We start from the raw sequence: 144179 nt of genomic DNA on the forward strand, positions 1-144179 counted from the left end.
CTGGTCCCAGAGATGGGAAATGGCCATGTTTCTGTGGAGAAGCAGATTGATGTTGGTGGTGGCAGTGTGTGGGCAGGGCACCTGCTCTTGATTTATTATTTCTTTGTCTCCCAGAAAGCACTTGAGTGCCGGCTTCATTCCAATGAGGCTCATGAGCCTCTCTGGATTCCAATACTGGGAAGGGGGTTGCAGTTTACCCTGCCCTCGCCACCCCCTCCCTTGTGTGCTTCCTCAGGGGGGGCCTCAGGGCCTCAGCATCACTTAATTAATTTAGGTTTCCCCAGCCACATATTTTCAGATTCAAAGGAACAGAGCGGCCCTGTCAGCCTTTCCCGGAAGACTGTGAGTCTGGTGGCTGGAAGCCAGAAGGACTACGTGCCTGCCTGCCTGCCCTTGGCCAGCCTGTCCTTAGGGACCAGACTTGCCTTATGCACAGCATAGTTGGGCTCCAATGGGAAAAGAAGGGGACTGCAGCTTCTGCACTGTGTGTGGGACTTGTAGCTCCTCTGTATAGCTCCCAGAGGAGGGACTGCCTCTGCCCGCTTTCCTGTAAATCACTGAGTGGAAGCAGAGCCTCAAAATCCCCTTTGTCTCTGCTTCCTCCACTCACTTCCCACCCCAATCGAATGAGTTTCTCAGGTTCATCTCCCTCCTCCATCAAGACCACCCCTGCCCCTGGCACAGACTGCACATCTTCCTTTGCACTGGGGCAGTCAATTACCTTCCAACTTGTCCTTTGCCTCCTGACCTGGCCAACCCACTCCTGCACAGATGCCAAACTTCTTTTCTCTGTAAAGTTTCAGGCACGTTCTCAGGGACCAACATACCTTGCAGGGGCCCCTGATGCCTGGGACTAGGGTCCATCTTCTTCTCCCAGCCTCATGGCTTTCCACAACCTGCCCCCTACCTCCCATTCTCCCTGTCTTCCCTAATGGCCACAGGAGCTTCCACCTCTCCACTTTTTTAAAAATTTAATTTAATTTTTTTATACAGCAGGTTCTTATTAGTTATCTATTTTATACATATTAGTGTATATATGTCAATCCCAATCTCCCAATTCATCCCACCACCACCCCCAACCCCGCTGCCCCCCTTGGTGTCCATATGTTTGTTCTCTACATCTGTGTCTTTATTTCTGCCTTGCCAACTGGTTCATCTGTACCATTTTTCTAGATTCCACATATATGTGATAATATACAATATTTGATTTTCTCTTTCTGACTTACTGCACTCTGTATGACAGTCTCTAGGTCCATCCACGTCTCTACAAATGACCCAATTTCATTCCTTTTTAAGGCTAATATTCCACTGTATATATGTACCACATCTTCTTTATCCATGCATCTGTTGATGAGCATTTAGGTTGCTTCCATGACCTGGCTATTGTAAATAGTGCTGCAATGAACATTAGGGTGCATGTGTCTTTTTGAATTGTGGTTTTCTCTGGGTTTATGCCCAGTAGTGGGATTGCTGGGTCCCACTTTGAACAGGAAGTTCTCTTGGCCCATGCCCAGCTTTGCCTCTCCTTGGTTGCCATATCTTCCTGATTCCTGAAATAATGTGAATAACCTCCCTTTCCTCCCAGCATGAATCCCCTTGCATTATCTACTCCCTATCAGGAGTTAATCCCACGTGGTGGTGGACCTGTTCCCCCACACCAGCCTGAGAGCTCCTTGAAGGCAGGATCTGTGTCTGGGTGTCTAATAACAGGATTTTGCTTGTTATGCCTTCTGTAGAGCACTGGCCATAAAACTGAGGAGGAACTGATGTGTCAGTGGTTTTTAAATCCATCTCTACATTTATTAAAATGAAAATTAATCACATAAATAGTACATAAATAGAAATTGCTCACAGAGATTGCTCATAGAAATTAGGGCATTATACATGTTTCTTTCTGGCCCCCAACCCTGGTCCCTTCTGTTACCTCTCAGACTACCACTGTTACTGTTTTTAGCATGTATTTTCCAAGCCCTTTCTAAACCCTCTCCATACATATCTATGAACCCATATAAAATGTAACATAAGCAGCCTCTGTGTTTAAATAAGTATATTTTTACATAAATGTTGTTATATATGTATCATTCTGCAGTTCTCTCCTTTTCCACCCGACAATGTATCCACTTTAGTCTATACAGAAACAGCACGATTTTCTTAGCTATTGCACATTATTTTTTGTTATGAGCATACCCCAGTGTTTACAGCTATTTCCTTAGGTGGACATTTGGGTTATGTCTAATTTTTAGGTGTGACAATGTTGCAGTGAATCTCCTTGTGCTTGTATGGAGGTGCTTCCCCCAGAGATACACCAACAACTTGGTAGATCCTAGCAATCTGTGTGCTTTTTAAATTTGAAAAGAAATTTCTAAATTGCCCTCCAAAGTGGCTGCATAAGTGTATACCTTCACAAAGCAGAGGACACAGTCCTAAATACCCTTGCTAACACTTGCTCTTTTCTTTTTCCCTTTTGTCAATCTGATGGGAGAAAAATGGTATTCATTATTGTTTTAATTACATTATTGTTTTAATTGGCTGACTACCTTTTCATATGTGTATTAACCATTTGCATTTTCTTTTTTTGTAAATTGATGCTATTTTCTTTCCCCATTTTTCTATTAGATTCTTTGTCTTTTTTCTTCCTGAGTTGTAGTAATTCTCATTAAATACAATATCATCATTTAATAGAATAACATAATTAAACAAAATATCTTTGCCCTGGACATGTCCATTGTGGCTAAAACTGGTGTTCCTTCTTCACTACTAGAATTTATCAGTTATACTTATTGGGCAGGATAAATTAGAGTGGATGTGGTGAAGTGGCCACACCAATTAAAACCCTTCAGAGCCTCTTCATCATCAATGGGAAAGAGTCCAAATTCTTTAGCTTGACATGAAAGGTCCTCTATAATTCATCTACCTCTATGGTCTCAATATGATGCCTGGATTTGATTCCTATTCCATCACCTGTCTAACCTTAAGCAAATTTTCTTAAATTCTCTGGATCTAGTTTCCATCATTTAAAAAACTGTACAGAGTTGCCTCTCCTCTGCAAGTTTCTAACTCTCTGACCTTGTGAAAAATTACTTAACCTCTCCAAACCTTACTTACACATTTGTAAAATGGGTGCATTGACAATGCCTCACAGGGTTTGGTATTGTTGGAATGAGATTCCTTGTGAAGTAAGTTGATGCTGTTGTTAATTATACCTCTCCCTAGCCACCTAGGTGACTTCTACTCATCTTTTACGATAAAATCAAGCTTCTTTGTACCACCTTCCAAATAAAACTGATTTCTCCTTCCCTTGGATCAGTTCCATGTGTCTATCACTGTACTTGTCATACTGTATCATGAGGATGTGTTCATGTGTCTGTTTCCTCTACCAGGGTGTGTGTCCTTGCAGGAAGGGTCTGAGGTGGCTGGGTTGTGCTCAGCACCTGGTACACAACACACCCAATAGATGACTGTGCAATGGAAGAACAGAACTGTTTATCACTTTTGAAAAGGGTAGACTTTCTCATTGTGCCAAAATTCTGTTGAGCCTAGAATGGAGAGAGGAACACTTAGAGAAAAGCTTAAGTGTTCCTGAAAAATACCCCAGATATACCCTGGGGATAGCCAGGAAACATGTTTGCTTTAAGGCACATTGACAATGCAGCCTCGCTGAAAAGCTTCCCTGGTTGACCAGTTCAGTAGGCAAAAGATAGTTAAGGGAAACCCTGTATTTTACATTCGGAGTTGGTTCTGTTGGGAAAACCAAGAAGATCGATGAAGGCTGCCAGCCAGCTCTCCTGGTTTTGGAGGCTTGTCTTGATCCAAAAAGTGAGCACTGATCAGTCAGAGTCACTTCCATTGTCAGACCCGAAAAGTAGGTTTGAGGCAGGGAAATCTTGGGGGCCAGCAGGAGGGAGGGCAGAGGATTACCCCGGAAGGATGTTCCTTGCAGATGCGTGCTGCACAGGGCTGCATCCCCAGCACCCAGCACACTCTCTGCACACAGAAGGGCTCAGTGAAAAATCCAAGGGAGATGCTTGCTTTGGAGCGAATTGTTCTGAATGCGTATGTAGTGACCATCTTCACTGAGGACCAGGGAAACCCTCTGTGCTTGGGTAATGTCACACGTTCAAGATCATCTGTCTTGAAGCCTTTGAAAACTGATTCCCTCTCAGCGGGGCCCAGGTGTGGGTGATGAAGATGCAAGGAGGAGCCCTCATCGGGTGAGAGGGCCGGCCCTGCAGGGCCTGCATACTACGTACACCCCACCTCCGCCCCAGGCTCCAAGTCATTGGGGAGGGATGGGTCTGAGTTGTGAACATGGGTCTGGAGAGGGCAGCGGTGCTGCAAACTCAGCCCCGTTTCCCTGACTTGTGTGTAAGTGGCTGGAAGTTGGTCCTTTCTCAGGCTGCCTGCCAGCACCTTCTCTAGGCATGTCTGTGATGTAAGAGAGGTCAGCAAGGAGTCCTAGTGTGACCCCTGGCCCTGTGCCAGACACAGTGGAAGGCTTTTACCATTATTAGCTTTCAATATCATAACACCCCTGTGAACTAAGTGTTCTTCTGGGCTGGCCCCATTGTATAAATTGGCAATGCAGGGGCTTGAGTAATGTGCCATGGTCACAGGGCTGTCTGACTCATGCCCATGGGTTTATCCATTTGGCCATGTGACTTCTGTGCTTTGGGGGGCTGTGGAGTTCCTCTGTGACCTCCAGAGCCCTGCTCTTTCCCCCTGACCTGTGTGCAGGGTCATAATTACCATCCTCCCCTGGATGCTGGGGACCACACAGCCCCAGATACAGAGGCTGTACCTGACTCCTCCTTCTCCAGACATTCTGACCTCTGTCCTTATTATCTCATGCTAGGACTCTTGCAGTAGCCTCGTGGCAGATCCCCCGCCTTCAGTATTGCCACTAGCTCCTGACCCCCCAAACTGCTCTCACAGTCAACGTTTTACAACATAAATCTTCCCCATAGTAGGCACTCAATAGATATTTGTTAAATCGGTCATCCTGCTTTAAATTCCCATTGCCTGGGGTCAAATTCAAAAGGTAACCTTGGCTTTCAAGGCCCTCAGTGTGTGACTCCAGCCCCTCCCCATGCTGCTTCTCTTGGCACAGCTTACCACACATGCACAGCTGCCTGTCCAGGACACCAGGGTCCTGACATGCCGTGTTGCACTGGCATCCACGTTTTCTTTCCCAGCAGAATAAATAACTCACCACTGGGAGCATCCTGGCCCACGTGCACACACCTCAAACCTAGCGCTTGCAGGGCAGCTTCCAGGCTTGGATTGCATGTCTTCCCCCCACCTTGACCTGTATTTAATCCATCTAACATCTCCAAAGCCCACAATGATGCCTCACAGGCAGAAAAACATCTGGGGATGGTTTGTGCCATTTGCACATACAGATGTGTGTATCGATACCTCCGAAGTGAGACATGCTCTTGTTTCCACTATATTTATGTTGAATGCTGGTCATAACCCACTAACCTGGATTTATAACCAGAAAATGGTCGGTGACTTGCAGCTTGTAAAGCTTGGCGCTGGCTCACTTCTTCCTGACAACGGCTTTATCATGTTGATACTATGATTCTCTCCCATGTATATCTGATGACTCTGAGATACAGAGAGACGAAATAACTCACTCGCGGTCACACAGCCAGGGAGAAACAGAGCCAGGGTTTGAATCCAGGTAGGTGGCCCCAGAGCCCATGCTCCCAACGCCCACAAATATGGCTTTGATGATTGATCGGGGCTCGAGGTTCTGGTAGGACAAGAGGCCGCAGTGAGCCCTGCTGCAGAGGTGGCTCCCAGCTCCCTACACACCCTTTGGAAGTGGCCAGAAGGAAAAAGAGAGCTGGAGTGTCGCCTCCCCTCCGAGGTCGAGCTACAGCTGTACCTCCAGGGGTGAGGGGGCAGTTAGCTTGTGCTGAAGTGCGGGTATCGGGATCTGGGACCAGGGAGAGCAGGGTGTGAGGGAGGGCTGGTGGACATGTGAACAGGGCTGCGAAGCATACAGCCAACTGCAGGACGGCGATGCCCCCGGTCCTGCCTGTGATTGTGCACGGACAACAGCCAATGCTTCTCATGCACGAGCCGTGACCCTCTCAGATCTGTCACCACTGTGTCCCCAGCACCTGGCACCGTGGTTGTGGAGCAAACAAATAAAAAATGGCTTTTTTTTTGGAGGCATTTGCGGGGAGGAAAGTGGAGCTCTGACCCTTTCTTGTTGAGGCACAAAGATATTAAAGTACAACTGAAGAACTTTGGGGGCCTGTGCCGTGGACATGTGACAAGATGGGGCCCTGGGACGAAGAAACTCTAGGTTACTAAGCTGGGGATTCCAACCCCCAAACTTCTGGTGATGTAGTGGGAGGTTCTGGAGAAAAACCTTATATCTTGATGAAAAGAACTGGCCCCCTGGGGCACAGGAAGGTGGCCCAGAACACCTCTGACTGACACTAACTCTGGCCATCCCGACCACCTGAGTCAAGTTCCATAGTGAGTCCTGACTCAGAGTTGTCTGAGTGCGGGAGGGGAATCCCCTGCATATCCCTGGAGCTCCAGATGGTGACACGGACAGGGACACAGAGACTTCATAGCCAGAGATATGAATACAGGTGTGTGGAGACCTCTCCCCATGTGGCTGTGCAGACTGGGCCCCCGACTGTGGGGAAGATCATGTGACTCAGTTGAAAGCATGATCAGCTTTGTATCAAGAAACTAACCAGAGCACTGTTTTCCCAGGTAATTAAGATGCTATTAATTAAACTCCATTTAAAGCTAGTTTCAAAACGAATTCTTGATGACATGTGTGTGCACCCCTCATAAGGAATGTGCCTGTCTCCTCTGGGCTGTGAGGCCTCAGCTGGGGGCTGGACCATTGGCAGGTTCCATGACTGTCCAGGCTGGTACAAGATGGACTGTCCGTGGGTTTGTAAATGAATAAGTGACAGGTGGACTGGCACCATTTCTTCCCGTGAACTTCTCAGATGCCATCTGGTAGCAGACAGCATGATCTGGAACGTTTGTCTCGTCTGACCCCAGATATTGAGCAAATTCCAGCCTCCCTTGTGGAGTGTTTAGTCTGCACAGTTGATGGGCTCAGAAAGCCTGTGTCCTTCCTCTAGTGACGGGAAGGAGGGGGTGGGGTAGGCACACCCTGACCCATGCGGTGCAGGGGGAGGAGACCAATGTCACACTTTGAGGCAGGGGTTCCAGGTAGGAAGCCAGGTCAGGGGGCCGTGGGTAAGGGGTGGGGTGTGCTGGGGTGCAGAGCCCCGGGACTGGTGGGGGAAGTATGCGAGGGCCCCAGGGAGCCAACTGGCTTTTCATGAATAATTGAAGGGAGCAATATAAAGATCCCCATGTTTGGGATTTTTCTCAAGGATACAGTCCCAGATGTGGAATGACTTGTCCAAACGGTAGGACCATTTTTATGTCTCAACTCATACAGCCAAACGGCTTTCTAAAAGCATGATGTGGCCTCCATTCCCACTGTGAGGGTGCCTCTTTTCACCCTGACAACACCCAGGTTTATTACCTTAAAAAACTAACAAGCTAACCTGGGAACCATATATGTCATCTTGTTTAATTACTGTCCTTTGACGATTAGATGTCGGCCTCCTGCCCACCTGGCGGCCTCCAGGCACTCTGGTCTAGACCCCACCCTCGCCAAAGCTGGCAGGTCCTCTGTGTGCCTGCTCTACCCACCTCAGGTCCTTTGCACCTGCTCTCCCGTCTGCCTGGAAAGTAATCCATCTGCACGTCTCATTCCCTCATCTTTCTCCCATCCGCACTTATTAATGAAGCCTTCCCAGACCACCTTCCTTAAAATCGCACCCCAGTACTTCTTATCCCTCCCTAGCTGCTTTATTTTTTCCAGTGTACCTGTCCCCATGTGCACAGTTTATAGATTATGTTTACTGTCTGTCTCTCTTCCCTGGAATGGATGCCCCAGGAGGGCACACGGAAAGGGAAACAAGGCCAGGGTGCAGAGCTGAATGTTAGCTAGAAAGAGAGAAGCCAGCCACACTTTCCCCTACCAGCACCTAACTGCCACCCCTGCCCCTGCCTGGGGCCCAGCCCTGGCTGCTCAGCTGGAGTGGAGGAGGAGCTGAGGATGGGGAAGCATGGGGGTGCGTCCTGGTGTCTGACCCCTCTGCTGCTCTTTGGGGAGGGCTGGGAGTGGAGGGAGAATCTTTCCACTGCCCCCCAGCAGGGTGTCAAGGCATGGGAGACCTCCCGGCCATTCTCTGCCTCAGCCTCAGTTCGCGTGACGATGCACAGCCTGTAGCAAGGGCTGAGTGCATGGTCCCTCTGATAGGGAGCCCTGAAGTGTCCTGGGAGGTGAGGGTGAGGGCACTGGAGGTGGCAGGCACTGGCACTCCAAGGCCCTTGAGCAGCTGTTGAATTAATCCAGAGGGAGGGTGGGAAAGAGATGGTGTCCCTGGAGAAAAGCCAGGCTTCAGGGAAGCCCAGAGGTGGAGGGCGTGTTTGAGGAAAGTGTAACTTGGAGGAGTCGTCCATAGAGCCAGGTGGTGAAGGAAGGGCTACGGTGAGCTGATGACATGTGACTTTTTTTTTTTTAACATCTTTATTGGAGTATAATTGCTTTACAATGGTGTGTTAGTTTCTGCTGTATAACAAAGTGAATCAGTTATACATATACATGTATCTCCGTATCTCCTCCCTCTTGCGTCTCCCTCCCTCCCACCCTCCCTATCCCACTCCTCTAGGTGGTCTCAAAGCACAAAGCACCGAGCTGATCTCCCTGTGCTATTCGGCTGTTTCCCACTAGCTATCTATTTTACGTTTGGTAGTAAGGAAACCATAAACAAGACCAAAAGACAACCCTCAGAATGGGAGAAAATATTTGCAAATGAAGCAACTGACAAAGGATTAATCTCCAAAATTTACAAGCAGCTCATGCAGCTCAATAACAAAAAAAAAAACAACCCAATCCAAAAATGACGTGTGACTTTGAGAAGAGAAGCAGGAGGGGAGGGGGTTAGTGGCATCTACCCGCTGCTGGGACTCTTAATGTGCCAAGACACAGCCCAAGTGTCCTGAGCCGTGACCTTAGCCCAGGGAAACTGCCCTCTGTCCCCATAGTCACTGGTGGTCCAGACTTCCCTTCAGCTTATCCAGGGACAAGCCTTCACTGAGGTTGTCCCCAGGGCCTCTCGGCCTGGGAGATCTGTGTCCTTCTGTCTTAGAGCCTGCGGCTCTCACTCCTTGATTCCTGAGCTCCTCCTACCCTGCTCAAGACCACTGGGGCTGGAAGCCTGCATCAGCAGAGAGCTGGCCGCCGGCCCTTAGAAGGGAGCTGGTCAGGACCAGGCCCCAGCAGAACTGAAAGCTGCCAGGGTGAAGCCTGGGTGGGCTCTATCTTGGTGAAAATCAGAGATCGCACCTCATGAGTGGAGACTACCACCCACAGCAGCCAGCCCCAGATTAGAAGATGTGCATCCCAGCTTCACTCACTGGGCAAGGCTGCGTCCTCCAGCAGCCAGATCAGAGTGGAGGAGCCCAGCGGGTCTATGAATGGCTCATTCAGGAGGCCTGGAAATCCCAAGAGACACAGGAGCTGCTGAGAAGTCTCCATGCCTCCCAGGATTCTGAGTAACGCAGGCATCAGGTCCTGTGGAACTGGTCTGCCCTTGACTGATGGAGAAACGAATGACACGGTGAATCCTTTGGGAGGCCTTCCCCTTTATTTTTTGCGGTATGCGGGCCTCTCACTGTTGTGGCCTCTCCCATTGCAGAGCACAGGCTTAGGACACACAGTCTCAGCGGCCATGGCTCACGGGCCCAGCCGCTCCGCAGCATGTGGGATCTTCCCACACCAGGGCGCGAACCCGTGTCCCCTGCATCGGCAGGCAGACTCTCAACCACTGCGCCACCAGGGAAGCCCGGGAGGCCTTCCCTTTTAATCAGTTCTTCAGCAAGAGAAGTGGAGTGCGACAATCAGCTGGGAGGGGGGCGAGGGGAGAAAGCTGCCGAGCAGAGTTGGTTTGGCCTTGCTCTGAATTTGGAAGGCCTGGCTGAAGGCTTGAGGTGAAATGAAGGATGGGCTCTGGGGGCATCTTGGTGGATGGGAGGGCCATACCTCGTCTGTCCTGGGAAGGGGGACTCACCCCAGGAGGACAGCTTCAGAATTGGCAATGCTTAGAGGAGGTATCGAGGCTGGGGAGAGGGCAAAGTGCCCAGGGGCCCTGAGGAAGGAGGTGAGACCTGGGGAAGGGAAGTGGGGGGGCAGGGGAGGAGGGTGCCACCAGCATGCAGCCACAATCCTCATGGCTGCATCACCGAGTACTTGCCATGTGCTCTACACAGAGCAACTTTCCACGCAGCTCCACATTTAATCCCCCAGCTGCCCTGTGAGCTGGCTACCAAAGATCTGCAAATCCTTTTCTGAAACCCTGAGGCTTTACGGTTTTTGGAATTGAAAATCCTTCCTATTTTAGCAAAAGAAGATAATGCATATACCGTATCTTTTCTAACTTTCCAGCAGGGTCTGGGGGAGCACCCTATAATCCAATGTATCAGTATTTTCTGCAGAGACGTGTATGAATATTCACATGTTGCAGCATCAGTAGAGACCATAAGAAACAGAAGAAGGCTCATGTCAGTTCAGACAGGTTTTGCCACCCAAAGAGTTAGGTAAAGACAGATTTTGCAGCCACATGAGTTCCAAACCATCTTTTGGCATTTAGTGCTTTTTAGATTTTGAAATGGCAGGTTAGGGATTATGGGTCTGTATTTGTCCCCAAACTGAGGTTCTGATAAATGTAGTGGTGGCAGAACTAAGAAGTGGCAGAGCTGGAGCTCAAGGGCAGGCTCTCTGGTTCCAAGAACAGGCTCTGAACTTGCACAGCGCTGGAGGGGCACCTACTATTGTTATTACACCACGTCAGGGACATCGGGGATGTGGTGCTGAGAAACCAGCTCTCTAAAATTGCAGATGGCCACACACTTGGCTGTTTGGAATCTTGAGCAAGAATGGGACATCCTAGTCAGCACAGGAGGACCCAAGCCAGGGGGTTGCTGTGGCTCAGAGAACCAGTCAGCATCTCCAACCCAGGTGCAGAGCCCCAGGTGAGGGTTATCAGACACATCATCCCATATGATCTTACCTTCGTAGTTTCTAAGGAAACAGGACCCCAGGTCCACCTCTTGGAGAAGACCCCTTTACACACAGCCTTGCTCTGTCTTAGCTGTGTCAAACACTGCTTCATCTAGATGTGTTCCTATGCTCCGCCCTTCCCCCAAACTCTCCAGTAGCCCTGCCACTCCTCTGATTGGACACCCACAGTTCCCTACCCACGGCGGGCAGTCTCCCTATTTGCAGCAAGTTAACTAACAATTTTGTTGGGCTATGGTGGTGCATCCCTAGCAGTCTTTATCACATGGGCTGTTTTTGTTTTAAGATTTTTATGTGGACCATTTTTAAAGTCTTTATTGAATTTGTTACAATATTACTTCTGTTTTATGTTTTGGTTTTTTGGCCTGGAGGCATGTGGGGTCCTAGCTCCCCGACCAGGGATCAAACCTGCACACCCTGCATTGGAAGGCGAAGTCTTAACCACTGGACCTCCAGAGAAGTCCCCACATGGGCTTTGTTATCACTGATTAACAGTGAGGTCTCAAAGCCCTTTCCCACATGCAGTTTCACTCAACCCCCACTAAAGACTGGCAAGGTAGATGTTATTACCTGCCCCATTTAACAGATGGAGAAGAAGAGGCTTGTGTTGGTTACCGTAGGGTGCAAGATCTCATGGTGCCAAGATGCAAAGCCAGGTCTGCTGACTAGGGACCAGGCCTCCAAGGGTGATGGTTTCAGCTTGGCACAGCTGTGAGTGCCCCGGGGCATGAAGCCCCTCTGCTGTAGCCCTCAGGTGTGAAGGCCATAGCCTGGGCTTCATGTACACATCAGTATTTCCAATTTCTCTCAAAAAACTAGAAAGTCTGATGACTCAGGGCCCTCTTTCCCACCGGGCAGCAGCCCACTGAGCCAAGTAGCAGCGTTCCCGTACAGACAGGCCGTGCGGTCCCCAGCCTCTCACAGGCCCCATCTGGCTACTGTACAAACTTCTGTTAGTCTCCGGCATCCTGTAAGCATTTGAGCTTGTCGTCTTTGCTCCTAACAAATGTCTCTGACAAAATGGGCATCAATCTTTGTTACATACCTCCCGGCACAGGAAGCTCATTACTTCCTGTGGGAAAGGAAGACTATCTCCATGTGGAGAGAGCCTAGTAGGTATTACATACCATACTAGACACTGCTTGATAGTACAGTGAACCTGTGAGAAATGCAATTTTAGCTCCATTTCACAGATTAGAAATTGAGGCTCGGCAAGACTTGGTGATTTGTGCATACCCTGCAGAAAGCGGGGATGCCGAGCCTGGGATGGGTCTGTCTTCTTCCGGAGCCCCTGCTCTTTCAGCTGCTGCGCCCAGACCTTGTTCCAAGGCTCTGTGGGCAATATCATCTCCATCTCATCACCTCACTCCACTCACTGCTCGTGCGATACCCTCATGGGGTGTGACTGTGAGTGCTGCCCAGGCTTTCATAGGAGAAACCAGGGCTGACCTGGTGAAAGAAGAGGGCCAGGTCTGGGTGTTCCCTCTAGTTTACCAACCGGGAAACTATGGAAAGAGGGAGTTCCAGGTGGTACAACATCTGAACTCCAGGACCCGGGCCGGGGGTTGGGGGGAAGGTGGGACCCAGGAATGCAGATCCTGCTTCCTGGGGTTGATCACAGGGTTCTTTTCCAAGAGGAGAACCAAGACAAACGGGGAAGATGCTACCTGCAGGTAATCAGTGTGAGAAGCATTGAGGCAGGAGACGGAGGTTAAGCTGGGCAGCCGCAATACCCAGGCCAGGAGGACAATGGGATGAGAGTGGCCAGCCTGGGAGCTATTCCTGTAGACACAGGTCTGTGACCCACCCATCCCTGTGCCAGAGCTGGAGACAAGGTTTAAAGCGGCAGGCTTCCAAGTCTGACAGAGTCAGCCACATTTTATTTCTTTCAAAAATAAGCAGTTTATTGACTAGGCAGAAGCTGTTTGGTGAAATAAAGAAACATGTAATCAATTCCTACAGCAGTGCCTGCTAATTTCAGAGAAAACTGACCGGGGCTTGGCTGCAGGGTGTCCTGAGAAGGTACAAGAATCATCTGGAAGGCTTAGTAAAATGCAGAGTCCTGGACCCCATCACCAGCAATTTCTGATTCAGTGGGTTTGGGATTTGTATTTCTAACAAGATCTCAGCAGGGCTTTGCCATGGCCTGAAATTATCTTATATGTTTGCTAAACAGGTTGCTGGTCGAGAGTCTGCACTGGCCTGGATGATTCCATTAGTGGTCTTTGCTGCCACCGTCTGGTCACTCTTGAGAATGACATGTTCTCCCTCTGACGGCATCAACATTCAGTTTTGGGCAACAAAAGGTTTCAGTAGAAGATGGGAACGTTCTGACCTCTATCACCTTCTCTGGGGCAACATTGTGTGTCTACAGTGACAGCTATAAAGCATTTCCTTAGTCCTTTTTGGGGTATAAAGAGACAAATTTCCCCCCCCAATTTATTTATTAAGGCATATATCAAAAGATTAAGCAGGCAGGATTTTAAAAAATGACTTATGCGTATCTTTATTATATATAATTGACTCAAACTGGTCCATAAACAAAATAAGCAGGATTGTTTAAAGAAAGAGGCTTTCATTATATGTGGAATCTTTAAAAAATGATACAAATTAACTTATATACAAAACAGAAATAGACCCACAGACATAGAAAATGAACTTATGGTTACCAAAGGGGAAAGCGGGGGATAAATTAGGAGTTTTATATATATATGTGTGTGTGTGTGTGTACACACACACACACACACACACATATATAGATAGATAACCAACAAGGACATACTGTATAGCAGAGGGAACTATATTCAATATTTTGTAATAACCTATAAGGAAAAATAATATATATATTATATATATGTATGTATGTATAACTGAATCACTTTGCTGTACATCTGAAACTAACACAACATTGTACATCAACTATACTTCAATTAAGAAAAGAAAGAGGCTTTCAAACACCTGCTTGAGACAGAAGATAGATGTCCTCCTCTCTCAGAGCAGATTCCTAGACCACTTTTCTTTTGGAAGACACATAGAGGTCTTGGTGTGCTTGCTGAGGGACAAGAGACAGTTCATCTGTCCCCAGGAGAGGGAGAATAACCTACCACCTATGTTCAGCAGTACTGGCCACATCCAAGGCATTTCCCCGGGATCTCTCGTAGCAAGAAGCATCGTTATTTCATTCGGGCTTGGGGAAATGCTGACATCCAATACCAAACTATTTAGTGATTGAAATTTGCCCTTGGTTTGCCTAACTTCTAATTCCCCCAAACTCTTTGATTTCTGGCAGTGTACACATCATTTTCTGCAGGTATTTCAGATTGAGGATAAAGGGCAGTGTCCTGGGCTACATTAAACAAAGTAAAACAGGTTTGGGTTTGGAGGGTTTTGTTATTATTACTGTGCTGTATTTTACTGCAGAACTTCTTGGAAATTTTCATGAGCTTATCCAGTGTCTTCCAAACTTTTACCACTCAGCCTTTTTACTCCTCCTGAGGATGATTTTAAGGGATTAAAGTTGAAGAAGTGCTGGTGTGTTTAAAAAATGGCTTGGGATCAAAGCAGCCAGCAAGCCAATCATCTCAGTGAGGATTTGCTCTGGGACACTTCTGTGCTCCGAGGTTTCTGGAAGGCGACCTGATCTTTTCCTCTTTGACCCATGACCATGCATAGATCATTCCCTGCCCAGACTTCAGGTCCCTGGGAAAAGTGTGACCCTGTGGGAGGTCAGAGGTTGGGCCTCAATGGACAAATCACTTGATGGATGTATTAGTCAGGGTTCTTCAGAAAGATAGAACCAGTAGGATGTGTGTATATACAGAGAGGGAAAGAGAGATTAATTTTAAGAAATTGGCTCATGTGATTGTGATGGTGTGGCTTAGTCTCCTGCCCCTGCATTCTGCCTTGAGAAGGCCAACTGGCAGGTCCAAAATCTACAGGGCAGGCTGGCAGGCTGGAGACCAAAGGGAGAGTTGATGTTGCAGCTTGAGTTCAAAGACTGGAGGCAGAATTCCTTCTTCCCTGGCGGACCTTGATCTTTTTCTCTGAAGACCTTCAATACGCTGATGAGACCTACCCACGGAATGGAGGGTAATCCCCTTTACTCAAAAGTCTACTGATCTGGATGCTAAGCTCATCTGAAAAATACCTTCAAAGCAACATCTAGACAGTGGTTTGAACACACATCTGGGCACCATAGCGTAGCCAAGTTGACACATAAAATTAACCATCACAAGGGGCCGTGGGGAAGTGAGTCTCCCAAATGTGGCGGTCAGATTGGGGCAAGGAAACAGGGCTTTTTTGTCTTTGCCTGAAAGTATCTTTTACCTTCACTAACACACTGTGAGCCAGGCACTGAGCCACGTGCTTGTATCAACACAAGTGTGATACACTGTCTCGTCACACAGTCCAGCCATTTAGTGGGATCGACAAGATGGATAGTACTGTTCATGCACCACCTTCCCTCCGTCCGTTCTTGCCATGGTTCGCCATGGGCAGAGTGAACCTCTTTGCCCCCCTGGAGTGGGGTTTGGCCGTGTGACTTGCTTTGGCTGGTGGAACTGTGATCCGATGCTTTGGTGTACTTGTGTGATGCGATTTGGAATCTTGTGCTTCTGCCCTATGCCTCAAGAAAGTCGTGCCCCAGTCGTGCTGGTCCCAGCCTGGAGCCACCCTCCGCCAATCCCAGCTGAGTTGTTCACCGTGTAGAGAGAGAAATAAATGCTTTATGCTGTAAGCTACTGAGCTGGGGTTGTTTGTATGCAGAAGGGCTGTGATGGGAGGTGATAGTGCAAACCCTACTCTCCACTGGTCCTTGGAGATATGACAGGAAGCCCTGTCATTACTGACCGAGAGCCTGTCCCTCTAGGACTACCCCTGCTGCTTCTCCCAGGTCTCAGCCAGGAGGCAGGCATAGCTTGCTTCTTCTCATAGATCCCACAGACTCATCTGGATTCTTATGCGTACTTCAGGATCAGCCTGGGGACAACCTGCATGACCAGTCTCTTTGAGACCCCCCCAAATTTACACTCTCATTGTCCCTCCAACCCCCCACCCCCAAATCCCCTCTCCTGATAGCCTAGGGAACGGTTTTCCAATTGGTGGGAGACAGGTGGCAGAGCGAGGTGGGTGGCAGCCCTGTTCTCATTCATCAGGGTTTTCTCCCAAATCCATGGTCTATGCCACCGAAGGGCCTTCTTAGCTTTGAAATTCAAAGCCAGGAGAGGGTCCCTTTTTATAATCTGCTTGTGGCCATCCCTCCTTCTGTGAGGCTACGGCACACAGTGAGAAAGTGCTAGGCAAGGGGAGGCAGGAATAGTCAGGGAAGAATGTAATCCTCCTTACGGCCTCACAACACCTGACTTCCTAGGCCCCAGGGGCTCCCACCTACACCACCTGGTGGTGCTCAAACTCATGGCTGTTGCCATGAGCTCCCTTGAACTGGTGCTATCCCACTATAAGCCCCGCTCCCACTCTCTGACGGAGAACTCCAATTACTTGGGCTCACCTTTTCCCTTCTTGTTTCATCTGCTTTTCATTCACTTAGATCAGTACCTCTCCCTTTTCTTCCAGTTGCTCCCTTAGTTGGAAGCCCTTCCCATGGTGGCTGAGGTGCGTCAGATAGGCTGAACTGCAAGGGTGCTGGAAAGTGTGAGGGCGCACACAGATAATCTGTGAACATTCAGTATTTATGCTATTAGGATAAATGGTAGGGGCTGAGTGAGAGTGTAGGCTGGGATTTTAATTAGGAGGCTACTGCAGAAGTCCAGACAAGATATGGCGACTTGTACCAGGGTAGTAGTGGGGGAGATAGAGAGGAGATTAGATTCAATATATGTTTTGAAAGTAGAGAGTACTTGTTGTTGGATTGGAATTAAAGATGATTCCTTGGGTTTTAGCCCAAGATATTGGAAGAAGTGTTGTTGCATTTACTGAGATGGGGAAGCCTGAGAGAGGGACTAGTTGTGCATGTGAGTAGGAGGAAATCAAGATATTTGTTTTGAACTTTTAAATTTGAAATGCAGATAGGATATTATCGTGGTGCTGTTGAGTAGAAAGTGAATATACGTGTTTGGGGCTCAGGGGACAGGTCAGCCTGGAGGAAAAAATCAGGGAGTCATCAGCATTTAGATGGTGTTTAAAGAGACAGGATTAGATGAGATCATATTGAAAATGAAAGTAGACTGAAAAGGGAAGATTGCCAAGATGGGACTCTTGTGCGCTCCAACATTTAGAAGTCAAAAGAGGATAGGAGACAGCAAAAATGCAACCAAAATTTGTCTAGAATTTGTCAATTTCACCTAAGTTGTGAATTTATTGGCATAAAGTTGTTCATAATATTCTCTATTGTCCTTTTAATATGTGTAGAATTTTTAGTGGTATCATCTCTCTCATTTCTGACATTGGCAATTTGTGTCTTTATTTTTTTTCTGATCAGTTTGGCTAGAAGATTACCGAGTTCGTTGGTCTTCTCAGGGAACCAGATTTTGATTTCATTGATTTTCTATCTTTTTTTTTCAGTCATATTGATTTCTTCATTGATCTTATTTCCTTTTTTTTGCTTTGGCTTTAATATGATCTTCTTTTTCTAGTTTCTTAAGGTGGAAACTGAGGTCATTGATTTGAGAACTTTCTTCTTTTCTAAGGTTTAGTGCTACAATGTTCCCCCCTCAGTACTGCTTTAGTGTTATCCCACAAATTTGGAGATATATATGTATATCTATATATATCTATATATATATTTAAATAATGATACCTTCATTTTTATTTTATTATTTTATTTTTAAAATTTAATTAATTAATTTATTTATTTTTGGCTGTGTTGGGTCTTCATTGTTGCACGTGGGCTTTCTCTAGCTGCGCCAAGCGGGGGCTACTCTTGGTTGCAGTGCACGGGCTTCTCATTGTGGTGGCTTCTCTTGTTGCAGAACGCAGGCTCTAGGCACGTGGGCTTCAGTAGTTGTGGTGTGTGGGGCCAGTAGTTGTGACTCTCGGGCTTGGCAGTTGTGGCTCACGGGCTCTAGAGTGCATGCTCAGTAGTTGTGGTGCACAGGTTTAGTTGCTCCGCAGCATGTGGGATCTTCCCGGACCAGGGCTCGAACCCATGTCCCCTGCATTGGCAGGCAGATTCTTAACCACTGTGCCACCAGGGAAGCCCTATATTGTGTTTTAATTTTCATTCAAGTCAAGATAATTTCTGACTTCTTTTTGGATTTGTTCGTTGACCCATGGATCATTTAGAAGTATATTATTTAATTTCAAAATATTTGGGTATTTTCCAGATATCTTTCTGTTATTGACTCCTAATTTAATTCCATTGTGTCACAGAACATACTTTGTATGACTGGAATATTTTTTAATTTATTGAGACATTTTATAGCCTGGAGTATCTTGGTAAATGTTCTATGTGCACTTGGGAAGAATGAGTACTTTTTCTGTGGAGCATTCTACAGATGTCAAACAGGTCAAGTCGGTTGAGAATGTTCATATCTGCTATATCTTTGCTGATTTTCTGCGCTCTTGTTTTATCAATTATCGAGAGAGGAGTATTGAAATTTCTGAGTATTGTGTGGATTTGTCTATTTTTCATTACAGTTATATCAGTTTTACTTCATATATTATTAAGTTCTCTTATTGAGGGTCACAGATGTTTATGACTGTTATGTCCTCTTGATGGATTGACCCCTTTATCTTTATGAAATGACCTTTTTCATTCCTGATATTATTTTTTGCTCTGAAATCTTCTTTGTCTGATGTTGATATAGCCACTGCAGCTTTCTTTTGATTAGTGTTAGCATGGTATATATTTTTTTCCACCCTGATGTTTAATCTATTTCTGTCTTTATATGTAAAGTGGATTTCTTTTAGGCAGCATGTAGTTTTGGTATTGCTTTTTAAATCCAGTCTGACAATCCCTGCCTTTAATTGGATGTTTAAATTATGTACATTTAATATGATTTTTTGATATGGTTAAGTTCAAGTCTATCATCCTATTTGTTTTCTATGTATCCCTTCTGTTCTTTGTTCCCTTTTAACTCTTTTCATACCTTCTTTGAATTGAATGTTTTCTGAGATTCAATTTTATCCCCTCTGTTGTCCTATTAGCTCTTTGTTTTGTTATTTTAGTAGTTGCTCTAGGGTTTATGGTATATATGTTTAACTTATCACAGTCTACCTTCAAGTGATATTAAACCTTTTCACATACAGAAGTGGTTTTCAACTGGGGGAAATTTTGTCCTTCAGAAGACAGTTGGCATTATCTAGAGACTAGGGGCCTCTAATCGATAAAGGACAGGGATGCTGCTAAAACTCCTACAATGCACAGAATAGTCCCTCACAATGAAAAATTATCCAGTCCAAAATGTTAATCGTGGTTGAGAAACACTGACATATGGTATAAGAACCTTATAATAGTATACTTTCTCTCCTAGCCTTTATGCTATTGTTGCCAAACATTTTATCTTTACATATGTTATAAATATTATAACATTATCATCATTTTTGTTTAAACTGTTATCTTTTAAATTAACTTAAATAATAAAAAATCTTATACACTTATCCATAGAGTTACCATTTCTGGTATTCTTTGTTTCTTTGTACAGATCCAGATTTCTATATGGTATTATTTTACTTTTGTATGAAGGATTTCCTTTAACATTTCTTGTATTGCTGGTCTGCTCATGATAAATTGTTTCAGCTTTCATATGTCAGAATAAGTATTTATTTCACCTTTGTTTTTGAAAGATGTTTTTGTTGGGTATAGAAATCTAGACAGATTTTTTTTCTATCTGTACTTTAAAGATATGGCTCCACTGTGTTCCTTGTTGCACTGTTTCCAAAGAGAAATCTACAGTCATCCTTATCTTTGTTTCTCTGTATATAACATGCTCTTTTCCTCTGGCTGCTTTTTAGATCTTCTTTATCACTGGTTTTGATCAATTTGATTATGATATGCTTTGGTGTACTTTTCTTCATGTTTCTTGTGCTTTGGGTTTACTAAGTTTCATAGATCTGTGGGTTCATAGCTTTCATCAAGTTTGGAAAAATTTTAGCCATTATTTCTCAAATATTCTCTCCTGCTCCTTCAGCGACTCCAATCACACATATATTAGGCTGCTTAAAATTGCTCTGCACCTCACTGATGCTCTTTTCTTTTTCAAATTTATTTTTCTCTGTGTTTCATTTTGTGTAATTTTTATTACAATGTTTACAAATTCATTAATCTTTTACACAATGTCTATTCCTCCATTAATCCCATCCAGGGTAGATTTCATTTCATACGTGGTAGTTTTCACCTCAGGAATTTAACTTGGGTCTTTTTAAAAATAACTGTCTTATCCTCATTGTGGATCATGTTTTCCTGCCTCTTTGAATGCCTGATAAACGTTGATTGGATGTCAGACATTGTGAGTTTACCTTGTTAGATGCTGAATATTTTTTATCATTATAAATCTTCTTGAGTTTTGTTCTGGGATGAAGTTAATTTACTACGAGACAGTTTGATCCTTTAAGTTTTGATTTATGATTTGCTTGGTGAGTTTGGAGCAGTGCCCAGTCTCGGGTTAATTATTTTGCATTATTGAGGCAAGATTTTCCTGAGTATTTCTATTGTTAATTATGAGGTATTCCAGTCTGCCTGGTAGGAGCAGGCACTATTCCAATCACTGTGTGAGCGCTGGGCATTGTTCCCCCTAATAGTCTTGGATGGCTCCTTTCCCAGACCTGGGTACTCCTTACACAAACATGCTGGTCAGTACTCTGCTAAATACTCAAGAGGGACTCATAAGTCTCTGTGGTTCTCTCTCCTCTCTGGTACTCTGTCCTTAGAACTCTAGCTGTCTGGTTGCCCCAGACTCTCAGCTCCATGTTCTCAAATCAGAGAGTCTTCTGGTTCTGTTTGGGTTCTCTGTGTACTGAGCAATTGTAGGGCTCATCCCATTTTTTTTTTTTCTATTTCTCAGGAATCCCTGTATTTCCTTGCCTGGTATCCAATGTATTGAAATTCATTATTTCATATATTTTGACTGCATTTTTTATTGTTCCATGTGGGAGGGTATTTATGGTCCTTATTATTCCCTCTCAAAATCTGGTTTTGTTTTATTCTGAATTTCTCATTATTTCTGACTTCTTAGCATCAAGCGCAGAACCTGGAATAGAGCAAGTGATCAATGTATGCTTACTGGATGGGCAGGTGGGTGGAAGAATGGCGTATTGTATATAGGCTTGTGAATAATTGGATGACTAAAGGCAGAACATGGTCCAACTGAGCTGCCAGGATCAGCTATCATCAAAAAAAACCCATAAATAACAAATGTTGGTAAGGATGGGAGAAAATGGAACCCTTGTACATGGTTGGTGCAGCCACTGTGGAAAACAGACAACATGGAGGTTTCTCAAAAAACTAAAAATAGAATTACTGTATAACCCAGCAATTCCACCCCTGGGTGTACATAAAAAAAACCAAAATCACTAATTTGAAAGGACACATGCACCCGCAATGTTCAAAGCAGCATTATTTACAATTGCCAAGATATGGAAGCAACTTAAGTGTCTATCAACAGGTAAAGAAGCTGTTGTATATATATACAGTGGAATACTGCTCAGCCATTAAAAAAATTGAAATTTTGTCATTTGCAGCAACATGGATGGACTTGGAGGGCATTATGCTAAATGAAATAAGTCAGACAGAGAAAGACAAATACTGTATGATATCACTTATATGTAGAATCTAAAACATAGAACAAACTAGTAATATAAAAAAAAGAAGCAGACTCACAGATATAGAGAACAAACTAGTGGTTACAAGTGGGGAGAGGGAAGAGGGGAGGGGCAAGATAGGGGTAAGGGGTAAGGGATTAAGGAGTACAAATTATTAGGTAGAAAATAAGCTACAAGGATATATTGTACAACACGGGGATTATAGCCAATATTTTATAATAACTATAAATGATGTATATAACCTTTAAAAATTGTGAATCACTATGTCATACACCTGTAATATATAATATTTTACATCAACTATACTTCAATAAAATTGGAAAAAAACCACAGCAGACTACTCCCTGCTTCTTGAAGTAGTCTCCTCTCTTGGCTTTCATGATGTTCTCTCTTTCCCAATTTTGCTCCCACCTCATTTTCTCAGTCTCCTTCACGGATTTCTCACGCTTGACTTCTAAAGGTTGGGGTCTCCAGAGCTTGGTCCATCTTTCCCACTTACACATTGCCTTGAGGTGCTCTCATCTGATCTCACGACTTCACATTCCATCCAGGTACTACTCCGGACCTCTCTCTTCAACTCTAGGCTCATATAACCAACTGCATCATTGGAATTTCCACTCGCATGTCCAAGAGGTCTCTCAAACGTACCCCAGCACAAACATTCCTCCTGCTTCCTCCCCACCTGCATATACTGTATCTGCTTCTCTCCCAGATGTCCTCATCTCAGCAAGTGGCACCACCAGCCAACTAGCGGCTCCAGCAAAACTTCTTAGACTCATCCTGAATTTCCTCAACCCTCCTATCAAATCCATTGGCAAGACCTATCGGGTTTTTTCCAAGGCATATTCCAAATCTGTCCCAGCTGTACTCCACTATTTCCATCCTCATCTTTCTTGGACAGTAATAGTCACCCGCTTCTATTCCACCCACCCCCACCCCACTAGCACCCTCTACTCATCACATGCAGGCAGACAGTAAAGTTCTGAAAACTAAAATTTTGTATCCTTCTCTTGTGGAAAATCATCCAGTGGTTTTCTGTTACAATTAGAATAAAAATCAAACAGAGAGGACCCTGTAGCTCCCAAGACCCTACATGATCCAGCCACGTCTTGGACTCACGTCACCCCTGCTCCCCTTCACTCCCTCCATTCACTGCCCTTCTGCTCCTTGAATATGTGGAATTCACTCTGACCTCAGCCACCTTTCGTCTCTCCTTTCACCTTGCTCTAGATCTTCCCACAGCTGGCTTCCACTGGGTCATAAGGCCTCATCTCAAAGATCATCTCCTCAGAGTGGCCCTCCCTGACCGCACTATCCAAGTCCCTTCCCATCTGTCCAGCCACAATGCCTCTGTCATACGGATTTCCTGCATGGCATTTACCACTGGCTGATGTTACTGCATTTATTTATTTGGTTACTCATTGATTGTTTGTCTTTCTTTTTCCACTAAAGCGTCAGCTCCAGGACAGCAGAGATTATACCTTTGCTATTTGCTGCTGTATACTCAGTGCCTAGAACAGTGCAGGCACATAGCAGGCACAGTAAATAATCATTGAGTGAGTGATAGATGAGGAAACCGAGGCTCCAAGATATTAACTCACTTGCCAGGATGCACATCAGTGACTGAGCCAGGACACCAGGCCAGGCAGGTTGCCACATTGCTCCAAAGCTTGTGCCCTCTTGTGCACTCAATGGCTATCATGAGCAAGAGTCCCAGAAACCTTTCCTCTAGTTGCATGCATAGACAGGGAGCGTGCCCATGGCTCAAGAAAGAGGGCCAGGTCTGATGCCCTTGCTGAGGACTTCTGGGATCAGCTGCTCAGGGGAGGAGGGGGGTTGTGTGCCCAGGATGTCAGATGCTGCAGCTGAGGCTTGTGGAATAAGCCAGGTAGCAGGGCTGGTGGTGCATGCAATGGGCTAGGGTGGGTCGGGTGCCAGCACCAGTGTGCCGTGCTGCTGTCTCTGCAAGGAGGATGCTGCTCCCAGAGAACCTGGCTGTGGGCATGTGGAGGGGCCTGGCTATTCGTTCAGGAGGCTCTAAGCACACAGGAACTCTCTAGGGCCCTTTGGGGCATGCTGTCCACCATCTAAATGGAATCAGTCAACAGAAGGAAGGTGGGGTTCAACTTTTGGGGTGTTTAAAGAAATCTCTCAAAGCTGGGGCATATCTGGGGAGTGGCAGGGTCTGGCTTGCCAGGTCACCATGATTCCCTGAGGAAGAGGTTTGGCACTTTGACAGCTAAGGGTAACAAGGGTGGGGACATCTGAGACACTGATGTCCCCACTTTCTAAAAGGGACTGTGACTTATGAGGACAGCAGGTCCTCAGCCTGTCCTTGACTGAGTCTGAGGATAATCAGGGCTGCGAAGAGAGGGACGTGAAGAGGTTTTCAGGCGCAAAGAAAGTAAAGGCTGTGTGTGAGCAGGTGTTGATGCATAGCAGAGAGAGGGGCTAATTCTAGGTGAGGGCTGGCCTGCAGGAGCTGCTGACAAATGGGGGCAGAGAATTGGCAGCATGGGTGGACACAAGACCACTCCAAACTCTCTTCACCAGGCATGGAAACTTCTGGAGGTTCTGCCCCATGGACGTCCTGATCTGGCCATTCTCTGTGCCCCCCATTTCCCAATCTCTCAGAAGCTTTTGCTGCACCTCAGGAAATCCTGGTGGATTGTTTGGATGGAAACACAGCCTCCCTGGGAGCTTCATTTGACAAGAAGGATGGGGGTTCCTGAGGGAAGAAGGTGCATGAGCCCCCAGACCTTCATTTTTCTCCATCCCAGCATCCCACCCCAAGTCTCTACAGAACCAGTCCCATGGTAGGTCAATAAACCCCACTGCAGCCATTTTTCTATCACTTTCTCTCTGCTAGGCCTAATGTGCTGAAGAGCTGCTCACACTACGCACTTGGGCAGCCCCGTTTCACTTCTTGTGAGAATGCACAGATCTGACAGGACACAGCCTTGTAGTTTTCAAGTTTTATGCTGTCAAAGATGACTCATTAGGTCGACGCTAGCTTTACTGATTAATCTTACTTCTGCACATGTCTTATTTCTCCCTGAAGGCTTGCTAGGAGAATTTATTTCTGCTACACTAGGAACAAAATCGCAGGCAGGTCTCTGGAGCATTGCATAATGCAGACTCCATCTCTTTGGCCCTCCACATTAATTTCCTTCAAATGACACCAGGGGGCCAATATGTTGCACACACACACACTTGCTTTGATGAAATTTTTCTTTCATTTCTAATCATTTGTGTAAAAAGCTCTGATTTGGGTTTGTTTAGACCTTTCGGGCAGGGAATTGATCTCCTCCAAACCTTTTTCAAGTTGCTTCCACTCTGGAATCTTGCTGAGCCTGACATTTTCTCTCCTGGACCAAAGGCCTCAACTGTTATCAGTCAGAAAACAACACACACCTCACTGGCTACGATTCCCAACCCTCATCCCCAATATGTATTTTAAAAATTTTAAATTAAAGCTGTGATCCCAAGTCATTAATTGTTTGAGAGGGTTTTGCATACTTTTCTTGAATATTGTTTTGTTAAATTAGGATTTTTCCTGGGACCTTTGCTGATTTTTGTACATTTGTTCCTCAGTCCCTACCTGTATCACTTCTGTATTGACTCAGGCTAGAACAGCCAACTACAAATAAAGTACCACATTTCTTTTTAAAAAAAATTTATTTTATTGAAGTATAATTGATTTACAGTGTTATGTTAATTTCTGCTGTACAGCAAAGTGATTCAGTTATACATATATATACATTCTTTTTCATATTCTTTTCCATTACGGTTTATCACAGGATATTGAATATATTTCCCTGTGCTATACAGTAGGACCTTGTTGTTTATCCATTCTATATATAATAGTTTGCATCTGCTAGCCCCAAACTCTCAATCCATCCCTTCCCCACCGCCCCTTCCCCTTGGCAACCGCAAGTCTGTTCTCTATGTCTGTGAGTTTGTTTCTGTTTTGTAGATAAGCTCATTTGTGTCGTATTTTAGATTCCACATATAAGTGATATCATATGATATCTGTCATTCTCTTTCTGACTTACTTTGCTTAGGTGATAATCTCTAGGTCCATCCATGTTGCTGCAAAGGTCATGATTTCATTCTTTTTTATGGCTGAGTAGCATTCCATTGTATAGATGTACATCTTCTTTACCCATGCATTTGTCAATGGACATTTAGGTTGTTTCCATGTATTGGCTACTGTGCATACGCTGCTATAAACATAGGGGTGCCTGAGATACATTTTTTGAGTGGGAAATATGAAAGTGTAACTTTATGGAAAATATTCCCACTGGACTCCACAATAGTTACTCTGGTGTGCAAAATAGGCCAAGCTGACAGAGGGAGATAACAGGAGGTGGAGGTAAATGTAAGGAAAGGAAATGTTGGCTAAATCTGGGGGTGGGGTGGGTGCATGTGGATGAGGACGGAGGAGGAGAGGAGGTCCCCTGAGGGGGAGGAGTCAGAAGTGCCTCCCCTGGTCCGGAAGTCCTGGAGGCCTCTTCTCACCACGTGTCAGGTCCCACGTTGCTGGGGAGACAGTCCTGTTCCCAGCCTACTCCTGAGGATTCCAATTCTGTGGTCTGAAGGGGGCCTGGGAATCTCTTGTTTAATAAGCACCTGAAGCTGATGTAGGTGTGCCTCGGACCACACTTGGAGAAGCACTGTTTCAAGCTAAGAAGAGGGTGCTAGACCCAGGAAGGAAGAAGGAAACTCCCCAGCAGACCATTCCAGGACCTCACAAGCCAGCCTCCCACCCATTTCATAAACACAAACAGAATCACGTCTGAGGCACCCATTTCTGTAATAAATATTTCTTAACACTCCCTGCACACTTGCGCACAGTTTTTTGAAATCAGTATAATGCCCTAGCTGACTAAACTAACAGGGAAGCAATTCATAATAAAGTAATATTCATTTCAACATGTAAATGCTTGGGCAGGCCTCCACTCAGGGACAAAATGAATCATAAGATGCCTGTATCTGTGTGTAGAATCACCTTGAAAGTGACAAGCTACAGTGCAGGCTGATGCAGGTCTTATACCAGAGAGGTGGACACTGGGAGGAGGGTTGCATTGGGGATGTGACTTTTAAAATGCTTCTCTCACTTGCATGGTCATTGCATATCTGGAAAATGCCTTACTAAAACTGTGCACAAAGGATTTTATGATTAAATGGCGTTCAGACCTAAGCCCAAACAGTCATGGACAGGTTTTTACCTACGTGAACTTCTGCAAAAGCATTTGAAAGGCGAGTGGGATATAGAACAATTCTCCCTTTTGTATCCTCCACATTGAGAAAGTCAGAATTCCAGACTCCTGCCCACTAACTGCCTACAGTATGGCCCTATCACTGTGTCCACTGCTCCCTTCCATGGGGACCAGGACATTAAAGTACGCCAACGCTACACAGAGAATGGACTTCCTGTGTGCTACTCTTTTTTTCTTTTTGGAAGGGCCAGAAAACTGGAACAGTTCCTGTGGAATTAGTTAATAAGATACACCAAAATGGGGATTCCACCTACTTCCAAATTGCACCCCGGTCGAGGAGCTCTCTGTGGCCTTGTTTCGGCTGGCCCTTCACTTCTGCTAAAACACATCACTTGCTGTGTGACATTTTCATTATTTACTGCTCTGAGGCTCAGAGAGCAAAGCGGCCAGGCTGGTCTCCACTCACTCGTTCATTAGTTTTAATTAAACCCTCTAATTTTATTTATGCTGCCACAAACTGATTAACAATTTGCCAGCAAAGAGCGGGAAGCCTTAAAAAGCATCTTGAGGAATCTGTGAGTCTCTAAGCACAGCCCTAGCAGAAATGAGGTGGGTTGTGGGTAGATGCTCATGCCAGGCTGGAGGAGGTAAGTTTTTAAAGCTTCACCACTTGGTACAACCTTGGAACTGCTGATGGCTCTGAGATCTGCGGTCCCCAAGGGGCTGATACTTTGAGAGGCAGCGGCTGGGCCTCTTTATCTTAAGTGCTTGACAGTCCTTGTAGCTCTGGGAGAGGGGACAGGGCTAGGGGTGGTATTCTGTGTCTGTGGAGGGAGAGGGTAAGGTGGTGGGGCAGCAGAGGTCCCAGTTCCCCGTCAGTGGGGGAAATGGACACTGACCCAGCCAATTGCAAAATAGTCTGGGGAGTGCTGTGCTGGACTCAGAGAGCAAAGAGGACTTCCTGCAGCCTGAAGGTGGTGGTGGGAAAGCTTTATGAAAGGACTGAAATTTGAGGTAAATAATGGGGGACTCATACAGTATCACCGTATTGACAACCCAGAGAGAAGAAGGACATGAACAAAGACTCAGATATTTATTCCTCCACTTTCCAAGGGTCAGACGCATTGCTAGCTCCAAATATGAGGGAGAGAAAAATGAATGAGGATGTTAACAGGCTGAACTGGGAGGTTAATCTTGCAATGTGTGTATATAATTTTCCCCCCTCTAAAGCCACTACTATCAACATTGCTATTTTAGGTGCTTCCTCTGTTCCTTAACGTGGGGAGGAAAGAAAACTGGGTCTCTTGCCAGACAATATTACCCAGGTCACATCTGATAAGTTTAGCCAATATTTTTTTGAGAAATGTTTATTCAAGTACTTTGCTTATTTTAATTGGTTTTTTCTTCTTTTTGTTGTTGTCAGAAGAGTTCTTTATCCATTCTGGATACTAGACACTTATCAGATACATGACTCGCTAGTATTTCCTCCCATTCTGTGGGTTGTCTTTTCCCTTTCTGGAGAGTGTCCTTTGATGCACAAAAGTTTCTAATTTTGATAAAGTACAATTGATCTATTTTTTCTTTTATTGCTGTGCTTTTGGTGTCATATCTAAGAATCCATTGCCAAACCCAAGCTTATGAAGATTTACCTCTAAGTATTCTTCTAAGAGCTTTAATTTTAGCACTTACATTTAGGTCTATGATTCATTTTGAGTTGATTTTTTTACGTGGTAAGAAGTAGATTCCAACTTTATTCTCTTTTTTTTTTTTTCGGTATGCGGGCTTCTCACTGTTGTGGCCTCTCCCGTTGCGGAGCACAGGCTCCGGATGTGCAGGCTCAGCGGCCATGGCTCATGGGCCCAGCCGCTCCGCGGCATGTGGGATCTTCCCAGACCGGGGCACAAACCCGTGTCCCTTGCACTGGCAGGCGGACTCTCAACCACTGCACCACCAGGGAAGCCCCACCCAGAAGTTTTTAAAAGTGAGAGTCAACATAGTCCTTCTGCTTTGTAAGGGTAGGGGGAGAGTTTCTTACACTGAACCCTAAATAGAACGTCAAGGTACGAGGACAATTCTGGTCATATTTAAATGAGGTAATATTTGTAAATTTCTTAGGACAAAACCTGGCCCACAGTCAGGGCTATATAAGTGCTTGTTAAGTAGAATACATTAAAATCAAAAACAGTAAATGCTATACTAGGGATTTTTGAAATACTGGTTTCGGGGTGTAGAGGAGATGCAAGGGCCTAATTCTGCTGAGAGGGTGAAGGAAAGCTTCAGAAGAAGAAAGTTTAGGCTGAGTTTGGAATAGGTGAGAGAATTCCAGGTGAGAGACCCATGTGCAAAGTCACATGGGCCTGAGAATAAGAAGTGGAGGTGTGCTAGGGAAAGATTAACTGCTCCCCTCCCACCAAAAGCCCTGGCTCATAGAGTTTATCCATTTCTGCAGTGTAAATACTCCTACACGACCAATTTCAAGCTACCAATGCGAAGTCACTGAAAGCAGAGTGGGCTATGGACTGAGTTGTGTCTCCCGTGACCACCCTCACATGTTGAAGTCCTAACCCCTCACTGTGAATGTATTTGGAGATAGGGCCTTCGGGATGTATTGATACTTAAGGTTAAATGAGGCCTTAAGAGTGGGGTGGGTCCTAATCTGATGGGCCTGATGCCCTTATAAGAAAAGGAAGAGATACCAGAACTCTCTCTCCACTGAGAAGGTGGCTGTCTGCAAACCAGGAAGAGTCCTCATCAGGACTGAATCAGCTGGCACCTTAATCTTGGACTTCCCAGCCTCCAGAACTGTGAGAAAATAAGTATGTTGTTTAAGCCATTCACGTTTTGTTATGACAGCCCAAGAAGTCTAAAACAATTGAGAATAGATGCACACAATAGGCTTGCTAGCCAGTAGGAGCCAACGGCAGCACACGACAAATAGAAGAGTATGTAGTTCCTTAAATTTTGAGCATGTCCCGGGAGAGAAGGACGGAAATGATGCAGAAAAATCTGATTGGGCAGGATAATAAAATGGCTTGGATAACATGTTAAATAGCGTGAATTTTATCGTACAAGAGTGGGTCTGAGGCAGAGGAGAACATGATCAGAGTAGCGTCTTAAATCCCTCTGGCAAATGCATGCAAATGCATGGGTAGGGAACAAGACTGGAGTGAGAAGACTGGTTCCAACAGAGGGGATGGAGAAAGTTGGGTAGGTGTTCAAGCTATTGAGGCAGAACCAATGGGGACTGAGTGAGTAGGGAGGAAAGGAGAGGTCTTGGTTGATATCTAGATGTCTCGGTTTATAAATGAGCATTACAAATAAGTTACTGAAAATCCCACTATTATATTCTATGTCCATTTAGGCTGCTAACAAAATATAGACTGGATGGCTTATAAACAACAGAAATTTCTCACTGTTCTGGAGGCTGGGAAGTTCGAGATTAAGATGCCAGCAGGTTCGGTGTCTGGTGAGAGCCCACTTCCAGGACCACCATTTTGTCATTGTGTCCTCACACAGTGGAAGGGCTAAGGGAATCTCTCTTTTATAGTGTATTAGTTTCATTTGTAAGGGCATGGGGGAAAAGGAGGGTCCTAAATATTCAGGTGGGCACAGGAATCTTCAAATTCTGCTGCTAACACGACCTTACTACTACTTTCAGTCTAGAGGTCAGAGGAAACTTGGCTTAGGGAAAGTATATACAGATTCTTTAGTTAAATACAAATTCATGAGAAAAGCTTTCCTGAATTAATAGTGACTCTACATCATTATGCATTTTCTAAATTAAAGGGATATGAAAAGGATAATTACAATTGTGTGGGGTATGATGCATATCTTGTTTGATGTTCCAGATCCACTCCCCATCTCTCTCTACCCTGCCCTGTGCTCTAAGATACTGATCTATATAGATGGGCATCAACAGGCTCCCTTGCCCTCTGGCTTCAGTGGTTTTGTCCAATGGGATGCACCAGCAGATGAAATAATGGTGGATAGTGAGGTCTGGGTATTTATCTCCCTAGTCCCCTCCTGCTGAGTGATCACAGGTTTGTGCATTTCTCTGGTCAAGTGGTCTTCTCCACTCAGCTACTCTCTTCTGAACCTGTATCCTCCCATTACCCCCTCAGGCTCAGGGGTGGTATAGTAGTTTGGTAGGGCTGCCATACAAAGTACTACAGACTAGGTGGCTTAAACTACAGAACTTAATTTTCTCACAGTTCTGGAGGCCAGAAGTCTGAGACCAAGGTGTCTGCAGGGTTTTCTTCTGAGTCCTCTCTTCTTGGCCTGTAGATGGCTATCTTCTCCCTGTGTCTTCACATGGTCTTTCCTCTGTGTCTGTGTCCTCATCTCCTCTTCTTATAAGGACACCAGTTATACTGGATTAGAGCCCACCCTAATGACCCCATCTTAACTTAATTAAAGGTTTTTAGGGTCTTTAAAGACCAGATCTCCAAATACACATTCTGAGGTACTGGGGGTTAGAATTTCAAATGAATTTGGGGGGATGCAATCTAGCCCATAACAGATGGGAACAGAGGCTCCTGGCCTCTTGCTAGCCCCAGGGTTACTTTGCCATCCTGAGTTGTTTTCCTTAACCCTGCCCACACCTCTGTAAACATTGTTATTAATTCTTCTCAACTACCTAGTCTGAGTGTACCATCTGCTTCCTATCCAAATTCTGAATGATACATAGGGGCTCACCAAAATAATACACATTAAAAAGTGGACCTCATTCTCAGAATGGTTGGTAACCACTATATATCTGGGAGAAACTGCTCTGACATTCAAGCATTAAAACTAATATCTTACCGATGCATTACTATTTTCAGTATTTTATTCAAGAGATGACTAGAATTCTTTATTCCTTTTTAATAAAACAAGTTATATTTTGATGTGGGATGGCTCTAGGCATACGTAGATTGGCACTGCTAATAGGAGAGATACAGTGGTATTACTGAGCATTATCAAGTACACTTCCCACCCCCTTTTCCTACCTTCCAACTTCAGGCTTCAAAATGAGTACAGCACTTCCCTACCTAGGCCCCAAAGATCCTTCCCACAGTCACTGCCACTCCCAGAGGGCTTTCTGGCTCTGGTCCCTGGAAAATCCACCCTCTCCCAGAGCAGGAATCCCTGGGCTAAGAAGCTGCTGTATGGTACAGCTGCCACCCATCGTGGGCTACTCCTTCCTCGGGTGTAGCTCAATTCCCTCCCTTTGCTCTGAACCCGTGTGTGAACATTTCGTTTCTGCAAATGTTCCTAGCTGAATTCTCACCTGGCTCAAAATTCTCCTTACCTCTTTGATCGGAGGACAAATTTTAAATGACTGGCTCACTAACGCAATCAAGACATTGACATAGGCCCACTATGCACACACACCCACCCCTGCTTGGGGGGTAGGGTGGGGTGTGTGTGTGTGTAGAGCGAAGGGGGGAACAGAGATAAATAAGCCCTATTACGTGCTAACAGCCGTGCCGTTTGACCAAGAGAGGTCACTACGCCTACTGCGCGCGGCTACTGAAATGTGCAGTGCTCAAGCCAGCTCCCTTCCCCAAGCTCACTTTCTTTTTGGAGTTCGTGGTGAATTGTAAGCACTTACATTCGCACGGCACACTAGTATACGTACCTCTCTCTCTTTTTCTGGAAACATGTCTTTTAATTCTTATAACCGCCTTACTACAGAGGCATTTTTCACCACGAGTGAATCGCTGGTCACAAGCCACAGGTCAGCAGCCTAGGCCACTTTCATACCCGGTTCACAGGTAGAAAGGCGGGGCTGCATTCTTCGCTCAAACCACGTGGTCTCGCCCGCAGTTCAAAATAAACCCTAGAGCCGGCGCATGCGCCGTAGGCCCCACGCGCGCAAGCCCGTCGGGTCATTGTTGGGGGCGGCGCTTACTGCGGGCAGAAGACGCACGCGCCGCGGCCCGTCACAGTCCCGGTTGCAAGATTGCTGGCGAAGGCGGCTTCGTCTACGTTTCTGTACGGTTGGCCGCGCGGCCCTGGGGTGAGTGTTCTGGCAGCTGGGTTGAACGTCGGGCGGGAGATGTGTGGGGCCCGCTCGGCCTGTGCAGGCGGCCGGGAAGGAGCCCATCCGCGCGGGCGGCCGGGAGCCGGCCCTCGGGCCGGGCGCCAGCCTCACGCGCCAGCCCACCTGCGGCCGGAAGTGACGCTGCGGGGCGCTCACCTGGGGGGGCCGGGGGTTGTCCCAGCTCCTGGTTCCGCCGCGGGCAGGCGGGCTGGCATCTAAGCATCAACTTTTCGGCTTTGTGTTCGGCCCCCGCGCGCAGGGGCAGCCCGGCCCTGTTTGATCTCGATTAAAACACTGGAGTTGTTATTTGAAAGAGAGCATCGGGGTAAGTAGAAGTCAGGCACTTCAGGCATTGATACAGTAAAGTGGGAGTATGTGAAGGAGGATTGAGCAGTCCGCATATAAGTTCCGTAACAGAAAGATTTCCCACGTAGCATCCATCTTCAGTGCTGTCTCCCGGTTCTAAGCTTCTGTCACTTGTCACCCGTACGTGTCCCAGCATGTCCATGTTGCACTGTTTCCTCCAATCCATTATACGTACAGTAGTCCAACTGGTCTTTTACAAACATAAATTGGGTCATGCCATTGTCACCCTGTTTAAAACTCTTCGAAGTCACTCCATTACACTTGGAGAAAAATCCAAGTTCATGTTTCCTCAGGCCCTTTGTGTTTCCTCAGGGCCCTTGCCTGCCCCTCCGTCTTCACTTATGCCCATTCCCCTCCCCGGCTCTGCATGCATTCAGCCAAACCTCCCAACCAGAATCCAGCTCATCCCACAGAAGCCCCAGTGCTTAAAGAAAGACAATGAAGATATTGTTTTCTCAGATAGTTGAGCCTTGCAGAGTGTTAGGAGATGTTTTGTAGAATTTACACAATAAATGGAGTCTTTATCAGCTCCTTTAACTCTGTTATTCATTTAAAATAAGATAAAAGATTTCTCACAATGCAGCCTTCTTCCATTTTTCCAACCACACCAGCTCTTTCCAGCCTTAGGAATTACATATGCTGTTTCTTTGCAAAATGTTCTCTTTTGGCCTGTTAACTCCTATTCATCCTTCAGATGCTGGTTCAAATATCACTTTATCAGAGAGACCTCCCTGACCTCACACCTACCTCTGCAATGTCAATTAGGCTCCTCTGTTATTTTGTCATAAAGAATCCTGTACTTTCTTCTTATGGCAGTTACCACAGTTACATTTGTGTGTGTGTATAATTTATGTATAAATACATACTTATACGTAAATATGTATATGTATATATAAAATTCTTAAAATGTGTGTCATTCGCAAGAGCCTCTGAGCTCTATGGGGATAGAAACTAGTTAACCTAGTACATTGCCTGGTGTAATTGACTTACAATAAATATTTTTAAAAAATATATTTATTTATTTGGCTGCACCGGCATGCGGGCTCTTAGTTGCGGCATGCAGGATCTAGTTCCCTGACCAGGGATCGAACCCCGGCCCCCTGCATTGGGAGCATGGACTCTTAACCACTGGACCACCAGGGAAGTCACTCAATAAATATTTATTGAATGTCATACAATTTATTTCACTTTGGAAACTCTACCTTCTGAGGAGAGCTTCCTTGTTTTCATCTCTTATTCCCAGGAGACTTGCCCTTTGGTCCATTCTCCAAGTGGCTTCTTGACTGCTTCCTTATTTCTTTTTTGCCTTTTCCCTTCCCTTTCTCCCTCCTTCCCTCCCTCTTCCAGTCCCTTCTGGCTTGTTTTTTAAAAATCTACCCAGGTTGGACCCCAAGGTCAATTACTCAGCATCTTTACCGCATCCTCTGATTACTTTACTATTCCAGTGATCTCCCTGCCATGGCCTATCGTTAAGTGGATAAGGCCTCTGTTTCCTTCTCTACTCACTTCTTATCCCACTGCAGTCTGGCTTTGTCCCCTTTGCTCCACTAAGGTTTCTTTTACTAAGGTAACTAGCGACCTACTTTCTAAATCCACTGGACCCTTTCTGGTTTCCTTTGGAACTTGCCCTATTATTTTCCATTGTTAACCATTCCCTCTTACTCTTTTTCTGTTATTAGAAGTTTTCTCCAAACATTATTATTTTAACCTTTTCTTTGTACTACAGTGTTATTACTTAATATTTTGATGGATTTAATGTCTTTTTTTTTAACCTGAAAAGGAAATCTTTATATACATACAAATAAGAACAATGAAAACAGAATTGTTAAATTCCAGCTAGTATGAAGACTCTGAGCCAGAATCCTGCTCTCTCTGTTGAAAATGATAGCGTGCCAATCTTATCCTTTCTCCTGAAAATAATCAGAATGGCCCCAAATGGAGGAACTTTCTTACTCTGCTGTTCTCTTTTAACCTTTTCAGTGTTAGCCTCTTCTTACCCTCTAAAAGGATCTTTGGTACCTGTCACAGCCTTGGGATCCCTGGGGCTGTTTACTCTGCCAGTGCATCCACATCTTGTCCAGATTTTCTCTAGAGCCTAGATTTGCATTTCTGCCTGTGTGCCAGCTGGACATATTACTGCCAGCTCTCCCTGCTTCCCATCTGCTGCTTTTCTGATTCATATTTTTGTGACTGAATTCACGAGTGACTCAGTTGTCCAGACCAGACTTGTTATTTTAGATTCCTCTCTGAACCTTACTTCCTTTCAGCGTGTATGAACACCTCCTGTATATCAGATCCTGGGTCACATGTTCAAATCTCAGTTTGTATGTGTTTTTTGAACTCCAGACCCAGTGCACTGTCCTTTCCTCTGTCCCCACCTGGCCTCTTTTTTTCTCAGAAAGAGAAAAACAGATATCGTATATTAACGCATATATGTGGAACCTAGAAAAATGGTACAGATGAACCTGTTTGTAGGGCAGAAATTAAGACACAGATGTAGAGAACAAACGTATGGACACCAAGGGTGGAAAATGGCGGGGGTGGTGGTGGTGGTGTGATGAATTGGGATTGACATATATACACTAATATGTATAAAATGGATAACTAATAAGAACCTGCTGTATAAAAAATAAAATAAAATTCAAAAATTCAAAAAAAAAATGAATTTACAGAAAAAAAAATATATGCCCTTGGTCACAGGGAAACAGAAGGAAAAAAGGGAAATAGATTCTATATCTTTACTGTTAGAAAAATATCTCAGTGTATATTCCAAACTGACTTGCTCCAAATACTGTAGGTAATGTTAATTTTGAAGACTACATTGATCAAAGATTTTCATTTGAATTAAAGAATTTATTAAGTTCCTAAGATAACTTTCAAAAATTAATTATTTTTTTTGTCTGCGTTGGGTCTTGCTGCATGCAGGCTTTCTCTCGTTGCGTTGAGCGGGGGCTACTCTTCGTTGTGGTGCACAGGCTTCTCATTGCGGTGGCTTCTCTTGTTTTGGAGCATGGGCTCTAGGCACGCAGGCTTCAGTAGTTGTGGCATGCGGGCTCACTAGTTGTGGCTCGCAGGCTCTAGAGCGCAGGCTCAGTAGTTGTGGTGCACGGGCTTAGTTGCTCCGCGGCATGTGGGATCTTCCTGGACCAGGGCTCGAACCCACGTCCCCTGCATTGACAGGCGGATTCTTAACCACTGTGCCACCAGGGAAGTCCCCCACCTGGGCTCTTGCCTGTGCCTCTTTTACAGATCTGCCCCTCTGTGTTGTTACTGGCATGCTTCTCCACTAGTGAGCGAGCTGCTTAGGGCAGGATGACACTTAAGTTCCTGGCATCTTTGTATCCTAGTGCTTGGCCACTGGGATCATTTTATTTAATGAGGAATGAGTGGGGCTTGTTGGGGAATTTGTCATCATTTCATTGAAATAAAGTTTTAGTGCTGAAAGAAACCTTACTTTATTCACTGTTAAATAAAAAGAAAAGCTGTCACTATTTTTTTAATGTATATAAAAGTATTTATTCGATGGAGTTATACAGGCAATATAGTGAACACATTTTCATTCAAGGAGTTCCTGATTTCTTGGAGTAAAATGTGAGAGTTCCCCTTTATTCCTACCTGTTCCTTCTGCTTCCCCCTCCCAATTGTCGCGGGTTTAGTTTGTATCTCCAGATCATTTTGAATGCATTCCATACACACAGATGTGGATACACATTGTTTTCCAATATAAATGTCTTCATACGATGTGACTTTTTTCATCTTACTTGGCTTTTATATCACTACCATTGAAAATACTTAATGCCTTTAAAAAACTATTTAAAAACATGCTACAATAAATATCTTTATGTATATGTGAGTATTTCTCTGGAATAAGTGCCTAGTAATGTGAATTTTAAATCTTGATAGATATTGCTAAATTGCCTTCCAAAAGAATTTTACTAACTTATGTTCCCACCAGCATTATGTGAAAGTGGATTTTTCTTGCCTCTCCTGGATATTATCAGTCGTCATGTTTTTGCCAGCCTGATGGTGAGAAATGATATCATGCATTGAAATGGAGTTATTTTTGAGAATATTTTAATTAATCTTCCTCAGATTCTGATTTGAGTGATGCTGTTTATTACCTCTTGTTCAGAGTTTCTGCTTTTTGGAGTTCAACCTAAAAGTTTTTAGTGTTAGATGTGTAGAGAATCTCTCTCAAGTCACTAAATCTATACTTTACAGTTGATCTTGCCACTATAATGTAGGTCACTTGTGCCATAATGCAGTGAAGAGGCTAACTTGGAAAGCAGCAGTGAAATGACTTCAGTTGATTTGGAGAAGACTCTGTGGGCATCATTCGGAATTCTGGTTGCCAGCTTTCTTAGCTGGCTACCCCAGTGTCGTTTGTTGGTGACACTGCATTTTTTCTTCTTCTTTTTTTTTTTTTTTTGGTTAATTTTTCTCAGTTATCAGCACTCAAGAAGATCTATAGCTTGTGCCCTTTTAAGAAAAATACTTGGGAAGTTAAATTTATGTATAATTGGAGGATTATTTCTTGGTTTTTTTAGAAATTGGTCTGCTTTAATTATGATATTTATAAAACTATATAAATATCAATTCTATATAACTGAAGGGCTTACTGAAACATTGTTTTCCTTTTAGATAGTCTGTAGAGGATGCCAAATGAGAGAATCCCCCACTCAAGTCAAACTCAGGAGCAAGACTGTTCACAGAGTCAGGATATCAGTGAGAGTGCAGAGGGGACAATCAAGCAGGAAAACGATGGCGACATGGAGCTGGGTGAGAGCCTCCCCTCTTGTTCCCCTGCTAATGGACCCTCCACTTCCGCCAACGGGTATCCCTCGGAACTTCCAAGGAGAGGGCCAGCCCTGCTGCACATCAACAGACATCACATCCAGGCGGTGGAGCCCAGTGCACAGGCCCTGGAGCTTCAGGGTTTGGGTGTGGACGTCTATGACCAGGACGTGCTGGAGCAAGGGGTGCTTCAGCAGGTGGACAGCGCCATTCTTGAGGCCAGCCGCGCGGCCCAGCTTGCCGACGCAGAGAAGGAGTATCGGTCAGTGCTGGACGACCTCATGTGAGTGGACCACCTTCTCTCTGATGATAGAGTTTGTATTTACATATGACGAAGAGATTCAGACAATAGCTGTGGTAGTCCAGAAATTTAGGAGATTTATAGAATCTTTAATTGGAGGATGGGATCAGTAAGGGTGGTCCTTGACCTTGTGTCTAAACCCCAGCCCTTTCACTCAGAAGTGCTGTACACAGTAGTTAGGGACTCAGTTCAGTTCACAGCAGCTTGTTTACACATGATGTCCTGGAGAGAGGCACTGTTCTAAGTGCCCCAGATTTTGCAAGCTTGTGCACAGAATGGTTCTCAGGAGAAGTGTTCCTAAAGTTCTGATATGTCCTACTCCAGATACCAGGAACATATCCGCCCCCCCAACCCCCCATCCTATAATTTCTTTCCAGTTTCCTGTGCCTAAACCTAGGGCCAGTCTTTTGGTACCTTTTCAGATTTGCATTTCTAGAAACAGTGAGAAACAACTCCCTGCTTTGCCTTTCTTCTGTTGTACTTTTGACTCTATAAAGAAAGGTGAAGTCCCATAGAGACTTCACTTGTGCTTTAGAGGAGAAACAGACCTGGGCTGTGTTGCGCACAGCACACTGGTTGGGAAGGGGGTGCCCTGGACCTGGGTTGGAAGACGGGGAGGAGGATTGAGTTGAGCTCACTCTCCGTTGCCACTCTGCCCTCCTTGGCCAGTGTTCTCGGCTGTGTCAGGGAAACAGGAAGGGGAAAGGGAGGACTGGGTGGAGGGATGGTGTGGTCTCAGGTGGGAGCGGCTGGGGGAAGGGGAGGGAGGCACGTAGAGCTTTTGGCTACGCCGGGGAGGCGCTGTGGTACAGGCAGCTGGTGGCACTTAAAGGGCATGTTTTCTGCTAACAGTTTTCTGGTGTGTTCTTTGGGCCTCTTGAGCAGCAGGTGTTCTCCAGTAGTTGTAGTCTGACCTTCAGGTGTGAGGACCTCGATGCCATGTAATGAACACACCTTTTACATTCGACCTGGGAAATGTATCCACTGCTTGCAGAGGTGACAGAGCAGGGTGCTGCAGAGTCACCTAACACTAGACAGATGGTGACACGTACTGAGACTGCCAGTAACTTGCATTGATAACATCTTTTCTCCTGAAATCCACAAAGGGTACAAACAGCAAATTACACAAGCGTTGAGATTGAATTTGTGTTTTGAAAATTGGGAGTTACAATTCTATGATGTCTATTTTAGGAGCAATGTATTATAAATTGATTCTTTTTCTTTGCACCACAAAGTGTAAAACGACAGCAAATAAGCCATCTAGTCATGCAAAAGAAAAATATTGTCACAGTTGCCTGACCTATATAAGAAGATGTTTAAATATTTTTAGTACTTTTCCAAGCTTTGGGAGACTTCCATAATGGCCTTTAAACACGCATGTGTGAGTTGTTGGTAATGGGGTACGCTGTGCATATTTGGGGCAGGGAGTATATGGGAAATCTTTACCTTCCTCTCAGTTTTGCCGTGAACCTAAAACTGCTCTAAAAAATTAACTCTCAAAGAAAAGTGTATGCATTTTTTCTTATAAAGGGACAACTTATTGCCTATTGTTTTTGCACAGTCTCTTGAATAGAGTAGACCCTTAAAATGCTTGTAGAATGAATGAATCTGCTTGCAAATGGGAATGAACTGATTAAAATTGGTCAGATTAAAGAAAAACATGAGCAGTCATCTTAGACTTCTAATAACCCTTCAAGTTCTATTAGTGGCCAAAAAGAATATGTATTCTGGTTTAGTTTCTTTTGTCTTTTAGTTAATAAGAAGTAAAGGGGACATGTTTTTAGCATTTCTCTCTTCATGTTATTCTATAAAAGATGTTACCAGAGTGGAAAATGGACATTTTATCTTCTTTTTCAGGTCATGTACGACATCCCTAAGGCAAATCAATAAAATTATTGAACAACTTAGCCCTCAAGCTGACAGCAACAAAGACATCAACAGGAAACTAGATTCTGTAAAACGACAGAAGTATAACAAGGTGACTCCAAATAACACACTAAGTTGCATTTTTGCAAAAGTCATTATTTAGGCTCATTTAATATTTAGGAAATAGCTATTCTGAAAAGTACTGGTAAGATGTGAAGCAAATTTATAACAGAAACTTTTGAGTTCCTTTTATACGTTTAATTTTTTGGCTGTTTCCCTTTAACATCCTCTGCTTAAAGAGTGTTTCTAAAAATACGCATATGTACGCATACATACATAACTGAGAAAAAGTTCCTCTTTTAGCTTTGCGTGCCTCCTCACTCGGGTACTTTCATAGTCTCCCTGCGGCACCACTTTCTTTCCCCAGCTTGGGTTCTTGTTTGGCATGCTGGCCTCTCATGTCGTCTCCTTGCCTTGTGTGGACTTGCACTTTTTCCTGCTCAGCTCCTGCTTGCACTGATTGCCTGCAGACGTTTCCCATCGACCCAGCCCTCTCCCCTCACACACTCGTGATCACTGTGCTGAGAGGCTGGCCTTCGGTGTTCAGTCATCACCCAGCCACACAGACCGGGTCCGCACTTAGGGTTGGAGGACTTAAGGGTAGGGAATGTCTGTTACTTATGACATTGTTTTTATGAGGTTTGAAACATTTTTTAGAATTTCTTTACACTTCATGACAATATATTGCAGGAGGAAGAAATGACTAGTTTTGATCATTTTATTGCTGCCATCCGAAGTGACTAGCAGATGGCCTTGTGCTTACTGTTGATTCAGTGCAGTGAGTAGAGTCCTCACAGCTCTTACTCAGGCTCTACTTGTGGGGTGTGGTTAACCTTGGTTCCTCCTTTTGCTCTCCACTCACCGGTTCATGATCTTCTCCACACACTCTCTCTCACTTAACTCCACAGCAGCAGCCCAAAAGTCAGAGCTCACAGTGGCTTGAGGCACCCGGGGTCTCCCCAAAGCAGAGAGGAGACCACCTGGCTTCTCGTGGAGCATGTGAATAGTGGGCTTCTGGTGGGCTGGGGTTTCGAAGAGCAGAGAGGACCAATCCTAGGCCCCTTTAGGTACTGGTCTAACTTGGTTATATATTCCTGTCTTTCTTTAGCAGCTTTTTGCTGTTTAGAGAGAGACTATTCAGAGAGAGGCTGTTTTGTATGAGAGTTTGCTGAGAGAAGAACTGTGAGATACAGTAAAAGGAATTACAAGTCATTACAACATGGTGTTTATAATCAGGATGTCCCCTTGCCCCACACTCACGTTTGGCGTTCAAGCATTCTTGACCTTGGGAAAAAGAACCACCTACCACAGGCCTAGTTAATTAAGGAGTCCCTAGGAATGGCCGCATGTCCAAGCTCTGGTGATGTAGAGGGAGACAAGACAAAGGGGGGCCTAGGGAGGACAGAGTAAAAGGGTATATCAAAAGAGATTTTCCCTTTAAGATTTTGTGATTGGGTAGGATACTATAAAGGACAGTCATAAATATGGTAGATTATCAAAGGTGACTGACTTTTTCAACTGTTTGAACATTTGTGTTTGTTTCTTATCCCTACAGCCTATTGACCTCATAGCCATTGGCTGCTAAGGTCAGAAACAGAGAAATTCAGTGACTTACCCAGTGTATAATGGGGAAACCATGTAGAGCAGTTCCACCTCCCAAGTCAGTGGAGAGTCAGTGCAGTGAACTTAGCTGCTCAGGCAAGTAGAGAGCTGGGCCGCCCAGTCAGGAGAGTGGGTGGGGACAGGGATGCTGCCCGATGGACATGTTTGAGGGCTCCTTCCTGCTAGAAAAGTGGCAGTTATTCAAATAAGGTTTTCTGTAGTAATAGTAATATATGGTAGTTCTGTTTTATTTTTATTTTGCTCTTGATTAAAGTTTTTAAAATTTTGCAATGCTGTCGTTTGTATTTAACATTTAATCACTTCATTGCTGTTTTTTGTATTCAACGTCTACAAATTAAGGAACAACAGCTGAAGAAGATCACAGCAAAACAAAAACGTCTCCAGGCTATCCTTGGGGGAGCAGAGGTAAAAGTTGAACTAGATCATGCCAGTCTGGAGGAGGAGGATGCAGGTGAGGATACTGGGGACAGTGTCTCTGTTCTCGAGTTGATGCCTGATGCCTCTCGTCAGTGGAGGGTGTCCCTTCAGTTCTGGCCTGGGTGTTGGGAAAAATACATTTGTTTACTTAGTGACAAAAGAGATACAGAAAATTTTATTCTCCACACCTGTAGAACCACATCTATTTTAAGTCTTATGGGGTTTCAGAGAAAGAAAGTAAATTTTTAACTCAGTCTAATGGAGGCTCCTGGTGCGCATTTAGTATTACGTCTAATAAATTAGAAATCTCAACATTCTTTTATAATTGATTTCGTAGACACCTAACATCTTGATTGAATTACATTTTGTTGACCAAGCATCATCCATCAACATTCACAGAATTGCTTTTAAATATCTTTTGGGGACATATTTGGCAGGCTTTCCAAGCATCAATTCTGTTGTTCAAGAAAGGGCATCTTAATTCAGGTTATTTAATCCATGGCCATGATTTTGTTTATATCACTGACCTGGATGGGCATCTTTTGGGAAACCTTTTGGGATAAGCTCTGAAACAAAATATCTTTGTAGTCAGTGTGTGTGCATGTGTGTTTAGAAATTGTTGATAGCTGTTCAGTTATTTACTAGTTGAAGTATAGATTTAAACCCTTCCGACATATATTTTCTACTAATTCCAGAAGTCTATTCAGTAAGACAAGAGAATTGTGAGAATTGAGGCATTGGAAAAAAATAAATATTAGATGTGCTATTAACGTCTCGCAGAATCCATTGGGCCTGTGAGGAGTGCTTTCTGTTGCTGAAATGCCATATTTCTCATTGGTGAAAAAACTATTGTCCTGGTCTGGCTGACTAGAACTTGCTGCTGTCTTTTGCTACCTATTATTTGTTTGGTAAAACTTGGCCCAGGATTAATTGTTACTTCCCCCATCTGAAAGCTCCACTTGGCCTGTCTGTAGCAGCTGATACTTCCCTGCCTTCCAGGATCCATGTCTCTTCTTCTGGTTTTCCTTTTAGCCTTCTGACCATTTCTGTTTAGTTTTTTTTGACCATCTTTTCTAGGCTTATGCTAAATGTTGATTATTCTCAGAATTCCTTGCTGAGCCCTCTTCTTCTTTTTTATAAATTTATTTATTTATTTATTTATTTTTGGCTGCATTGAGTCTTCATTGTGGTGCACGGGCTTCTCATTGCGGTGGCTTCTCTTACTGTGGAGCACGGGCTCTAGGGCGCGCGGGCTTCAGTAGTTGTGGCACACGGGCTTAGTTGCTCCGCAGCATGTGGGATCTTCCTGGACCAGGGATCGAACCCGTGTCCCTTGCATTGGCAGGCAGATTCTTAACCACTGCGCCACCAGGGAAGTCCTGAGCCACCTTCTTCTTATACTACATCTCCCCAAATAATCTCATCCATTTCCCTATGGCTTTTGTGGCCACCTAGGTTCTAGTATCTTATAAATCTGTAGACCTATGGCCTTGCCCTTTTTCTGAACTCCTGGTTCGTATTATCTCTCTCCAGTGGGGCTCCAGCTAACACTTCAGACTCCTGGTCTCTCTTATAACCCTTCCTCCTCCATCCCTTCTGGGATACCTTCCTTCTCCGTGGTGCTCTATGCGCTGTTAGGTGGGGCAGGAGAACAGAGTGTCTAGGCTTTGTGTACCCCAGCTCTGTATTGCTCAGGTATAGACCTTGGCTACATTTTTTAACCTTTCCAAGTCTGCTCTGAGATGGGCATAAGCATAGTAGACCTTCATTTCTTTGCTCACATGCTTCCCTGAGGTTTCCTTTCCCCTGATCTCCACATAGTGATCCGTTTCCTAATTGTTGTGAGGATTATCTGATTAAAGAATCCTTTCCTGGAATTAGGTGGGATAAACTTTGCAGCAGTTGGCTTTGCTCCTCTGATCTGGGATGAGATGAGGTGCTTGCTATCACCTTTCCTGTTTAGCATTGTACTGGATAGTGTAGTAATGTAAGAAGAGAAATAAAACCATCATTATTTACAGTGTATGTTATTGGTCATATCAAAAATCTGAAAGAATCAATGGGCAGTCTATTGGAATTACCATGTGAATTTAGCAGTGTCACTGGATACAAGGTCAATATATAAAAATCAGTCATATTTCTACATACGAGGAAAAGCAAAAAATAAAATTTAATTAATTAAATAAAATTTAATTAAATAAAATAAAATTTAATAAAAATTTAATTTATTAAATAAAATTTAATAAAGATGGCAATTACGATCAAAATCAAATACCTGGAAAATAACTCTTAGTAAAAAAGTAGTTTTCTTCAGCGCTCTCTATGTTAAAAACTACAAAATGTCATTGAAAAGTTAAAGAAGGCAAATAAATGGGGAGATACACCATGGTCATAGATTGGAAGATACAGTTCTATCCACTTATAGTTTCAGTGCAACCCCAATATAAATTTCAGGGAGTTTTTTGAGGGAGAGGGTGTAGAGTAGGAAGAGTAGGCTGAGGGTGGGAGGCACTAAACAACCTGATTCTAAAATTTATATAAACATGCATTGGGTCAAGAATGGCCAAGGCAATCTTGAAGAAGAACAAAATATCCAGACTTATTATTACTAACCTATAGTAATTAAGACACTGTAGTGGCATAAGGATAGACAAACACACCAGTGGGACAGAGTAGAGGGTCCAGCAAACAGACCCTCCCATATGTGGTCACTTGCTTTATGACAGATGTGGCAGTACAGTGCTGTGGAGAAGAATCCTCTTTTCACTAAGTGTGCTGGGTTAATCCACATGAAGATAAAGGGAATGTTGGCCCATTATACAGTGTACAAAAATAACTTCCAAATGGATTGTAGATTTCAATGTTAACGCTAAAACAAAGCTTTTAGGACATAACATAGGAAAACATTTTCACGATCTTGGGGCAAAGATTTAACAAGGCACAAAAATGCTCACTGTAAAGGAAAAGATGTGATAAATGAACTGTGTTACAACTAAGATCTTATGTTCACTGAAAGATAGCATTTAAGAGAGTGAAATGGCAAGTTGCAGAATGGGAAAAGATGTTTGCAATATCTGTATCAGTCCAGGCACTTGAGTCCAGAATGTATGAAGAACTCCTAGAAATCTTTTTTTTTTCTTTTAAAGACAGACCACATATGAGAAAAATGGGCAAAAGATTTGAACATTTTCTTCACAACAGGCTACCCAAAAGATCAACAGATCTTACGTGAAGATTCCTTTGTTCATTAGTCACTAGGGAAATACAAATTACAGCCACAAAGTGGTACCACTACATGCCCACCAGCATAGCTAAAGTGGAATGGCAAGAACGTGGACCAGTTGAAACTCAAACACTGTTGGTGGAACTTAAAATTGATAGGACCACTTTGGAAATCTGTTTGGTGGTGTCTGCTAAAGCTTAATATACCCAAAGAATTATATACATACATCACCAAAGAATGTGTACTGGAATACTCACAGCAACATCATTCCTAGTAGTCCAAACCTGGAAACTACCCAAATGTCCAGTAACACTAGAATGGAAAAATTGTAGTAGAGTTACAACAGAATACTAACAACAATGAGAATCAACAAACTGCAATCAGTAGTAAGTGTGACTCACACAAGCATAATGTTGAACAACAGAAACCAGATACAAGTACAGACATTCCCATTTCCATTAAGTTGAAAGCCGGGTACAACTTGTCTGCCGTGTTAATAGGTCAGTCAGTATCTTGTGGGGTAGAAGCTGGGAGGCACCATGAAGGGCATATCTGGGGGTCGTAGTAATTTATGCTTCCTGATCTGGATGCTGGTGTTATGGGTTTGTTTTTTTTCTGAAAATTCACTGAGCTGTACACTTAGGATTTGTGCACTTTCTGATGTATGTTTTTCTTCAGTGCACATTTAATGAAAAACTGCACTGTGCTATTATTGGCCTACAAGAAATACAGATTTTAGAATATAGACTCCTTCCTATTAAGCCGTTACTTCTTTTGGTATTTTGGCTATGGGTAAAGTAATTTTGCTAGAGATTAATTTCAACTAATGAAAGAGGGATGATTTCTGGGTGGCTTTCTATTGTTACGGCATAACTTCCAACTTTAGTTCGTCCCTTCAGTCAGTTAACTTCACACGTCTAACACGGTGCTGATTAGTGGACCTTTTTGCAATAGTGGAAATGCTGTCTGTGTTGTCCATTATGGTAGCCTTTAGCCACATGTGGCTATTGAGTGCTTGAAATGTGGCCAGTACCACTGAGAGAATGAATTTTCAACGTAAATTTAAGTAGCCACATGGTGACTCTCCTATTGGGCCGTGCAGAGGCAGCATTTATGTTTTACCTATTTAGGTGCATGCTGATTCTTCAGATGTCGGTTTTCAGTTCTGCTCTCTCTTGTACTTAAGTCCATCTGAATGCTGGTATTAGCAGTGACGTGGAAACTTGGGAGATTGCTTCCTCAAGGGCAGTTGATAAGGAAACGTGGTAAAATTTCTCTCTCTGTATGTTACATACGACTGGGTCTGTCTTTGGATGCACGGAAAGTATTTTGATAATGCAGCGTTTAGGGAAAAGTTATTGAGAAGTTACCTTTTTGAATAGGAGTATACTAAATGCAGCATGAATGCTATAGTAAATTTCACTCTGTTCTTCATATACACTGTACTTTAGTACGTCATCTACTTTAGTACGTCAGTGATTTTTTTTTCTTTTTTTTTTTTTTAATTTATGTATTGAGTAGTGCACATATCCATTGTTCTCCTGGAAAGTTTTGTGCTAGTGCCCAACGTGTTGTCATCCCTCTTTGCAGAAGCAGGGCCGTCCTGCCTTGGCAGCATGCTCATGCCCGCTCAGGAGACTGCTTGGGAAGAGCTCGTCCGCACTGGTCAGATGACACCTTTTGGTACCCAGATCCCTCAGAAGCAGGAGAAAAAGCCCAGAAAACTAATGCTCAACGAAGCATCAGATTTTGAAAAGTATTTGGCCGATCAAGCACAACTGTCCTTTGAAAGAAAGAAGCAAGCTTGTAATAAAAGAGCAACTAAAAGAGCCCCGGCCTTGGTCACTTCTGAGCTGAGCTCAACACTCAGTGAAAACAAACCAGACAAGAGAGGCAAAGTTCTCTCGAAAACAGATAAGCGCTTGAAAAAACACATCAAGAAACTCCAGAAGAGGGCTCTTCAGTTCCGGGGGCAGGTGGGATTGCTAAAGGGAAAGAAACCCTTGGAGTGTGGTGTGAGGCCAAAGGCAGAGGGAGACTCTGAGGGTGAAGTGTCCGAGTACTTGCCCACGGAGGAGGAGCAGGAGGAGGCGGCAGAGGCTGACCTGTCCGGGGAAGGCACCGACTGTGACCGGAGACGGGTGCTCAGTCGCCAGAAACGGCAGAAGAAAGTCACAGTGCAAGAGATTGATGATGACTTATTTCCAAGTTCTGGGGAAGAAGCTGAAGCCGCAGGAGGAGGAGGAGGAGGTCGGAAAGTAGTGAGATGCCGAGATGATGGAGATGAAGATTATTATAAGCAGCGGTTAAGGTCAGTCTCCAGGGATTGTACTGCTTGCTTTATTGTAGATGGTAGGTTTATTAATAAATAAGAGTTCTAGTCTAGCGTAATATATTAGACCTCCATTCATCCAAAGGTTGGACTTCCTGCAACCTTAGCCTGCTAGAACCATCAGAGCCCCTGAGTCCTCGATGGAACTGACCCAAGATGCTTCTACTTCGGGGTCTTCATTAAGATTTGAGGGCAAGTCTAAGAAGAAAAGCTAAGGGGGAGGGCTGGGCAAGAGGCATGCCTAGGACTAAAGCAGGAGCTGTGTGGCTTCACACGGAGAGTGCGTGCCCTGCTACAAGGGGCAGGAGGAGGTTGGCTTGTGTAGTGTATGTTGGGTGAAAGTAATTTTAGGAGACTTTCCTTCAAAAAAGAGCTGAAATCTTAAGTTTTAGTGTATGAAAGAATAAGCTTGCTTTCCTAAATCCCTCCTTCCTTGTCTTGAAAAAGTAGTTCTCTACAGAATTTCAACAATACAGTGCCAGAAATGGGCTTCCTATGCCCAGCATACCCTTCCTGTGCCCTGTCTTTTTTTATGCTAGAGACTAACTTTGGCTTCTTATTTCCGTGAATTTGTCAGTGTCTGACGTAAGTAAGTAAAAGGAAGGTGAACACTTTTTTTTTTTTTTTTTTTTTTTTTTGCGGTACGTGGGCCTCTCACTGTTGTGGCCTCTCCCATTGCGGAGCACAGGCTCCGGACGCGCAGGCTCAGCGGCCATGGCTCACGGGCCTAGCCTCTCCGTGGCATGTGGGATCTTCCCGGACCGGGGCACGAACCTGCGTCCCCTGCATCGGCAGGCGGACTCTCAACCACTGCACCACCAGGGAAGCCCCAGATTACTTTTTTAATACTTGCTCCCAGGGTGGCTTTTTTCCACAGTCCTCAACAGTTTTTTCTTGTTTCTCAGTGTAGGGAGATCTAGTTTATGATGATTCTTGTAGCTTTCCACTGACCTTTGCGAATGAAGATTGACCTGATATTCTTTTCTTCTGTTATTTAGAACTGCTGATGCCCTACATCCAGACTGCCACATACATCCTTTTAGAAGTAGATGCAGCATAGTTCTTTTCACCAATGATTTAAGTACCTGCAACCTAAGTCCAGGTCTTTAAGAGAGCTGTTACACTCTCACTGTGGTAGTACCTTATGCAGCAAGACAGAGTTGAGGAGTGGCTTAATGTTGGTCATTTCTCATTGTAACTTGCACATTTGATATCTGTAAAGTTGTCTGAACAGTGAGTGGCATCAGTCTTTTTCTTAACTATTGTAGAGAATTAATAAAAGTGTTAATCTCAACATATTGATTATAAGTGGAGTGAATATTCTTCCCATTAAATTGAGTCAATATTAAATATATTTTAAGTATATCAGTATTTTGATCAAGAGCAATTATTTTGATTGAATTTTAAATACAGGTTTCGTTTAAATTCACGGCAATAAGTTTTTCTTAATAATGTTAAGATTGTAAAACTTATTTCCAAAGCCATATTAGAAGCCAGTTTTTTTCTCAAGTTATAGTAAAATCTCAAATGAATTTCAGAAATATCAATAACTCTAATTGCCACCAAAATACTATAGCTCTTAAAATTTTATAGCTACAGTTATTACGGTAGATAATTGTTAAACTGCAGATATCCACATTGAAATGTTTATACTGCATCTCCTTTGGTACCCTTTGGATTGGGGGATGTTAAAAGAAAATAAAATGCTCAGGATTGAGAAACATATTAAGAATATTTTAAAACTGCCAGTCACTCTATACTTTGTTATTTCTTGTTGTTGATCTTTGTAGACAGAATGAAATTGTAATGGTATCCCCTTGAGTGAAGAAAAACACTTTAGGATTTCTTATCTTAGCAGTGGTTTGTTGATTGATAAGAAGAATAAAGCCCCATATAGTTTACAACGTAGAAAATGAGTTTTTCCTAATGGTTAGAATTTAGGAATATGTACCCAAGGTAGGTACCTTTTGGACTTAAATATGTGTTGGTTATAGCCCTGTTAATTATAATGCTGTTTTGAACCCTTAGAAGTGAAAGTGGGTGACTCCTAGACATCTCACCCCCTTCATTCTCTCAACTTGGAGAGTCTTAGGTCTTCCATTCCTCTAGGTTAGTCCTAACTAGGTGTCTTTAGTTTTAGCTGACGCTCAGTGGGAATTTCCTGTTAGGCCTTTTCTACAGCTTAACCTTTTCTGCATCTGGATAGTAGATGATCCTGCTTTCTCTGACTTAGCCCAAGACCTCAGATCAGTCTTGGAAGTTTTAACCATCTTATAAAATGCCTGTGTATTTTGCCTTTCCAACATTTTTATCCTGCTTTCTTCTCTGTTCTGTTGCATTTGGAGGCTGTCTCCTCAATGGTGTTCCCTGATTTTCATACCTTTGATAATGTACCGTGATGGATGGGCTACTTCTTAGAAGCAAATATTCTGTCGTTTCTTATTCATGTCAATGCTAACAGATCTTACAAAGCATCCATTATTTTTTATTTTAATTTTGGGGTACTCACGTTTCCATTAGGGTATGGCCGTCAGTTGTGAGGTCTTCCTTAAAATCTATTGCTGCTTTAGAAAGCTAGGGTCTGGGAGCTCCAGGTGCCAAACACTTAACAGAAATAGCACACATTCAGTGCTGGGTGATATGTGTCCCTGGTGAGCCCAGAGTGGCCTAGAAGACCAAACATTTCATATGTGCACCTTTCCCCGCCAGGTGATCAGAGATCTGCAATCCTGGTTCCCTCAGTGTAGTTGGTTCATTTTCCAATTGAGATGTGAGGTCATCTCCATTGCTTCATCTTTGCTGTCACTGCATGAATGCACATCTCCATTCTAGGACTGGCGTCTAGGGGTTCCTGTGAGGAATCTGCAGTCTTTCAGGGGACGTGGGCACAGATGGGGCCTAACCAGTGTGCAGGGCATATTGAAATCAGACTGAGGTATTTGGGGAAGATTTTGTGGAGGAGGTTCATCCCAGCACTGGGCCTGGTCTGTTGGGTCATTCAGATATGTTGATATGGACCTGAGGATGCAGGTTAAAACTTGCCACATTTACCCCCGAACTTCAGGTGCATCACTGAACAGGAAAATACTTGCATTGCTTTGGGGGCACGTTTCCTCAAGGGTCTCGTTTGGATTGCTTTGGGTATTGGCATGGTGGCCGTGGTCTGCAGAGAAGTCTGGTTGCTAAGCTGCCACTTCAAGATAGGGAGGGCACAAGCCCTTGCCTTTGCCAGCCATCTCCCACCTTTGGCAGTGGTAATCTGTTCCGGGGAGACTGAGGCCTGTTTGGCTTCCCTGGGAAAGAGTGCCGCAATCTGTTGGTGATGTCTGCCTTGGCACGGGGACAACAGGGGGAAGCAAGCAACATGCTAACTGTTTGCCAACAGTGAGATATAACAAACAAAAAATGTCACCAACTCTTGCCTCTTTCCCCAGCAGTGGACGTACTGCTTGGGTCGGACTTGGAGTGTAGGTCCATTGACACCCCGAGTGAGAGGATGCACTTCCAAATAAGGTCTGTCTCCTGCTGGCACGACTAGGGAGAACATTTATAATTTGACTTAAACCTATACTCTGAATCTCTCCTTTCTATTTTCATTTGCCAGCCATTATTGCTTAAGTTGCTAACCTAACAGCTCTATTTCCTTGGCAATGAGCATAGACTAAGGCAAAGATTCCCAGCCCATGGGCTGATCCTGCAGAATCACTGGGGGCTCCACCATTGGAGGTGCTGATTGAAAAAGTGTACGTGGGACTACCAGGTGGTAATTTAAAAAGGCTTTCCCAGGTGATTCTGATGCACTGGCATGTTTGGGAACTACTTTGATATATATAAGTGGACTTTATATACTCTTTTCCTTTCTGAGGCATAAGTTTTGGCAGATTGAGTTTGTATATCATTTTCTCTAAACTTTTATGTACCCTGCACAATTGTGTTTACATAGGAGAGGGCCTGGGGAGGAGCTTTGGGGCCAGTTTATTCAGCTCAGTGCTGTGTATAATAGTTCATCGGGTTCTTACCAGGGTGTGTGCTTGAGAATCCCCTGGGGAGCACCTTTAGGGCTCAGCCCGGAGCAGCAGGAGCTGGGCACTGCACTTGGGCTTTGAGCTCCCACTAATTCTGAGGTGAGGTCGGTAGCATTCTTCCTTATCAGAGGCCCTTACGATGTTCCCATTTAGGAAACCTTTGAGGAGGTTGGAAAGAATTGTTGGTAAGAATGTTGGGGTTTGAGGATGTAATGCTCAACTCTAGCCCGCGGTTAGCTTGGTATTGCTGCTGGGATAAATCACCACCACCCCCCCGTCCTCAATCAGTGGAACAGTAGAATTTAGAAACAGACTCTTCAGTAGATGGTTGCCTGAGTCTCCTCAGATTATCTGGTACTTTGGGCCAAGCTGCTGAGATCACAGCCTGAAATGGATTTGAGTTGGTACCTCCAGATAGTTTGAAGGCTTCCCATACCCTGCCCCTGACCTTTCACTTTTGATAATTCCTTGTTTTTTTATAGTGAAATTGTGATAATATTAAGATAGAAAAAAATACCTACACCTCTATTTTTTTATTTTTCTATATTTCATTCCAGCCTTTGATCCTATGCATATATATCTTTCAGTTGTTCTAATTATAGTAGGCTGCACAAACACTTTATCTTGGCCCTTTCAGGTGGATCAGTTTGCCTATGATGTCACTGGTTAAGAGCTGGGATTTGAAGCCAGCACTGGGTGGTGTAAACGGCGGTTTCCTTTCATTTGTGGAATTGGGTGGAATGGGCAGTACCTATGTGTGGCCACATGGTGGTGCCAAGAATCAGGACATAGCTGCCCCTACCTCCCTGGGCTGGAGACCAAACCCCAGACCCAAGTCAGCTGGGTGAAGATTTGGGGAGATTGCTAGGGACTCTAGAAAACTTGACTGATCTGGTGTGGATGGGCATAGCATTTGCCTCGTGGTGTGGTGTAACCTGTGTCTGTAGTCATGACACCGGTTGATGTAACTGGCTTCTAATACAGTTTTGTCGTTAGAGGTTTTTCTTTTCTTTTGCCCCATTTTGAACTTTATTTACCGTGAATAACTTTGAGTTAAAAAAGGTCAGGGCTTCCCTGGTGGCACAGTGGTTGAGTCCGCCTGCCGATGCAGGGGACACCGGTTCGTGCTCCGGTCCAGGAAGATTCCACATGCCGCGGAGCGGCTAGGCCCGTGAGCCATGACCGCTGAGCCTGCGCGTCTGGAGCCTGTGTTCCGCAACGGGAGAGGCCACAACAGTGAGAGGCCCGCGTAGCGCAAAAAAAAAAAAAAAAGGTCAGATGGCTCCATTCATTGTGTAAATCTTATAGAGTATCTTCTAAGCCTCCGTAAGACTTAATCATCTGGGAAAATGGTATCTTCATCACCCTCTCCCTTGAGCACTGTGGCTTCTGTGGCCAGGGGCGAGTTGGATCCTGGTTTGGAGGGTTTAGCTGTATACATGCGTAATTCTAGGCGGGGAAGGCTGTCGGTATTTTCAGATGCCGAAATGAGTAAAGCTGAGGAGGATAAATGTTGAAAAAAGTCTCTTGGGGCCTCCCTGGTGGCGCAAGTGGTTGAGAGTCCGCCTGCCGATGCAGGGGATATGGGTTCGTGCCCCGGTCTGGGAGGATCCCATATGCCGCGGAGCGGCTGGGCCCGTGAGCCATGGCCGCTGAGCCTGTGCGTCCGGAGCCTGCGCGTCCGGAGCCTGTGCTCCGCAGCGGGGGAGGCCACAACAGTGAGAGGCCCGCATACGGCAAAAAAAAAAAAAAAAAAAAAAAAAAAAAAAGTCTCTTGGATTTGAAATTTGGAGGCCCTGAGCAAGGGTGGTATCCGTGGGGGAGGGAGGAGGTTGTTATGAGAAGTAAGATAGCTGACATTAGTGAATGCTTACCACTTGGCAGTGCTTCACTTTATGTGGATCTATTGGCTTAGTCCTCACAGGGCCCTAGGAAATAGGAACCTGAGCTGAGAAAGCTGAAGTCATTTGCCCAGGATAGCAGCAAGTGGAGAAGCCGGTGGTTTGGGTGAGGAGGGAGTGGTCTGTCAGTGTGGACTGGTGCGGTGGGCTCAGGAAGCATGGCCTCAGTGATCACTTTCTCCCGTTGCTTGATGAGGACCAAGCCCACACTTTTGCAGGCCCGTTCCTTTGCTTGAAACGGCGCTGAAGGCCATGCCTCCTAGAACCACAGTCTCAGCTGCTCTGTCTCCATTTTATTGTCTTCACCAAGCCTCTTCCTCTTCCTTTTGCCTAGAGCCAGTCCCTTTGCAGTGCGATTGTCCCATGTTTATCCTTCAGTTGCATCTTTGTTTGTGCTGCACACGGATTCAGGTCACACTTAGGCAAAGGCCAAATTATTGATACAGTGTAGAGCTTGATTTGCTTGTACCTTTAAAAAAAAATGCAGATCATTTGATCTCTAAAAATCTGAATTTGGTAAAAATTTAATGTAGGTTTGATCCAGAAACTAAGTATAATTATTTGAAGATAGTTCTTGTCATCAGTTTCTGGGAGTTGATTTCTTTCTCAAGAAATAAATTTGTGTTCTTTTCTTCTTCTAGGACTGTCTCTCTCTCTCTCTATATATATTTTTTTTTGCGGTACGCGGGCATCTCACTGCTGGGGCCTCTCCCGTTGCGAAGCACAGGCTCCAGACGCGCAGGCTCAGCGGCCATGGCTCACGGGCTCAGCCGCTCTGTGGCATGTGGGATCTTCCCGGACCGGGGCACGAACCCGTGTCCCCTGCATCGGCAGGTGGACTCTCAATGACTGCGCCACCAGGGAAGCCCTAGGATTCTATATTTTAAAGAGAGAAGAAAAAGTTAACTCCCTTAAGGACTTTTCTTAGAGAGCATCCTGGCTTCTTTTAAATGACGAAGCTAAGACACAAATGAAGGCTAATTCTGCTCCGTGCTCTGCACACGCCTCTCATCCTCAGCTCCAGTGCATAATTGTCTGCATCAGTCTTAATTTACTCTGTGAGATCTGGACTCCTAACTGAGAGTATTTCATCTGCTCAGATGTGCCAATTAAGTCCACCAGATAGACCATAAAAAGGCAGATAAGAAAAGTAAAACACTGAGTATCTCAATTTAGCAAATTAGACTAATCTGTAAGGAATTCTTAGCTGTCTGAAATAGAAAACCTATTGCACTACAGAAATGCAAACTATATTAAATACCCAGCTAGGTGCCTTGAGTATATTTTTAAAAAATCAAATTGTACTCACTTTGCTTCTGTTGTAGAATTTTTTCATGGATATTGCAATAAGTGGAGAATGATCCTGAGATTGAAATTTCACTCTATATTAGAAATGATTTAACTGTATGATGTGTGACTTTTCCTTCACAATCACTACAGATCTTGGTGGCTCTTATAACGTAAAAATGAAAACAGAGCAATAAGGTCAGTTGTAAATTTCAAGAGCAAAATAAGTGAGTTCCTTGAAATTTTGGAGAGGGCATGTTCATTTTATTAATATATAATCTCGGGCTACTAATATTTGATAATTCCCATTAATAGGTATATTTTGCCTTTTTTGTAGGTTGGTGTAGGCATTTGAGTATAGGCAATACCTCCTTTTATTGCCTTTCGTTTTATCGTGCTTACAGATAACGGCGCTTTCTACAAATCGAAGGTGTGTGACACCCTGCCTTAAGCAAGTCTATCATTGCCATTTTTCCAGTAGCATTTGCTCACTTCCTATCTGTGTCACATTTGTAATTCTCACAGTATTTCAAACTTTTTCATTATTATATTTGTTATGGTGATCTGTGATCAGTGATCTTTGACATTACTGCTATGAGTCACTGAAGGCTCAGATGATGGTTAGCGATTTTTTGGCTAACCATTTTTTAATTAAGGTATGTACATTGTTCTTTTAGACATAATGCTGTCGCACACTTAATAGACTAGAGTATAGTGTAAATATAACTTTTATATGTGCTGAGAAACCACAAAATTCATGTGACTAGCTTTATTACAGTATTTGCTTTGTTGCGGTGGTCTGGAACCGAACCTGTGATATCTCCAAGGTATGCCTGTATGTCGGTTTGTCTGGTATTAAGTTTATCTTACGTGTTTGTTCAGCCCAGATTACCTGTAGTCAGAAGAATTACTAAGCTGATTTTACTGTTACTTGGAAAAGTTGGCAGGTGTCCAGTGAAAAGTGAGTTTTGACCCACTCTGCACAGTAGCGAGGTGGGGAAGGAATCATGTTATCGTACAAAAACGAAGGCCATCTTTCTTCTCCTCAAACTTTTTTTTTTTTTTTTTTTTTTGGCGGTACGCGGGCCTCTCACTGTTGCGGCCTCTCCCGTGGTGGAGCACAGGCTCCGGACGCGCAGGCTCAGCGGCCATGGCTCACGGGCCCAGCCGCTCCGCCCCTGGACCGGGGCACGAACCCGTGTCCCCTGCATCAGCAGGCGGACTCTCAACCACTGCGCCACCAGGGAAGCCCATCTCCTCAAACTTTTAGCACTGATGTTTTTTGAGACAAATCTGAATTGAAGTTTTATAATTTGATTTGCTCTTTTGCAGTTGTTTTCATTTTTTTTTGGTATAGCATTTCATTTTCATTGTATAGCATTTAAAGAGGTGATTATTGACCTTTTGGCTGGTGCTTTGAGAAAAGGGGTGAATTTCGGAAGTTTGAAAATACTTTTTGAGAGGCAAGACTATGCAACAGTTAGGAGCACAGACTCCGGGTTAGAATCTTCACATTGGTGATCTTGAGCAGGCTGCTTTACCTGTCCCTGCCTACCTTTCTTTAATTGTGAAAAAGGGATTAAGAATAGTATGTCTCATAGGGTTGTAAGGATTAACTTATTTAATACATGTAAATACTTAAAACAGTGCCCAGCACACAGTGAGCATCGGTAGCTGTTCGTTGTTATTATTACTTAGAGTTTGTTTTCTGCCTCTAAATTTAAAAAATGTATACATAATGTGTATGTATATATAATTTCAAAACACAGCTTGTCCAGAGCTAGCCAGTGTTCCTTAAGGAGGTAATATATGGCATGGGGGGTAGAAATCACAGGCCATGGCATCAGAATGCCACAGTCTCCCCTAATAACTATGAGGTCTTGTATATCTCCCCATTTGTATATGGGGACCTTAGCAGTACCTTCTTCAAGGGTGATATGAGGATTACGAAAGGCAATAGATCTCAGATATTTGGCAAATGTCAGACACTCAACAAATATTAGCTACTCTTGTTATTTGCATGCCCACTAGCTAAAACATTTACTACAAAGGTTCCATCAAGCCAGTAAGAGGGTCTGTGAGAATCATGAGGAAGAGCTTATATAAATATTGATATGTATGAAGACGTGACGTTCTTCCAAGGTAAAAAGCACTTTAACAATTGTATGTAATATGCATAGGCAACTCGTTAGCTGTTATAAACTTAGTTTGTTTGATGTTAGGCTTTTCTTACCTCTGATATATTTTTTATTAGTATGATTAAGGTCCACTTAGTGATAAAATATCTATATAACTATAAGTACATTATCAGTAATTGTTCGGGGAGAAATAAAAAATTATTTCTCCTTTGAACATACTAGGGGTCACTAGACATCTGCCCAGGGGGCATTCTTCCCACCTCACAGCCTGCTTATTGGTTCTGAGTGTGGATAGGTCAAGATTACACTTTGGTTCCTCACAATTTTCTCTGTTCTGAGGTCAGTGTTCCACATGCTTCTCTTGTGCCTTATAAGGCTTAGTTTCCACATTCCTTGCTGTACTAGGTGTGTAGGACATTGTGCCTAGAGTGACCATGATAATCTTGATCTTGGCTGATAGTACAGGTGCAGTAGCATGATGGCCTTCTAGACTTGGGGGCTGCACTTAACTCCTGCCTGCCCAAGATTGTGATTCCAAGTGTTTTGACATTTGTTACTATTTATTCACGTTTAACCTACAATTAACTAAAATTTCTCAATTTTACTTTTTTGTGTAATCTCCTGCCAATAATTATAAGATAGTATCTGACATGTATGTAGTATTAAAAAATAGTTTCCAAAGGGTATAGTATACGTATTATCTCATTTAGTCCTATAAGGACCTATTATTTGGCTCACTGTATGGTCGAGGAGACAAATACAGTGGTGTTAAATGATGTTTCTAAAGTTCGGACCTCCCCTTACTAGTTATGGACCTGCATCTGGTTTTCCCTTCTCAGTGGGTATCTTAAATCTGTGCTCTTTGCTGGGTTCTGCTCTCATGGCTGCCCCTGGAGTCTGAGGGACTATAGGAGTTAGAAGACCTCCCAGTGAATAACACACTCACCTCGTTTTATTTGGTTGCAGCTGTGACTATTATATGTATGGATTAAAGAAAAAGATGAAAGTGGGAACACTAGACTTCTTTTTTCCTCTGCTAGAAGATCAAGTCTTTCATAAAAAGTTGAACCTTTTGCTTAGCCTTTCCCACCTGGTCCTAGGGAGGCTTGGACCCAAACTCAGGACTCCTGATTTCTTCCAATCAGCTGGTGTGCAAAAACCAGTCTTGTTGCAAAGTGAATCCCCTGGGAAACCCCCGAAAACAGACATCAGGGCTTGAAAATAACTTACAAAGTTTTTGTCATTCGACGTAGTGAGCTTACCCTCCTCTCCTTTTTTTCCTCCTTATAAAATTCTAAATTAAACACCTGGCTTTGCAGTCACCCTTTGCCAGGCCTCATTCTTTGCAGTGGGCCCAGCCACATTTAGGCAGTGGCTACAGCTCGGAGTAGTACTTTAAAGTCACGTACGTAGAAGGGGTAGGAAATGCAGCAGGAGGCAGGCCCTAAAGGAGGTAGAACGGGACGTTTCTTGAACCCGTTTCTGAGGGACCCACTTTGACCGTTTTCAAGCCATGCTTCTCTACCCCTGGTGTCTTCCTCATCCCTAGCCCAATTCAGAACCTCGTTCATTCATTCCCTCAGCATTTATTGAGCGTCTTGTGAGGTGGGCATTATACTAGTCTCTAAAGATACGAAAATGACTGCGACAGTCTCTGACCTCAAGTGGCTCCCAGTCTAATGGGGGAGACAGATACGGATTTCAAAAGATGCTAACGCTCTGGTAGATGCTAGCATTCTTGTGGAGACGTCAGGTGTGCCCAGGTGCCGTGGTGTTGGGAAGGCACCTACCTGGTGGATGGGATGCCTAACTGGCCTGTCAGGGATGGCTTCTTCCAGAGGTGCTATTCAGGCGGAGCTCTGAAGGGTCCACAGGTATGTGGGGGAGGGAGGTTGGGGACAGTACAGGGCATGCACATGCACAGAGAGGAGGCTTTGTGAATTTCAGCACAGTGGCAGCTGGCTGTGTTTTTCTGCCCCGGCATCTTGAACATCCTTGAAATGCTGGAAATTCTCCTTCGAAAATAAATTAACTTATTAGGTGTATTCTAAGGGTTCCATCGACAAGGCGTGCCAGTAGGTTACAATTGAAGGACGTATGTTTCTGGTGCAGTTCAGCTGACTGTGCAGCATTGCTAGCAGTTTGGCCCTGGGTCCGAGTTGCTTCTGACAGATCATTATTGCAGTATCAGCCCCAGGTCCCACAGCCTGGGCTGATTTCTCATTCCTGCGTGAGTGTGGCGAAGCCAGGGAGCATTTGCCCTGCTTGCATCTGATTGGGATTGTAAGTTTATGTTTATTACTGGGTTCTCCTCTGAGTAGCTGCCTGCGGAGTCGGCAGCGGGCTGACTACGGCAGTCGTGTGGGGAGTTAGAAACCCTGCCAGAGAACACCAGGCCCGCTTGGTTTTATGTGGCTGCAGCTGTGACTCTTACATGTGTGGCTCTTTTAAAACGAGAGGAAAGAAAACATGAAAAAGTTATTTTTTTCCAAAAATGTAAATATTGGACTATTTACCCCCACACACACTTTTAAAATCTAGCTTATCTAGCTTATTTATTGAAACAGCAGAATTTAGACATTTTGAGGCCATTTCAGATTTTTAAGATTTCAGATCACTGGGGTCCAGATCTTAATTTTGACCTGCCCCCAACCAGTTTTAGGTCATTCTGTAGCTATCTTTTTGTTACTGTTGTATTAAACATGGCCATACTTCATGACAATTTACTGTTTACAAATCTGTTATAGAACTTTTTTTTTTTTTCTGCGGTACGCAGGCCTCTCACTGTGTGACCTCTCCCGTTGCGGAGCACAGGCTCGGGATGTGCAGGCCCAGTGGCCATGGCTCACGGGCCCAGCCGATCGGCGGCATGTGGGATCTTCCCAGACCAGGGCACGAACCCGTGTCCCCTGCATCAGCAGGCGGACTCTCAACCACTGTGCCACCAGGGAAGCCTGTTATAGAACTTTTAAATTGAGATATTCCAGCAGATACGTTCTGATGACTAGGTGTCTTTACTCATGGTGATCATGCTATTCACAGTCATTTACTGAGCATCCATTTGTCAGACTATCATAGTTTTTGTGCAAATATACATGTTCAGGAGTTCTGTCAAGCACTTGTGGTACGTTGCGTTATCACATGCAGATTGTATTGGACTATACATTGCCTCTGTTTCTTCCTCTGTAAGTGAACATTATAGTTCACTCAGGGTTATGTGAGGATTTCATTAAGTAGGTATGATTATATATAATAACATATTAATTCATTAAGCACCTGTTATATTCTAGGCTCGTGCTAAGTGCTTTATATGTGGTACCTCATTTAATTCTCCCCTAAATCCAGTGAAGTAGATGCCGCTGTTCCCCCATCTCAGAGTCGAGGAAACTTAGATGCTAAAGAGGTTAAGTTGCTTGCTGAGGGCTAAAGTGCTAATACATGGCAGTAGAATTTGATTCTAGACTGTCTGAGTCTGAGGGTTTGGGCCTGTGCTCATTGCATATGTCAGACCCGCTTTATTCATCTCCCTTTACACCTGCTGGCTGGACAGGTCGCTTGGCCTGCCAGGCTGTAGGACCAGCGAGTTAAGCACACTAAAGAGGGCAATTTTAGACCCTGGTAGCATCTGGGATGGGAAAGGCATCTGTTTCTCTCAGAGTTCAGGTGAATCTGGCCCTCCTCCACCCCCCTAGTGTGCCACGTGGTACTTCTTGTCGACCAGCACTTGGTGCTGCCCTGCTTCAGCGTGCGCGGGTTAGACAGTCAGGTCTCTCAGCTGTAAACCACATGAGGAATTACTGCTTTATATACCAGGAGAATCTCTTAGCCTGAGCCACACATGCATGTGGTTTTATAACCCTGGTACTCTCTGTCTTTAATATGTGTATATGATTCTACTGGGGCGATTTGTCTTTACAATGATACAAATACTTGTAGGCAATAATGATTTTTCCCCACCACCGTTAGTCATCTGTTAGCCAAACGGAATAAACATTTGTCTCTTTTCATCTTTCTTTACAAAGCGGAAGGCACTGGAATGCAGTCATTTCTGTAGTGGCTTATGTGGTTTCCTAGGTGCTGTGTGTTCTGTGGCGACATGATGCCTGTATGTTTTAGAAGGGAGGGAGGAGGAGGAAGCTGAAAATCTGTTGAAACAGAGTGATGTGGTGGGAAATTTAACAGCCACAAAGACTAACTGGCTAAGTCTAAGGCAATAGCTATCATTTATCAATGAAGGGTAATGTGTGGTACTCTTGTATGTAAGATATTTCACGACCTCGTTGTGTCAAACTTGTTAAGCCAGGATCTTCTGTTTTTCTTTTTCTTCCTGTAAAATTATTTTTGAGTAGTTGTGCAATGAAGTATTCTTAAGTGGCTGTGATAGGCTTTGTGATTTTTCCACAAAATTTGTATTATCCACAAATATGCTAAAAACAACTATGTTTTAATATGCAGGTGTTTGGTTCTGATAGTAGGAATTTGGGTACTGAGGACTGTCTTCATTATCTGAAATTGCCTGCTTGCTAAATCTCAGATAGTGAGAAGCAGGAATTCAGATATATACGTTAGGAAAATGTTTATACATCATTGTGGTTTCTAAGTTCCAATGGTCAGGGTTACCTTTATACCAGGATTTCTCAACTTTGACACTATTGACGTTTGAGACCAGATGACATTTTGTTGTGGAGGACTGTCTTGGACGTTGTAGGATGTTTAGCAGCATCCTGGCCTCTACCTGCTAGATGCTAGTAGTGCTTCTCCCCTCCCCTCAGCAGTTGTAACAACCAGTCATGTCTGCAGACATTGTCACGTTACCCTGGGGTGGGGGTGAGGGGGTTGCCCTCGGAGGATGGCCAGATTGCCCCCTGTTGAGAACCACTGCACTTGCCTAAATTTGTAGATAATAGGGAACTCAGAAGAGTAGCAGAGACTATTATAGCCACTTAGAGATACTTCATTTCATCAATTGCATGGTGATTTTAAGGAAGAAAAATACAAATAAAAGGGAGAAAGAGATCACCTTTAGAAGTTAGGCACAAAAAGGCCATTAAATTTTTCCCATAAAAAGACTCATATTAGACCTTATGGTTATGTGACAGCTGTTTCCTTAGACTTGGCCATATACTGTCTCTTTCATTGGCTGTTCTCTGGAAATCACCAGCACCTTACTGATCCTCAGCTAGCCCTTCCTTTCCTTACTCTGAAGAGCTGAAATTTTCAACAAGACCAGAACTTATCAGAGGACGTGCTTTAAAGGTCCTCCAGCATCTAGTGCACGGGGCTGTGTTTGGCTTCTGTGCTGATTTGGTAGTTGGTGCTGGAAAACATACCATTCCTCCAACTGGGCAGCGTGTGCAGTATTATCCTTCCATGTTCTCCTTTACCTTCCCTCACACTTTCTCTATTACTCCTGCATAGTCAGTGGCAGAGAAGTGCCTTCTTATTGTGTTGCTGTTCTCATTCCCTTCCTGTGAGCTTTTTACTTGGAAGGCATTTATCTGTGTTATTGTTTTATTTCATTTCGACCATTTTGTGAAAATAAAGTGTCAGTTGCATGCATACTGAAAAAAGCCATCCTTTTATTATGGAAGTGACTAGAATATGAGGCTGTTGACTTTTTTTTTCCACTTGTGACCCCAGTGTCCATTATAGTTATATAGGTGCAAAATTAGTCTGGCTAAATGGCTGCACCTTCCCAACAGCCTTGCTGTATTGCTAATACTTTCAGATCTTTAGACGTTTCTTTCGTTATGCATACATGGCGTCACCCTTCTGATATATAAATGTTCATCTTATTTCGTATCTGAAGAGCATCATATAACTAAATTTATAACTTAGGTTTTATTTAGTGGACACATTTTTTTCTCAGTGGTATAATTATCAGTACTTTATATTGTTGATGCCTCCCCTTAATTAAGTAATCAATATGTGAATCTGATATATAGTAATTTTGACCAAAAATTTGCTTTATGTTCAAGATGTTGTGCTGTTTTATGCTATGACCATCATATCTTTAGCACAGAAATAGTAATTATAAAGAAAATTTATTTTTTCTTACGTTGTCATTTTGGAGCTATGACATTTAGTATCTATAAATTTAGTTATATTGAAATTTTCACTGACTCTTTTCTAGAATTAAGTTCATATATCTTAGGAACTAGCAGAGAAAATTTCCCTTTAGGGTATGCCAGGAGAGGAGCAAGTAGTTTTGATAATGAAATGAGACCTTACAGGAATATTTCTAGAGCAGCTATAATAATTCAAATGAGAATTGAATTGAGGAGGAAGGAAAAGAGAATCAGTTGGTTTTTTTTTTTTCCTTTGAATATCAGTGTTTTGGGTAATGATGGCAGCAGAAAGCTAAAAGATTGTTCTATTTGGTCTGTTTTTTCCTGTATATTACTGAGAACTATCTATTTTAACCTGGTTTGGAACCAAAATAATGGAAGTATGATTTTTGTTTTCATGGTAGGAGATGGAATAAACTGAGACTGCAGGACAAAGAGAAGAGTTTGAGGCTTGAAGATGATTCTGAGGAAAGTGATGCCGAATTTGACGAAGGTTTTAAAGTGCCGGGTTTTCTGTTCAAAAAGCTTTTTAAGTATGTGCCATGTGTTCCTTCCTTTACATCTGTCATCAAGCCATTGTGTACAAATTAATATTTTAGGAACTACATAGTACTTACCTGTGGGCCCTTAAGGTACTTGCAGCAATTTATTGCAAACACAGATACTGTCAAATGAAATTTTAGCCACATGCTGTTCATTAAAATTAGATGGTAATAAATTGACTAAAGTGCACACTGGGTATGTTTATAAATGGATGAATCTATGTGGACCTGTCTCAGCAGACTAAAAGCTACACATTTAAAAGCTATCTACATCGAGTTCTTTTTTTGTTGCTGTTCTTAGCAATTTTAAGGGGCCAAACCTCTAACTTCTAAATCAGATTAATTAAGAAGAGTTGCTTATTAAAATCAATATTGGGGAGGTTTTTACTTCTATATTGAAATAAAAAACTGTGTAGAGATTATTTTTCTGAGTGTCCTATACTGTACCTAAGGGTATAATACTTTTGAGCTGACCAAATGTGTATCTAAATATTTCCTGTAGATGTTATTCTGATATCAAAAGAGAAGATATAGGCAAACACCTTCAGGGTTGAGTTGCTATTTGAAACTGACTATGTTTCATATGTGAAGTGGCCCAGGGTTGCATATAACCGGATGCCCTGTGATAGATGCGTGCCTGTAGCCTACAAGGTCCAGGCGAGTCTCCGTGATGAATGTAAATACTGAGCCACGTTTTCAATCTCAGTCCTCCTGGGATTTACTAAACAAGGTGCTTTAGGAAGGCTTCCTCGATGCATATAGGAAGTTAAAGCATTAAATAGCTTCTTTCTGTCTCTTGTATCATCACTTGGTAGTTGGGTGCAGGATGTAAACTTCTTTCTTTGAGACGGTTATGTTTAATCTTCATAGATTCAGGTGTCAGCCATGCCCTAAACTTGTGCAAGATACTACTTAAAAAGAGCATGCTTTTTATATTTCCTCTTGAAGAGCTTTTATTATAGTTTAAATTTTTCTCCTGGGTTAGAGGGGACAAAGGGAGTGGTTATTTTATCCCACTAAACATAATAGGAAAGCTGAATCCTAAATATGTGAACAATCTTGGTTGGGTTGCCGTACTGGACAGAAGAACTGTAAAGAAGTTCAAACCTGAATCTCTAGTAATTTTTGTAGATGTTTTATAGCCTGGGGAGGTGGCTACTGTGTTTATTGCTTCTCCCAAATGAAAATTTAACTATGGAAAGGTACATAAAGATAATATTTATTGGCAACTCTTTTCATCTTCTCTAAAGTGATTGCTTATTAAGAAACACGCCAAATAATATCAGTGTTAAACTAGCAAGAGGAATACCCAGATTATAGATTAAATTGGTTTAACAAAGACAGGATACTTCTACATGAGTATTAAGTGATTTGGCAAATATCCTCAAGAATCAAGTTGAATGTGCATTTTTGTATAAATGTGGTATTTTCTAGCAAAGGAATTTCACAGTTAATAGAACCAAACTTGGCTTACTAGGAGTATATAGGATTTAGTGTATTGACTATTAACCCTATTGTAGTTAACGTAAATGCACGTTTTTTTAAAAAAAATTTGTCTTAATTGCACATTCCTGGGAAGTATTTTGTTGTTTTCATTTTTCATCTCTCAAAAACAGGATTTTAAACACTTCATAAATGTTATGAAACTTCTGTTTCTTTTATTCTGCTACATGAAAAAAAGTAATAGGATTGGTAGAGTCTCCATTTTTCTTTTATGATTAAGTTTTAGCCAGGCCAATTTAATTTTAAGCTGTAGATCTATTTTTACTGTACTTACCGCACTCTGTGGAATTAAATTAACAGGGTATATTTGTATGCAAGGGAGTCAGCAGGTACAGTTATCTATTTAAGTGCTGTTTTCTGCAAGATCATGGTTAACTTTTAAAATTCTGTTTTGAAAGTTTGCCCGGAAAATGTATTTGACTGTGTGATTTAGCAATCAGATGACAAAATTCAATCTTTCAACTTTACTTTTAGCCACACTGGTAAATGCGATCTTGGGTTAATGTGACAATGCCAAGATACACCAATTATCTGTGGTTATTTTGTGATGCTTCAGTCTCATGGGGGAAGCAGAGTACAGTAATTTCTTTACTCTTACAGAGTAGTTTGTAAAAGTCTTTTAACTTTTTCTGAAGAGTAATTTTTATGTCTTCAAAGGTTCTGAAAACTGAATTTCGTAGCCTGCTTTCATTTAAAGTATGTAATTGTTTTACAGTGTTTATTATTAGGAAATTAAAGCAACAAAACCTGAGTCAGTTAGTGACACTGCTGGAACCAGAACCCAGACCCCCTAACTCCTCATCCAGTGATACATGCCTACCAATCAGTGTGCTCGTGCAGCCTGAGGGCCTTCATGGAAAGAGAGAGCCACTCTTCACCATCTTTATACGACGTCCCTAGCTGTGGTTGGGGATTTCCATGTAGTGATGTGACTTACAGGGCTGCCTGGTAGATATTTTTCCTGAAGTCATTTCTTTAGTGTTGTTCATCGTCTTATATGCACAATCATACACTGTTTGAACGCCCTTGGAAATTACATCTGTAGATGAGGAAACATCTAGCACAGTGTCTCTGCCTCTCGTGGGTCACCTAGAATCCAGATGTCCTAACTCCCTCTGGGACACCATGCTGGTCACCAGTTTTTATTCCTTTCATGATTTCTCGATTGTTCCTCTCTTGATTCCTTAAGTTGATTGGCCCCAAACAGAGAGAGGGGTTGGACCCGTGTTGGGTGGAGGCAGTGTTGTATAGTGGGAAAACACTGGAATGGCCACTGGGAGATTTTGGCCCCTACTCTGCCCGGAGGAGCTGGTCCCATAATTGTTCTGTACCTCAGTAAAAGGAGGCTGATTGACTGGAATTTAGTGATTCTGAACGTACATCAGTTTTTGGGGGAGCTTTTTGGACTACATCTTTTTCCATAGCTGAGATTAGTCCAATGTAAGTAGTTCACGACCAACTTTTATTTTTAGATCAGGATTTTTCATTCTCAGCACAACTGACATTTTGGGCTGAATAATTCTTTGTTGTAGGGACTATTCTGTGCATTGTAGGATGTTTAGCAGCATCTCTGGCCTCTACCCACTAGATTACATTTGCACTTTCCCAGTTGTAACAACCAAAAATGTCTCTAGGTATTGTCCAATGTCCCCTAGGGAGCAAAATACCCTCTTTACCCCCCATTTACCCCCATCCCTGGTTGAGAACTGCTGGTCAAGATTATCTCCAAAGTGGAATCGCTTTGGAATCAGAGGTTCTGGATTTCATTTCTGACTTGCTTATTTTTTTTCTAGCAGTGTGACCTTTAGCAAGTTACTTAACCTCTCTGTGCCTTCATTTCCTAACTATAAAATGGGCTGATCCTCTTTGTGTGGGCTGGTTGTGAGGTTGTATCCAAACCTCACCTGGCCAGGTGCCTCCCCAGCAGTAGGCCCCTTAAATGGTTGGTAGCCTTTATTTTCTGATTATATACCACGTGTTAAATAGAATTTGTCCTTCATCCCAAATTAAATGATCTTTTATCCATAGTAGACTTCACTGTGTTTGGACTTTAAATCCTCTCGTCCAGGGTACATATTGAGTGTGTATATTATAATTAGCAAACTTAAGCAGCAAAATTCTCATTCAAAGTTTTCCTTATATGATAATAATGGGAACAGTTAGAGTCAAACTTTTGGAATTGATTTGCAGAATACTGGGGGAAAGTTAATTATGACATACTTACTAGGAGAAGAGTAAATAAAACTAGTTTAACAGGGACTGAAATCCACAATGAGATTTTAGGTAGACCTATCACATACCAAAGAGTAAAAAACATTTGGGCAGTAAAACAGCAACAAAACCACCTTCTTTTAAGGTGGGCAGCTCACTAGCCTTGGTATTTTCTTTCAAAAAAAAAAAATTCTTTAGCTTTCATTGTCTTTTTTTTTTTTTTTGCGGTACGCGGGCCTCTCACTGTTGTGGTCTCTCCCGTTGCGGAGCACAGGCTCCGGACGCGCAGGCTCAGTGGCCATGGCTCACGGGCCCAGCCGCTCCACGGCATGTGGGATCTTCCCAGACCGGGGCACGAACCCGTGTCCCCTGCATCGGCAGGCAGACTCTCAACCACTGCGCCACCAGGGAAGCACATCATTGTCTTTTAAGTGTTTTTTGCTTTAGATTTTTTTTATGTGGCATATAATTTTCATACCATTCTATAGTGTTAAATCTTTCACTCTCAAAAATGCTTTTTGCATTATTCCTTTTTTAACTTCATTTTTAGATTATTGAATTAGACATACCATTTATGGAGAAGGGCAAATACCAACTCTTTTTTTTGTTTTTAGAGGGGAATATACTATTGCTCTTTGACCTGTACTCCTTATTTAAGATTTTAATAGCTCTGACCTTTTTGTATCTATGATAAAGTCCCTGAATCAAGTTCTACTTTAAAATATTAAAAGACCTTTTGTATTGTTGAGTCTTTAAACTGTTTTTTTTCTTTTTTTGCATCTGCTAGTAATATGACAGAATCATATGTTATGTACTAATTTTGTGAGCAGCCCTGTTATTCAGACTTGTTTATGGCCTTAAAATTTAATTTAATTTTTCCTATAAAAACATAATATGATTACCAAGTGACTTTTTAACAGTGTATACTATAAATTGTAGTGTTCTCTGTCCTGCTTTTTGAAGCTGTTCAGATGGAAAAAGTAAATGTTAATGCATCTTTTCATAGAAAAATTATTGGAACTTTGTATAACTAAAAATATTTGCAGTATTTTCCAGAAGGATATTGAGTAAAAGATAATAAGTTTATGCTTGTTTACCAAGCTATTTCTAATGTTGAAAAAGAAATGAAATAGTCCCTAATTACCCTATCAGTTTAATTAGAAATGTGTTAATGTTCTGTAAAGAAAAATTTGTGATTTTTATGCCTAGGTAATCAAAAATTTATGACCTTATAAATATAATACTCATGTAAAACACATATCCGGCATGTTTCTCTGACTGGTACTAGAACCTCACTAAATGATTAATTCATGAGTACTTTCTGTTATGATCTGTATTATCCACCATTTGCCATTTTCTTTTTCTTGTTGGTGTTTGTTGTTGTAGGTACCAGCAGACAGGTGTTAGGTGGCTGTGGGAATTGCACTGCCAGCAGGCAGGAGGAATTCTGGGAGACGAAATGGGATTGGGCAAGACCATCCAGATAATTGCCTTCTTGGCAGGTCTGAGCTACAGCAAGATCAGGACTCGTGGTTCAAATTACAGGCAAGTGCTCCTCTGCAGACTGTCAGTCTGTGGAGCTCAATTAATATTTCATCAGATGTATTGCTGTGGAGGAGGGTCTTGTGAATTATTGATGACATTTCAATTACAATATTCCTTTAATTCTTTTAGTGGGGGACATCAAAGGAAAATTTTTACGAGACAATGGAGCTGTAGGGCAGGAGAAATTAAACATGTAACACTTTTAATGAATTCCAGGCATTGATGCTTCATTTTGCAGATGAGCCCCACTAGATATTTTGGGTCAATACAGTGTCTAAGGTTAGCTTCTACAAATGGATTGTTTACAAACTCAGTTATGTTAATATCAGTAGTTTACACAATATGGAATTTTAAATTAGACATAATACCTTTAGTTCCACTTATTAAATTTTACATTAAAATATTTGTTCTGGCAGGAAACCGGGTGAGCATTACAGTAAGTACAAAGTCTATTCATGGGGAAAGTTGAAGCTTTGGAGAATTTCCTTTGTAATCAATTACACGTGATAGCTTTTATAGATAGTGCTTTTTTTTCTAATGAAGCTACGTATTTATCTGCTCACTATGCTTTCTACTTCCTCTCCTAGTCTTTAATAATTTTATATAAATTCTAAAGCCAAAGCCTAAGTGACTGTAAAATGATACAAAAATATTTTTAGGTTGTAATCTTTATTCTCTTTAGGAATTTAAATAAACTATTAAAACTTTAATATTCTGAAAGAGTAAGCATTTAAACTATGTTTGTTCTGTGTGGTAGGACTGAAATAGTTTATCTTGAAATCCAGTGAGCTTTTCCGTATTTAAGCTGTAAATTGACTTTTTATGTCAATTAGTATTGGTAAAAATAATGCTAGGTAAATTATGTGGGATCTTTAATCTTGAGCCCAGGTGATCCAAGATCTCCTTGGATTCCAACAGGCTGACCTAATGAGTACCAGCAAGTTACTTACCAGGTGCTTGTGTCCTGGAAAACTCAGGCACTCACAAGATGTGATTTGGTGATCCCTTTAAAAGAGTGTCAGTGTGCCTGAAGGCAGCAACAGCAGAGAGTTACTGCCCCACACGCTGGTTCATTGTCAGAGAAATGTTTACGAGAGAGCCAGATACGAACCATAAACTACTGAGGAAAGAACTTTTTAAAAAATCTTCAAAGTCTATTGCTTTGCTTTTATTCCTTACTCTTTTCATTAATTTAGCAGATCAACACCAGGAGCAGTACTGAAGTTTTAGAATATTTTAGAAATACTTATATAGATGGAGGAAGGGAAAAATATATTTGGAGATTTTTAAATACTAAATGTTCCATTGTTATTACAAGGAAGTTGTGTTGAAGCAGAGTTTTTTCTTCAGATATTGGAATTCTATTTCATTTCATGTGAAAACATTCCATCCCAGTGGAAAAGTCAGAGTTGAAAATGGGCATTTAGTGTTTTCTTGTCTGTGTATGTCATTAGTTCACCATTTACAAAATGCTTTCTCTGTTCTAAATAGGCTCTTTGGTCGGCTTGGCTCTGCACCTCTTGTTTTTTTTTTTTTTTTTTGTTTTGTTTGTGTTTCTGTTAACTAGAATGCCCTAAGCTGCCCTAGTTTCTAAGACTGTCTTTCTTTCCTTAAATGATTTCTGGGATTTTCTTATCTCCCATCTCTTTTCTTCCCTTCCTATTACCATGAAACTTGTGTGGAGTCTAATATGCTGGGCCTAGGAAACCTGAAGTCATCCCTGCAGTGTAGTTTTGGTCAAAAAATTAAAACGTGCTCTCTCAAGTGATGACAATCCTATGAGGAGTGAAGTGAGGGCTAATAATGAGCAGCAGCTGTAATCAATTAACTATCAATGCGCATCTCCTCTTTTCCATAATGAAATAGTGTGGCATGTTGGATTATAGCCCAGATCGTCTTTATTAAAATAGTATTGGTAGAAGTGGCTTCCCAGAATGCAGTTATATATCAGCCAAACAACTGAGCTCTTTATGAATAGAGGTGTACGGAGGAGCTTGGTCCCTTCCACATGCATGTGCCAGAGCAAATTGTATGACATTTTCCTCACAATTTTGTAATATGTCCTCCTCTGAAACTAGATGAACTTGGAGTCCTCCTCTGTTTATGTCCTAAAGAAAAATAGCCAGATGAACAGTCAAACGAAGTTCTGCATGAGCCAGCATTGCTTCATGGGCTATGTACACTTCCTCTGAACTCTTGCAAGCTGTAGATTTGGGGGCCCTAATTTGAGATGGTCTTAGTGTTGTAATTTTAAGGTCAACGATCCCTGAAACCATGGAAGTCTCTGGGATACCAGGAAGGAATTTCCTGGTAAAAGAAGTTGTAAATTTTTGTTTCTTTAATGTGTTTTATATGTGTGTTTTTAAAAAAGAGGGAAAAGCATGTTTACATTTACATGTGGTTAATAAACATCTATACTAGTTGTTGTGTTCCCAGTTCATATTGTATACACTACCGTCTTTTCACTTTGCCATTCATATTATAATGATAGGCCCCCTGAATTTTGTGATGGAGAGGAAATAAATTATTTACCTTTCAAACTTCAGTTAATACTTCGAAGTCTTGGATATCATTTAGGAAATTCCTAGTTACAAATAAATGGCCTGGAAAAGTTAATAAACTTTCAAAGGTAAATATTTTTACTTTGTAATTCCTGGTAAGTTCAAGGCTATGAATGGCAGATTTCCATCCTGCAGGTTGAAATATTTGACCATGGAGCCATTGGCTTGTCGTAAACTCATTAGGTAATCAGTGATAATCAGAGATGAAAAGAATTGTAGCCAGTTTGGTAATTGATGCTAATCACTCTAGTGCATTTAGCCATTCCTTACACTCATCTCACGGGATTGAGGGTTGGGGAAGGGTGGTGCAGTTGAAGTGACTGCTAATGGGTTTGATTGCGCCTTCTGTGGTTCAGGGAGGAGCTAGGTCTGCTCCTAGATTCCCACTGTGTGAAAACCTCTGTAATCTTCTAATAGAGTGGCAGAAATTAAAGGGCATAATAATGCCAGTTAGATGTTCAGCCAGAATAAAATGTTGGCCTTAAATGACATTGTGGCAGTTGGCAGAGAGTGTGTTATAAAAAGAGCAAAAATACTATATAAGCTACAAAAGCATATGTACCTATTTATGTTTATTTGAAAGTGAATTTGTTTTTAAATATTTTAGATAGGTTTTGATTGGTTGTTTCCTAATCCCTGCTAAGTGCGTATTGATGATAACTCTTTAATTCCCCTTGGAGGATATAAAGAAGTTGGTGCATTTAATCCTTTTAGAAAGAAATATTGTCAAAGAAGGGGCCAGGGCAGAGTCATGCTCTCCCCAGGGAGTTTGAGGGGGCTCTTGCATGGGCCCTGCCCTTGGGGAGGGGCAGAGCATGGCTTGGGAATTCTTCAGGAAGTCTCAGCACCTGGCTTCTTGCAATCTGAGCCCATGCTGTGGAGCAGAAGGGGCAGAGGCAGTGACTGTAGCTGGAGGTTGGGAGGATTTAGAGTGGGTGGAGGCATTTTGTTACATTGGAGTATTATAAGGGTGATCCTCGTTTAGGCTGTGGCTTGTTTATCTACTAGAACTACAAGGTATTTTTCAGTTGTGCAGATTATTTTTAATGTTTCAAGTACTGTGTGATTTACTCTAGTTTAAAAAACATTTTAAGTTCAGGAATCATTTATTGAACTTTAACAAGAAAATAAAAATCACCCAGGATCCCCTAACTCAGAAATAATCTCTTTTAACATTTCGATACAATTTATTCCAACCTTTAAAAAAAGTTTTCATTTAATAAAGCCAGTATTTATGCATTACCTCCTGTGGTCTAGACATTGAGATCATTTGAAGAAGAGTCTGTCCCTCTACCCTGAAGGACCTTAGGAAGGATCTAGCAAACAATTCCAGTAAGGGTGATATGCGTTATGACAGGGTTAATGTGGCGTCCTAACCAGTGGATGCACCAAGGAAGGGTCCTTGACCTACCTGGAGAGAGAGGGACGGGAAGGGAAGAAGCTGCGGGCTGATGGACAGGTGGCTAGGAGAAGAGGGCAAGAAGGGACAAGGTGAAGGCTAAGAGGGCAGAGGAGTATGCACTTTGTAGGAACTGAAGACGGTGCTGGTGGGGGAGTGCTGAACCACCGGGCCAGTGTCGGGGTAGGGCCCCTGAGAGAGGAGAGGCTGAAGAGGTGGGGTGAGGTCAGATCCTCCTGGTCTCATATGCCAGGGTGAGGTGTTGGGACTGTTTGGAGAGCAGGGGACAAACATGAAAAAGGCTCTTAAGCAAAGGGATGAGGTGTTCAGATTTTGCTTTCTTGAAATGATCGTCCTAGAAAGTGCAGTAACCCAGGTAAGAGATGATAGTGGCCAGAAGTGGAGTGTTAACAGTGTAAATGGAGAGACAGGGTAACTTTGAGAGGGATTTAGGAGGTAGATGTGACATGAACTCAGTACAGGTTGGATACAGTGGAGAACAGGAGAGGGGCAGAGGCCTGGATTTCCAGTTGGGGTACCTGGAGAATGGGTGACAGTTCTTTCCATTGGATTAGGACACATGGTAGGAGGGCCAGGTGGGGAGGGGGATGACGTGTGGTGCCGTGGGGACCTCTGAGTGGAGAGATCAGCCGGCAGTTGGACATCCAGGCATATGGTACTTTGGAGTTCAGGAAGGAGATTGGGGCTGGAGACCTAGATGTGCATCATCCGTGCAGAGACAGTAATTGAAACTGGGAGTTAATGAGATAGCATGGGGAAAGTGTGTGCAGTGGATCTAGCTTCAGATATTCAGTATCCTCGTGGGGCAGAAAAAGGTAGGGGGCGGAGAATGACAGTTTAAAAGGTGCCAGTGACTCTGCTCCAGGATGAGTGCGAAGGTAGGCCACGTGGGGCTCCAGTGTCCTCTGTCAGTCTTGGCTCCCAGTTGCTTCTGGTGGCATGAGCTGAGTGTGAGTCTAGTGTTGAAGAGATTCCCATAGTTAGTTTGACTTTGCTTAGTTTTCATTTCATTGATACCCATCTCCCAGCAGGACTGAGGATGAAGCAACTCCAGTGGTAGGAACATTGATGTAGCGGGGGTACGGGCTCAGACAAGAAAAGGGACACCTGTTCCGTGGTAACAGGAGGGAAGGAAGGCAGGATGGTACTGATTCAGTCAGGTGCCTACGGTGTACAGTGGATCAGGATATTTTGACTTCAGGTAAAAAAAATTCTGGCCTCAAATTGGGTTAAATGTTCACATACCTACAGAGGGGGTGGGTTGTAGACACAGCATGATCAGAAGCAGCCCAATGATGTCGTCAGGGGCCCGGGTTCTCCTGATGCCAATTCTTCTCATGGTCATAAGAACTCCTTGCACTGTATTTCCTTGTTCACATGCAGCAGGAGAGACCAAGAGAGGAAACTCTCCCCGACCTAGAGTGTAAGTCCTTCCTTAACCGTGAGCAAGCCAGTCTTCCCACTCCCCTCAGTGGACAGGTGACTGTCCCCAGGGGAACACTGTGTGCTGACAGACAAGCTATGATTCTGGCTTCTCCCCTCTTCGCCATAGCCAGACAGTGATCAGAGTCCCATCGAGTACATGTCTGGGAAGGAAGAGGGGATACCTGCACAAAATTGTGGTTCTGTTCGGAAGGAGAGAGGGGAGATGTGGATGTTGAGAGAGGGGGCCATGACCAGTTTACTGGCTCCCTATGTGTAAGTGAATTGGGGTGATTCCATAAATAATTTGGTTTTTTAAAAGACTTATGAGCATCTTCCAGCTTTTAAATATTCTTCAAAGACGATTTTAATGGTTATATTATATTCCATCTTATTTAACAAACCCTAATAGTATTTATTGTATTCTGTTCTAAGCACTTTATAGATGTTGATTTAATCTTTATATAAACGGTATGATCACTACTGTTATTATTTTAAGATGAAAAGCTGAGGTTCCGTTAGTGTGTGCAGAGCTGGGATTCAGACCCAGGCAGTGCTCCTAACCACCAGCCTGTGCTGCAGTAAAGATGGTTTATTCAGCCCTTCTCTTATTTACAGACGTTCAGGCAGCGCCCACTTTTCCCACAGTATAAATAATGCTACAGTATGTATTGCAGTACACAAATGTTTGTCTTGGGATCGCTTGGTCAACATGCGACTCTTGTTAAAGCTCTTGCCACGTAGTGCTCAGCTGCTTTACACAAGAACTGAGCAGTTTGCCTTCCGTTGGCCTGGGCTTTCTGGGAGAACCGGTCACTATGATGCTCACCCACTTGTTTTTTATCACGTGGAGAAGAGAGCAGCACCATGTAGTGGAAGAGCAGGCTGCAGCGATCAGAAGACCGACTTGAGGCATTGCTCCATCTCCTGGTAACCATGGGGCCTTGGGCACAGCAGCCTTCAGCGGCCCTGAGCACCGCAGGATTTCTGTCCTGCTTGCTTCCCGAGGCTGTGAGATTGATTGAAATCTTGTGGGTGAAAACTCTTGGTAGACTATAAAGCTTCAGACCAATTGAAGACACTCTTATGTTCACTTAGGTTAAGATATAGTGTATAATGCCTTCGCTAATCTGGAAGAAGAGAGAAAAGTATTTTTGTTAGGTAATCTTTGTTTGATTTTTTTTTTTTTTTTTTTTACTTTACTATAGACATTATCTTTTGATGTGTAGTAGCTGGTGTTTCCTCTTAATATCTGCACTCACTAACTGATGAATGGGGTTGTAGGGATTTCACTCGGTGGGTTTTATCCTCAATAGCTTTTTCTTTAAAGAAAATATGAGTAAATTTCCAAAGCTAGGATTTTCTTCTTTGAGCTGTTAAGTTTTTGTTTGTTCTTTTTTGTTTTTTGGCAGTTGATCATCCATATGCTGTCCTTCATGGTTGTCTTTTCTTCTTGGACATTTTGGGTGCAGGTTCGAGGGTTTGGGTCCAACTATAATTGTCTGTCCGACGACAGTGATGCATCAGTGGGTGAAGGAATTTCACACGTGGTGGCCTCCATTCAGAGTGGCAGTTCTGCACGAAACTGGGTCCTTTACCCACAAAAAGGTAACATTACAGTACTTCAGAATCTTTTTGCTTGTTTTACAGCCCTCTATTTTACATAATTGTTTTTGCTTTGATCCATTTATTTATTAAGTGTATGTTCCTGTGTTTCTTGCATTTAAACTTACTGTTATTGATTTAATTTAGAGCTCTGTATTTTTAAAACAATTATGAATGCAGGCTTTGTCATTCTAACAGTCCATGGTGGTGACATGTTCTTGTCCTGTGAAACACAAGCCTGATACCCTGAGTGGGACCAGAAATCAGGGGGCTTATGCAGCAGTTAACTGGCTAGATTTGGGGCATTAGTGACTTTAAACAGTTTTAGAAAAGTAGGTACAAAATGTAATAAAATAACTCTTAATTGATGAATGAATTTGTTCACATGCTTTTAAAATGTATTCTATTTTATTTTATTTTTATTATTATTATTTTTTTTTCGGTACATGGGCCTCTCACTGTTGTGGCCTTTCCCATTGCGGAGCATAGGCTCCGGACGCGCAGGCTCAGCGGCCTTGGCTCACGGGCCCAGCCTCTCCGCGGCATGTGGGATCTTCCTGGACCGGGGCACGAACCCGTGTCCCCTGCATCGGCAGGCGGACTCTCAACCACTGCGCCACCAGGGAAGCCCTAAAATGTATTTTAAATGAACAAAAGAACAGCCTGCCATTTTGTAATTTGTACTGTTGCCTTTTAGTTAAGTTGTTTTTTGTTCTCTGAATCGATGATTACCATTTAAGTCTAATCACTGTTCTTTGAAAGTTGCATTTTCTCACTTGTAGTTTTACCCACATTATCAAAAAAGTTTATCATCTCTTCTCCTCTGGGTAGCATAGATAGGTTGTATTATGCTTTTTTAATTCTCATGTCTGTCTACCATCTAGACTGTAAGCTCTGCAGTGTGGAGACTATGTCTTCATCATTATTGTATCCCAAGGGCCCTATAGACAATAGGTAATAATTACACATTTTCACTGTGGGTTTGCAGGTTTACTCTGTAGACAAGAAGTGTCAGTTTGTTATGAGTTCTTTCTTTCTGTCCTGAGTCTCACAGCTCTTGAGTGAGGTCTCTGTGCCCCCATGAAAGCAGTGCCAGCTGAGAGAGCTGTTGAATGTTTGCCTCACTCAGTTAAATACGTGTGAGCCACTAAACTCCAGTGTCTTTATAATTCTGCCAGTACCCCCTTTCCTCCAAATTCCCATTTTGTTCATGGTCATGAGTAAGCAGAACTTTTGATAAAAGTGAATCAGGAGTATCTATAATTTGGTAGCTCAACTTTGGTGAGATGGAATCTTGCTTTTACTAGCTATTGTTAAAAACAGCATACTTTGCCCTGAATTTTAAATGATAAATAGAAAACAAATGAGTTGAAATAATTAATGAAGTGGGATAAATGCTGCAATCAAAACAAACAAAAAAAACTGATTTTTTTTCAACAGCATGAAAATAACAGCTTAGATTGTTTTTCTAGTTAAACTAAATTGTTGTAACTATCCTGTCATCATTCCTGTAAAACATTTTTGATTCCTTTTTTCACTTCCATTGTCTATTGACATTTCTTAATATTTTGTATTGCAAAGTCTTGTACTAGGATTCATTAGTTGATGAATGTCTTTAAAAGGCAAATTTTTCACATGTTCCTCCTTATCCTTTTATTTCTTTTGTGCTTTTTCTTTTACACCTTTACCATATCGTGGCTCACTTGAGTCTCTTCTATTATTATAGCCTGAAGAGCAACCTTCATGTAAATGAAATACATTGACTCATGAATGAAAATAGAATTGACAATGGTCAGTGTCTCTGTTGGTGAGATTTGCTTCCTTAACTTGCTTAGAGAGCAAACAATTATTTCACTTTTGTTTACAGTGATTTGCACCTTCTGAGGTGTCTGGTTATGCACAGACACATGCATATATATGATTGTTCCTAATTTTTTTAGTACTCAATGGTCTACCAAGAACTTTAACTTGAAGTTTCTTGCTTAACTTTTGAGGAAAAGCAGTAGACTTGTGTTTTTACTCTGACCCTTAAACTCTTTGGACAGTTTCTTTTTCATTATGAAGTATCTCAGATCTCTAAAGATGTAAGCTGTTATGCAAAAGATCGAAAAGATGTTCTTTCGCATCTTTCAAACCATACTCTCTACTTAGAAACACAATCAGTTTATTATTAATATTAATATCAGTTTATTATTTGTGATGACGACGTATTGAAAATGTGTTAATTCCTCTGCACAGGCCTTGTTATAACACTTCCAAGATCAGAACTCTGGCTTCTGGGTTAAAAGACTGAGTGGCATTTGATCCCTTTGCTCCTTCCTTTTGTATTTGTGTGTACAGATCTTTGTTACCACTCCATGCACACCTGTTGGCTTATAGGTGTGTGTTAGATTGCAATAGAGTTTACATTTCTTAATCACATTTCAAATATTCTGTCAGTGCTGGTCTGTCCTTTAAGCCAGCATCTAATGTCTAACTTCCTTTCCATCCTTATAGGCTGAAATTTCTTTTTTCCATGGGGGAACTTTCTGTGCCCACCAGCTGTCCTGTCTAAATGTATTGATAATAGCAGCACTCTGGTATAGGGTTATTCAGTGCTGGAGAAAATAGGGAAGAGAAGAGAATTTCTCTTCGGAAAACTTAAAAAAGTAATAATGCCAGAATCATTCTGCTTATCATTCAAATAGATTATTTTTATTTTTCTAATGATTTGTTGTAGCTGGTAAGATGTAAAACTTTGAAATTTTGCATTTAGAGAAGAGCTATCAAATGATCAAACAATTTCTAAATGGAGATCATCTATCATTTTTCTTCCCTAAATTGCCTTTTAGCTTCCCACCTCTCTCACCAGGTGATCCTGTATTATCTTTGTTAATATTCTCTTTGGTTGACAGCATAATTTTGAATTATCAAATGCACACCCAGCAACCTTGCAAAAAAATATGTGGCTAATATTTTCAACCAAATGATCAAATCAGATAAAGACATTTTCAGGCTCTGAATCTCCTTTAATGGTCAGTCGAAATCTCATTTACTAGGAATCTAAGATTATCCTTTTCTCATGTTTTATGATCCTTTTTTTCTAATGGAGAGAAACGATATGTAAGTTGATTAATATTTATTTGTTGAATAACTATAAGCATAACATTGCAGGTATTTGATGCTATTAGGATTCTAAAAAATGGATATGATGTTTTTAACTGATCTTGAAAAGCTAACCATTTTCTTGGGGAAAGAAAATATATGAAAGATAATAAAAGAAGGCAGTTTTGTAATTCTTATCCCCATAACTCACAGCAGGGGGTGGCAACTTCAGCACTGTGTTGTAAAGTTTATTTAATTATTAAGGACCCTTTTTTCAATTTGTTGGAAGATGTGTAATGAGAAATTTCTTGCTTATATTCTGAAACAGTTGTCACTTTGTAGCTCTCCCACCTTTCCCTGCCTTGTAGGATATAGTAATTCTATGGAATAGTTTTGATAATTCAAAGAGATTATCATTTTGATCCATTCATGGTATTTAGAGGCATAGGATTAGGAAATGTGACAATGGCATAAAGGCATAGATTTTATAATTACCAAACCAGGGTTGGAATCTTGGATCTGCCATCTTATAGCTTTGTGACCTGGTGCAAGTCACTTAGCTTTTCTGAGCCTAGTTTAATCTCCTGAAAATGGGTTATTTTTGGTAATTTTTTGAGGATTTGTTGGGTTAATATGTGTGCACAATAAACTTAGTATGGTCCCCAGCATACAGTGTCTACTCAGGTAATTCCTACAATTAGAAACGAAGAATATGGTAGACATCTTCATCTCAGTACTTGAGAAAAGATGCTCTGACATTTCTGATTGATTCAATATAAATACATTCGAGATAGAAGGTTCAGACCTGCTTTTTCAAAAATATTCATAGTCATTCACGTCTAGGCCTTTCTCCTTCGTGTCTAGATTCATTGGCCCCAAAATGATACAGTGAAATACAGTGTTAAAATTCTTTTTGGGAAATGCAAGGTATGACTAAAGAACAGACCACAGGAAAACATGGCCATCTGATGCAACTACCATCACATGTTCTTTAAAAAGGCCCGTTTTCTGAAACACTAGCATAAAAAGACTTGGCTTTTTAAAAAGCTGGAAGGGAGGCAAGTAAAAACATAACAAATAAAAGTAGAAAAGGGCCACATGGTCCCTCAAGCATCCTAAATATTTCAGACCCACTCCAGGTACACAAATTACAACACAATGTGATGCAGTTCCCATTAACTTTCGAGACGGTGTATACACCTGATACAAGAAATGATAGATGCTATGCTTGGTCTTTGAGGGATATTGTAAAATTATGTTGCTGGAGCCCTTTTTTCTTCATTGTCAGCACAAATCCTTGTTTATTAAAGATTTAGCTTGAAGGAAATTTTAATTAATTACAGGTGCAGTAAATCCTGCCTGGGAAGCTGCCGTGCTGTGTTTACCGTGAATGGCCTTCATGTGCCTGTGCTCCACTCTGCTCTCCCTGCTGCCTGACAGTGTGATTTATGGCTGTTGTTTTCTACCAGTCCACTGTTTGCCCTCTAGGAGGGATTGGTCTCCTGAGCCTCCGTAATAACAGCAGCACTTTCACAGACATCTTTTAATGACAACAGCACTGCATTCAGTAAGTCAGGCTAATTGCAGATGTACCCTATTAATTGCAAAAACTAGGAGAGGTTACATATTTTACAAGCTTTTAATTTGAAACCGCCCGAGATGATTTGTCTTAAGTGTTTGGATAGAGACGTCCATAATATTCAACAATTCACCATTATTGAAACTCCGGTCTAGGCAGTTACAGAATTCTGAGATTGAATCAGGTAAAAACAGATAGTCTTAGGTGTGTTTTTACCCAGTGGCTGTTAAGTGAAGGTTATGTTTTCAATGTGGACATTAAAAAAATTTCTTACTCTTTTTATAAAAGCATCTTTGATTCTTATCATCATACATCTTTTTGAATATGGTAGAAATTTTGTATTTCTGTAGTTAACATTACAGAATTTTCCAAATTAACTTCAATTCTTAGACATGTCAAAGAAGCTAAACATCACTCTGGTGGTATGTATTTGAGAGGCATGGCATCTCGTTTGTTTAACTGTGGTAAAGTGATGTCCGAAATCCAATTCAGGGTGGCGTTCCTTGGAGGGTAGTGGAATGACTGTGGTGAGTCACTGCATCTAGCAGTGAGGAGTTCCAGGGTCATGAGCAACTAGATCCACATGGGCAGGGTTTGGCTGTGATCCAGGGAACATTTTATAAATGTGAGTGGTAATTTCACTTCTGCTGTATTTCACGCCCCAAACAGTTGTTGTTGTTTTACTCTCCCATTTCTCTCTGGGCACATAGCTCTGTGCCTGGAGTAGCACAGGGCACGGGGCATTCCTGTGTGTCGGTTTGCTGTTATTCCACGCCCTACCTGCTTCATGACTTCTGGCAGCCACTGCTGTCCCAGGAGGAGGAAGAGATAGGGATAGAGTTGGGATAGCTGCCTGCCCAGAATCTCAGTGGAAAAGTCAGATGTGGAGGAGCTATTGAAATCAGCTCTGGCTTCTAAAAGTCTCAGGACTGGTGGGATGCATTCGAGGTGGAAAAGTGCATCTCTGGAGAGCCTGCTTTTCTTCACTGGACACTAGCCACCGTGGCAGAGCCGGTGGCAGTGGAATAGCAGTGTAGTCAGGGAGAAGTGGGTAAGGCGAGGCATGGGAGAGTCTATATGTGTGTTTGTAAGGCTGTGAGCCTTGAGGTATTTAGTGCTGCATTCATCATAAGGTAAAAAAAAAAAAAAAGTCAGGAAATGGTTAAATCAGGTGTGGCCCTCGATGTATCACATAGGCGCGGAAAATCATGAATAGGAAGATGGCAAAACAGTAGTCATATTAATAATATACCTCTCACCTGTTAATCCTTTACTAGTACCAGGTGTTATAGCTCTTAACCCTGAAGTTTTGAGTGTATTATGACATGAGAAAAGTTTCTCTTTTCCTCTTTCAGAATTTTCTTGGCCATTGTTACACCCTTTTATATTCTGTTGAATTAAAAAATATTTTAACCCTTGTTTATTAAGATAATCTTTTTTAAGATGTTGAATTTTATAATATTTGTATGACTATGATTACATGAATTATTGTACGAGTTTTCCTAATATTTAGCTATTCTTCTATTTCTGTGATGCCTTGTTAGCTTAATATAGTGCTAGATTTTATTTATAAAGTAATGAATCTCTAGTTGGGGAGTACACACACTGTGTGAGTATGTTGCTTCTGTCAGTTTTGAAAACAGGGTTTTGCTAGCCTTCTATCTTTTTCTGTATTTTGGAACCATTTAAATAACAGGATTGATTCCTACTTCACTCGTAAAACCCTTTGGGTCTAGTAGACTTCTGGTGGGAAAAGCATAACAACATCCTTTTCAAGTCCTTCAGTATTGGTCTGATTGGTTTGTCTCATTTTTCCTGGGTCCATTTTGGTAATGTTCACATTCTCTGTCAAAGTTCAGATTCTTTGGCATTGGATTGCAAGTGGCATTGGCTCACGTTTTGTGTTCTCTGCCTCTGTGGTGACTCCTTTAATGTTTTTCATGCTGCCCATCTGAGTCTGTTCTTCGGGCTGACTTTCCAGAGGTCTGTCTGTTTTTTGGTCTCTTCAAAGAGTTACTTAGTTTTTTTCTCTATCAATTCTACCAGGTTTTGTCCTTAAGTTTCACTGATTTTTGTTTTTATCTTACTGTCTCACTGTCTTTATTTAGCCAATTGTATTGGCTGCTTGGTTTGATTTCAGCCTCAGTAGGGCATGGGGAATGAGTATCTTTGTGTGGGTTAAGGCTGTGCTGAGAACTATTAAAAGGAGCTCACTGATGGAGAGACACAGATCCTTTGGATCCTAACTATAAACTTTTAGTTGCCTTTAGTCTTCCTCTGTCTCTTCTGACTGTCGAACTCTGAGAAACTGTGGCCATGTCCCCTGCCAGCTGTGGATGTGCTACTTTGCCAGCATAGCTCTAAGGGCTGTGCCTTGGGTTCTGGTGCAGTGCTCCAGGCAGGCAGGTAAAGGCCTGGCTCTTCTCTCTAGTGTGTTGTCTCCTTAAAATACAAAAGAAGCCCTCCTTTTCCTGTTCACTTCTTGTTGTCTGATACTTGTATTTCTGATCCTGCCCTGTTTTTGTTTGCATTTCCTTGGGATATCTTTAATAGTTCCCATACTCTTAACTCTTAGCACCAGTCTAGTTTGGGTCTCATCCCTTAAACACAAGGCCAGGTTTTGGCTGTACTTTCCTAGTGGAAGGGGTCACTGCTGACAGCCCACTGTCACGTGGAGACCCTGACGTAAATGTTAGGTCTGAAGCCAGCTGTCTTATTTTCTGTTTATTGTATATTCTGCTTTTTATATTTTCTTAATTCTTTTTCTGTTTCCTATTAGAAAATTTTCTATTCCTATATCTATTTTTTTCCTGATAGTGGTTTGATAGTTCTACAGTCTATTTCTTTTCTGGTATTTATGCTGAAGTAGCAACTATTAATCAATAAATGGTCTTAAATTTTTTTTTTTTTTTTTTTTTTTTTTTGCGGTGAGCGGGCCTCTCACTGTTGTGGCCTCTCCCGTTGCGGAGCACAGGCTCCGGACGCGCAGGCTCAGCGGCCATGGCTCTCGGGCCTAGCTGCTCCGCGGCATGTGGGATCTTCCCGGACCGGGGCACGAACCCGTGTCCCCTGCATCGGCAGGCGGACTCTCAACCACTGCGCCACCAGGGAAGCCCTGGGTTTAAATTTTTTATGAATGTATTTCAGTCTGTTTTTCTGTCATGATAAAGAATTGAACAGTATTCATAACCTGTGTCCCATTCTACCATTGATAAGGTGGGATTTTTAGTACACTCTTAATTTCCCCTGTTCTCACTCTAGGTTTGTTAAATTAAACTGGAATTATAATCATGCAAAAATAGATCCCTTTTTATATTTTAGATAATTTTATAACAGTTTTATTAGTATTTAAAACAATGTTTTAATATTTACTTAATTATTATTTTAATACTTTAAGAATGGTAGGTATATTACATGTAATCTTCCCTTAAAAATATTTTCTTTTATAGTAAAGTAAGAGGCAGTGTTGCCTAATATTTAGTTAATATTAGCTTTGGAGTTGGCTGCTTTTCTGTGCTCAAATCCTACCACCACTTTACCAGCTATGTGACCTGATAATATTATTTACTATCTCTAAGCCACAGTTTTCCCCTCTGTAAATTGGGGGTAAGGACCTCTGTCCTCTCTCAGAGTTGCTGTGAGCACTCAGTCTGTGATGAGCATGAGGCGGGGAGCTCTGCTGCCTGCTCTTGTGCAGAGTGCGGAGTCCTGAGCACCTTTCTTCTCCCACCAGGGAAAGGAGCTGCATTCTTTTAGTGACCGCACCCCTGCACCGGCTGGAGGTGGCGTGCTGTTCATAGGCCACCTCTTGCTGGTTTATTTTCTGTCCTTGCCGAGCTAAAGGTGGAATTTGTTATTTTTTTCTGTCAAGCATGACTGCTAATTTGGATCAATGCAGAACTCCAGGGTCTTTGCTTTCCCCCTAGAATTATGGAAAGATTTGCCCTTTGTTTTCTGACGTATTTAGTGTTGCAGAAAAGATATTCAGTGCAGGTAGTCTTTTTCCTTTGCAGGGAATCTTTTTTCAGTCTGTTTCGTTCTGACTAGAAGCTACAGCATTTTCTTGTTTTCCCTTGTTTTTGGGATTCAGGCATCTAATAGGCGTGTACCCAGGTGTATGGCTGTTTTGGTGTTTTGTTCTATAGGCTCTGGTCTCTCCTCAGAAGTTTTTTCTATCATTTTTAAAATCACTTCTTTTATATCCTTTGTACTCTGTCCTTCTTGAATTCATGTTATACATCATCAGAGCTCCTGGGTTTGTCTTTCTTGTCTCCTTGGCTTTTCTCTCATTTTCTTTCGTTTTTTTTTTTAAAAAACGTTTTCCATCTACTGTGTTGTTTTCAGTTTAACAAGGATTAACACAAAGGATGTTTAGGAAAAATAAAAATTGGGTAAGTGTTTACATGTTATACCTTTTTCTGGTCTTCTTATGAGCCCTCCTCCCCCACAGTAGTGGGCATACTAGTCAGTGTTTACGACTTACAGATTAATGAAACATAAACTTCCACTGCTGATAATGTATAATTCTGTTGTATGTATTATGTTTGTGTACATATTTATAAAGTGCCTTAGATTGTATCATTATGGAAAGGTTGATTTTTTTAAAAGTTTTAAACATTTTATTATATTTATTTTTCCTTCCAGTTTTATTGAGATATAATTGACATACAGCACTGTAGAAGTTTGAGGTGTACAGCATAATGATTTGAGATACATACACCATGAAATAATTATCACAGTAAGCTTAGCGAATATTCATCCTCTCATATAGATACAAAATTAAAGAAATAGAAAAAAATTTCCTGTGATGAAAACTCTAGAATTTACTCTCAACTTTCATACCTAACATACAGGAGTGTTAATTATATTTATCACGTTGTACATTACATCCCCAGTACTTAGCTTATAACTGGAAGTTTGTACCTTTTGATTGCCTTCATCCAATTCCTCCTCCCCACCATCTTCCACCTCTGGTAACCACAACTATGATCTCTTTTTCTATGAGTTTGTGTTTGAAGTATAATTAACCTATAACACTATGTTAATTCCTGTTACACAACATAGTAATTCAATATTTCTATAGGCTTCAAAATGATCTTCATGATAAGTCTAATTATTATATGTTACAATACAAAGATATTGCATAGTTATTGACTACATTCCCCCGCACTGTACATTTCACCCTTGACTCATTTATTTTGCAACTGGAAGTTTGTACTGCTTAATCTCCCTCACCTATTTCTTCCCTGCCCATCCCCTGTTTGTTCCTGGTACCTATGGCTATTTCTTTCTTTGCTTTTCTTTTTTAACATCTTTATTGGAGTATAATTGCTTTACAATGGTGTGTTAGTTTCTGCTGTATAACAGAGTGAATCAGCTGTACATATACATATATCCCCATATCCCCACCCTCTTGCATCTCCCTCCCACCTTCCCTATCCCACCCCTCTAGGTGGTCACAAAGCATCGAGCTGATCTCCCTGTGCTATGCAGCAGCTTCCACTAGCTATCTATTTTACATTTGGTAGTGTATATATGTCCATGCCACTCTCTCACTTTGTCCCAGCTTACCCTTCCCAGTCGCCGTGTCCTCAAGTCCATTCTCTATGTCTGCATGTTTATTCCTGTCCTGCCCCTAGGTTCTTTAGAACCATTTAAAAATTTTTTAAAAAATTTTTTTAACATCTTTATTGGAGTATAATTGCTTTACAATGATGTGTTAGTTTCTGCTTTATAACAAAGTGAATCAGTTATACATATACATATGTTCCCATATCTCTTCCCTCTTGCGTCTCCCTCCCTCCCACCCTCCCTATCCCACCCCTCTAGGTGGTCACAAAGCACCGAGCTGATCTCCCTGTGCTATGTGGCTGCTTCCCACTAGCTATCTATTTTACGTTTGGTAGTGTATATATGTCCATGCCACTCTCTCACTTTGTCACAGCTTACCCTCCCCCCCACATATCCTCAAGTCCATTCTCTAGTAGGTCTGTGTCTTTATTCCTGTCTTACCCCTAGGTTCTTCATAACCTTTTTTCCCCCCCTTAGATTCCATATATGTGTGTTAGCATACGGTATTCGTTTTTCTCTTTCTGACTTACTTCACTCTGTATGACAGACTCTAGGTCCATCCACCTCACTACAAATAACTCAATTTCATTTCTTTTTATGGCTGAGTAATACTCCATTGTATATATGTGCCACAGCTTCTTTATCCATTCATCTGTCGATGGACACTTAGGTCGCTTCCATGTCTTGGCTATTGTAAATAGTGCTGCAATGAACATTGTGGTACATGACTCTTCTTGAATTATGGTTTTCTCAGGGTATATGACCAGTAGTGAGATTGCTGGGTCGTATGGTAGTTCTATTTTTAGTTTATTAAGGAACCTCCATACTGTTCTCCATAGTGGCTGTATCAATTTACATTCCCACCAACAGTGCAGATGGGTTCCCTTTTCTCCACATGAAAGGTTGATTTTATTTATTTATTTATTGGCCACACTGCATGGCATGTGGGATTTTTGTTCCCTGACCAGGATTGAACCCGTGCTCCTTGCATTGGAAGCGGGGAGTCTTAACCACTGGACTGCCAGGGAAGTCCTTAAAAGGTTGATTTTAAGAGTCATCCTCAGTTAACTTCTTATTTAAAACTGTCTTTACCATTTTGTCATCGTTTTAGGAGAAACTAATTCGAGATATTGCTCATTGTCATGGGATTTTGATCACTTCTTACTCCTACGTTCGACTTATGCAAGATGATATCAGCAGGCATGACTGGCACTACGTGATCTTGGATGAAGGACACAAAATTCGGAATCCAAATGCTGCCATCACTCTAGCTTGCAAACAGGTGTGACCTCTTACAACAAGGAGGGTTTCCAGGTGGATAATATTTAATTGAGAATAAAGTCTGCTTTTAGTAACAGACTTATTTAATCTTTCCTTGTGCTTTTGCATAAGGAATTTGAAATACACATTTTGCCTTAATGCAGAACACTTTTCATTCTTGCACTTAATCATGTTTTCTAAAATTCTAATTGTTCACGTTGCTTAATGTCTCTTATAGGGATCAGTTGTTAGAATGTAACCAAATCCAACTCTAGTCCTTAGTCTTCAGCTTGAACAGTAAGAAAAATTCTTGCCTATATATATATTTTTAATCTATGTGTAATTAAAGAATTAAAGTTTCATAAAATGTCTGCGTTTTAGAGGAGACCAAAATAATATGTAGTTGTGTTAAATAATAAGATTGCATGGGAGTGTTTTGGGGTAGGGTTGGTGATCATCTGCTAAAAGGTGAAGTTAACAGAAAAGTCCTTGCTTTCCCCGAACAGTTCCGCACCCCTCATCGCATCATCCTGTCTGGCTCACCGATGCAGAATAATCTCCGTGAGCTGTGGTCACTCTTTGATTTCATCTTCCCGGGAAAGTTGGGCACGTTGCCTGTGTTTATGGAGCAGTTCTCAGTCCCCATCACCATGGGGGGGTATTCAAATGCCTCCCCAGTACAGGTAATGTATCAGACAGGTGACACTTCTGGTATTTTAATATTTAAAACGTTCCTACTAAATACTATACTTTGTAGCCAAGTCATTCAGAATGTAAGGGAAATGACCAAGCTTATAAATTGGTATCTGATAAAAACCACAGAATTATTTTTGCTTGATAGCGCATAATTTTCCAGATGCGTGTTTAAAAAATCATGTAAAATATTCAAGAGCCGTCAGAAATTATGAGATAAGAGTGAGTCACTTCTGGACAGCATGTAATAGTGCAAATTGGGTAGTGCATCTTATAAAGTACTTTACAAGCTTAGAAAAGGGGACACCAGGGAAGACTTAACAAGACATATACCCTTTAACCTGATCCTGGGAAAACAGGCTGGGAAAAGTGGGACATTCTAGGTTAGAGCCACAGTATGAACACAGCCACTCTGTGTGACCACGAGCAGTGAAGAGACACGCTTGACTGGACTGGAGATGCTTTTGGGGGAGTTGCAGGAAAGCTGTGGATGCTGGCAGTGGGGTCCTTGAAGGGAGGCAGGAGCGCTTAGGCAGGGAAGAGCCACTAAAGGTGTTTGAGCAGGAGGCTGGGAGCAGGCTGTTCTTGGACGGTTACTCAGGCTGCAGGTAGTTGTGGGAGGGAGGCTGGCATTGAGGGACCTGCAGGAATTGGGGGTGAGGGTGATGAGAGCCTGGACCTTAATGTGGGTGATGGTCCTGAGAAAGCAGGTCCAGAGCAAGAGTCCCAAGTGGCATTTTCTAGGCAGAACAAACAAGATGTGGAGGTTGATAAGATAAAGGAAATTGGTGGAGGAGTGGTGAGCTTGCTGCAGCTGACCCCTGAGGTTTCAGGCCTGGTGACTGGTAGAGTGGGGTTGTCACAGACAGGAACGTTAGGAGGTGAGGCCAACTGGAGGGCGGTTTATGGCATTTGGGGGCAGGCTCCAGCCTCCATGAGAGGCTGGGTCTCTGCACAGCTCTCAGGTGGGGGCTTGTACCTGCCAGGTTATGACCGAGCCAGAAATAAAATACATAACTAGAAAAAGAATTTTAGACCTTTAAGATTAGAGGACTGTCAAAAACCATTTTTAATACCTTTAAAATTTTGAGATTGATTTTTGATTTTTAATTAACTTTTACGGGAGTTCTCTTCCTCCAGTGAATCCCTGTTATCCTTCATGTATCCTGTTCTTTTTTTTTTTTAACTCTTTATTTTGGAATAATTTCAAACTTAACAGAAAGTTGCAAGAATTGTAAAAAGAACTCCTAGATTCCCTAATTGTTAGCATTTTGCTAACATTTTGCCATATTTGCTTTATCTTTCCTTCCTCCCTCCTCCTTCCCTACCTGTCTCTGTCTCTGTCTCTCTCTCTCTCTCTCTCCCTCTCTCTCTCTGTATATATATATATACACACACACACACACACACAAATTTATACTTTTTTTTTTCTGAATCATCTGAGTAAGTTGTAGACACGATGCCCTTTTTCTCCAAATCCTTTAGTGTATATTTCCTAAGAACAGTGATGTTGTCTTACATAACCACGGTATAAACATCAAAATCAGGAGGAAATGTAACATTGATGTAATTCTGTTATCTAATCTATTTGTCATGCACATTGTGCCAGTTGTTCCAGTAATTTCCATGTCTCTTTAGTCTCCTTTAATCTGAAGCTGTTCCTCTGATCTTTCTTTTGCCTTCATGACTTGATATTTTTGAAGACTACAGGCCTATTTTTCATAGAATGTGCCTCACCTTGGGTTTGTTTTCCATTCTTTGTGATTGGAATCAGCTTATGCCTTTTGAGCAGGAGTACACAGAAGTGACCTGTCTTTCTCAGTACTTTACTCGTATCTGGAGGCACATGCTGTTGGTTTTTCCCTTCATCGGTGGTGGTCTGATTACTGGGCAAGGTGTTGTGTGTCAGATTTCTAAACTCTTTGAAGCTACCACTTTTCCTTTATAATTAATAAGTCATTTATGGGGTATACTTTGAGGTGGTGCAAATATGGTCTGTTTCTTCCTTGAAGTCCTTGTTTCAGAAGTTTGTGCACTTATCTTTTTTCCCTTTTTAGACTGTAAAGTCCTTGGGAGCAGAGGTACTGCTTTTATTTGCTCCTTTTTGTTTTAAGTCCATAGTTGCCATGAAATAGTGAATCCCAAGAAGATAGTCTATCAGCAGCTATTTTGTGTGTCAGGCTGGGGCTAAAATGATGGGAAACGGCTGACAATCAGAGCCTTCCCTTGAATAGCATTCCTGGTCCAGTGGAGAGTGTGCAGGGGGGAAAATGGTAAACAGATAATCACAGTATAGGGTAATGAAGGCTTTGCTCAGGGGAGATAGCCAATAGCAGAGCTTGTGGGAGTCAAGGCAGGCTTCCTAGGTGGGGGTGATTAGGATATAAAAGGCTGAGGAGGGTGAGGGGGAAGAACATTAACTACCCAAAACATGGACTGCCCCTTGGATTTGTACATTGAGCCTGTGCAGGGGATTTTAGAACTGAAAAGAGCCCGAGGAGTCATCTAGTTGAGCCTCCTCATTTCACGCCCAAGGTTATTATTGAGACTGAGCATTTTGGTGACTTGCCTGAGGTGACTGGGCTCTGGAAGAGGCAGCACTGGGGAGGAGTTATCACTCTGCCTCCTCAGGAAGAGGAAGGAAGCATGAGCGCGCTCAGCAAGGTGTCCATTTTCCATAGCAGTGGGGAGGTGCGGTAACGAAGGAACACAGTTGGATCCCCACTGTGCGTTTTTACTCACAGAGAGGCAGACACGAGAAGCAGAAGGGAATTCAATATAGAATTGGCTCGAAAGTTGGACTGGAGAATGTGGCGTGACGTCAAAGCTAAAATAGGGTTTCTTGGTCTTCCCTGCTCTCACATCCCCACCCCAGTTTAGAGCTTAAGATCTCCCTTTGGGGAGAGTGGGGTGTGAGAAACAGTCCCGTCCCCAGCCACTCTGAGCTCCAACCCTTGCAAGTTCAGCACAAGTGGGCTGGGGGCGGGCGGACTTTGCAGAAGGGTAGACGGGCAGGAGAGAGCGAGCTGCCAGGCCACTCACCAGCCCAGCCCTGAGTTTCCAGCGCCATTAGCATCTCACTCGTTCTTTGAGAGGAGAGAAATGGAGGTAGACGTGAGCATGTGGGCAGAGTTTCCTTAGCGCTGTATATATTTTTAGGAAGATTTTAAATAATGTACTTGCTTTCTTGGTAGGACTGCAATGTCTTGTTAAAATTTGAAATTTATCTCAGCATTACAAGCCATAAAATGTACCTGATTATCATCTTCAGGTAATTTTTATCAGTGTCTGAATGATAAATTTACAGGGTTACCTGTAACCAAAAGTCGTTGATGAATGGAGTTTCTTTTTTTTTTTTTTTTTTTTTTTTTTTGAGGTACGCGGGCCTCTCACTGTTGGGGCCTCTCCCGTTGCGGAGCACAGGCTCCGGACGCACAGGCTCAGTGGCCATGGCTCACGGGCCCAGCCGCCCTGCAGCATGTGGGATCTTCCCAGACCGGGGCATGAACCCGCATCCCCTGCATCGGCAGGCAGACTCTCAACCACTGCACCACCAGGGAAGCCCCAAATGGAGTTTCTTTGTTATTGTCTGCTGGTCGTAAAACTGTTTTTATGTTTAGACATGCAAGATATACACACATACATGACATACATGTATACAGACTTGAGTGAGGTGTTCTTAGGGTCTTTTAAGGTGTTTTCTTTTTTACCATGTTAATTTTTTAACGTGAATTTTTCTGTGTTTATTCAAGCTCTTTTTATTATTCATTTTGCTGATAAGTTTCTTAAATTTAAGCTTTGGTTGGAAATTTTCTTGTTCCATTAAATAGTATTTACTAGGTTGTTTAGCCTATTTAGATTTTTTTCAAAGTATCAATAATTTATTGAATTCTTTGTTTGCCTTTAAGTGAACTGCAGAGGGAGTGGTTTCCTGCACTGTGGGTCTTTGTTTTTCTCTGGACAGTTAATACCCATCTCATGTGGCTGTGCTCCATTACAGAGCCATATGCTCCACTTTAGGCTGGAGTGACCTTTCATTTCTGGGATCATAGGGCTTTTCTTGAACTTACTCTCTGAGTCTCCTGTGGGCAGTAATCTCTGCTTATTATCTCCTGTTCCCCTTGCTGCAGCATTCCCCTGAGTTACTGTTTGATCTTCAGTCTTGCAGAGTAGCAGTTCCTTTGTGGCTATTGGAGAGTACAAGATTATAAACTGAGATTTGTTTGAAAACAGTTTTTTTCCCTAGAGGGGCCCAAGCACTGAATAAATCTCCACTTTAGGGTTTAACTATATAATAATAATTAAATAGAGGTGGAACAGGGCACAAAATTACCACTTGTTCTTTCGTACATTTTGGTTAATGAGAAGTTTTGTTTTGTTTTTTTACTGATGGTATTATTATGAAAGCTACTGCGTCCTGGAGGATATGGAACTTAAATTTTTACAAACCATTTTCCTACTGTTTCCAACAATTTTGTACAACCATTGGTCATTCTTTTCAAAAAAATTTTTTAAGCATTGGAATCAATTGAGAGGTAAGAACAAATGCATTCCTTAGATATACAGTAATTGTTTCCCCTTTTCTCTTATTAAAGGTTAAAACTGCTTATAAGTGTGCATGTGTTCTACGAGATACCATAAATCCATACCTACTACGGAGAATGAAGTCGGATGTCAAAATGAGCCTTTCTTTGCCAGATAAAAACGAACAGGTCTGTAAATACAAGAATTATCAAAACATACCTAAAGCACAGGTGTACCTGGCATTCACCCTGCTTTTCACACACAGAATAGGTGAGGCTAACAGGTATGGTCTCTGGTGCTGTGGGGCAGGCTAGACTACAGCTGTATTTACCTGCCTACGACAGATGAGCCTGCTGGGCTCAGGAGTGACTGGAGGGCGGGGAAGTGGAGGTGGTCACTCTGCACATCTTTTCAGGGAGTTTTCCCCCTCAGTTGTTTTTTTTTTTAACATATTTATTTAATTTATTTATTTTTGGCTGCGTTGGGTCTTCGTTGCTGTGCACGGGCTTTCTCTAGCTGTGGCGAGCGGGGGCTACTCTTAGTTGCGGTGCGAGGGCTTCTCATCGCGGTGGCTTCCCTTGTTGCAGAGCACGGGCTCTAGGCGCACGGGCTTCAGTAGTTGTGGCTCATGGGCTCTAGAGCGCAGGCTCAGTAGTTGTGGTGCACAGGCTTAGTTGCTCTGTGGCATGTGGGATCTTTCCAGATCGCATCCATGTCCCCTGCATTGGCAGGCGGGTTCTTAACCACTGCATCACCAGGGAAGCATCCCCCTCAGTTTTTGGAGCATCTAAGGTGTGGAGCATTGATCTGAGGAAGATGAGTGGGTTTTCAGATCTGGTGCAAAGATGAAAGGGTTGTCCTGGATCCCATGTAGGGACCTACTGGTCTGAGAATAAAGGAGAACAACCAGGTGTGGCAGATGAAGAAGTAGATACATTTTAAAGAGTGAAAATTAGGAAATCAGGCCTGATAGCTTCAGTTTCTATTTCTGTTTTTTTGCTTTTGATGTTTTTAAGTAGAGGTTGAGACACAGGTGGTGGGTGGGTGGCTTGGGGAGAGTGAGGAGTGTTGTCACGGCGTCTGGGTGTGAGCAGGTGCTGAGCGGGGGGGTCAGCTCTAGGACGCTGCCCTGGTGGGGCTGTCTCCAGCGGCACTCAGCACTTACCAGAAAGGAGTGGAGAAGGCAGGCAGTTGAGTTCCTCTTCATTTGGAAGTTTGCAGGGCAGATGGAGTGGGTGGCAGAGGGGTAGCTGAAGGAAAATACCATGGGTTTGTGACTAGCCGAGGAACATAGGCTGTGAAATGCTGGCAGTGGTCTTGGAGAAGGAGAGGAGGGTTGAGAGGCAGAATGTTGGGGGGTGAGGGGAACGTGGGGGCATGGATTAGTAGGTGCTTTTGGGCTGGCGTGGTAAGGGGTTGTCACAAGTGAGTCTGGTAAACTTGGGGATGGCTTAGAACTCCAGGAAAGGGAGGGGGTGTGCCAGGCAAGGTTAAGGTTCCTGATCAGGTTTGCTGAAGTGAAGTGTGGGTTGAGGGGCTCGCGAGCTGAGATGGTCTGAGCACTCAAAGGCTGGGATAGAGGAAGCACTGTGCACCTGGTCCTGAACTTCCCCATGAGCAGGAAGCCAGGCTTCAGGGACTCCTGGGATAGTGGGGTGGGGACCAAATGGCATGGGGACCAAAAAGTGGATGGAAGACAGAAATGGAGGGGGCTCTTGAGAGGAGGGAGCTCGTCTTTGCTCAGCTCTGAGATGTGGCTTCTTTTTGTTTTGTTTTTAATAAGAGGTACACTGTGAAAATTACATACATTGTGCTCTTTTGATTAGTAAATTTTGTTAATATTTTAGTTATTTTGTTTTGTTAAGTTTTTTTTTCAGCTCTGTTTTTATTCTCCCCTTAGGTCTTATTTTGCCGTCTTACGGAAGAGCAACATAAAGTGTACCAAAATTTCATTGATTCCAAAGAAGTTTACAGAATTCTCAATGGAGACATGCAGGTAAGCCAAATAATAGAAGCTGGAGAAAGAATTGTGGACCAAGGAAAGTGGGGGAGGAAAGGAAACTAGTACTAGTCAAGGATTCACTATTATTACCCTCTTGAAAATATCTGGGTGTGAACCTTCCCTTCATTTGAAGCCCTTCCAGAAGTAAGAGAACACACAGTTTGAGCATGTTCCCTTTTTATCTGTACTGCAGCACTGTTGCACTTGAACCCAGCACTGCATGGTCTAGTGGAAGAATGCACTAGACAACAGGGTCTGTGATGGTGGGTCCTACAGGGATTGCTGTTCCTATGTAGCATGTTGGGAGCAGTCCTGGACTGCTGGGGTGCACAGAGGAAGAATTATTGTTATACATTTTTGTATAAGTAATAACATTTTAGTTACTGGCCATATTCAGCAATATATGTGGGTAAACGTCTCTTCATTAAGCACATGTAGTAAGTTTATCATCAGCTTTAGTCAAAAGCTTCACATAAACTCTTCAACTTCTTTGTGCTTCAGTATCTTGAAGCATGAATTGTATTTTTATTTGACATGTAAGACTTCCTTAGTCCTTGGTCCATCCTCGTTGGAGGTACATCTGAGTAGCATGGGATGCTCGGAAATACACTTTCCTGCCTCCTGCATGGAGCCAGATAGAGATGAGTGTGGGTGACAAGGCTGCCTGTGTTCCGTAGTATATACATGTTTTTGCCTCCAGATTAAGGCATTTTTGTTCTTTTTCCCTGCTCTTACTATTTATTTCATCTGTCATTGGCATCTCTAGGAGGTTTTTAAATCATTCACATTTACTCATCTCTCCTGTATCTCCCCTTAACTTATCTTCACGTGTCTCCAAGTTGTGAAGCCTTAGGTGGTCTAGATCAGCACTGTCCAGTAGATAGAGAACGCAAGCCACATGTGTGATTTAAAATTTTCTAGTACTCACATTAAAAAAGATTGAAAAGCAAAACAGGTGAAATCAACTTTGATAATATATTTTATTTAGCCTGATGTATCTAAAATATTTTAATATATAATCAAAAATTTTAAACTACTGAGAGATTTTACTCTTTTTTTATACTAAGTCTTCAAAATTGGGTATCTTACATTGGTAACACATTTCAGTTTGTACTACACACTTCACGTGCTCAGTGGCCACACATGGCTTGTGACTGCTGTATTGGACAGCAGAGATCTCCAGGAAGAAAGACAAGTAACAGATGACTCGGGGGAGTGGTGATGGGGTTCCTGCTTTGTTCAGATCGTTTATTGTTTATTTGTTTAACTGTTTACTAGTTAAAACTACCATACTCTTTGATTTTTGGCTTAATTTATGATTTATCTTTTTCCACTTGAGTTTTTATACTGGTGAGTGTGATTTGAGTCAGGGGTGAAACCTGTGAAAGATTCCCTCTTGTTGGGGTGGGCGGGTGGGCTCTCTCACTTGGGGTCTCCAAGCCCTTCTGCTGCGTGAAAAGTCCCGCACATCATTCCCATCCGTGGATTTTCCACGTGGGTATGTTTTCAGATAAACTAATGTAAAGGTAAAGGGAATTTCAACCTCTGACTCACATGTTAAAATACAGAACTTCTAGTGAGGTACTTAGGAGTATAATATTTAAATGCATTTGTTTGTAAAATAGATAGCTAGTGGGAAGCAGTCGCATAGCACAGGGAGATCAGCTCGGTGCTTTGTGACCAGCTAGAAGGGTGGGATAGGGAGGGTGGGAGGGAGGGAGACGCAAGAAGGAAGAGATATGGGGATATATGTATACGTATAGCTGATTCACTTTGTTATAAAGCAGAAACTAACACACCACTGTAAAGCAATTATACTCCAATAAAAATGTTTAAAAAAATAATAAATGCATTTGTTAAGTTACATGATAGATTTCCCTAAATTTTAGATGGGCATGATGTTTCTTATTTATATTTAAAAGGTGAGTCAGTTTTTTATATACTGTGAACTGCATACTTTTTTTTCTAGAGGGAAAATAAATCATCAGCAGTTGAATGTGACCCTGGTAAATATATTTGGTCCAAAAGGATTTTTTTTTGTTTTTAGAGAAGTTGCCCTATCAGGAAAATAAGATGTGTAAAGGTTGATTTCTTCCAGCTCCTAATATGCTGTGATTAGGGAGGAAACTAAGAAGCTGGTGAAGAATTACTTTTTAATCTGTGTTACATATCAAATAGCCTCCTTCCTTTCCTTCCGGAGTGAATAGTATTTTACGTGGGGTAATCTGAGTGCACGTAATTCTTTTGTACCATAGATTTTCTCTGGACTTGTAGCCCTAAGAAAAATCTGCAACCACCCTGATCTCTTTTCTGGAGGCCCCAAGAATCTTAAAGGTATTCCAGATGAGGAACTAGGGGAAGATCAGTTTGGACACTGGAAACGTTCTGGGAAAATGATAGTTGTTGAGTCCTTGTTGAAAATATGGCACAAGCAGGGCCAACGAGTATTGCTGTTTTCTCAGTCCAGACAGGTGAGTATACAAACCTCATACAAGAAACAAGTTGGTTCTTTATGACTCACAATCATTACTTAAAAAATGAGATATTGTCTAAAATACTGATTCCAAAGGCAAATCCACCCATTGACCCTGAAGTGGCAGCCTGCAAAGCTCTTTGGGAGATGGGATCTTTCTCTAGAGTTGGTGCCCAGAAGTTGGCTTTTTAAAAAAGGTTTATTACAATGTGATTCTGGGGTGCAGGTGAGTTTGGGTCTGAACTCAAATAATGCCGTGCTGATTACAAAACTTATAAGAATTAACAGTACGGAAATACCAAAAATATTCTTGCAGTAGTTATATTTATCTTCCTCGACTCAGGAAACCCCTTCTAATATAAGCCTTTTGGGAAGGATGTGACCCTTTACACAAATGTGGAGTACTCACTGGAGGTGTACATTTGATTTTTAAACTCTTATATCCTCCACCCCTTCTCCCAAACAGATGTTGGACATATTTGAAGTATTCCTTAGGGCCCAAAAGTATTCCTATCTCAAGATGGATGGTACCACTGCGATAGCTTCAAGACAACCACTGATTACAAGATACAATGAGGTAACAAGTGAACAGAACGATGAAGTCACATGGTGCTACTTTGTACAGAGGGGAAGAAGGAGAGGTCTGCACCCACAGTACCTACATCTGGGATTGGGCAGTGGGTGCTTTTAACTCAGTGCATTTCTGGATTTTTGGGATGTGTTGTGTTTAAACAGAGAATGTGTATTCCTTCTCGAAAACCCAGGTTTAAATATTGCTAATTTAATTGATATTAAAAGTAGAAACTGTGAGATGGGATCTTGACTGACCAAAGGTTTCTGGGGCATAACCCATTGCTTGTATTGGGAACAGGCTTCCGTGTGGAGAATATGTAAAGGCAGAGGTGAAGAGCTGTAACTAGTCTTCCACGTGCATACTGAGTGTTGTGTCTTACCTCTAGGACACATCCATATTCGTGTTTCTTCTGACCACTCGGGTGGGTGGCCTAGGAGTCAACCTGACGGGGGCAAACCGAGTCATCATCTATGACCCTGACTGGAACCCAAGCACAGACGTGCAGGTCTGTTTATTTTGTTTAAAGGAGCATATTGGTGACATACTATCTGATGGCTTGCGCTCGGGAGCATCCTTCGGTGCCACATTACCCTCAGCATATAGCTCACATCTTGGTTGTAACTTGTCTTCAGCTTGGAGTAAGGGTCTTCACAGTTTTCCCGTAGCAGGAACACTAGACATGGGTAAAAAGAGAACATGGGAGGGGACAGACACACATTGTTTTCCAGGTAGAGTTGGCTAGGTCTGTTTTGTCACCTGCCTGTTTATCTTCCTTAATAGGCCTTGGTTGTACTTAGCCTCATTAGCCAAAATTCTAATTTCGGGAGTGGGAGGAAGCGACCGGCTATTAATCAGTGCTTATCGCTGAGAAGGGCCCTTGTTGAGCTGCATCTCTCTACCATAGGCCCGGGAGCGAGCGTGGCGGATAGGCCAGAAGAAACAGGTGACGGTGTACAGGCTTCTGACCGCAGGCACCATCGAAGAGAAGATTTACCACCGGTCAGTACATATGGCTGTGCTCCTTGACCAGAGGCTGCTCTCCTGGTTGCGGGTGTGCAGGAAGGAGAGGCACGCTGCCAGGGTTTGGAGCAGGGAATTTTAAAAAAATAGTACTTTAAGAAGTCTTGGGACTTCCCTGGTGGTGCAGTGGTTAAGAATCTGCCTGCCAACGCAGGGAACATGGGTTCGAGCCCTGGTCTGGAAAGATCCCGCATGCTGCGGAGCAACTAAGCCCGCGAGCCACAACTACTGAGCCCGCGCTCCGCAAGAAGAGAAGCCCCCACTCGTGGCAACTAGAGAAAGCCTGTGCGCGGCAACGAAGACCCAACACAGCAAATTAGTTAATTAATTTAAAAAAAAAAGTCTTTCCATCTTAGAGCAATAGTTGCTGTAACTGAGCGATATGTGTTTCGGTTTTTTTATCTTGTTTTGTTTTTGTATTTTTTCTTTCTCATTAAAATAAGCTTAGATGTCTTGTGTGTTTTTTAAAAATGCCTTTGAACCTGATTGTTTTTCTACCTTATTAATAAACAATTACTGTATGTTTAGAATTCTGAGGTACAGCTAGACATTGTTTCATACCAGCTTAATTTCTATCTCTTTAGACAAATCTTCAAGCAGTTTTTGACAAATAGAGTGCTAAAAGATCCAAAGCAAAGGCGATTTTTCAAATCCAATGATCTTTATGAGCTGTTTACTCTGACTAGTCCTGATGCATCCCAGAGCACTGAAACAAGTGCTATTTTTGCAGGTATTTCATAAAATAATTTAACTTAAAGTAACGAAATACATAAGAATTATGCAGTATAACACTAGCATGTTTTTCCCTTTCACAGGAACTGGTTCAGATGTTCAGACACCCAAACGCCATTTAAAAAGAAAACTTCAACTGGCTTTTGGAACAGACCAGAACATTCCAGTAGGTAAAAAGTTTCCTGGTTCTAACACATCTGCAAATGTTGCCACGTCATCTGAAGAGAAATCTACAGCTATAAGACCTGAAGTGAATGCAGTAACTTCTAATCTAGGTGATCCTTTGAAAGATGCCCCTCAAACATCTTGTAGTCTAACTAACAGTGAGAGGCTTGGAGAAGAGACAGATGCAGTGTCCAGACTGCAGGATTCCTCAGTGATTCATGGAAACGGAGAAGGTTCAGATTCTCCAAGAATCAGCAAAATGTACAGGATGTCTGGTGAGGAAAGCATCGATGAAAAGGAGGGTCTTTGTGATAAAAGAGAAAGCTGCCGGGTTCAAACAGGACCTCTTTGGGAGAATGAGCAAACAGAAAATAATTTTTATAAGCACAAGTCGAAAACGAAACATGTGGCAGAAGAAAAGACCCTGGAGAAACATCTGAGGCTGAAGCAAAAACTTAAGAGCTCTAAGCACCGCAGAGATGCCAAGTTTGAGGGAACTCGAATTCCGCACCTGGTGAAGAAGAAGCAGTACCGGAGGCAAGACAATGAAAATGAGAGCGAGCCCAAGGAACACAGCCATGATGACTACGTCCTGGAAAAGCTTTTCAGAAAATCAGGTACTCCTTTTGCTGACCTTGCCACAGATGTGCTAGGAATAGAAATGAGGGGGCCACTTCTAGTGGAAGCAGCCTTTCCTGACAGTGCAGGGTTTGTGCTCAACTGGAAGTATTTTTCCTTCTAAAACTCAGATTTGAAATGTATTGACATTTTTGAAAATCATTTTCACCTCTCTTTCCTAGGAGAATTTGAACCTTGGGAGAACAATAGGACTCGACTTCTAACCACATACAGGAGGGGTGCAATGCTTAAAATAGATTTGTACTACCTGAACATTCATAGATGATTTCTCTGCATGCTATATTTATCTGATTTAACAACCACAGGAGAGTAAAGTGACAGATCATGGGGAGAGAGACAGGGGCATGGCCAGAGGCAGGCACTCTGGAAGTAGGAAAGCTGGTAGCTAATATCAAGGGAGAAAAATTAGGAAAGCAGGCTCAACAATTGCTCAGGACCCTGGAGGGACCGGCCAGCCTGCACCAATTAGTCATCCCTGGGACTGTCTTACTCAGGTCTCACCAGTCATTGTGTTCCCAAGGTGACAGCCTTGAGTTTCCAAAGATTGCTGAATGGGTTTCTGTTCAGGAAAGCAGGCTTACGTATGGCATCTCAGAAGGAAACCATCTGGGCCTGATGCTTTCTTGTAAGGTAGTTCATTGGTAACTTGCTCTGTTTTTTTCTACAGTTCCTGGTCTGTTTTCCTAAGAAAAATTATCTGTCTTGTCTAGTTTTCAAGTTTATTTGCATGGAGGCATAGAAAATACTCTTGTAATAATTTTTTTTAATTGGCTTCTGTTTCAAGATAATTTCCCCCTTGTCATTTCTAATTTTGTATATTTCCCCCCCCTTTTCCTTTGTCAGGTTAAGCTAGTAGATTGTCTATTTTGTGATTTTTTTTCCCAATAAACCAGGTTTTTGATTTATTAATTAGATCCATGGTTGTTCTCTACCTCATTAATTTGTGCTTTTATCTTCAGTATTTTCTTCCTGTTGCTTTTGTTTTTGTTGTTGTTTTGATGAGTTTTTTTGGTCCTAATTTTTATAAAACTGTTTGACTTGGAATTCAGTTCATTTATTTTTGTTCTTTCATTTTTATTGATAGAAATATTTAGGGCTATGCATTTTCCACTGATGACTGCATTGGATTCTTCTGATATGTAGTGTTTCCATCATCATTACTTTTTAGAAATTGTGTAGTTTTATTTTATATTTGTATGTTTTCCCCCTTCAATAGAGAATATATTAGTAGAAGATTTTAAAGTTTTCCAGATAACAGTGAAGAATTTATGTTGAAGTGTGGTTATTAAAGCATTATGCTTTAATTATACAAAGCAGTGACAGTTGGTAGTCCCTCCCTCATTGGGTAGAGATGCAGGTGAAGAGCAGCAGCATTTGTAAAAGTTCCTGGGTCCTGGTGGTCACGGGTGAATAGCAGCTAAAAACGTTCATGATATTTCCTCTACCCACAACACACTAGCCTATATAGAAGAAAACGTGTGATTGTGTATGAGCTGAAATAACATGTTCACTGTTTCCTTTGTTCTTGCCAGTGGGTGTGCACAGCATCATGAAGCATGATGCTATCATGGACGGAGCCAGTCCAGACTACGTGCTGGTGGAGGCGGAGGCCAACCGTGTGGCCCAGGATGCCCTCAAAGCACTGAGACTCTCTCGGCAGCGGTGTCTGGGAGCAACATCTGGGGTTCCCACCTGGACTGGCAACAGGGGTGTGGCTGGTGCACCAGCAGGAAGAAAGTAAGAGGTTGCCGCCCTGCCGTGCTTGTGAGGAGGCCAAACCTGCTGGGCTGGAAATAAAATCAGGGCAGGCAGGGCTACCTCCTCCTGTTTATCTGCAGCAGTAGAAAATCTCTCAGGGAGGGATTGGGTCAGCCAGATGTATGTGACTTGGGGAAAGACTTTTATCATCTTACCTTCTTTGCTTTCATTCCCTCCTTTCCAAAGCTGATTTTTCAGGGAAAGGAGAAATCTGTTTTGCTTAAGAGGTGATGTCATAAAAAATAGTAAGAGGTACAGAATAACGATTAAACTTTAATAAGATGATTAGCCGGGTTTCAGCAATCAGTAATTACTGTGGTATTCAGCGTGCTCTTTTAGAATAGCTTCCCTACCTAGAATTCAAGAGTAGTAAGCTGAGCAAGGATATTGAGTGGTTTTTACTTGAGATGCAGTAATAATTTCTACTGCTTTACTAGGAGAGTAAAGTACGGGAACCTCAGGGGATAGAGCAGAAGCGTCATGGCTGTGAAAGAATAACCGTGCAGAAGAAAACTGCTTTAGGTGTTGGAAGGGCATTCTCATCTGTAAGTCACAAAGTTACATTTTATCAACTATGACTCTCTTCCGTATTTAGGAGAAGATTTGGTCAGAAAAGGAACTCCAGCTTCTCTGTGCAACATCCCTCTTCAACGTCTCCAAAGGAGAAATGCCAGGTAATCTGATAGCCTATCAACTTTTCACTTGTGAGATCTACTTAATTGAATTGCCATGAAAATTTCACTCGATTCTGCATGTGAAGAGCATCACTGGCATAATGACATCTGATATTTATGTTGTGTGCACTTTCATGCATTTATGAAGTACTTCTGTGTGAATTTAAAAGGGCCAGCTAACTTCCTAGAAAAGACAAAGTCTTTAACCCAAGATCCATAGTAGAATCTCTGTTTTGTCTTCCAAAAGTTCATATAAGGATGGGTGATGTGTGAGTTGCTGCCCATACCGCCTGCCCCATGCAGAGGTGAAGTACTAGCTCCAAGGACCACTGCCCTCTAGACTGAAGGTCTAGAGGGCCTTTATTGAATGTTGTTTGTAATTTACTAGCTGCCAGAGCATTGTGCCCTTCTCTGCCTGTCCTACAACCCCGAAGGCCTTGAGTGCTTCAGTGAGAGTAAATAGTAGGCCATACTCTTATCATTTAATACTTTGTTACTTTCTGCTTAAGGGTCATGTTACTTATAAAATTTGAAAACTCCCAGGTTCAGATTCCTGTTTTAGATTAATATGAACACATTTAGGAATAGAGAACCTTTTTTTTTTGACTTCCTGTGTTATGTTCTTTTAGCAGTAGGAATGTGAAGAAAAGCTAGATTTATGTAGCTATTCTAAGGAAACTCACATGAGGTGTAAAGTAGTAAAAAGATTTAAAAGTGAAGGAAGTACAGCTCTGATATTGTTCCTTATCCCACGGTGCTCAGATCAGGGAAAACTTGGGAGGAAGAACAGTAAATGCCCACAGAGCTCGTACCTCCTGGAGACAGTTTCCCTAGAAGTCTTCTTTGGAAGCCCGGCCCCACCCTCTCTGCCCTCCCTCCACTCTCGTCCCTCAGGATGGTGACGAAGCAAATAGTGTAGTTTTGGGTTTTTTAGGAAATGTTTTCTAAGAGTGGGTGCATTTAGACACTTGACTCTCCTCCTTTCCCTTTGCATTAGACGGTGTATCATCCATTCTCCATCAGCCTCAGTGCCCTGGGCATGTGTGTTATCTTATGGCCCCTCAGAGCCTTTGGAGAAATAAGTAGTGGGAGCGTAAACTGGAGATTAAATATATCGATGCACTGGTCTTCTTTCTCCAGGACAGCACTATGAAAAAGGATGGAAAAGATAATGTTTCAGAGCATTTTAGTGGAAAAGTTGAAGATGCGGAGCCTTCATCCGGAGCCCTCACTTCGTCCTCACTGTTGGCTAAAATGAGAGCTAGAAACCACCTAATTTTGCCAGAGCGCTTAGAAAGTGAAAGTGGGTACCTTCCAGAGGCTTCTGCTCCTCCGCCTTCCAGCATGGAACACGATGACCTTCTGGTAGAAATGAGAAACTTCATTGCCTTTCAGGCCCAAGTTGATGGCCAGGCCAGCACTCGGGAGATACTGCAGGAGTTTGAATCCAAGTTATCAGCATCACAGTCTTGTGTCTTTCGAGAACTATTGAGAAATCTGTGCACTTTTCATAGAACTTCAGGTGGTGAAGGAATTTGGAAACTCAAGCCAGAATACTGCTGATCAGTATTACCTTCTGAACTTTAAATTGACTTTTTCTACTGGACGTTTCTGATTATTAATCTTACGATTAATAATCATATGTTTTGTCGATGTAAATTGGCTGCATTTGATGTTTACTTTGAATGATAGCTACCTCATAATTAAAACTTTAAGGAGGAAGAGATTCTTCTCTGAAATTTATAAAAATACCTGGATTTTTTTTTTCCAAAATTAATTATGAAATCAGGGACCTAACTGTTAATTCTTGGAACATATTTGTTCTTTTACCCAGAAGATGCTGTCAGGGAATACATTACTACTCATTTAGAAGTTTATAGACCAGAACTCTCAAGAATTCTTTTTATTGGTGCTAAAAACATGTCTTATATTCAGTTAGGCCTGTTCAGTAAATCAGTTCATCAGTATCTGATAACAGAATTGTTTTTGGTACCTAGCTTTTAAATGTTTAAATCAATCATTTGCCACCCAAAAAAGAGATCAGACTTGTTACCTTTTGAGTCCTATTAGTTGCCTTTAAACGATCTTCTGTTAAGGTACTGTTAAATTGACAGGTATTTTTATTAGTAAAGCATGGAATAGCTTGATAATAAATGATGAGACATGTATTTGTAGAAACTTGTAGTTTTCTTAGTTTACAGTGGCTTTATTTTAAGCAAAGGGCACCTTCCCCCCCCCCACCACCACCGCATAGTGGTTTTACGAAAATATATGTTATCTTTAAAAAAAAAAACTCAAGCAGAACCAAAAGTAGGTACAAATAAAACCACCAGCACCCACACACGCACACGGACATCACTCTGGACCACACCCGGATATACCATCATCACCGCATAGTGAGCACCATTCTAGCCCTCTCTCTGCTTACATCCTGGGAGGGAACTTTGAACATTTTTTACCTTATTCATTGTCTGTCTTTCTAAGGATGCTGGTAACTTTATATCAGACATCATTGTTCTCCTTCTTCTGTCCAGTTATTTTCATCTCTCTTTTCCCTTTCTGTTCACCGTGACGCTCCTGTTTTAGAGGTTTGGTTTTCAGCTGCATCTGTTTCTGGCTGTTGTTTATGTGTTTAGAGTTTTGTGATGATGTTGTTTTGATCCTTAGTTTGTTTTCTTAGCGTTGTTTTTCTTTCCTTGTCATTGTTTTATCATCACAGCTCTGAAGTCCTGTTTTCTGAAGTTCATTGGATTCCTTAAATGTCTTCTAGAGCTGTCACGGTGCAATTTGTTTGTTTCTTAGAGTTGTTTCCTCTGGCCTGCTGTTTTCACTCTTTCTGATTTTTCTGTATTGTGGTCTCCTTCCTCCCATGCTGTTTCTTTACATCTAGCTCATGCTAAAATCAGGCAGCTGGGTCCAGATCTCCTGTATGCTCTTCCCTGGCACCCAGAGAGAAGGGGTGTGGGTTTGGAGGTCGGGGAGGGCCTCTGCTGGGCAGCATGCAGCTTTTGGTTGGAGGACTTGGGTTTTACTTTTCTGTTCTGAGATTTTGTTAAATAGCTTGGGCCATGAATCCTTCCCCTTAGATTAGGAGATGTCATTGTCAGAGTCATAATTCCCACCAGAATTTTCTGCTGCTTTTTTTGGATTCTGGCTTTTTTATTTTATTCTGTTTTTAAAGTGGTTCGGTGTTAGAGGAAGAAGATTCTATTATTTTCTTCATTCTACCATCATTATCTAGAAATAATAGAGACTTTTAAACAGGTCAATACATCCTAAACTTGACTGCTTGGCTCAGAAGGGAGTCAAAATTCATGACTTTTGTTTCTGAGAGGTTCTTTTTTTATTTTTATTTTTGTAATCATTAGCCTGTAAGAAAATTGCATCCCTTTTGTTCTCGGATTAAAGTACCGATGCAGTTCACTAGTGTGAAGTGCTTTGGCATCCTAGCTCTATTGTGTGAAATCTAAACTCTACCAAGCTAGGGAAGTTGTAGCCTTCTCATCAAGTAGAAAATGCCAGCAAAAGTTATGATGCAGTCACAGCAAGGTGGCCTTCACTCCAAGCCTTGTCTCAGCTCTGCCACCAGCTGAGACCTTGGGTAGTCACTGCCTTGCCTGTGTCTCAGTATGGATATCTGTGAACATTGTCATCGTGCCTCTGGGTGGAGAGACTTGGAGGAAGATGCTCTAAGTGATGGTTTTAACAACATAGAGTAACTTATTCATTTAGATAAAATCTAACTTTTGGAACTTTAAAAGCTTTGTACAATATAGATAGATTTAATGTATTTAAAATGTTATATTGGTATTAAGCTACAATAAAGGATTTTAAAATTTTGTGAAATTTAAAAAATTCCTTAGTTAATACATGACTATACTATCACTCTTTAAAAATTTTCAAGCAGTACTCTGCCTCCCCACCCCCTCTTGTTCGTATTCCAGAGATAAGTACTGTATTTGGTGTGTATTCTTCCAGGCTATTTTCCATGCCTTTACAGATGCGTGCAGCAGAGACTGCTGCTGTAATGTCTGTTTTCCCCTTCTCCTTTACTGATAAGATTCCTGCTTTTTACCTGGACGCCTGGCTGCTCAGCTCACGACTCTACTTGCCAGCCTCCCTTATGGTTAATTGTGGCCATGTGACCAGGCAATGCGCTACGAAGAGAACATCCAGACTGGGCCCTTAAATAAGGAATTGGGTGTCCACTCCATTCGACATTCCCCTTTGTGCTGGCTGAGATGCCTGTGGGAGCTTAAGCAGTGACTTGAGGTGGGGAGAAGTCGTGTGCTGAGGATGGAGACGTTGGCCTGCCAGTCTTGAACTGCTTCCCTTTCACCCATTAACTTAAGAGCAAAATAAATTCCTGACTTGTTTAAACCACTGTCTTGGAGTCTTTTTGTTACAGCAGCTGGTTTTGTTTTATATGTGATTTACAAAAATGGGATTATCATCTTTATTATTTTGCAGCTATTAACTTTTCATTTAACGTTATATACAACACATCCTTTCGTTCCTGTAAGTGTAGCTCAACCTTCATGTAATTGCTGGAATTAAAATTAGGTGGATTTTTAATTTTAGTGGTTGTAGTGAAAGTGCTTCCTTCAATTCATACTCCATAAAGGGACCATGTCTCCACACCCTTGCCAACAGTAGGCCGTATCAATCTCGGGAGTTTGTTGTTTGTTTTCCTAAACAATATTGTGGTTGAAAATACCTTGTTTTAACTTGAATTTCCCTGATTACTTATAAAACTAAACATTTCCATGTTTTTTGGCCATTTGTAGATCCTCCATTACAAGTTGCTTGTTCATGTTATGTTGGCCTAGTTTTACTATAGATCATTTTCTCTCTTAGGGGTTACCCCCTTTCCCAAACAAAAAAGAAAAGGTAATTGTTCCTACTCTTATTGAATAGTCCAATTTTTTTCTCCATCCATTTGAAATGGCTAGTTTATCATATGCTGAATTGTCTGTTTCTGGACAGTGGATCTAGATTCTATTCTACTGACCACACACTTCCCTGTCCAACTTTGTACAGTGTTTTGCTATCTATAGGCATGTTTCCCTTCCTTTTTCCCCCCTCTTCATTGTCTTATTCTTGTGCATTTTCTGTTTCAGGTGAATCTTAGAATCGGTTTATTAAGTTCCACTAAAATTGCGTTGCTCTTTTGATTGAGATTGTATTAGTTTATACATTAATTTGAGGATAATAGACTTCTTTTAATTAATGTAGTTTTTCCCATTAGCATCATGATAGGCCTCATTTTATTAGAGTATGTTATATTCTTGGATAAAATTTTAATAACTTTCTTCATGAAGGTCTTGCACATTTCATATTAGGTTTATTCCTAGCTATTTTATAGATTTTTTGTTTTGTGAGGGATCTTTTTACTTTTGCATGAAAATATGGAGAATTAGAACACAACTATTTTATGATGTTTATCATACAGTTTTTAATTTAAATATAGTCAAATTCAGTCTTTTCATGTTTCATTTTGTTTCCTTATTTAAGAATCCCTTTCCTAACCTAAAGTCATGATTACATTCTCAAATTCTCTTGTAAACACCATGTGGATAGTTGCTTTTTCTAGCACCTTTTAAAAAAATAGTTCATCCTTTCCCTCCTGACTTGTAAGCCTTCCTCTATCACTATATCTAATTTCCATGTAATTATGGGAATGTTTCTGGGCTCTGTACTCTGTTAAATTGGTCCACTTACTTAACTTTGCCAGTAACCCACTGTTTTAATAATTGTAGCTTTATAAGTGGCAATCACATATGGTAGAATGATTCCCCTCATCTTCCAAAAAATTTCTTAGTTCCTGGACCTTTGTTTGAGATCAGCTTGTCACATTTGGATTTTGTTGTTGTTTTTGAAATTGTAATGACTGTACAGATTACTTAAGGAGGATTGTTTACCGAGTTTCTCATCTATGAATAGGACATATCACTCTGTTCATAATTCCATAATGTCTTTCACTTTTATAAGGTCATGCACATCTTACATTAACTCCTAATTATCCTACAGTTTTTGTTGCTATAGTAAGTAACATTTTTAAAATCACATTTTCTAGTTTATAAGAGTATTGTTGGATTTTACATATTGGTCTTGTATTTAGCAACCTTGCTTGAACTCTTATTAATTCCAGTAAGTCTGTAAATTGTCCTGTGTGTTACAATCATGTCAGCTGCAAATAATGACAATTGTATTTCTTCCATTTCAATACTTACACCATGTATTTCCAATATGATAATGAATATAATTGACAACGGTTGACATCCTTGCCTTATTCCTGACTTCTAAAGTTTTACCGTTAAATATGCAGTTGCTGTTGCTTTCTGGCAGATGATCTCTATCAGGTTAAGGAAATACTCTTTCTGGGCTTCCCTGGTGGCACAGTGGTTAAGAATCTGCCTGCCAATGTAGGGGACACAGGTTCGAGCCCTGGTCCGGGAAGATCCCACATGCCGTGGAGCAACTAAGCCCATGCGCCACAACTACTGAGCATGCGCTCTAGAGTCCGCGAGCCATGACTACTGAGCCCACGTGCCACAACTACTGAAGCCCGTGCGCCTAGAGCCCGTGCTCCTCAACAAGAGAAGCCACTGCAATGAGAAGCCCATGCACTGCAACAAGGAGTAGCCCCCGCTTGCTGCAACTATAGAAAGCCCACGCACAACAACGAAGGCCCAGTGCAGCCAAAAATAAAGTAAATAAATTTTTTAAAAAAAGGAAATGCTCTTTCCAATCCTGAATCCAGTGCTGAATTTTATTAAATGCTTTTTCTGCACTATTGATTTAATTGTGTAGTTTTTCTCCTTTAAATCTCTCTCAGTGTTGTAAAGTACACAGTAATTTTCCAAAATTAAAACATCTTTTAGACTTCTACTTCCAGAATGGCAGTGTGAAGGACCCTGCAGAAGTGCAATCCAGAAAATGACTATAACTGGACAAAATTCCAGAAGACAAACATCCCCTCCCTCCCCCAGAAAATTGAATATTTCTGGAAATAATCCTAAGGGTATATTGTAAATGAAGAGACAGTCAAGAAAATCTACTAAACCTTGGTAAGAACAGCAAAAGTCTGTGACTCTTGAGCCACGACCTATTCCTTCCCCGCTTCCTCCTCATCTCAGTGTGATGACAGAGCCTGTGATCCAGGTAGGTTTAGCCAAGAAAATGTGGCTCCTTCCTGTAATTCCCAATCCAGGGATACTGTATCTCACTGGGAGGGGCATGCTGGCAGCATTTCTCATCCCCTCCAGCTCCAAGTTGCAGGGGCTAAATTCATGGAGTTAGAAAGCATAATGACAAGTTAAAAAATTCACTAGACTTGAACTGGCTGAAGAAAGATTCAGGTAATTTGCAGATAGATGGATAGAGATTATACTATCCAAAGAACAGAGAAAAAAGAATGAAGAAAAATGTACAAAGCCAAAGGGGAACGTGATACACCATTAAGTGCACCAATATATGCATAATGGGAGTAATGGAAGGAGAGAGAAAAGAGAAAAAAATATTTTAAGAAATAATGCCTGAAAATATCCCAAATTTATTTTTTAAAAAATCCATGAAGCTCAGTGAACTAAATGCAAAGGCTCTCACTGACACATCAGTAAAATTGCTGAAATCAAAGACAAAATCTTGAAAGTGGCAGATGAAAAATGATGCATCATTTACAAGGGAACTTCAATATGATTAACAGTTAACTTCTCAGAAAACAATAGAGGCCAGAAGGCAGGGATAACAAAGTCCTCAAATAAAAAAACTATCAACGTAGAATCATTTTACCAGCAAAGTTATCATTAAAAACTGAAGACGAAATAAAAACTTGCTCAGATAAACAAAAACAAAATTTGTTGCTACCTAATAAGACATACTAAAGGGGAAGGGGAGTGAGGAGTGAGGCCAGGCTCCCTGGTTTTGGGGGACTGAACACCCCCCGAGACCTATCACTTCTCTTCCACTGACCCAGGCACCCTCTGCCTTATCCTCATTACCCCACCCCACCCAAGGGAGAGAACAAAGGGCAGTGAGTACTGCCCCACCCCCCCTTCCCAGTCTTCTGCAGCACCTGTAGTCCAGTCCACTTTTTCTTCAGCATCTACTCAGAAGGCAAACCCCAGAGGTTCTGAGTGCCATGCTCTAAACTCCGTCATCCACACAGGACTCCTGCCCATGACAAGGCCCATCACGACCGCAGGGCAAGCTGGGCCTGCCAGGGGAGCAGATGGCCCACAAGGAGAGTGTCTGGGAAGGGATAACCAGCTTAGGCCCGTCTAGATGCATTTCCCCTGAGCTCTCAGTTTGCCCACAGCCAGTGGGAGCAGAGGCAGCAGGACCTAGGTGTCTGGTCTCAAGCCTGGCTCAGGTAATGCTCTGGCTCTCAAGTTAACTGGGGAGAGCATGGGCAGAGGGATGCCATGGAGGGCAGCTCCTCAGGCCACATGGGCCTTCTTCTGAAGGAGACAGGGTGGGCATCCTCAGCAGGGGGCATCGAGGTGGCACAGTGTGCATTGAGGGCAGGTGCTGTGTGTTTCTGGGGTGAACTTATCAAGTTCCCCAATGCACCTTCCTTCCCTTATTCCCCCTTCCTCCTCCTCCCCCTCTCTCAATCATTTGGTCATGTTTATTATGTGTCAACAGTATGCACCATTAATCTGTTCTCTAAGGGTAAATAAAGAAGGTAGGGACTTCCCTGTGGTCCAGTGGTTAGGACTCTGTGCTTCCAAGGGTTCGATCCCTGGTCAGGGAACTAAAATCCCGCATGCCACGAGGCGTGGCCAAAATAATAATAATAATAATAATAATAATAATAATAATAATAATAATAATAATAATAAAGAAGGTAATGGCTGTATTCTCAAAGAGACCCATTCCTGGGGGAGACAGGCTCTCAATGAACTATCAAGAGGCAGGATGAACCCATGCCCTGGTAGGGGTCTCAAGAGACAGGGATTCTGGGAGTTCCCTGGTGGCTTAGTGGTTAGGATTCTGGGCTTTCACTGCTGTGGCCTGGGTTCAATCCCTGTCAGGGAACTGAGATCCCACAAGCTGTCTGCATGGCCACAAAAAAAAAAAAAAAAAAAGAAAGAAAAGAGAAGCAGGGATTCCAAGGAAGGCTGGTATCAAAGGTGGCATTGCACTCATTCATACCACAGTCCTCTACTGGGCACACTGTAGGCCAGACAGCATCCCCAGAAAAGTACCTGCTGTCTAGGCTGTCTTGACAGATGCATGGACCTTGCTAGGCAGAGAAGGGAAGTTGTTCCAGGAGGGGAAACACGAATGTCCAGTTTGTGCTGGGACATGGGTGGTGGGTGGTTAGAGGTAATCCTAGAAGGCCTGGAATAACAAGGATGGAGCTGGATTTTATTTCATAGTGTAATAAGGACACAGAACACATGCTCACTGGGGGAAATCTGGAAATTACCTAAAGTATAAAGAAAAATTAATAAAATATCCATAATCATATGACTCATGGGCAACGATAATTAACTTCTAGATATATTTCCTTCCAGTCTTTTTTCTTCTGAATACTTTTAATAACAGATTATATTACATATGTTTTTTCATTTGGTGTCTTCATTTAATCACTTTCCCATGTTAAGAATTCTTTTGGTCACATAATATTGTCATATGCAGGTATATCATAATTTATTTAATTTATTAAATAAATAAGCCTATGAGGTTTATACCATTTTTATTAACTTAATATATAATAATTTAACATCAGTTTCCCATTTTCTCCTGTTATAAATAATACTGGTGGACATTCCCATGCATGACGGTTTTCTCTCCCTTCTCATTCTGGATCAGTTTCCTGGAAGGATTCCCAGGTCAGAGACCTTCACGTTCCCTGGAAAGGAAGAGGCCAGTTCCCTGGCTGGCATGGCGTTTCTAGGCATCTGGGTCTAATTTCATACTGGTGCTATGTGGAGCTTTTGGGAATGTGGGCTCAGCTCATGGCAGGGTTGCTGTGTCCCTGGTGGAAATCCCTCAGGTCCTGGGATCCCCCTATAGTTGGAGGGAGGTCTCCTCCTTTCAGTCATGGACATGCCCCTGACCTCCCATGGCTGGCTGCTATTTGGTGTCTCCTGGATGTAAGTGGTGGAGGGGGCCTCAACCCTCTGGGCTGGAGGGGCTGGGGGCCCAGGGAAGCAGCGTGGAGCGTGCTATGTGCCAGGCACTGCTGCCACTTCACGTGCATTGTCTCAGATGGACCTCTTCCAACACCACCCAGGCTGCTCTGGCTCCAGTTCCCAGGTGTCCAGGTTAGGCTCTGGTGTCCCTGGACACCACACGCAGGTGCTGGGCTGCAGGGCGGCAGTCAGCCACATTCTCTTTTCACTCTTTTGATGATGTCCAAGGCAGAGGATCTGGGTCAGCACACGGATAAATACCCTTAATTTAAAAATCTTGCTGTTTTGAAATAATTTCAACATTACAGAAAAGTTATGAGAATGTCAGAGAACTCCCTTGACCTAGATTCACCAACTGTTTACAGTTTTGCCCCATTTGCTTGCACACGTGTGCACATGCACACACACACACACATACTTTTTCCTGAACATTTGAGTGTAAGTTGTATACATGCCCCTTTACCCCTAAATATTTCAGTGTGCTTTTCCTAAGAACAAGGACAATCTCTTAGATACCCACAGTGCAGTTATCAAAGGCATGAAATTTAAATTTGATGCAATACCATGATCTGATATGAAGGCCATATTCAGATTTTGTCAGCTGCCCCACTCTGTCCTCTGCAGCTCCTGCCACCCGCCTGTCCAAGACCACACACTACCTTTGGTCATCCATTCTTTTAGTCTCCTTTAAGTGGAGTAGTCCCACCTTTCTTTGGCCTTCATGACCCTCACGATTTGGACACTGCAGAATGTTTCTCAGTTTGGGTCTGTGGGGTGTTTGCTTACGATGAGGGTTTGGTGAAGCATCTTTAGCAGAGGTGGTGTCTTGTCCCTTCAGGGCATGGCCATGGCAGGCTTGACGAGCTTCTGACCCCATATTGGTCATGCTGACCTTGACCACCTAGGGAAGGTGGGTTCCCCCCAGGCTCCTCCCCTCTATGTTACTCTTTACCCCCCTCTTTAAGCTCATTAAGTATTTTCTGGGGAGCTGCTTTTGAGATTATATGGCTATCTTGTTCCTCATCAAATTTTTGCCCACTGTTTTTAATCTTCATTGATGAGATTTGCCTGGATCCATGATTACTATGATGGTTGCCAGAGGATTTTCTAACTTCATCATTCCTTCTATATTTATTATTGCATTCATTGGAAGGAAGAGCTATCCCTGCTTATTTATTTAGAGCAGAATGGACTTATGGAATTTTATTTTGTTCAGTAGATTATAATCCATTAGTATCATCATTTAGTTTGATGCTCAGACATTCCCAGTCTTGGCCTGGAGCTGTGTTATGTGAGCTCTTATAGCTTTTTGACGTGTTCCCATAGTTTTTGGCTACTTCCTTCCCTCCTGGCACAGCAAGATAGTTCAGGCTCACAGTGTACTTTTCTCCTCTTGAGTTGGAATCAGCCGTTCCTCTGATTCGTGTTCCCCCCCACCTCTCTCTCTTTCTTTTTATTCTGAAACAATTTCAAACTTACATAGCATTTGCGAGCCTGACTCCTGTTTTAGTGGGGAATGGTACTGAAAAACCAAACACTGTATATGCTCATTGCTATTGGAGTATCATTTGTATTCCATATTTATTTTCAGTCTATCCTCAGGAACACAAAGATACTGGGTTTATAATAGTGCTTTAAAGTGTTTATTTAAAATAAATTTTGGGTTACCAAAGTGATGTGATTTATAGAAAAATATGAAGTCAATATTATGCACTGAATTTGTTGTATCACATTGTGAAGGTGGGAAATAAATGAATGAAGTCAAGAAAACTTCAGACCACATTGTACTGGACTTGGTTTTGAATACCAAGGGGCACTTTGGCATCCCCCCAAAACACTGAATGCTGGGAATGCCCAGCTCGTGGGGAAGTTGGCTTGGGCTAAGAAAAATAGCTCATTCATAACACGTCAAAGGAATTTAATGTTCTCAGCAAGCCTATGAGATTTACACCATTCTTGTTGCCATTGTACAGATGGGGAAACTGAGGCACAAGAGGCCATTTGGTGGGTCAGGGCTCTTTGGTGCTGCAGTAACTCAAGTCTGTGATGGTGACCAGGATGCTGATCTCTACTTTCTTAATCTGGGGCGTGGGTTGTGGCACTGAATGAAATTTAAGGTCTCTTCCATTGCTAATATTCAAAGATAAAATGTTTATTGGGATTGTCTTTCCATTAAAAACATGCACTGGCTTGGGTCTGCTTAGGCAGAAAACCACGACTTGCTCATCTGGTTTGTCTTAAGGAGAACTGGTGCATATTAAAGAAATTTACTTATTTCAACACATCTTATTTCTAAGTCTCAGATGCTTTATATGTAAAATGGGGATAAATATAGCGCCTACTTCATGAAGGTACTGTGAAAATTGGTTTCAGATAATGCAAAAAATCAAGTGCCTGGCACATAGAAAGTTCCCATTAAATGCTAACCATTGGGGGAAAAAACACCATTCAGCTAATAAGACCCAGAGTTTGGACCCAGGTGGTGCGGTCGCAGGGCCATCCTGTTTGATTCCTGCCTGTTGGGACCCTGCTGTCTCTGGGTGTCTGTCTGCATCCAGAAGAAGGCCTTGGCCAGGAGCTTTCTGATTCTGACCACAAAGAGCGTGGGTGCGCTGCAGAAGGACAACTAAGGCAAGATCGACCAAAAGAGGACAGGAAAGAGAACGGGAACTCCTTGCTTGTCATCTGCACCAACAGCAGGGGCAAGGAGCCCCCTGGGGGACTAGCCGGCCCTGCCCAACGGTGAGGACAGCTTCACACTCAGCCTGAGTGGGTGAGGGCTTGGTTGACAGTGTGCTGGGTGTCACGGGCCCCTCTGACAGGCAGGGGAGGCATCAGAGATGAGAGTGGTCAGGTCCCAGCCCTTTGCACACTGAGAATATAGTCAAAGTCCCAAATGAGCAGGACCAAAGCATGGGTGTGCTGGCCACTGGCCCAGATGGAGTAGAAGCTGCGTTCAGAGTCCCTCCCCAGCCCTCCCTGGGCTCGGCCACTCCCCTCTCTCCTAGTCACTTTTCCCCACAGGGTCCTGCCTGCCCAGCCAGCATGAAGCTGCTCAGGCTCCACTCACGGCATGACTCCTGAGCCCGCGGACCCGGGTTCCAGTCCTGGCTGTTTTTTCCATCAGTCCATCGTGATGGAGTTGGTGTGGACTGACTGTGCTGTGCCCTGCCCCAGCTTAGTCCCTCCATGGCTCTGTGGTTTTACCCTCCTCTCATACCTTCTGTGGGGCTGGGGTCTGCAGAGTGGCTTGGCAATCAGAGACCCTGGCCCATGGGTCCCCCAGCTCCCAACCCAACCATCAGTCTCCCCATCGCAGACAGAAGCTTATCATTTTGCAGGAAAAACCCAACTGCATAGGCATGAGTCTATGGGAACACTGGCTGTCTGCAGAGCAAAGTGGGAACAGGTTCCTTAGATCTGCAGAGCCTTCTGCTGCTTTACTGTGGAGGTGTCCTGACAGCAGGATGCCTCTGGGCGTGTCTGGGCCCCTCTAGCCTGGCAACAGTTTGTTGATTGAATAGATGAAAGCACTCCCAGTACTCATTTTCTGCAAATGATCCTCTGGCTATAGTGGGGGACCAGACAAACCCCCTTGGGCCCCTGTTCCCCTCCAGGATTTTGTGTGCCAAGGACCAGGGTCAGGCTGAGCCAGGAAATCCCGTGCAAGGGGGCAACTGTGCCTTGTTTCCAACACCCTGGCTCTCTGGATGGTCAGGGGCAGCTTGTGAGTGACTGGCTGTGGCTCTGCAGAGCTGAGTGTTGCCTGAGGCCTTGGCTGTTTCCAAGGTCCCCCCACCTTCTCTGCAGCTGACACTGCCTCCCCAAATTCCTCCATCAAACACTCCCTTGAGGGACAGCTGATGCTGAAAGCAGCGCTCACTCTTCCTGCTCCTAGGCTGGCCCCTAGTTTAGAAAGCTTTCCGTGAACAGGACAAGGAAGACAAGCCGTCGTGCAGGGAGCCTTCAGGCTCATCTGTGTGGTTTTCTGGATAGTTCCTTTCCCCTGAATTCTCTCACTGGTGTCCCAGGGCTGTCTTTTCCTTCTCTAGTCCCCTCCTAAGCAGAAACAAAGATTCAATGGATCCAGGATCCTAAATGTAAGACTAGAATAGAGGAAGTGTCTGGAAAAACAGGGATGTGGGCGTGCAGGATGGAGGGGAAGTGATGGGGTTGATGCAGGCAAGATTGGGGTCCTCCTGGGGGCTGGGGAGGAGGGGTTTCCCTTTCTGGGTAACCAGACAACCAGCGCCCGACTGAGGAATGAGGGCTCTGCCTCCGCCTGACTCATCACGAGGGCAGTGGGGGGACAACCCCGCCTCATCGAGGCGAAAGCCCAGAGCGGGTGGGATTGTCCTGGGTAGACACACAGCCACTGCCACACAATAAACTAAGAAAAACATTTGCAACACAGATGACAAACAGAAGAGTGAAATCTTTTTGCATTTAAAGCTCTTACAAACCATTGATCCTCCAGTAGGAATCATGAACCCTCCAACAGGAAAATAAACAAGCCCCCACCCCCAAAACCCCAAAGAAATACAGTATAGTAGAAGCAATATATGTACAGTAAACTGTTTAACCTCATAAAAATGAAAAACAAAAGATAAAGCAAGATGCCTTTTTTGTGTGTGGCTTATCAGACTGTCAGAAATGATTTTAAAAGTTGCCTGCTGGGGTTCCCTGGTGGCGCAGTGGTTAAGCATCCACCTGCCAATGCAGGGGACACGGGTTCGAGCCCTGGTCCGGGAAGATCCCACGTGCCGTGGAGCAACTAAGCCCGTGTGCCATAACTACTGAGCCTGCGCTCTAGAGCCCGCGAGCCACAACTACTGAGCCCACGTGCCTAGAGCCCATGCTCCGCAACAAGAGAAGCCACCACAACGAGAAGCCCGCGCACCTCAACGAAGAGCAGAGTAGCCAGAAGCAGAGAGGGATGAGTGTGTGACAGGTTTCTGGGCACAGAGGGGCAGCCGGATGACAGCAGATGAGAGCAGGTAAGACTCTCACTCACCAGCAGCTCTGCACGGGTGCCTCCCCTAAATGATCTCCTTTCGTGCACCCTCACCATAGTTTCGTTATGGCTCATTAAACAACGATAATTAAAACAAAATATATTAGATTTGTTTATCTTGGACTTCACAAGGCAATGAGGTTTGCAATGGTGGTGCTGCAGATCTAGGACTTCAAGACTTACAATCAGCAGAGTAATTAAGGGGAAGTTGCCTTTGTCGTGCAAAGATGCACTTCTCAGGGGTAATGAACTCTCCCTGGTGGTGGGAGTCCTGGCTGGGGTGGGGGAGGGGACCAGGGGCTGCCAGAAACGGGTCCAGCTAGGGGAGGAGCTGGAGTTTGTTGGGTCAGCAGAATGCTGTGTTCCAGGTGCTGTTCTAGACGCTGGGTTGCTCCACTGAGCTTGCACGGTAGCAGGGAGGTGGACCAATAAAACACGCGAGGAGGTGTTGACAGCTAAAAAGGAAATTAAAGCAGGAGGAGAGCAGAGAGTTGGGGGGTGTGGGGAGGGTGGGGCTGTGGTAGCCCTGGGAGTCTTCTCTTGAAGAGATGACTTAGAGGTGGGAATAGATGATGTGAGGGCCAGAGGCTTGAAGGTGTCGACTTAAAAAAAATGCGCAGCGTGAGAGTTGTCAGTTAAGTTTTTGTGGTACGCGGGGCCTCTCACTGTTGTGGCCTCTCCCGTTGCGGAACACAGGTTCCGGACTCGCAGACTCAGCGGCCACGGCTCACGGGCACAGCCGCTCCGCGGCATGTGGGATCTTCCAGGACCGGGGCACGAACCCTCATCCCCTTCATCGACAGGCGGACCCTCAACCACTGCTCCCAGGGAAGCCCGACAGTTAAGTTTTATTTGCGGCAAAATGAGGACTGCAACCCAGAGGCATCATCCCAGATAGCTCTTAGAAACTGCTCCAAAGAGGCAGAGGGGGGAAGGTCAGCATATATGTGATTTTGGTGAAGGGGGAATACATGTAATCAAGCACATATTTTTTTTTAAAGGGAAGGGGATACAAATACATTTTATTTAAATCTCAGAGGATGAGGTTACTTCAGCTGGATCTGAGTAACATCATATATTAGAAGATGCCTGATTTCCAGTAACAGAAATCTACATCAAACTGGCTTAAGCAACAAGGGAATGTATTGGCCTCGATCATTGGGAAACCCCAGAGGCAGCTGCTTCAGGTACAATTGCATTGAGAGGTACCAACTGCCATAGGGGCTTTGACCATCTCCATCTTGGGACTTTACTGTCTGCTATGAAGACTTCACTTTAAGGGTCATTCTTCTCATGGGGCAGCACAGACGGCGCCTGTGTACTCCAGGCTTCTGGACACTTCGCTGTCTCCTATCTCAGAATGAAAAAGGCGGTCTTATTTGGGTCCTGTGCTCAAGCCCGGGTCAATTCCTCCACCTAGAGGGCAACATAGTCTGGCCCTCCTGGGTCATGAAGCATATATTTTTTGTGAAATTTTCTGCTAGTCTCGTGCAGGTTACTGCTAGTCTAGAGGAACAGTTGTCACCATGAAGGATTTTAGTGCTTTTCTAGATATGAGGAGATACAAGAATTGGGCTCATAAAAGTGGCTCCTGAAAATATCTAACTATCTGAAGACCTGTTCTGCCAGTTTTTCCGAGTACAGAGTGCCTCATTTCTGCTCTCCACCTGAGCTCCTTTCAGGGGTTGTTGAAAGTCAGCAGCTGCAGCAGCGCATGATTTAATCCTTGTAGAGGTAGATGGCAAGTGTCAGTGGAAAATGCCAATTTGTAGTTGACAAAGGCTTCCGAGGCAGAGAGGAGAGCCAGGAAGAGGGTGGGAAGACAGCTGGCCAGGCTGGGGTGGGGACTGGGTACAGGAGGGGCTTCTCTGATCGTCCCAGGTGAGATGCCCCATTAGGACACCCACAGCGACCTCTAGCTCTTCAACCCCTGGCATGGAGGTAGACCACCAGTTTGTATAATAAAGACCCTCTCTGCAGGCTGTGGACCCAGATGGAGCCAGAGGCAGAGGCAGCTGGGAAGTCCTGTTCTTGAGCTGGAGCTATGTGTGAGGCCTGGGGTGTACCCCCAGCTTCATCTGCAGTGCCCATTTGAAGGAGAAGATGTGTCCAGCTCCTGCAGTGGAAATCAGTTCCATCCATCCACCTGTCCATCCTGAAACCAGAAGACATTCGCATATTCTGAGCCCTCACTCTGTGCCAGGGCCTCGGCGGGAGCAGGCAACATACAGATAAATCAGCCAGGGCTCCAGTTGTGGACATGAAGCTGTCTGTACAGGATTTTGAGCTGAAGAGGAAGGAGCTACTGTCTTTGCAGTTTGGTGCCACCTGGTGGCAGTTTTTGGCTCCGGCTTAAATCAATGGGGGCGACTCTGGATTGGGGGGCTCCATGGGACCTCAGGATAACAGCAGCAATCTCAGAAGTTGCATAGTCGGTTGGTAACACTTTGCCAGCCCAGTCTGAGGAAATTGGGCTGGGAGAACTGGGGGCACAGAGAGCCCTCCCCCATCCCCTTTTCTGCTCCCCAAGATGGGGTTGCCTAGGGTTTTCCCTTCCTGCCTTCCTCCCACTCCCTCTGTTCTCCTTTTAACCTGGGCTTACGTTTTCATGGAGTCTACAGTACTGATCTGTGAACCGGGATGTATGGCCACTCTGTAGGGATGTAAGCAGAGCGCCCCATCTGCTGGTGGCAGCCCCTGGTGGTGGAGGAGCTGAGTGGGTTCAGGGAGTCCTGAGGACCACTGCTAGATGTCCCTGCCTTAGGGAGAAATCAGCCAGTGGCCTAGCGTATTGACTCCCCTGGTGTTTGACCTCCTGACTATCTTCCTCCTCAGCCTGGGAAAGAAAGCCCCGATCTCATGCCTGTCCCAAGACCTGCCTCCGCCGCCTTCCAGTCCCCACCCCAGTGTCCCTTGGCTTCAGGTTTCCTGATTGTGACCTCTCTCCCCAGCCAGCCTCGCAAGGGTCTGTTTGGGGGATCAGGGGCTTCCATCCAGACCTTTGTCCCGTGGCCCGTGGGTTCTCGCCGGCAGTATCTGACTTTCTGGACTGTCCCTGAGACCCTAATTGGCTCCAACGTTGCCACCCGCGACTAGAGGGGGCTGACGCTGGCCTGTGGGATTTACGTTACAGATGTGGTTTTCATTTGGGGCTTATACCCACTGATGTCTACTACCCATGCAGGCTGGTCCCCATGTTAAAGGATGGAGAGCTGAAGGTTGCTCAAAGTGGAAGGGAAGCCAACAAGAAAAATATGCACGTGGGTATGGGCTTTCAGAGAATTGGGAAGAAGTACAAATGACTCTCGGGAATCTTCAGCATGCTTATTGTTTGATCAATAAGAGAATACTGAAAATGTATCTTAAGAGAATAACAATGGCTGTATGAATGTTCCACAACAGTCCCCCAAATGAAACAGCACTGGGACAGATACTGACAGTTGTCACCCAATATCCACTCTCCTTACTCCGATGATAACAGACCCTGTGATATTTATCTGGGCACACGGATGCCCCCCTAACAGCTGGGTGTAGCCACAGTCTTGGCCAAGGGGATGAGAGCAGAGGTAACATGTGCACCTTCCAGATGCTGGAAGGGCTGTGCCCTCCGGTGAAGGGTGTGCCACCCACCATCCTTCTCTCCTCTCCCTGGTGACTGTAAGGCAGACGTGGAGAGGGGTCCTCTTGGGCCATGAGGACAGGGCCTCATCGAGGGATGGTGGAGAAAGCAGATTAAAGGGAGCTCTGTCACCTCACGGAGCAGGGCCACCATACCAGAGTGGACATCCCCACAAGAGGGAAACAAACTGTCTTCTTTTTTTTTTTTTTTTTTTTTTTGCAGTATGCGGGCCTCTCACTGCTGTGGCCTCTCCCGTTGCGGAGCACAGGCTCAGCGGCCATGGCTCACGGGCCCAGCCACTCTGCATCATGTGGGATCTTCCCGGACCGGGGCACGAACCCGTGTCCCCTGCATCAGCAGGCGGATTCTCAACCACTGCACCACCAGGGAAGCCCCGAACTGTCTTCTTTAAGCCACTGTTATGTGTCTCTATCACAGCAACTAAACATATATCCTAACTATGTGTAGAACCACTAAGAATATTGTGGAAGAACATTTAATGACATAGAAAGACATTCACAATATATTCTTAAAAGAGTAAGAAACTACAAAACCAGGTAGTGTTATGATCCCACTTTTTTTCTTTAAAAAGTATGCATAAAATAAATTCATGTAAAATATCTGTTATGCTCTATAATGAAATGTTAATAATGGTCTTCTTAAGTTGTGAGATTGTGGATGTTTTTAATTTCATTGCTCTATGCGCTTTTTAGAAATATCTTAACATTTAATTCATTGATTGATTCATTCTTCCTTTAGACAACTTTTTCTGAGGAGCAGAGGAAAAGGAACGTCAGCCATAAACCTACCACTTAAAAAAAATCTATCTAGGGTTTATAAGTTCAGATGCCTTCAGATGTCAGATAGAAATCATCATTGTGTGAAGTGCCCAGTGTTACAAAGGGGCAGGATATGGACCTTGATCAGTTGTGTTCCATACAATCGTTTTCACATTTTAAAGAAAATAAAACAAAGCCAATATCAATTCGGATTGAACAAAAAAATTTTCACCGCAATAGCCAGGTGGCCACCCCTTCAGAAAGTAAAAAATGAGGGTCTCCTCCTCTTCCCTCATTCTTCACTCGTACCTCCCCACATCCAAACCCTATTTCTTGGTTAAAAGGGTGAAGGTGGTGAGAGGTCAGAGCCCACACAGACACTCTTGGGAGAGTTACAGCAGAGAGGGAAGGAGATAGGCATCCCTTGGATAAGACAGAATTTAGCATAGGGAGAGGGACAGAGAGAGAGAGAGAATGTGAAAGTGGAAGGGCTATTATCCATTCCCCAACCTCACCCCTCTTTAGTTTTATGAAAGGGAGCTCACGCAGGCTAACCTCTACCACCACATCTACAGAGCCTTTTACCATTTCATAAAGTACTTCTTCTGAGATGGGAATCATTTCTCTGTTGCAGATGGGGAAGATGATGTTCAAAAAGCTAAGAGGACCCAGGAGCTGGAAAGAAGCGCCAGGGATTTCGGACATGAAACACCATGTGCATTCTATACTGCATGCTGTGGAGTGGGGAGAGAGAAGGCTCTAGAATGCTTTGTGAGTAGAGTCAGGCAAAACAGCCCAGGAGAGTGCTTTCATCCTGTAAGACTGGACGGAGTGTCTGATTTGCTTGTGACCATCTTGGAGGTGACTGCTTGTAACTGTTCGAAGGCCCTCAGCAACATTTAGTAAGAGATACGGGAGAGAGGAGATGGTTGATTGGCCCTTGATTCATGTACTTTTTTTTTTTTTCTTTTTGCGGTATGCGGGCCTCTCACTGTCGTGGCCTCTCCCGTTGCGGAGCACAGGCTCCGGACGCGCAGGCCCAGCGGCCATGGCTCACGGGCCCAGCCGCTCCGCGGCATATGAGATCCTCCCAGATCGGGGCACGAACCCGTATCCCCTGCATCGGCAGGCGGACTCTCAACCACTGCGCCACCAGGGAGGCCTCATGTACTTATTTTTGTCCTGACTTGTCCCAGGGAGCATTGAAGGACACGGCCCAGCACTTGAAGGGAGAGGCGTTGATCACCAAATGCTCTGTTCATGTCTATGTCCTCTTGGACTTGAGCCCCTAGATCTCGTTTTATTCTTGTGCGTTCTTTCTTGCATGTCTATTAGGTGCCAGGCATTGGGCTAAGGGCTTAAGAATATCATGAGGAACCCACTCTGACCTATTCTCTAACTTCGTGGCATTTAGTCTACTTGGGGAGATAATGTTAGTAAAAAAAAAAAAATCACACAAATGAACGATATTAAAAGGTTTAAGCACAGTGAAAGAAAAGATATCTCTTTTCTCTTGCCCACAGCGTAAGGCTGGCACAAACATGGTTCTCTGTGAGCATCTGTTGGAGGAGTGAGAGGTGAAGGAGAAGAGGAATGTTGGAGCCACAGGATGGCATCAGGGAAGCTCTGATGGGGCCCTCCACCTCCCCGGCAAAGCTGAGGCCTCATCCATCCCTGCTTCAGCTGCCCTTCTGCAGCAGCTGGGCTCAGTCTCTCTTGCTGGGATTCTGGGCCACATGGCTGCGGGACTGGGGGGCAGCCTTGGACAGCAGGGGTCCTCTCCAGGGGTACAGCCTGTCGCTGGAGTCTGGGCTTTAGCAAGCTCTGCTATAATGGTTATGAGAGGCTTTCCTGACATACCTACCTTCTCTATCCCTGGATCTTGTGTATAAGTGCATCCCCTGAATGCACCTGGCACAAAACTGGTACTCCACAGCTATTTGGGGAATGAATGAAGAAGCGGATGGATAGACAGGTACATGGAGGATGCCCCCAGTTGTATCAGTAGTCAAGCTGAGCCTTGCCCATCACCAGGCTGGCCTGTGGGGCACTATGGGCTGATTGGTGACTGGACTGAGAGGGGGGAATTGCCTGCACCAGCCTTGCTCAGACACCAGTCAATGTCATTCAATAAATATTTATGTTGGGATTTAAATGTGCTCTGAGTCTGCCACTGAGTGAGGCTGAGGCCAGCATGAGGGAAGGGAGGCAATAGGACCGTACCCTTGGAGTGTGCTGAGAATTTCTGCTGTACGTACACATGGTCTCTCCATGCTGGGCAAGGCCATGGTGAACTGAGTCGCAAAGGGAGAACCAGACAATATGAGCAGAGCTGTGGAATGGGTGTGGGGCTGGGGGCAGCATCCTGGAGAAGGAGGGGAGGATGTAACCATGGACATGAGTGGGCTGATCAGAGGGAATGGGAGGTTCCTAAAGATCCAGGTTGGGAAGGGTGTCACAGAGAAGTCACAGTTATAGAGTGCCTACGCTGTGTGTGTGCATGTGTGTGTGTGTGCGAGAGAGAGGGAAAGAGAGAGAGAGAGAGAGAATAAGGCACTGATGTTTTGATGTACTGATGGCTGGCCAGATACTGAAAGGCAGGCATTGTCAATCCTGCTTTGTAGACAAGGAAAGGGGGGTTTAAGAAGCCAAAGTTAACCCCAAGTCTGCTTGATTGCAAACCTACCCCCCCCACCGTAGATGTTTACAGAATTCAAGTCTATTAAAAATTAGAAGGCTTTCATTGTGCTTACTAATTTTCATGTTGTAAACCTATTTCATTTCTTTAGTAGTCATTTCAATTAAATTCTGCACATTTATTAAACATTTAGCATGGGCAAACGACTGTGTATTTTGTTTCAGGAGAAACATGTCTCATTAAAGAGGGCACAGCCAAGAGCACTGGGCTTGGGGCTGGGGGATGGATTCCAGTCTTGCTTCTGTTGATAACCAGTTCCTCCAGTTGCCATCACCCCACTCCTCCTCTTAACATTCTGCGCCTCTGTTATTTTATTCTTACGGACAACTGTTTTACACCAAAGAGCTGACCTTGAAATTTATTGGTCCTAAAGGTTTACTGGTGAGATAATTTAGATTTGGAGACAGATCTTTCTTATATTTTTGGCTGGATCCTATTTGAGATTTCCCTGGATTGACTTCTTTTTCTTATCAGCAACTTATTATGACGTCTTTAATAATAGCCAGCTGGAATTAACAACTAAACGTTCCTAAAATGATTTTGCTCCAAGTCAGTGACTCCAGTAAATCCCACAGAGTAGTCCTGGATGTTGGGATCTTAGAAACTGAATCCTGCAGGTGCACCTGTAGGATATATCCCAGACTGTGGTCCAGCTCCCTGAGATTTTTCACTGTAGCTGAAACTGGGAAGCAGGAGGCTGAAGGCTGTTGTTGAGCCTTGTCAAGACTCTTGGATTCTGGTGTGATGGCCTGAACACTGGGGACCGAGGGGAGACTGGGTCCGTGGCCTCTGGGGAGAGAGGCCACTTCTCCATTTGAAGCCGCATAAGGATACAGGAGTATGGGAGCCCCTCCTTCAGCTGGGGGTGGGATGTATTCTGAGAGCTGCCCTTCCAAAAAGCTCTCTAGGGCAGAGGAGGGAAGACCCAGTGAATCCAGTGCCTTTCGGTGTGGTACCAGATGGTGTCAGTTTCCCTTCTCCCTGCTACCCCATCTCATTTCCTCGCCAGAATCTCTAGTGGCTGGCTCCTGAGGTCAAGAAATCCGTTCTGTATCTCCTGTGCCTAGCACAGAGGGGGTGCTAGATAAGTGTTTATAGAAGTGGACTGAACTAGACTCTGAAACTCCAGAGGCTGTGGACTTAGTCTCCCTCAATACACCCCTTTCCCATCCTAACATTTGATAAGAAGGCATTATCAGTTGGGAAATTATGCTAGACTCACACAGAATTTATGTCAGGGGTAGGAAAGTCAGATGTCTGCAGGAACCAAGTGTGTCACACAGATGTGAGAGGTGACCTGGAGGAAATAGTGCAGAATAGTGGGGTCTGTGGCTAAGTAGAGTTGACAGGCCCAGTCTAAAGGCACTCAATTTGAATTTCTAAAAAACTTCTGTTGGCCAAGTAAAATACCTCTGATACAGCTTAAAGGCCCTTGGTTTAGGTTTTCTAGTCAAATAGTTGTGTGCTGTGTAAAACTCAACAAACCAAGCAATGAAGCATGAAGGGAAAAATGTAAGGAAATAAGCAAGGCAGACTGGCAGACGAGTAGGAGGGAGAGCCACAGAGGAGCTCTCCCCATGGTGGTACTGCATCGGCCCAAGGTGGGCTCATCTTGGAGACAGCCAGAAGAGGCAGATGCCATCTTGTAAGCACCTGAAGCAGCTCAGGGTAGCATCTCTCCAGGAATGTGGCCCCCTAGTGGGCCATAGTACTGAGAAGATAATAATAACAATAATGGTAGTAGAACAGTTGTAGCTAATGAGTGGTTGTTATGTGCTGGGCATTGTTTTCAGTTCCCCCCCTTAATTAAAAGAAAATAGACTATTATTTTTCAGAGCAGTTTTTTTTTTTTTTTTTGGCGGTACGCGGGCCTCTCACTGCTGTGGCCTCTCCCGTTGCGGAGCACAGGCTCCGGATGCGCAGGCTCAGCGGCCATGGCTCATGGGCCCAGCCGCTCCGCGGCATGTGGGATCCTCCCGGACCAAGCCACGAACCCGTGTCCCCTGCATCGGCAGGCCGACTGTCAACCACTGCACCACCAGGGAAGCCCTCAGAGCAGTTTTTGATGCACAGTCTCCCCATTACTAACATCCCCCATCAGATGTTACAATCAATGAATCTACATTGACACACCATAATCAGCCAGAGCCCAGAGTCTACATTAGGGTTCATCCTTGGTGTTGTACCGTCTATGGGTTTTACCAAAAGTATAATGACATGTATCCACCACTGTAACATACAGAATATTTTCTTTGCCCTAAACCCTCTAACACTGTTTTTAATCTGCCCACCATCACTTGATGTAAGCATTTTTATCCCCCCTTCACAGAGAAAGTCACGGGGGTCCTGAAGGAGTACGTGACCTGCTCAAGCTCACCTTTCTCCTGAGGGCTGGAGCCTGCTTGAGTGAAGGCAAGTATGCACAGTCTTCAGGAAGCGGGCCTGCCTCAGGTGTAATGCTTTCTTACCTCGTGAGGATTAGGCAGACTGGAGCCAGCTGTGAGATTCCCTGAGCGCCACATGCGAATACACTGTCCTGTGGCCACTGCAGGTGAGATTATTAGAAGTTGGCTTGTATTTAAGTAGCTGCTATTACTTTTACATGACAGTAAAACTAATGAATGATAGGAAATTTCGAAGATAAAATGCATATTTATCCCTTGTTATATATATATATATATTTTTAAATTTTTTCTTCTGTTCATAGTCCCCTGTTCATCTGGAATTTCAATTAGCTGCTTTTTTTTTTTTCTCACATATTCCATTGTGTTTAGCAATTGCAAACTTTCTTGGCAATTTCCAAAACTACAGAATGACAATAGATTTGCAGACAAATAGAGGATGTGTGGGGTCCATACCGAACATGCATATGCTGCACCTTCTGTCTTGGGAGAGCTGTGTGGCCACTGAGTATTACACCCGAGAGGCTTTAAAAAATTTAATAACGAAACAATATTACAAAACACCCAGACACTTTAAAAACACATAATTAGGAATTCAGTGTTTTTTTTTTCTCCCTGAAAATGGAAGTATTTTATCTGCTTTAGCCCACTGTTATGGTTTTAAACGATGTTTACTAAAACTGTTTCTGCTAAAGAAAGTTTTAAAAGGGAGGTTGGAAAAATCTCTTCTGAGCACAGTTGAGATGTCAAATCCAACATATGTTCATGCATTCAGGCTCAGAAGATGTTGACAGTGGTGTTTTCAAATGTTTCTCCGTTTTCCTAAAACAGAGCAAATGGTAAGAAATAAATACCATGTGTGGTGTTTGAGAAACTGACCTGGAGCCTCAGCTCCCTACATTTTCTAAGGATTTGGGATTCTTTTCAAGAATCAATTAAAAATAATTCCTAATTCAACTGAAAGACAATTTAGGCCTTCCAGGTATAGATGCTCCAATTTCCAGCATTTTATTGCTGCTCTCAGTGTTTTTGAGGTGACAGTTCTCCCTTCATAGAACAAGCTTAAAATTAGAAAAATCGAACACCCATTAGAGAAAGCAGATTTACTCTCATTAACTGATACAGAGATGGAAAGCTACCATCACCCAGATGGGAGCCCAGTGCATCCCCTGCAGACATTCTCAGGGGCCAGAGCCTGGGTCAACAGCAGCCCATTTGGCCCAAGCCGGAGCTGTCTGTCTAAGAGCGGAGGCTTGTGTTTTCAGGGGTAGGGATGCGCTGCACGGGGGAGCCTCTCTGCAGCATCCGCACACAAATCTTAGGGTGTGTGTTACTCTCTTCCCACTTGGTTTTATTATTTTTTAAAAAGTGAACAACCTTGAAAGTTGAACTCCCCACTCTGTTCCAGCCTCTCTCTGCTCTGCTGGACAGGAGGTAACGTAGCATGCCTGTTTAGTAACCAGAAAGTGATTGTTAGAGGGAATGGAGACTGTGCCTGCTGTGCATTAAATACGGAGAGAAGGAGCCTTTGAGGACCAACCACAGAATTGTCTCCTTCCAGAGGCTGGAAGCAACCCAGGTGGGGGTAGGGAGGGCAGCGGTGTGAGAATCTGTTGAAATATGACCCGTGGTTTTAACTTTAAATAAGCATTTCCGTCCTAATAGAAGCCCCCTCTAATGTCTCCTGCAGCTCTGATTTTGGAACACGTCACATTCCTCATTAAAGCAATCACTGTTAAAACATAAAGCAACACAGGATTTATTTCTTCATTAAACTGATGATCCGTATATGAAGCCAATTAACATTATGAGTCTGGTGAACATCAAGTGTAAAGAGGTTAGAGAAAATTAAAAGCAGTCACCTTGGTCTTTAGATAAAGAAAGTACACTTTTAGGTTGTAAATTATCAGAGTGTCCAAGCAGGACAGATCGGTGAATTTGGTTAATTGGAAAACACATTTTACTGCACAAGAATTAGGGAAAAACAACCTTTTCGTTGCCAACGCTCTTTTTTAGAGGGGAGGGAGATGGTAGCGAATACATACATGTTAGCCGCCTCTCTCCGGCCCCGAGTGTCAGAGACAATCCGAGGAAAAAAAGCGGCCCGCGTTGTCATCAAAGTTTGCTGTAGCCTTCCCTCTCTGCGATTGCTTGGTTGGTTGTTTATTCACTGTTTTGCCAACAGGAACGAGCCCGGCCTCCCTGCTGGGGGAGAGGAACTTCGGGGGAGACGAGGCCGAGGGTCCCGCTGGCTCTGAGCCCCGCGCCAGGTGGGTGTTTTGCGGGAGCCTGGCTAAGTGTCCCATCAGGGAGACAACCAGGCTCGCGTCGGGGACGCTGGGAAAGCCGGGACCAGGCGGCGACCGGCCATGGGAAGCTTCCCGGCCGTAGCCGTGGGACAGGAGTGGGGCGTGGGTCTGCGGAGCCGAGAGTTTGGTCCCTGCTGCGAGCACTGAGCGCGCGTCCCAAGTAACTTTCTTAGGTTTGGACCAGGAGAGGATTGGGATCGGGCCCCCAACACCCAGAATCCGGCGGGGCGCGTCCGGCCGCGGCGCAGTGCAGGGCCACAGAGCGGCCCTTGTGACTGGTCTCTTTCCTCTGCAGCCCAGGAGGAACAGGTGCCTCTGTCCAGGGTCCTGACTAACCGGGAGGCTCTGGGAGCGCGCTGCCCGCCGACCCAGAACAAGCCTGTCCAGCCCCCGGGACATCTCTGGGCCTTGCCAAGAAACTGCTTCGGCGGATGTCAGGGATGGGGAGCTGAAACTGGGGTTTGGACCTCATTGGTTTCTGGGGCCAACGCGGCGCTGGGCGCCTGGTGCCTTGAGTTCCCGTACAGATACTCAGGTGCTCCTTGGAGCATCTTGGTCGGGCCCGCCCGGATGTGTTCCTCACCCCGCTTCACAGGCACTAGGCTCCGGAGCGCGCGGGGCTCTTGCAGGAGGGGGGATGCCGCCTAGGGCAGGTGGGAGTTTGAGGGGGCTTTGGGCAAACCCAAGCGCGCAAGGGGAGACTCGGGCTCTTGAAAAGAGATCCAGAGAGCAAGGGTGCTCTGAGGGAGACGGAGAGAGAGCGCGCCGAGCTTCCTGGCCTGGGTTGAAATAGGGTCGGTTCTCAGGGCTCCATCCCTTTCTGGATGAAGTGGAAATGGCCCGCCGGCCCTGCCTGTTACCGCGCCCGCCGCCCAGACCCGCATGCGTGCTCCCCGCCGGCGGGTCACCTGGACTCGTGGAGTCGGTGGCCCAGCCCGGAGCTGGCGCAGCGGGCTCTCTCCGCTCTGAACCCAGCCGGCGTTTCCAGCGGTTTCTTCCGCGTGACTGGGTCGACTTTCCGCGCCTGGGCGGGCTGAGCCCAGGAGGGGCCGCTGAAGTGCACCGGCCCCGACTTGCCTCTGCAGGAGCCGTGCTGCATCTTCCTCCTGGCGGTTTTCGGAGGGGCGTCCACGGGCCGGTCAGGGCCCCAGTAATCTGCCCTCCAGCTCCACGCACCTCTCTCGGGGCGGGTGTCCACGTGTGGCCCCGCCAGGCCTTTTGTTTCCAACTCACTGTATCTTTAGGATCAAGGCTGGATCCCAGGCGGTGCAGGGACCCGACCCACCGCCTCTCCAGGGCTCCTGAACGCAGCATTAGAATGTTTATAAAATATTCAATTTATGTAGTCTGTCCAAGAAGCCATCGTCCCAAAATAAAATCAGCAGTCTAGACGGAACACAGACACCAGAACTTATCAACAGTTGTCTGACTTGCATCTTCTGATGCATCTTGAGTGGGTCATAATACCAACTTTATTTTCAGTGGTGCATAAATTAATTACACGCATTTAATAACCAAAATATCATTATATTCCCCCTTTAATATCATAAAGGCTTTCCGCCAGGGAAGCACTTAATAGTGCAGGGGGCTGTAACGGGCTATTATCCTGGTGTAATGCTATTACAGAACCAATTATGTGCCATTAGACTTGCTTTTTTTGCAGTTTATGTGATTTGATCCAATCCCGCACCCCTGACTTGAAAATTTCAGCCCGGTACTTTAGAGTTTCATTTTCACCCAGGCAGAGGGAAGGGCGGTCTCTCCGCTGAGCTTCTGCCTCGGATGCATTTTAAAAGTAATTGCGAAGGGTCCCACTGCATATCATTTGCATGGAGAAGCGAACATAAATTCTGGGACCCCTTGCTGAGAACAAAATCAAACTTTCCTTTTGTATGGTCGCTTGGAAAGGGAAGCCGTGTGCAAAGAGTCCCCCCAAAACCCATCCGGTGGCGACAGTTAGCAGCGCTTTGTCAGTTTGCAGCCCAGGAGTCACCAGGCCTGACAAGGGGAGCTTAAAACCAAGCTCTCCCCGAGAAAGAAGGTTTGAGTCACAGGGAACTTGGGGTGGGGGTGGGGTGGAGTGTTCAGAAAATAATGCTTTTTGGCGGATGGTGGTAGTGGTATTGTTTCAACCTTCTTTTAAAAGAAAAGAGGAAAAACATTCTTGATGTTAGCTGAGAAATGACGGATTTTTTTTTTTTTTTTTTTTTTTACACCACGTGGGCCATTTGTAAGGCCCAGTAGACCTATCCAAGTTACTCGCTGTAGACAGCGCTGGAAATAATCAGATTAAGGCCAATTACGCGTGAGATTATAAAGGCGAGTGCTGAGCGGCGGCGCGCGCTGTAGACAGATAGCAAGACATCTGGCCACTTCCCGAGTCACTTTTCTGGTCCTGCGGGCGCCAGCCGCGCGGAGCCCCGCCCGTATCCAGTCGAGTCGGGCGAGCGGACCAGAGGCGGTCACGCTCCGGCCTTCCTCGCCCGCCGCCCGCCGAGGTACGCGCGGCTCCCGACCCACACACCGAGCCCTGCGCGTCTGGCCTTGGGACTCGGCTGCCTTCCTGGCGGGGGCTGCCTTTCGCGCAGATGGCCTGGCGCGCTCTCCGGACTCGGCTGCGTTGGCCTGGGTGCAGGGATTGTGGCGGGGACCCCTGAGAGCCGGGAACCAGACTGCGTGGGCTTGGTGTTGGGGCCGAGGTGGGGGGGACGTCTGTCCGGGTGGTGGACCCGAACGGAAGGGCTGTCCCACGGGGTCTCCGGCTTGCGACGGCGCTGCCACCTCCCCCCCAGTCCCCAGAGTGGGCTGAAGGCGTTGGGAGGGGGCTTTCCATGAAAGGAGCGCCCGGGGCGCTCCAGGGCCGGCGGGGGCGAAGGCAGAGGGAGACTGAGGCTCTGTCGCTGTTTGCTTTGCAGCCAGGCCAGATCTACGCGTGCCTTGTCGGTCCCGCAGTCACCCTCCCGAGTCCTGGCCGTCAGGTCGATCCGGCCGTCGGCGATGTTTTATTTCCACTGTCCGCCACAGCTAGAGGGTGAGTAAGCGCCGAGCCAGGAGCTGCTCCAAACGGCCGGCGCCGGCCAGAAAGGGCCATAGCAGCAGCTGGGGCTGGTTGGTGGTTGGGTCCCTGCTCAGCGAGGGGCGCAGCCGCCGGAGGTGGGTAGAGGCGCCCTTGGCCCTCTCCCCACATCCGGCTCCAGCCTTCCACCCCGTCGCCACCTGCCTCCTACCCCCCACCCCCCACCCCAACCGGGCCTGGGCGGGTTGGCCCCCGGGCTATGAGCACTGCCAGGACCGGCGGATCCTCCCAGCACAGATGCTGGTGTCACGCCTCTAATCCGGGCTCCCCTGCCCAGGGGGCCGCATCAATCTTTCACGGTGTTTTGCAAACATCCCGATAAGCGGAGGTGGACTAGGTGACCCGCAGGGTCCTGGGCCAGACGTGAGCAGGAACCCCCGCTGCCAGGTTGCTCTCATTCCCTGCCCAAGGCTATCTTGCTCAGCCAGGCCAATGTGGCCCTCAGGAGCAGGGTGGCCCTGCTCACCACTGCCAGAAGTGCCCTGGCATGGCTGCTCCTCTGTGACTCGCTGGGTTTCTGACCTCAGATGCTAACCACTTCCCACTCCCAGGGCCAGCCCATGACCAGGGTTTGGGTCTTTGAGGGTCTCCAGTTCTTAGAAGAAATTTCGCTTCAGGATCCTTGGTGTGGTCTCTGCACTGGGTTGTTAGGTGGGGGTAGGTTGGTGAGAAGGAAATAGCTTGGATTTCTGGTCTTGGGGGCTCCCCAGGGGTGGGCCCTCCACACAAGAAGGGGATTTCTATGTATCAGGCAAATGCAAAGCCACACACTCTGGCCCTTTAACAGCGCCTTCCTCAGACCAGGAGTCTCAGCCATGGGCTACTAGGACTTATATAACTGGGAGCAGTACCAGGACTTGGCTTTGGCAAACTACTCCTTTGTCGGGGGGGGGGGGGCAGTGAGTGAATTTTGGAGGGGAAGAAATTGAGAAAGGCACGGGACAGGGCAAAAAGTGGTGAGACACCGGGGGGACCTGAAACATCAGAGCATGCTCCTTCACCTTGCCCTGGTTACCTTGAGCAGTAGCTGGCCTCAGCTGGCCAGTGTATGCAGGGATTTCAGAAAGTTTGTTTTGTTTTTCCCATGGAAGCTTTTAAGAGTTCAGTAGGATTTTCTAAAGGAGGCTAATGAGCACCAGGGTTCAAGCCCTGCCAGCCCGGTCAGCATTCCTAAGAAGAGAAGGCCAGACACTTGGCTGCATTTCACCTCCTTTTACTTCCAATGACCCATGCAGATGGGCTTTATAAAGGTCTGAGAGGTTCATCCCCTGACACCTAGGACTGCAGGGAGATCCTCTGCTTGTGCAGTGGACACACCTTTTCTGCATCTCTGAACCTCAGGTTTGGACTGATTGATACTCGGCAGCCCACCCTTCCAGTTAAAGTGGGAAGGTTGAGGTTTGGGCATTTAGCAGATGGTAGGCTGCCTAGGTGACTGAAGGGGAAAGCCCAGTCTGCAGGGTGGGTTGCAGAAGTCACCTGGGGAGAGCCCTGGCCAGCCTGTCGTGGCCCCAGCACACTGAGCTGCTTGCTGCCCTCAGCTCAGCTTAGCTCACCTTTCCTTCCCACACCTGGGGCACATCCCACCTCAATGCTTATTCTGATTGCTGTGACCAGAAGAAAAGATGGGTCTTTAAGAACTTTTTTCTTCCTCTGCAGATGTGTTTCAAAGGCAGTTTTACAGAAACGGGTGTTTTATTTTAGTTTAGTATTGCTGGGGCGGAGGGAGGTGACCTGCTGCCGATGGAAAGGCTAAGGACAGACTCTTGGAATCTGACTTCTCATTATTGCCTATCAGCTTTTTAATTGTAATTTTTTTTATTAATCTAGAGAGGCATATAGGAGAAAGCAAAGCATGGCTCATAATCTCACTTCTCAGATAATTTTGCTGATATTAAACTAGAAAGTATTACATCTACCTGCTTAGGAAATTCAAATAGAACAGAAACTTATACACTGAAAAGTGAAATCCTCCTTCTCTACCTCTTTTTCTAAAGATACTCCCTATTGTTGGTTTCTTGTGATTCCTTCAAGAAAAACATGCTATCACCTGCGTTTACCCTCATTTATGTATTTTTCCTTTATATGTTATGCCTTATTTGCGCTGAGATCATACTGGCACATCATTTAGGACTTCCCTTTTTTCACTTCATAATACAGATTTTGGTGATTTTTCCGTGTCAATGTATGCAGATCTACTGGCTTCTTTTATTATTTTTAAAATTTATTTTAAAAATAAATTTATTTACTTATTTGTTTTTATTTTTGGCTGTGTTGGGTCTTCGTTGCTGTGCGTGGGCTTTCTCTAGTTGCGGCGAGTGGGGGCTACTCTTCGTTGTGGTGCGCGGACTTCTCCTTGTGGTGGCTTCTTTTGTTGTGGAGCCTGGTGCACGGGCTCAGTCGTTGTGACACGTGGGCTTAGTTGCTCCACGGCATGTGGGATCTTCCCGGGCCAGGGATCGAACCCGTGTCCCCTGCAATGACAGGTGGATTCTTTTTCTTTCTTTCTTTTTATAAATTTATTTATTTATTTATTTGGCTGTGTTGGGTCTTGATTTCTGTGCGAGGGCTTTCTCTAGTTGTGGCGAGGGGGGGCCACTCTTCATCATGGTGCGTGGGCCTCTCACTGTCATGGCCTCTCTTGTTGCGGAGCACAGGCTCCAGACGCGCAGGCTCAGTAGCTGTGGCTCACGGGCCCAGTTGCTCCGCGGCATGTGGGATCTTCCCAGACCAGGGCTCGAACCCGTGTCCCCTGCATTGGCAGGCAGATTCTCAACCACTGCGCCACCAGGGAAGCCCCGGCAGGCGGATTCTTGACCACTGCGCCACCAGGGAAGCCTGACTGGCTTCTTTTAAATAGCTGTGTAGTATTCCATTATATATTGTTCAGAAAGTGCCTACAATTGTGCAGTTTGGTTGTTTCCTTTTTTTTTTTTTTTCTGTTACCATGTTACCAGGAACAATATTCTCTCTCCATTTTGGCACACTTTTAAAGTATATTCATAGACTACATACCTGTAGTGTGCACTTAAAATTTTTGATGGATATTGTCAAATTACCCTCTAATAAGGCTGCACAAATTCATGCTCCTACAAATGGTGAATTGTGTGTACAATTCATTATGTTTTTAACTGTACTGGGTGTAATTGTGCAGCTTATCTTTTTGGCAAAAATGTTTTGTTTAATTATTGCAAGGTTTAACATTTTCATAACATTATCAACCATTCTATTTATTTTTAAGTAAGAAGCCTGTTGTCATAATTTCCTCTTTTCTATTAGGTTGTCAATCGTTGTTCTTATTAATTTGATGAACTGTCAGCTTTTTTTAGGATCCAGTTTGACATGCAGTGTTTCACTTAAAGATATTATACGTACACTTTGTGAAACAGTTTGGGACAAGCAGGTAGAAGTTTGTGAGGCTGATTGTGATTTGAGAGCCTCAGAGATTGCATTTCATCCTCACCAGTCAAGTACTTTGTTTGAAAAGGAAACCGTTTGGTTTCCCACAAAATAATGGAAATAAGACCGCTTTGAGGCTGTCCCTTTGAAGTTCCCAATGAGCTGGAGAGAAATATTTGTAACTAGGATTTTGAGGAAGAAAGCAATTTGGATGGGATGGTGGAGAGAGAAGTCTTCACCAGAGAGTGGAGGTCTTGTGACAAAGGATGTGCACTGGGGAGTTGAATAATAAGTAAGAAGGACTCCCTTTAGCAGATAGAATTTTAAAAAGCCGAAGGACCTTGCTTCTTTGGGACTGAGGTCCTTCAGAGGGATGATGCCTGGGCAGTGTCGCTTGCCAGCTCCTAATGGCGAACATGCAATGATTCTGAGACCGGAGCCCATGGCAGGTACAGCGTTCACTGGCTAATGGGAACTTGCTCATTTGTTTCCCTAAGAAGCCAAGTAAATGGTGGACTGTCAAGTAAATGATGCAAATTTGGAAAATGATCTGAATGAACATTTGGGGCCAAACTCTGTTGTGGCTTAATCCGAGCTTTGGAGGCTGGCAGGGAGGACTGTGGAAAGGATGCCTTTCTTTTCACAGAAGTGGGAGTAGTGGGTCTTTTATGAGCCTGTCCAGAGGCCCCTGTTTAAGTCTGCCTGGAATTCAGGACAGTCGCTATTGGTGCAGATTTCTTGTTAATTGACATCTATATAACAGATCCACTAGAGTGCTGATGAGCTGTGACCAACAGTATTAATATTCATTTATAAACTTCTTACCTCCTCGTGTCCTGAAGTTCTTGGAGAAAAGTGCTGGGAAAAGCTCTTGGTGATTTCATTCCTCCCCTATCCCCAGCCTTTAATTCTTATTGTTGTAGAAACCAGGGAAAGTCAAATAACAAGTGAGCAAAAGGGAAACGTAGAGGCTTTTATTAAAGGATCAGAGGTAGAAGGGATGAGCTGAAGGCACATTGGACAGAGGTGCAGGCAGCTGGGAGCCAGAGGGCCGATGAAGGCTCCATCTCAAGTTAATGACCCGTCCTGGCTCAGAGTCTAGAATTTCACAAGTGGACTTGGCTGTCTAGGGGAGTAAGGTCTCCACTCATCCTATGAAATTGGCATAGTTAGGCCTAAAGTCAGAGATTGCTGGGAGAGAGAGAAAGCATGAGAGAGTGAAAAAGAGTGAGCCTTAATAACAGGAGCAGAGAAAGATGCTTTAGGACAGACAGGGCTCCGTCTGGGTGGGATGGGTCACTGAGTGAGTGTGCATGGCAGGGGCTCAGTGTGAAGACTGGGGGTCCCTGTGCTCAGGCTGATCCAGTTTGTTCCCTGCAGGCACTGCGCCCTTTGGCAACCACTCTACAGGAGATTTCGATGATGGGTTTCTGCGGAGAAAACAGCGCCGGAACCGGACCACTTTCACTCTTCAGCAGGTAATGATGTTCCCCTTCTGAGAGCCATCCACTTCCTGCCTCCAAAATAATCAGAGTTTGAGCAGCTCTTCTTTGTCTTTTAAAATAAAGCCAACTGATCATGTTAACTGGATCTTTCTGTTTTCTTGAACAATTGATGTGTCAAGGAATCTGTCTGGGGAGAGGGCAGAGGTCTGTGACATTAGGATCCCAGATAGTCAGTGAAGAGGCAATGATGACGGCACCCTTTTGTCTCAAGTTGATAGTTTGGGGAACGTTTCCACATCAGCAATACAGCAACATCATCTCAACTTCGAAATAACCTTCTGAGGAAGGCAGGTCAGGTGTTCTCATCCCCAGTAGATAAATGAGAAAACCGGGGCCCAAGAGGTTGACTGATTTGTAGAAGGTATTGTTGTCCATAAGTGGAAGGGCTACAACTGGAACCTTGATATTGTGTTGCCAGGGCCGGGGCTCCTTCCCTTAGATCCATTATGTCTCCCAGAGCATACTGGAGCAGAAACCCTAGGCGGTTTCTGTGGGACTGACCTAGTGAGGGCTTCTGCAAGTTGATTCTGTTCTTCCAAGCTCTATAATGAAAGCTGCGTGGGTTGCACTTTAAATGTAAATGCATTCAGATGTTTGTGCCTCTCTTATTTCTACCTCTTGGGGTAGCACTGAGGTTGTTAGTGTTAGTAAGTCTTAGCTCCCAAGTCTTCCGCGGTTGACATTTTAATTCTGTGGGATCTTTTCAAAGAGCATTTTTCTCCCTCTTCTTCCCCTACTTGATCTGTGAAACTACTTCCTCACCACACATAGCAAATTTGAAATATGCATCTGCTTCCTCTCACCTAGCCACATCCTCTCACCAGTAAATATTTTTTTTTTTCCTTTTACCAGCTGGAAGCCCTGGAGGCAGTTTTTGCCCAAACGCACTACCCTGATGTCTTCACCAGAGAAGAGCTAGCCATGAAAATCAACCTCACAGAAGCCAGAGTGCAGGTAAACCTTCTTTTTAATTATTTAACTCTCTAATATTAAAACTGGCAAACTTTTTTTTTTTTTTTGACATCATGACTGCAGAGTGCACATTTGGCCAAAGAAAGCAAATGAAGACTATCTGTCATTTTCATGATGCACTTTAATAACATCAACATAATGTGGAATATTAGATTAGGTTGATTAATCGGTCATTCATAATTAACTAGTGATAATGTTCTACACTAATTTGTCCGCGTCTCTAAGGTACTAAATTACATCAATGCACATCCATTTCCTTGCTTTGGAAAAAAAAAAAAAAAAAGAGCTGAGATGCTCTTCTCAAAGCAGCTCTGACCGCTCTGGGGTAAGGCCGGTCAATTGCAGAGAACTGTGTTTTCATATGGGAACAGAGTAGGATCTGCTTTCCAGAAATTGCATCATGTCCAACTTTTCCCCAGCACGCGGACTCTTTCAGCGAAGTGGTCCGAAGAACATGGGCAATTTAAAAATCTTTAAACGGCAGCAGCAAAAGGGCTGCCTCAGAGCCGAGCGTGGCCCATGGTGACTGTCTCTAAGCAGGATTTCTTTTTAGGAGCTACACGGTGATTACGTTTAAGTGCACAAACCCGTCGAGCCCAGCAGATGTGCCCGAACGCAGGAGGAACAGATTCGCAGCAGCGCCTCTCCGGGCGAGCTATTCTTTGAGCACAATTATATATTCATTTTATTTATGGGGTTTCCTCCATGCTGTTTCTGTTCTTTTTTATGTAGGGGCTTGGGGTTAAGACTATGCAAAGATCTAATTGTAGGAAATATAATAGTTTGCTTTCGGTTCCCCTGGGTCATGTTAGTATCTCTTAAAAACCTATGGCTGAAGAGAGATAATGGAATTCTGAACAGTAAATTGGGGGTTGTAAACAAATTATTTCCCCTATAATCAGATTATGTGATCCTGATTATTAAATCTGAACATGAATCATTGGTCATATGTGGGCAAATTAAACTGATTATTATTTGGAAATGAAAATCTCCTTTGGCCAGGATGCCGTTTATCCTTTCTTTTTTTAATGCCAGCTTGCCAATAGCTGCCTAAAGACTGAACTGCAAATTGAGATAAATGGCACAATTATTGAGCATTCAGAAGTGGAAGATCATAACTTCTCCCTGAAAGGTGCAAGGGTGAGATAGGGGTGGTGACAATTAAAGCTGGGAATTGTTGTTCGGGCTATTGTTGGCTATTATGCAAACAGACAATGGCTGTGAAGCATTTGTTTAGTGAGACTCCATGTGGGGACACGGCTTTGGTGGCGGGAAGGGAGATGTGTTTACATTTATACCCCTTGCTCATTCAAATATGATTAATGTTCTATAAAGCAGGGTCTTAATCGAAGCTGATGTTGTCAAACAATAGCTAAATAGGGAAATAAACGACTCCATCATGCTCTTTCCTCAGAAGCAGGCGAACTGTCAGTGCAAAGTCATTAAAATATGATAATGAAAAATAGCTCAATTAAATGTTGTTATAGCTGTGACCTTCATTCAATTAAGACGCCAGAAAGTGTCTGCATTTTGCTTTGCATTTAACTGCCCTAAATTTAGAATATAGATAAAATCATTATTCAGTGGTTGCTGATATGTGCAATTAAAAACCAACTAGATTAAAAAGAAAGAAAGAAACCCAGTTAAAGGAGAATGAAAATTTGGAGGTGGGATGAGCCTGGAGACCGAGGTTCTCTCCTGGGCCAGTCTGCTGACAGGCAAGGAGGAGAGGATGCCCAGGGGAATCGGAGGGAGGTCTAGACAAGCCCACCCCTTTTTTTTTAAGCCAGGAATTATCTTCCAGGAGAGAGGGGGAAGAGGTTTAGCTGCACGGAGTAAAGAGCAGCAGGATTTCACTGACCTCTGGGAACACCTTGGGCCCAGGCTGCCTGACTACCCTGAGGCTGTCCTGCAATGCGATCTTGGTTTCTAAGGCTTAAAGAATTCCATACCCGCCTCTAAGAAGGCACTCAGGGCAGGTGAATCACAAGCTGCCTCCTAACCTGAGGATGGTGGAGATAATAACACTAGCTAATGTTCACCGAGTGATTGATTGCTGTGTGCCAGGCACTGTGCTTAGTATTTTGCATGCATCTCCATTAAATTTCCTAACAATGCTTGGGGGTGGCTGTTATTAGTACTCTCAAACAATTTGGATCATGGTACCCAGCCAAGCCACTGGGCTTCAAATTGTGGATCTGCCACTTAGCACTTGGATGACCTCAGGCAAGTTAATTAAACTGTCTGTGCTTAGTTTTCTCATCTGTAAAGTGGGGGTAGTAGAACTACCTGCCTTAAAGGATTGCAGTGGATTCTAAACCAGATTCACCGGGGTCCAGAATTCTCAACCAGGACTGACTCCAGAGTCAGTGTTTCTAGTGGAGGCACTAGGCTGATGGTCATGAACTTGCCGTGATGTGTCAGTGTTAAATCACCTGTATGAGGCCAGACACACTCCGGCCAAACCTGCTGGATGAGAGAATGAGTATTTTTTGATGAGGAAATCCCAGGGCAGTGTTTTACAAACTGCTTTGATGATGAATCTCCCCCCCTCCCCGTAGGAAACACATTTCACATCAAATAAGTGTACTTGCATACACTGAGAATTTCCACAAGATAGTACTTTTACCTTTACTGTGGGCAGTGCATTTGGATACTTTCTATGATTTCACACTCATTAAAAAATGCCTGTCACACCTTCGACTCTGATTTTCTGACCCACCCATGAGTCTGAAGCTGCAATTCAGAGGGCACTGCTTTGCTAGATCTTTAGAGAGAGGAGGCTGTGCTCCCGCACACCTACTGCAGGGGAGCTGTGAGCCGGGGGCGCGGGGACCAGGCACTTGGGTTTAGGTTCTGGTTGCCTCCTTCTGTCTGATTTTCTGCCTCTGTTGGGTGTGTGCTTCCTTCGGGGACTCAGGTTTGGTTCCAGAACCGAAGAGCCAAATGGAGGAAAACGGAGAGAGGGGCCTCGGACCAGGAGCCAGGAGCCAAGGAGCCCGTGGCAGAGGTGACGCCACCGCCTGTGAGAAATATCAACTCCCCGCCCCCTGGGGACCAGGCCCGGAGCAAGAAGGAGGTCCTGGAGGCCCAGCAGAGGTGAGGCTGGCTGAACCCAGGGCCTGGAGGGCTGGCGGGCACCCAGGATTGGGAACTCAGTGTGTCATTTTCCTTCACTGCCAGCCTGGGGCGAACTGTCGGTCCCACAGGGCCTTTCTTCCCCTCTTGCTTGCCGGGGACCCTCCTGAATACGGCCACGTACGCCCAGGCCCTGTCACACGTTGCTTCCCTGAAAGGTGAGTTTGGGCTCTGCTGCCTGCTGGTGCGGGGCGGGGGCTCTGCCTGCCTGCACCACCTCCAAGGGGATCATGGAGATGGTTTGCCTCTTCTGTTTTCTTGGGCGGGTCCATCCTTGCACCTGGGGCTGGTGTAGCTCCTTTTCTCCTCCTGTCAATCACAGCCAAGGGTCATGAACAGCATCTGTTTCCACACATGCTATCTTGCTTGCTTTCTACATGGCCTGAGGATGTAGGTGAATGTCGTCTCACTGCACCAGCTGCGGTTTCAGAAGGGGCCACTGCATGTTCACAGACTGCTTCCTCCTGTTGGTACCAGTTTTAGGTGCTAGCTTGCAGCTCGTGGGTGAGGCCTGCGGTGGACTGTTGTCCCAGCTCGTGAGGACCCTCCCCATACGTGCAGCCTCCCCACGTGCCTTCCCTGGGGCCTCCTGATGTCAGGGGTTAGGATTTGTGGTTTTCTAAGATTTGCTGTCTTCTCAAAGGCTGTGGTTGTCTGAAGGATGGAAACCATTTGGGGCATTTTTGTCAGGCCCAGAGAGAAGGACTCTGGTGGGGCTGTCCTTTGGGGGTTTCTGGGTCAACCCTACTGGATGAATGGGTCCATCCAGTGTCTTTCAATTCTTGGCCCCAAACTCACTCTTCCTGTGAGGAGACCAAGCAGCTGTGCTGGCCGGGAGCAGGGCTGGGCCCCAGAGTTCGTCTGGGACAGTGAGTATTAGTGTTGGGGTTTGTCTGTCACAGCGGGTCTGGGAGATGGGGGTGCAGGTGCGGGCTGTAGGCTTTTTCCCCATAATAGGCAGTGGGAGAGGCCCCCCTAGGATGTTTCCTGTGTGCTCTGTTGTAGAGTCTGGGGTCTCCTGCTCTCGAGAGGTTCCCCCTCCTGCAGGTTGGTCTTGCACGTGCGTGTACACATGGGCGCATGCGCACACACACACGCACACGCATACGCACACTGGCAATCTGCATTGCAAATGTAGTTTCTGGAGCCTGAATAAGGGCATGATGGAGCCTCTCTAGGGAATCTCTGAAGGGAGAGAAGGGTGTTCTATGCACAGGGAACAACACGTGCAGAGTGCCAGGAGCAGGGAGAAGAACCAGGCTTGTCTGGAGAATGGCTGGTATGTTGGGTGCCCACAGGAGAGTGCCCAGAGATAAGGTGGAGGGGCCAGAGCTTGCAGGCCTTGGATGCCGCACTCCTGCATTTGGATTTTCCACTGTAGGAGGTGGGACCCTGAGGCCTGGAGCCACTTCTGCGTGGTCCAGGCAGCTGGGCAAGTCGCCGTGCTTAGATGGCCAGCATGGGTTGATGAGGTTCAGCTCCATCCAGCTCTGGACCCCGTGCCCTGCTAGTGCTTCCTTCAGCTCCAGGGTCTGTGTGCTCCAGGGGCCAAGTAGAGCCCCCTGCCACAGAGTGGCCTTGGGACATATTCACAGACACAATAGGCTGAGAGGGCGCTGTGAAGATAGGGTCCCAATTGGAAGGGGCTTCCAGAAGGAGATTACCCAAGTGGGACTTGTATATCATTCAAGGAGCTGCTCTGGGCAGAAAAGCAATCCTGTGTGCATCTATGAAATCCTCTCTGCTTTGGTGAGGCCCAGCTCAGTTCCTGAGAGTAACCGTCTCTTTTATCAATGTTCTCTGCTTGCCCCACTCCAGCCTCACGAGTTGAAGGTGAATTCCACGTCTCTTCGCTGGGGCAGCTGGGAGGGGTCTGGGGCAAAGCCCAGGCCCTGGTGAAGGCCTGAGGTGGCTGAATGAGTGGAGAGAGGGCCAGGCTGCTGGCAGGGAGGGTGGGAGTGCCTGCCTGCCACTGAGAGGCTGAAGGCACTGATAAGAGAGAGACAGAGGACGGAGCAGAAGGAAGCAGGGCTGGTGGGAGGGGCAGGTAAATCTGTCATTCTCC

General features: G+C 43.9%; 2 protein-coding genes across 3 annotated transcripts in view; both read left to right on the plus strand.

The window, feature by feature from the left end:
• The first annotated feature begins 32984 nt into the window (after window positions 1-32984).
• On the plus strand, window positions 32985-107405 carry ERCC6 (ERCC excision repair 6, chromatin remodeling factor). 2 transcript variants are annotated; one of them, XM_060103144.1, is made up of 21 exons: window positions 32985-33076; window positions 38108-38543; window positions 40419-40539; window positions 42450-42561; window positions 47341-48061; window positions 63906-64034; window positions 69144-69302; window positions 76178-76313; window positions 87656-87826; window positions 88311-88487; window positions 93093-93209; window positions 94922-95017; window positions 97279-97494; window positions 97963-98073; window positions 98456-98575; window positions 98975-99069; window positions 99675-99820; window positions 99906-100604; window positions 102159-102363; window positions 102980-103058; window positions 104199-107405. In XM_060103144.1, exons 2-21 carry the CDS (start codon window positions 38122-38124, stop codon window positions 104619-104621), a joined length of 4455 nt encoding a protein of 1484 aa, XP_059959127.1. In that variant the 5' UTR covers window positions 32985-33076; window positions 38108-38121; the 3' UTR covers window positions 104622-107405. The 2 variants fall into 2 exon arrangements, with proteins under 2 accessions (XP_059959127.1, XP_059959138.1); XM_060103155.1 differs by having other exon boundaries at window positions 38112-38543.
• Window positions 107406-133021: 25616 nt separating this feature from the next.
• Window positions 133022-144179, plus strand: part of DRGX (dorsal root ganglia homeobox) — a 31525-nt gene continuing 20367 nt past the window's right edge. Inside the window, exons 1-5 of the mRNA XM_060077986.1 lie at window positions 133022-133055; window positions 137880-137977; window positions 138857-138958; window positions 141897-142075; window positions 142160-142272. Coding sequence (XP_059933969.1) covers window positions 133022-133055; window positions 137880-137977; window positions 138857-138958; window positions 141897-142075; window positions 142160-142272 — 526 coding nt within the window. The remainder of the gene's footprint in view (window positions 133056-137879; window positions 137978-138856; window positions 138959-141896; window positions 142076-142159; window positions 142273-144179) is intronic.

The sequence above is a fragment of the Mesoplodon densirostris genome, chromosome 1 (genome assembly GCF_025265405.1).
Source record: "Mesoplodon densirostris isolate mMesDen1 chromosome 1, mMesDen1 primary haplotype, whole genome shotgun sequence".
In the NCBI taxonomy this organism is placed as follows: Eukaryota; Metazoa; Chordata; class Mammalia; order Artiodactyla; family Ziphiidae; genus Mesoplodon; species Mesoplodon densirostris.

What these genes read in the sequence shown, in the direction of transcription:
- ERCC6 (XM_060103144.1), top strand. Translation starts at nt 38,122, where the DNA reads ATGCCAAATGAGAGAATCCCCCACTCAAGTCAAACTCAGGAGCAAGAC. An exon ending in TGCCAGATAAAAACGAACAG is followed by an intron (nt 93,210 to 94,921) that starts GTCTGTAAATAC and finishes TTCTCCCCTTAG; the next exon opens with GTCTTATTTTGCCGTCTTAC. An exon ending in GAAGAGAAGATTTACCACCG is followed by an intron (nt 99,070 to 99,674) that starts GTCAGTACATAT and finishes CTATCTCTTTAG; the next exon opens with ACAAATCTTCAAGCAGTTTT.